At 42.8% G+C, this 101411-nt stretch overlaps 11 protein-coding genes across 17 annotated transcripts; 5 read left to right on the plus strand and 6 right to left on the minus strand.

Moving 5' to 3' along the window:
- Positions 1-2131: 2131 nt before the first annotated feature.
- grk1b (G protein-coupled receptor kinase 1 b) lies at positions 2132-15038 on the minus strand. Of its 2 annotated transcripts, none has more exons than XM_076750682.1 (8): positions 14736-15038; positions 6120-6826; positions 5052-5179; positions 4553-4710; positions 3616-3699; positions 3355-3479; positions 3031-3232; positions 2132-2855 (listed from the first exon to the last, which is right to left on the minus strand). In XM_076750682.1, the coding sequence occupies exons 2-8, from the start codon at positions 6816-6818 to the stop codon at positions 2572-2574; spliced, it is 1680 nt and encodes a 559-aa protein (XP_076606797.1). In that variant the 5' UTR covers positions 6819-6826; positions 14736-15038; the 3' UTR covers positions 2132-2571. The 2 variants fall into 2 exon arrangements, with proteins under 2 accessions (XP_076606797.1, XP_076606795.1); XM_076750680.1 differs by lacking the exon at positions 14736-15038 and adding an exon at positions 8327-8626.
- slc25a35 (solute carrier family 25 member 35) lies at positions 12719-19183 on the plus strand. Its single transcript, XM_076750683.1, has 5 exons — positions 12719-13344; positions 13458-13523; positions 13612-13764; positions 15873-16007; positions 16827-19183. The coding sequence occupies exons 1-5, from the start codon at positions 12973-12975 to the stop codon at positions 16995-16997; spliced, it is 897 nt and encodes a 298-aa protein (XP_076606798.1). The 5' UTR covers positions 12719-12972; the 3' UTR covers positions 16998-19183.
- Positions 19184-21464: 2281 nt separating this feature from the next.
- LOC143333231 (mannose-P-dolichol utilization defect 1 protein-like) lies at positions 21465-24883 on the minus strand. Of its 2 annotated transcripts, none has more exons than XM_076751230.1 (7): positions 24768-24883; positions 24448-24513; positions 23496-23628; positions 23118-23203; positions 22234-22349; positions 21727-21837; positions 21465-21615 (listed from the first exon to the last, which is right to left on the minus strand). In XM_076751230.1, the coding sequence occupies exons 1-7, from the start codon at positions 24856-24858 to the stop codon at positions 21496-21498; spliced, it is 723 nt and encodes a 240-aa protein (XP_076607345.1). In that variant the 5' UTR covers positions 24859-24883; the 3' UTR covers positions 21465-21495. The 2 variants fall into 2 exon arrangements, with proteins under 2 accessions (XP_076607345.1, XP_076607344.1); XM_076751229.1 differs by having other exon boundaries at positions 21465-21618.
- A 989-nt stretch (positions 24884-25872) lies between these two features.
- Positions 25873-27876, plus strand: LOC143332967 (transmembrane 4 L6 family member 1-like). The gene is made up of 5 exons (XM_076750852.1): positions 25873-26116; positions 26459-26524; positions 26878-27011; positions 27090-27285; positions 27441-27876. The coding sequence occupies exons 1-5, from the start codon at positions 25940-25942 to the stop codon at positions 27447-27449; spliced, it is 582 nt and encodes a 193-aa protein (XP_076606967.1). The 5' UTR covers positions 25873-25939; the 3' UTR covers positions 27450-27876.
- A 1244-nt stretch (positions 27877-29120) lies between these two features.
- Positions 29121-31087, plus strand: tm4sf21a (transmembrane 4 L six family member 21a). The gene is made up of 5 exons (XM_076751105.1): positions 29121-29297; positions 29653-29718; positions 30511-30644; positions 30718-30904; positions 31017-31087. The coding sequence occupies exons 1-5, from the start codon at positions 29121-29123 to the stop codon at positions 31023-31025; spliced, it is 573 nt and encodes a 190-aa protein (XP_076607220.1). The 3' UTR covers positions 31026-31087.
- A 305-nt stretch (positions 31088-31392) lies between these two features.
- On the minus strand, positions 31393-36001 carry slc25a15b (solute carrier family 25 member 15b). 4 transcript variants are annotated; one of them, XM_076749714.1, is made up of 8 exons: positions 35911-35971; positions 35685-35731; positions 34586-34686; positions 33963-34221; positions 33727-33864; positions 33085-33260; positions 32695-32853; positions 31393-32602 (listed from the first exon to the last, which is right to left on the minus strand). In XM_076749714.1, the coding sequence occupies exons 3-8, from the start codon at positions 34638-34640 to the stop codon at positions 32484-32486; spliced, it is 906 nt and encodes a 301-aa protein (XP_076605829.1). In that variant the 5' UTR covers positions 34641-34686; positions 35685-35731; positions 35911-35971; the 3' UTR covers positions 31393-32483. The 4 variants fall into 4 exon arrangements, with proteins under 4 accessions (XP_076605829.1, XP_076605827.1, XP_076605828.1 ...); XM_076749712.1 differs by having other exon boundaries at positions 35685-36001; XM_076749713.1 differs by having other exon boundaries at positions 34586-34682; positions 35685-35972.
- Positions 36002-39261: 3260 nt separating this feature from the next.
- LOC143332660 (insulin receptor substrate 1-B) lies at positions 39262-52571 on the minus strand. The gene is made up of 3 exons (XM_076750357.1): positions 51852-52571; positions 47247-50399; positions 39262-44469 (listed from the first exon to the last, which is right to left on the minus strand). Exons 1-3 carry the CDS (start codon positions 52198-52200, stop codon positions 44462-44464), a joined length of 3510 nt encoding a protein of 1169 aa, XP_076606472.1. The 5' UTR covers positions 52201-52571; the 3' UTR covers positions 39262-44461.
- Positions 52572-56752: 4181 nt separating this feature from the next.
- Positions 56753-68288, minus strand: gucy2d (guanylate cyclase 2D, retinal). 2 transcript variants are annotated; one of them, XM_076750359.1, is made up of 19 exons: positions 67965-68288; positions 64961-65999; positions 64533-64834; positions 64060-64432; positions 63862-63946; positions 63633-63741; positions 63390-63509; positions 63205-63285; positions 62779-62955; positions 62530-62686; positions 62270-62419; positions 61716-61864; positions 61449-61612; positions 60339-60531; positions 60008-60182; positions 59339-59437; positions 57798-57892; positions 57592-57674; positions 56753-57398 (listed from the first exon to the last, which is right to left on the minus strand). In XM_076750359.1, the coding sequence occupies exons 2-19, from the start codon at positions 65832-65834 to the stop codon at positions 57314-57316; spliced, it is 3471 nt and encodes a 1156-aa protein (XP_076606474.1). In that variant the 5' UTR covers positions 65835-65999; positions 67965-68288; the 3' UTR covers positions 56753-57313. The 2 variants fall into 2 exon arrangements, with proteins under 2 accessions (XP_076606474.1, XP_076606473.1); XM_076750358.1 differs by having other exon boundaries at positions 63633-63744.
- A 5531-nt stretch (positions 68289-73819) lies between these two features.
- hsd20b2 (hydroxysteroid (20-beta) dehydrogenase 2) lies at positions 73820-78193 on the plus strand. Its single transcript, XM_076750807.1, has 11 exons — positions 73820-74314; positions 74945-74991; positions 75178-75253; positions 75375-75485; positions 75889-75956; positions 76087-76131; positions 76259-76293; positions 76387-76468; positions 76588-76653; positions 77841-77990; positions 78087-78193. Exons 1-11 carry the CDS (start codon positions 74164-74166, stop codon positions 78183-78185), a joined length of 930 nt encoding a protein of 309 aa, XP_076606922.1. The 5' UTR covers positions 73820-74163; the 3' UTR covers positions 78186-78193.
- A 220-nt stretch (positions 78194-78413) lies between these two features.
- On the minus strand, positions 78414-89137 carry slc12a9 (solute carrier family 12 member 9). The gene is made up of 14 exons (XM_076750806.1): positions 88815-89137; positions 85206-85437; positions 84973-85107; positions 84752-84889; positions 84321-84623; positions 84078-84185; positions 83696-83807; positions 83436-83593; positions 83265-83347; positions 83050-83174; positions 82159-82351; positions 81880-82054; positions 80882-81028; positions 78414-80766 (listed from the first exon to the last, which is right to left on the minus strand). Exons 2-14 carry the CDS (start codon positions 85408-85410, stop codon positions 79937-79939), a joined length of 2712 nt encoding a protein of 903 aa, XP_076606921.1. The 5' UTR covers positions 85411-85437; positions 88815-89137; the 3' UTR covers positions 78414-79936.
- A 1689-nt stretch (positions 89138-90826) lies between these two features.
- gnb2 (guanine nucleotide binding protein (G protein), beta polypeptide 2) lies at positions 90827-100265 on the plus strand. Its single transcript, XM_076750403.1, has 10 exons — positions 90827-91484; positions 93216-93295; positions 93379-93417; positions 93923-94029; positions 94454-94517; positions 94784-94946; positions 95883-95949; positions 96042-96243; positions 97531-97747; positions 98976-100265. The coding sequence occupies exons 2-10, from the start codon at positions 93239-93241 to the stop codon at positions 99080-99082; spliced, it is 1023 nt and encodes a 340-aa protein (XP_076606518.1). The 5' UTR covers positions 90827-91484; positions 93216-93238; the 3' UTR covers positions 99083-100265.
- The last annotated feature ends 1146 nt before the right edge of the window (positions 100266-101411 follow it).

Genomic DNA, 101411 nt, shown 5'->3' on the forward strand with positions numbered 1-101411 from the left:
CACTCAAAACCAACCTGGAGTAGTTTTTTGATTTCAGCCTTTGACACTGACCAGGACTCAACACGACCACGAAGCTCACATCAGACTCTTAACCCAGAGCAAATTCATGTTTTTACCATGGCCGTAATTTTCGTCTTTCAGTGACTCCATCTTAATCTTGACTGTATACTTCAGCAGTAAATAGCTGAAGCTGACTGTTCAGTGGAAACATGCTGAACTGCTCTAAAGGAATATTACAATTTAATATAACATTTTGAACTTTTAATATCTCAAACTGCTGTGAATCCTCACAAGTATCTGAACAAGACCACGAGGTGAGTCCACCAGCAGCCGCTGGCGCGAGGTGACTGACCATGTGACCATGATGCTGCACAACATCAGCAACCAGAACTGCGGTCGTGCACAGAATGACACTGATCGGTAAATGAGAGCAGCTCTTTGGCTGACTTTTATCATTTAAAAAATCACGTGACTGAACAAACCTTTGTGCAAATCTCCACTGACCTAAATTTAGAATATGATTCATGTGTGGGTTCAGTAATGTGCTCTCACTTAAACCTGTTCAAATAATGTCATGTTTGTATAACTCTGAACAGTCAGTATTTGTGTACTTTATGTAATAGTTTCGATGAAGTCACTGCTTCAATATGATCCTATCAATCAGTGTGATCGATAGCAAGATTGTCGTTTTCTGTGTCTGTCGAACGCACACATACACAGAGAAGCTTGAAAAATCTTTGATTTGGACCATTAAGTAGTTGCTGGTCTGGTCTAATGCAACTTTTAATCTCATTTACAGCAATGGTTTGGCATGGCTCTATGAACGGTCTGTCAGTCAGTCCACCGCTGGCTCAGACAGAAATATCTCAACGATGATTTGATGGATTGTCATCAAACTTTGCACAGACGTTCGTGGTCCCCAGAGGATGAATCTTATCGAGTCCGGTTATCGCCTGACTTCTCTTATAGCACCACCGTGAGCTTCTTGTGTGTTTGTTTAAGAACAAATATCTGCAAGCAGTGACTTTCCCATCAGCCTCAGCTGTACTTTTATGGCTGCAGACTCTCAGTCTTATTAAACATTTTTCACCATTGTTTTGAAATGTAAAGTTAAAGTTTGAAGTCACAGATGACAATGATAATGTGATGATGTCTGAAGTCTTTCACCCCAGCCGGCAGTAATTGAGAGTGTGGCTGTTTTTGAACCGTGTTATCAGGCATCCTGGATTCATATCTTTACTTTCCAGTGGCACATACAGTATAACTAATACAGTTACAGTATGAATATCATCTCACGTTCACTTTTACTGCTGAATTGCTCTGAGTGTTAATGTAAGATTAACTATTAAAGATAGATCTGAAATGTGCTGTGGTTAAATCATTTACTCTAACTGCAACATAAAAGCCTGAGCCAAATGAAACAGGTAAGGTGGTGTAGTAGTATTGATTTCTACTATCACAAAGAAGACCACGCATCGCTTTTATATATGATATAAAAGTGGCTTGACGTACAAACATGATGTACTGATATACTGTCTGCAACAGTCATCACTGTTATTACCAACAGCATTAAAGCCATATTAAATGCGTCATACTAAGATGATGACCTGTCGTTTTTGCTGGAACTTTAAATTAGTTCCTGGATGAGGGAGTGATAAAAAAAAAAAAAAAACATAGATGGCAGATCCCAAATCTTGTCTTGTTCACAGTTTTGGGTCATTTTCAATGTAGGATCCTTTTTTACGCTCTTCTTTTTAAGCTCTCTTTGCTGTCCAGCATTTCATAAAACTGCAGGTGTGTCTATCGTGGTATTCAGGAATAATCTGTTTTCATGGAGGCTTTTTAAACTAAGCTCTTTTTTTTTTGCAGAGCCCTTCATGCATCATGTACTAATAAAGAGATTCAGAAACAAGTAAAAAATACAAAAGTGAAAAAAAGTGTAAAATGTGATGAATTCTTTTGGTATTTCTAAGTCATAGAAAGGACACTCAACACATATATTTGTGCTTTGCAACATTTTATTGATTGCTTTTAATTCTTATATCTACAATATTTGCCATAATAATAACTTAAACACTATAAAGAAAATAATAATGACATAATATTGTGATGTCAATACACTTTTCTTCAGTCCAAATCATTGATATTGTATAAACACTGCATGTGGCTTCTTTACAAAATAATTTCTATTCAATTTGTTGCAATTACTAAACAAAAATATTGTACATATACATATGTAGTGAGATTACAGCAGCCATTATTAGTGCAACCATATTTACATTTTTGTTACATAATATTTCAACTATGTGACGTTTTACCACGCCTCTTTTACAGCAACACTATCAGTATCACAATATAAATACATAATGATACATATATAAATGTGTATGTATGCATGGATGTGTATATATATTATGTAAATACATGAATAATAATTCATTACAACAATATCAGGTTATTGTTCACATTACAGATGATTACAGCTGAGCAAGTGGCAGCAAATGAGCACATACCGAATCTAGATGTGTTTCATTTCAGCAGATCTCCTTCTCTCTGCTCTGCTGCCGTCTCTCAGAGGAGGACACATCCTCCACCTTTGGCCTCCACGTAGTTTGGGTCGAGGTCACAGGGCAGCTTGCCGTTCTCTCCCCAGGTGTTCATCTCTCCAAACACGCCTGTCTCGATCATCTCCTCCTGCCAGGGGATTGGGACGTTGCCGGAGGCAAAGTCATTGTAGAACTCGGTGTCCTTGTTATCCAGGACGACGCCTTTGATCGTGCTGAAGGCGCCCACATCGTCAATATTTTTGGCATAGACCATCTTCGGATCAGGGACAAATGGCGGAGGTAGCATACCTTTAGATGGAACACAGAGGACAAATTAAAGCATGGCATATGGCAAAGACCTATTATTTTCGTATTTTCCCTCTCTCCCATGACTTGAGTGTCTTAATTCCACGTTTAATGTGTCTCTCATTTCTGATGATTTGTACAGAAGTACGTCAACTGATACATTGTAGACGTCGCCCACCTGCTTCCATACGGCCCCAGTTAATCTCTTTGAAGAAGGGCTGATTCTTGAGCTCCTGGCAGTCGTTATTCTTAAATCCGAGGCGTTTCGCTGGGTCCTTATGCAACAGGCCTTCACAAATATCCTTGCATTCTTTGCTGAACTTTGGTATATATACAGCTGGGTCCTTCAAGATTCTGCGAGTTACCTCATCATTCTCAACCTGAAGAAGGAAGACATTTATATGATGATTTGGGAGCAGAGAATTGTCACTGAACAAGAGCAAACAGGCCAATTGAGGATAATTTTGTCACCTTATGTGTCTGCTTTACACGTGTTTAGTACCTTCTCTCCTCGTACTCTAAAGGGCCCTTTAGCGGCAATCATCTCATACAGAGTGACTCCCAGAGTAAAGTAGTCCACTGAGTAGTCGTACTCTTTCTTCTGGAGCAGCTCTGGAGCCATGAAACCTATAGACCACATGATTTCACACACAGACTGCTCAGAGAAACATGGTCTACATAGTGGTACATGATGATACCATTTCCTCTCCACTGGACCATCTTTGACTGACTTCATCTTAAAATTTGGTGTTTGTTCACTTACCTGGAGTTCCAGCATATCCAGTAGTTTTGTCTTTTCCTGGCGGAAGTTCAACAGCCAGACCCAAATCTGACAGACGGACGTGTCCTGAGTGAAGAATGTTTGATTACTAAAGTGGTTAATGAATAGACAATCAACTATTATGCACAGAAGGTATTCACTCCAAGCAAACATTGCCTGATAAATGCATTTTCATTCAACATATATTTTTTCAGAAAATATCTCCCACCTGTTCCCCTGAAAGCTTCCTGCTTTGTTATTTTACTGATCTCTTTATGGCAGCTCGCTGGTACAAACAACAGTTTTGGTCTCCAGTGCTGATTTCTCCATTCTGAACTGTACAGGGGTGAATTTTTCTCTAAATCACTCATTTGAATTATATTAAGGCTTAACGTTTTGCATAATTATGGGCATGTCTCCTCTGAGGGCAAACAGTGACAAGGTTTCAGTAGCCAGGCTTTATTTGGCTGCTTCGGCTTCACCTCATTACCTAGTTTTGGATTAAGAGGGAGTTTGGTGGAGTTTGGCACTCCAAGCTGGCAACAGGTGGAGCCACTGTCCCTGAGTTTCACAATGGCTCCAGAGACCTATGGGTGAAGTCTGCAAGACTGCGTCCATTGTTTTATACAGGCTATGCTGTAGAATGATGACGACTCCATTTGTCCTGTGATTTGATTCACTGGTGTACAGCCTGATGCCTGTTCTGATCCAATCCACTGAACCAAACGTACACCAGAGCTTGTTAGTGGTGAAGCATCTCCATGGTGATTTACTCTGTTTAAAATTGAGCCAGCTTCATTAGTAAAGCCAATTAGCTTGTTAACCCCAATCTTGCTTTGTGATTAACAGACCCAGACCAAAGGTGGATGGGTTTGGACTGCAGCTTTGGAGCTATAGTCCATTCATGCAGATACACGAGAAGCTGCAGAGAATGGCTCACCTGCATCATCCAGCAGTACGTTCTCTGGTTTCAGGTCTCTGTAGATGATCCTGTGCTGGTGAAGGTGCTCGAGCCCGCAAATGATCTGAGCTGTGTAGAAACATGCTCTCTTCTCATCAAAACCAGGATTTTTTTCATCCACATTATACATATGAAACCTGTGAAACACAGGAGTAGACTGTCATTGTGCTTTCTGAAACCTCTGTGAAATCAAGAAAAGATAGAAGATAGAAGAGAAACTAATGGAGACTCCTTAAGTCAATCTCTGACGTATAGCATGCTGCACCCGAGGGCCCCGTCTGTATATTAGCTCTGAGGTTTATCTACCTTAGGCTGATTAGTAGAGATGAGAGTACAGTGTTCCCATGCTGTTAAGTACAGAAACCAGTATGTAGCATGTGTTTTAAAGGCACAGTGTTTAGGTCAGTCTATGGACATCATTGTGTGTGTGTGTGTGTGTGTGTGTGTGTGTGTGTGTGTGTGTGTGTGTATTGAGCACCTGAGATCTCCGCCATTCATGATGGTCATCACTAGGCAGAGGTCGGTCTTGGTCTGGAAGGCGTACGCCAGCGTCACAATGAAGCGACTGTGCACTTTTGCCAGGATGCGCTTCTCCACAATTGCACCCTAAACTCAAATCAAACATCAGAACATGATTAGTTGGACGAAAGCAAGAATGTACAATGTCAACAATTACACGCCTACTGTCCAGCCACACAGGCATGTCGCCTCCTCTGAGGCATCATTAATGCCATTAGTTACACATGTGCTATGAGAAATGGGTGTATTCTTATGAGCACATCAGTACATAAAGCTATGTGATGTCTCGTCACAGTGTTGCTCTAATCCCAGGCAACAAAATGAAAGTTCATTATCCACTGATGCTTTTAGAAGCAGTGGGCTTCAGTCGGTTGCACTGTCTCTGTGTCTGGCCCTGAGCTGCTTTGAGAGGACTTTAACAGAGTCACAAGCTTCTTTCCATTGAGCCGTTGTGGTAAAAACTAAACCTCTGCACACAGTGGGTGATATTCCCACGACCTGCTCTGTCTTATTTCTTGCTGTAGATCGTGAGGCTGCCATGAGCTCACTTTTGATCCACACTATGAATAGCTGTGGGTGACACATCAGATGCCACGTCAGTGCTTTACCCATAGACAGAATAACAAATAGTGGACAAAACCACTGTGACGTCACCCATTGGACAAGCGGGTGGAGCTGGAGAGGGCACACATCTCTATCATGATTGGATCTAACTGAGAACCCAAGGGCATGGCGTGGTATTGACTTGTCAGGCACGACTTCTTTGTGTTGTGGCTTCAAGCATCTTATTCTAAATGGCACCATCATTTATAAAAAGAACATCATGCTTTATTGATGAGGACTTGAAACTGGCAAGTGAGATGACGCAACAAATCAAGTAAAAAGTAGGGTCATTTTCTCATAAGCATAGACACAATCAGACTTCTTTTTGCAACCAGTACAGTTGCCCCCTGCTGGCCATTAGGAAGAATGCAGGTTTAAGGCACCTCATACTGCCTGGGAGCTCCGGCCACTTATTATACTTTACCTCGTAGCCTTTGCGCTTCTTCAGCCTCTTTTTCTCCAGCTTCTTGTTGGCGTACATCTTGCCCGTTGCCTTAGCCTGACAAGCAAACACTTCCCCAAAACCTCCCTTTCCCAGGACCCTGAAGTCCATGAACCACTCCTCATCAACAGGCTGGCTCTCCAGCCATTTGAACTGAACAAAACGCAGGAAGTACATGCTGTCCTTGAAGCCAGGTAGGGCCTTCTGCTCCAGGTGTTTGAGCAACTGCTGCTCGCTCTCTTTAAACAGGTCACCACGGACGTTCTTGAAGTCTTCCTTCACCCGAGTGACGGCCTTCTCTGCCAAGAAGCTGCAAAAATTCTTTGAAGATGACTCATAGTATTTATTGACCATTTTTTGGGCCTTCTGGGTTCTGTCCTTCTCTTGGCATATGATGTAATCTTCTATGTCTTTCCACAGCTCTCCAGCATTTTTATGGGTCGCGTCACTCTCTAGAAACTGTTGGAACAGGCGCTTGCCAATGGGCTGTTTGACACACATGCTGTCAAAGACTGTGTCTATAGATGTCTTCATGTGCTCACAATCTCTGATGTGTGGGAGCTTCAGCCTGGCACGCATCTTCTTGTCGCGCATGGTGGCTGCTGCAGCTCCGTCCACGCTGCCACGGGCTGAGACGTAGGCAGAGTTTGCCACCACTGTCTCCAAACCGCCGATGTCCATGGCTGCACCTGTTTGGCACACACAAAACTAGTAAGGACATTAATAAGAGTGCTGAAAAATGCCTATATCGCACTCAGACTTTAAAAGGAGGCTCTTCAATCATAACAACCTCAACTCTTTACCAGATGATCTGATGATAGTCTTGACATTTGTTTGACATTATTTTTTGTGCTGCTATGACTTATTCCACCAGCATAATGTTAGACTCTGATAAGATTTTACATCAGTAGAACACATTAAAATGCTCTTTGTGCACAATGAGTTAGTTAAATATAACGTTATACTGATATTATAATTTATGTCATCAATATTGAGTTTGTTCCATGCATTGCTTGGTACTATTTCAGTACACTAAATTCCCCCGGGTCCGGCTCCTATCCACAGCCTGTCTCAGGGCACTTAGTGCTCCAGAGAATGATTTCAATAGCAGAATGACTTTTTTCCAAGTAATAAAATAGTGAAGGTGGAGAAGGGATACAGTTGTGATATGCTGCACCCTGCTGTTCAAGACACAAAAGTCTCTGCTGAAGGCTTAGTGTTTCGGATGCAGACACAACATGAAGTCAAGCTTGAGTTGCACTTGCACTTGCACACACTCACGCAAGGCAAAGGATTTGGGGAGCTTCAAAGAAGGAGGGCATTAACTCACATTGGATAATCTGAGATATTTTCACTTCCTTTAACTGGTTCCTTGCTGCCTTTGCAATTCTGCTGATTACCACATTTGAACTGCACAGCATTTTACACACAATGTTTATTCCTTTGTCCACTTTTGCATCTTTTGCATTGGATTTCTTCCTGGGTTATTGAACGCTGGAGTGAAAAGGCCATTTAAGAAAGAAGTTTTTGCTTGTTAACCCTCAGAGACCGAGACCAAGAGCATTCATCATGGATGTATTAGACTGTGCAAAAAAGTTAATGATCTGCAGTTAAGCATTATTCTATCTCTACTGAAATATCTCCATATGATATCATCCTCTATTCTGGGCCCTTCAGGTGCAGTGCAGCATGTAGGAAAATACATCTCCCTGCAACAAAATGAGACAGGAAATGCGAAGTGGATGACGGGGTCGCTGCATTAAGTGTTTCTGGGTGTATATTTCATGTGTTTAAGCTGCTCTGTCTTAATCGGGTACATGTAGTGCTGAAAGTGATACTGTTGGCTACGTAGGTGCAAACCTGACTTCTCATAATCCAATTAACACTGACTGTTGATACCAGAGATAGAGATGATTGACCTCCTTTTTAGACTTGTTTTTAAATTTGAAAGCGCTGGTCTTATTGCAGGTGTTATTGTTGGTCCATGTGGATTTTACTGGACTTCTTACATCAAAAGAACTCAATGAAAAATACAATATTAGCGATGAAAGATAAATCAGCAGATCTTTCTTGAGATCTTTATTTTGTTAATGTGCAGCCACATCAGTAAATAGCTTAATTTCAGAAAGACAGTATTTTACATCAAAGTTGATACCATATACAATTAATATTGATCCAGCAGCACTCACCGTACTTATTTGATTTATCAGAGCGTCAAATGAGGACTGGAAGGCAATAAATTAAGTCCAACTGAGAAGCATCCAACGTATATATTCTTCTCTTCTTTGCTCCTTGTTCTTCCATTAACCAGAGCAAGCAGAAATAATCTCTGTCCTGTCACAGTCTGGCACACACTTTCTTTCAAGTCGCCAACCTTTCCCTTCCCTCCACTCCTTCCTGCAGTGCAGTGTGAGGTTGGGGCATCAGGTCGAGGTTTACCCTGCACCTGAAATCCTACTTGGTAGTTCATTAGCTGTTGGGGATTACACCCTAACGTTATTGGAGGGAGCAACTTGGCAGAAGCTATTATTGTAACTCAGCAGCAGGAGTGATTACTGATGAGGAATCCTGTGCTAACTCAGAGGGCAAAATGTGACTGTTCAACACAGAATACCTGTTTGGTTTCACAGATAGCACATTTCATGTAAAAAAAAAAAAATATGATCCTTGACTCTTCATTGATGCTATTATTGACTGATAATTGTCCTATTTTCATTGTCCAAGCCACCATGTTTTGAATCATACATGAGGAATGATGAAGATGCATCGCAAAGTGAGGTAACCTCAGTTTTGACTTTATTTTCCCACACACTGTGTGAGCCCGCCTCAGAAGCAGACAGCAGATGCAGAATGGACTGTCTCTTGTGGGAGTGTAAAGGAGCAACACCGCTGCAATTCTTTGCATAGTCTTTGAACTACTGTCTCATTACAAAAGTATTCATGCATGCATGAGCAGGGGAGAAAGAAATTATGTGGGTACATTTAAGGTGAGGGGATTTAGTGGGTGGTTGAGGAAATGGAGAAGAGGGATTTAGATCGTGCAGCTGAAGACGACAGACAGAAACTGTCAAACAGCAGAGAAATTATATCAGAGCACCTGTTAAAGAATTTGTTTATGATCACAGACACGAAGCTGCGTGCTGCTGGAAATAGGCCATGTTGCTATTAGTGTGAAAGTGGCTGAGGCAGCCGCACCGTCACACTGCACACTTGCACAGGCAGATTAACACATAATGAGCTAGATAGGTGGTCATTTTCAATGTTTTACATTTGCTTTGGCTCAGTTTTCATGACAGAGTTTCAATTTGCATCACACTTTTGACAATAAACAAAAGGTAAGAAATTCTGTTGCTGCACTGCTCATGAAGGTAATGACATTAAAATAAGAACAGGTAGCATTGATTCAGTAAGTTTTAGCCATAAGCACTGAAACTCTGGCTAATGTGAGGTGTCTGAGGACTGAGCGTTCAGCATTCGGTGTTTAAAGGTAAGAATTTAGCAGGCCCGTTTGGATTTAGAGTTTTGCATGCTGAAACTTGAAATGCAAAACACTGTAAAATGTGCTGATGAGTGCAGGATTAAAAAGTTAAAGAAAATGGTGGGCTGTTGTGACTGAGGAATCGGGCAAGAGGTTAGGTATCGACAGTATGTTAGAGTAGAAACACAATGTCATTTAAAATCACACTTAACAGAGACATTTCAGTTCTATCAAGACTGGACGCAAGTTTGATATGATCGCACGATCAGCGATCATATCATATAAGAGCTTCAGGTTTTGGCATTATGATGACACGTAATGTTTTGATACCTAGAAGCTGCTAAGTAAATGTAACAGTTCATGATCTGATGTCCATCCACAACCTGTGGCCGTGTTTCCATGAACTTTAAAATCTTAAATCTTGTGCGGCTGCAGGAGTAAACGATAGAAAGCCTGGATTTTCGGCATGACTTTTGTGCAAAGGAAGGCACATTTTTTTTGGAAAGAAAAACAAAAAGTCAAAGTAAGACAGCACAAAACAAACTGTTGTCTTAACAGAAGAAACATTTGACCCAAAACTTAAAATGTAGTCCTATTTAGGCCTGTTTAAGTCCAAAAGACCCTGAGCACAAATCCTATTTGAAGGGGTAGAGGTGAAACAGATTTTACATTCAAGTCTAATCCAGCTCAGTGACGAAGACCAGACCCACCACCCATACAAGGGGTTAAGTCTGTCGCTCAGAGGTGGTGTAACTGCGCCTTTAGTCACCTGGAAATGCATCAATATTAACCATCATCCGGGTTTGCACTCGCTCTTCCATCATTGCACTGCTGTAGTTTTCTCATGCTCTAATCATGGCTCCAGTGGCATGTTGCGATTGAACTGGATATGCTTTTCCTGTTTAATTAATCCAGTATAAAGTAGAAATCCCATTACATTTGCACACACATTGGAGTTGTCAAAATGTCAGTGATCCTCAAGCAGCTGAGCTGTAAGTGCTCCTCAGCTGATTAAACAGAGATGTGGTTAAAAACAGCAGCGGAAGTCACAGTTCTCCCTCAGTAAATAATCTCTAATTGAGAGTGATGGTGGTGTGACGGTGACACACTATTTAGCTGAACTCGTGTCAATTCATTCAGGAGACTTTGAATAGAAATATTGATGCCTTTGATAGAGGATAGTGAGACATTTGTATTTGTTCTGTCAGTTTCTCACTGAGACAATATTTCCCAAATCAGAGCAACAACAGCTTCTCTTCTGCCCTATATTACACTCCTGTTCATCACTAAGACGCTCAAGAATCATTTGGACTAACCGCTACAGCTATGTTTAATTTTATTCAGAAGCTTCAAAGAACTCGGCTAAAATAAATTGGTATTTCATTCATAGCCCCAGATTTCAACCTGAAAATCAGCAAACGTATCAGAGACGGGTTATTGGTGTATGCTCGGGAGAAATGCTGGCAGCGTGGCAATCAGCTGAAAATGTCATTTGAGAGCAGTAATATGCTCTGATTCCAGTTCGCCCTTAACCAGGTTAAAGAACAGCCATTCAGACAGCAGGCCAGATGTTTTCGTAGAGATAGAGCAAACACTCTATAGAATTCATCATAGAAAATGGTGGGACTAAATATGACATTTGTATGGATATTAGCACATACAAGAGGAAGCCATCATCACATCGCATCACATGACAGTACCTTTTAGTAAAATAGAAATAAAGACCACTATTAAACATTAGTTAAAAGTACTGCGGTAAAAGCAGTGGGAAGAAGAGGGAACAGGAGGATGGTTCTCAAGAATTCAAAGAAAGATGAGAAGTATGGAGGAAGAGGAAGTCATAATATATCTATGGTTTGATCATATCAGGAAGAACAGGAGATTATTCAAATAGCAAAACATAATAGAGGAAGGTGTAAATTTTGTGATTGATGAAACTGTATCCATGTTCTGCTTTACTGTCCGAAAATATGACACCAAGAGAAGGGAACTGATACTGAGCCTTACTGAACTACAGCTGAGCTTTGATTTTCAAAAAGAAGTTGTGGGAAGAAGTGGCATCTGTTTCTGTCTTAGGAGAACTAGCATGATCAACATCATACAGCTTTGTTTACTTAGCTTTATGTTTCTCTTTTTTTAATTTTTAGAATTAGTGAAGATATAATAAGATGCCAGATGCACACTCCATACCACTTGGTGGCGGGAATGCGCCATAACGTTGTTTGCCAACCGTTCAAAACGTCAACTGGAAGAAGAAGAATCTCCAAGATGATGTGTTCAAGGGACAGATGGAGTGTCCGCCAAATGGTGTACATAGTATTAGGAATACATGCTGTACTGTGTTGTGTATTGTATTTGTCTTCTGTGAAATACAAAATGTAAAAAGTGTCTTTTTTCGTCGTCATTCATTCAAATATTCTGAATTGAATGAGGAAGAGATTTTTCAAGACATTTCTCTCTACAAAGAATAACTGAAATTGAAAGAAGTTTATTTCGGTCAGAAAATCAGTTACCGTCAATCAAAACAAAAGATGGAAATTAATCCCAACAAGCCCACAATGACCCTCATGACCATGACCGAAAGAACTAGGTCGCGGGTACAAGTGGCCGTCTCCCTTAGAAACTGGGTGAAAAACTCAGTCACTCGTGAGGGACTCGGGGTAGAGCCGCCTGTCCTTTGCGTTGAAAGAGTCAGCTGAGTTGGTCTTGGCATCCGATAAGGATTTCCCCTAGCCGCCATCTCCCCAGGCACGCCCAGCTGGGAGGAGACCCCGGAAAGATCCAGGATTAGGTGGAGAGATTATATCTCCACAGTGGCTTGGGAACGCCTCGGGACCCCCAGTCAGAGCTGGTTAATGTAGCCCGGGAAAGGGAAGTCTAGGGTCCGCGAGCCGACCCCGGATAAGCGGTTGAAGATGAGATAAGATGAGATGAACCCCACAATGGAAAATAATACAACACAACATTTTTACACACTGACGAAAATGACTAAATAAAATTAATACATATATCACGAGAAATTGACTGACACCAGGTCCGTGTTTAAGAATTTATTTCAGCGATTAACAGAAACGTCACATTTACCAGTTCGTTTATCGGAATTACGAGTTTACGAGGAGCTCTTGAAGTGCTCTTATGTCTGCCCTCTAATGTAACGCACAGTGGAACACTGGATGTGTGTGTGTGTGTGTGTGTGTGTGTGTGTGTGTGTGTGTGTGTGTGTGTGTGTGTGTGTGTGTGTGTGTGTGGAGAATCGGGGAGGAGGAACGTCTCTCACAGAAACTCCCTGATATGAAGGACAAGTCGGACCGGCTCCAGGCCTGAGCTCCACATCCGTCCTCCCGCCGGTCGGTCGCGATGGATTTCGTGCTGAGCGGAGCGGCGGCGTGCGGAGCGTGTCTGTTCACCAACCCGCTGGAGGTCGTCAAAACTCGAATGCAGCTGCAGGGAGAGCTGCAGAGCCGTGGCTCTTACCAGGTGTACTACCGCAACGTGTTTCACGCTTTTTACACCATCGGGAAAGTGGACGGCCTGGCCGGCTTACAGAAAGGACTGGTGCCCGGGCTGGTGTATCAGTTTTTTATGAATGGAGTCCGGCTCGGCTCGTACGCCATCATCGAGTCCTCCGGCTACATCCACACGGACGGAAGGGTCAGCGCGGTCAAAACCACGGTGGCGGGGGCCGTGGCTGGGGTGGTGGGAGCCGTGATGGGCAGTCCTGTCTACTTGGTCAGTTTGGCCTTGACTTTATTGTCTTTGCACTGTTTCCCCAGTTTGACACTTCAAGGTGAGCAGACACTTGTAACTGTGGAGGAAAGTAATCACTTTGTCTCCATTGACAGGTTAAGACTCATCTGCAGAGTCAGTCCACTTCCTCTATTGCAGTTGGACATCAGTATAAACACCAGGTAACATAATAACCCAAAGTGATTGTATTAAATCTAAGCGGCCGGCATCAGCGGTGTCCTCATGTGTTCCTCCTCCTCTTCCTGTCAGGGGATGATCCACGCTCTGGCAGCCATCTACAGGGAGCATGGCATTCTGGGACTGTGGAGGGGCTCCAGTGCTGCAGTTCCCAGGGTCAGCGTGGGGTCAGCTGCACAGCTCTCCACCTTCTCCTCCTCCAAGGAGCTCGTGATTGACCTACAGGTTAGAGTGTTTTACTGCTGAGGTTTGAGCGTCTCGTCTTCGGGGGTGATGAGTGGAAACAGGCACGCTGGAGGAATGTTGTTTGCTCATCCTCCCACCTTCAGCCTTCCACGTCTTCCATATGACCGCATTATTCAAGAAGAAACAGGACTGTTTTGGGGGGTCTGGCATAGCTCACACAGAGCTGCTATGGTTAGTCTCTGAGAGCCTGTGATTGGCATTTTTCACTATTTGCTGATATAATCTACAGTCTGGATTGGCCTAGAATTCTAGACGAAGCAGTTCATTGAGAAATTAATCAGCAGATTCATTGATCTTCACAATAATCATTAGTTGCAGCCCTTAACTCAGAGGTCTGTTGGAGTCAGTCGCTGTGTACAGATTACAAAAGCAGTCATTGTGACGCTGACAAAGCGCCAGGCATTGCACTCCTCTGGAATAGAAATTCGACACCTTTCATTGGCCCCCCTGACTGAAAACATGCAGCTTACACAACTAGTGCGCCAATTTACTTGCTGCTGCTGACCCAGCTCTGGTTAAAAACAGGTCATTCATACCAAATACCCCTACCACTAAACACCATCACTCTTCTCCGGTATCCTTTGTTTCCCAAACTGCCTTTGAGCTGTTTTAACTGGTCTGTGGGTCAGTGAGGGTGGAGGTTTGGCTGTCCACAACATCCCAGGCATACAACACTCCCACTGACTCTTGCATAAGCTGCTGTATCACTGTGCTGAAGTGCAGCCTATGTTTTAATATTCCAGGGAAATGTTGCAATGTTTTGTGCGGATGTCCAGTCACGATTGGGGCAAGACATTCCTCAGTGTGTGCTGTATTGACCCAAAAAGCTGAGTTCTCTGTCTCGCCATGCCAGCGTGTCTATGTGATGTCCATGGCCATGTTGCCGTGTATCACCACCATAGCCAATAGTTATGACACTGTTCGCCAAAACATAGCTTTAGGTGACTCACCCGGTGGTCATCTGCCCTCTTGGTCTTGCTGGTCGCGGTTTGTCTTCGGGATCGTGAAGAAGGTTCCCAGCACACCTCTGTCCAAGTGAGGAGTAAAACTTAAGCATCGCACGCGCAGGCTCTCTCGTGATTGGCGGCGGTGGCGGCATCCAACAAAAACCGTCCACGCTGAAATTCACTGCAGCGGAATGATTCTGTTTCTGTTGACATAAGTTGTTGTTTGCTCTAGGCGGCTCAGGTTCAGCTCACCCCCTGGCTACCCAGAGGGGGAGGCTAGAAATCCAAGCTGAAATAGCCTGTAGTTCTTCCTCAACACCGACTACGTCGCTGTACACAAAGGACGGCGCTGGTGCCAGAAGAACATGATATTGCACCAGAGAACTCCTCAAGGAATCTGTTGGCTCAATCGACTACATTTCCCATCAGCGCTGGTTGACATCCAGATAAAACGTAGTGAGATTTCCCATTTACATTGTCTTCATCAGTGTTAGGTTGAAGCAGACAATACTGCAACTTGAGCTGTTCCACAATCTTCAGGCGGGAAGCGAGTAAAAGACCTTTCAAAGAGGTGAAAAGTGTTGAACTGCTGCTGTTGTGTTGTTTGTTTATTCTTCTGTTGTTTTGTGACCATCCTTGAAAAGCTTGAGACAAATTAACTGTACTGTGCATAAAGAAGTTGCCTTTCCTATTCCTTTGTGTTGTAAACCAGCAGGTTTGCATAGAATACAGCTTTGACCGTAGCTACTGTGTGTGTGTGTGTGTGTGAGTGTGTGTGTGGGTACTAATAATAGAACCATTCTTCTGTTTCACTGCTCGCGGGAGATCATGACCAGTTAAAATTGGAAGTGGCTGCACACATGGTGCTACCCTGATGATGATATATTGGTTCAGTATCACTGGGCTACATCCACTAATTTCTCATTTCTATCATACTGCAACACGAGCCTCACATATCCTTAAAGGACCAGTGTGCAGGATTTAGTGGCAGCTAGTGGCGAGGTTGCAGATTGCGAGCAAATGAATACTCCTGCTCCCTTTCCAAGGGTATAGGAGAACCTACGGTGGCCATAAAGAACACAAAAGGCGCTCTATAGTGTCGGTGTTTGGTTTGACCACATTGATCTTCTTCTTCCCAAGGTGTTCTCAAAGGACAGCTGGTTGGTGGCCCTGACTGCCGGCATGATCAGCAGCGTGGTGGTGGTGCTGGCCATGACCCCTTTTGATGTGGTGAGCACACGGCTCTACAACCAGCCTGTGGATCATTTAGGCAAGGTGAGGAAAGAGGCCAGTGCGTCAGAAGGTTTTCATCATGTCAAACCTGATTTTTGAGTCGATGTACGGCTGACATTTCAGACACAATTAACAGCTCAAGGCGTGTTTCCCACCCACAGCAGTTAATACAAAAGTCAAACAAAACTCTTAACATGTATTGTCGCACTTGCTGTTATCACCTGTAACCACAGGCGTCACCAGATCAGAGTGCTCCTGCATATGTGAAAGAAAGTTGATAAAGCCTTTTGTAGCTCCAGAGGGAGCTGCCTGAAGTCTGATAAACTGCCTCAAGTGATTGAGTTAGCATTGATTTGGGCTGAAGTCGACAAGTGAATATGAAAAAAAAACCTGCTGGTGTGGAGTGATCAAGAAATGAGCTTACCAAACCTCTGTAGCCCACTCCTCACCTCTGCTAGACTAGAAGCTCAAGGCTACATTAGCCACTGCTAGCATAACACACCTACATCTCCAACCAAACTGTCAGAGATTTCAAGTTGTTCTCCAGGTAGAGGTCTTCACAGGTCTTCACGGAAATATACTCTAAGCTAATCTAACGTCAGTAGCATTCTCCCCTGTGTCTGGCCATGATGCATAATTCTTGGCTTCGGTCTGCCTGTGAAGACCTGATTTCTGGTTCTGCTGCTTTGGTTCTACTGAGACTGTCCATCATCAGTCAAACCATGTTACAGATGTGCAGAGCTGAATTGGTGGAGTACTCTTTTAAGGATTCTAACTTGTAAGCAGTGCCTGATCACAAAGGGGAGCTCAAACACACATTCAGCCGCTCAGATCCATCACCTTCATTTTCTTGTCTTTTAGGGGCAGCTTTATAAAGGATTTGCTGACTGCTTTTCTAAGACACTGAGGAAGGAGGGCTTGATGGGACTCTACAAAGGCTTGGGTGCCTCTTACTTCCGGCTTGGTCCGCACACCATTCTGTCTTTGTTCTTCTGGGATGAACTGCGCAAACTGTACCAGCAGTTCAGATAACACCTGGGACGAAAAAATGTAAAATGGGTTACTCATTAAGCTCTGAGTGGACAGGTGAAATGAGTCCTCACTTAATGAGTTTGTTATTATGAGGTGGAAGAAAAGCCAGGAGACACTCTCCTTCCTTAATGAGGAAGAGAAAGAGCAAAGGTAATATTTTACACTCCAATAAGAAAACACATTAGAGCAGCATGAATGTGTCAGGAAGAAGATGAAAAAGTCAAAACTGCAGTCAGGAGCTCTGAACAATTCTATGGACAGATATGCAGTTGGATTTGTCATGGTGACATATGATGTTACCTGCATAAGAACTTATAAGATAACCCTCATGTACAGTACACTGTATGTCCTGGGTGCAAATGCGTCAAAGGTAATAGCACTTAGACTTTGAGTTATGCCATTTCTACACAACTCTGTAGCCTCTGGAGAAAGCATGAAATGTGGCCCATAGTTTGAGAAAATGAGTGGATTGTGCCAACAGCCACAACAGTGGCTCATAAAGTCTAATATGAAGTGATTGGTACAAATTGGCCAGATGGCAGCGGCTCCATGCTTTGCAGTCGCAGCTGTTTTCAATACAAAGTCGACAAAGGTAATGGTCCATGCCAGTGTGTTCACAGAGTAACACACTGGTGAGGACTCGAAGAAACAGATAAAAGTAGATGCTGCTGTGTAATCTCAGACGTGCTTGCAGCACTGATAAAGGTGTGCCAATCATCAAATGACCTGCACTGGCCTTGTATTGGCAGGAAGTGATACAGAGAGGAATGTATGAACAGAAGTAAGAACTGTGGAGATGAAGGATTTCCTGTGGTGTTAAAGTCACAGAGAACCAGCTAATCACTGACCAGTCAGTACAAACTGGTCTCTGCAGCCGAACTTTGTTTTAGATTTTAGTGGAGATCCTAAAGTTTCTAAAGATGCCAAATATGTCAGGCTTAATTTGGGAGAAATGCCTGTAATATCCCCAAGTATACAGATATAATGCAAATAAGTATTGAGTTAAAATCTTCTGTTCAGTGTTAACATTACTTGACTTAAAGAACTGGAACAAGGGGGTGCAGAATAGAGAACTTTCCAACCTTAAATGGAAAAGGGGAAAAACCGTTTACAGAGGACTTAAACAGCTCTCGGACAAAAACTTCCTGTCTTGAAGTGGGACATCTGCAGCAGACGAGAATCCTTCAGAGTTTTCCCTGTTGAGTGTCCACAGCAGAAAGAGGAAAATCTGTAGCTGAGACATAGTTTGGGCCTCATCAGCAAAGAATGCAGCTTCCTCTGGGATGTGAACTATGACAGTACATTTTCATCAGTCATTGGTGATACAGTTTAGTGCATTTGCATTGTCTGACTTATTTATTTATTTATGTTCATTTTTACAGGAACAGATAGAAACCTACAGTCGTTACTGGATAGACTTACATAGTATTTCACTGTATCTTGAGCTCATTTGCTTTTCTAAATGAACAGTGCGATTAAAACATGCAAAAATGTAAACTATAAATAAATCATGTGGATTACTTACAGTGAAAGTACAGTAACAGCAGGTAAGGAAAGATGTCATCACCTGATGACTCAACAGTGAAACAACTCCCCAAGAATGCACCTCGAGCCGCTTAAGAGGTTTCACCGTGTCACTGAGCACCTTGACACACTAGTTATAGATTGATAGGTATGTTGAAAATTAGCGAGTGTAAAGACGTTTTCACAGGTATGCTTTGTGGAGCTGTTATCGTAATTGGACTATTGAAATTATTTTAACAAAAAAAAAAAAAAGGCTGACTTTTCTTTCATGCATCACTGTCTGTGTGTGCCACATGGCTTCTTCTTGCCTCTGTGATTCCTCTGCTGTCACATTCGTTTTTCCATTTCTTAACTCTTTACCAACACACTGTTTTAGACTGTTACACCGGGCCGTACCAGGAGCAGCTCGTCAGCGCTGATGACTCGTTCATCTGCTGTAGTAAAGCCGAAATGCTGACAGTATGTATTGTAAGAAACTTGCTTCCTGGCCCACAAGTAATATTTATTAAATGATTGTGACCTTTTTTGTACCTGAGGAGATTTGTTTTTAATTCGAGTTGTACTTTTAGCAGTTTGACTTTGATCAAATTTTCTAATTATTATTTCAAGTTTCTTTTTGTGTGTCACTTTGATCCAACTGACATTAAAATCATCTCAATGAATACTTGTACCTGATGTATAATTGTAACTTTTTTAGCTGTATATGACAACAGGTTTACTTTCTATCAGTTAGCTTCTTTACACACAACCCATTGTTGACCACATTTCAGTGTGTTTTTATGGTACCTCAGTTCAAGACAGGAGCTTTTCATCAAATATGTATATGAACCATCATTGACACTAAGTTTAAAGTGTTTCTGCATAGGAATATCCACCAATCTGTGATTAATTATAGAGCTTTCTGAAATGTGTTTAATCTACAGTTTGCTTTATTTTGAAGGATCCAAATAATCCAAGTGGGTCAGAATAATGTACAGCAGTATCAGCTGTACATTTTATACACCAACTGAATAATTATCATAACTGTGGTTAAACAGACTGTCTTTACCTTCCCAGACATTATTGACTCTGACAAGTTCTCTGACAAGAAATGATTCCTGTAAAACACACAAATGAGTACATGTAGAACAGCGAAAGACACATAACTATTATTTGTGACTTCAAAGTTAACAGTCTACAGCCAAGCTAACTGTGCGGCTGCACTTGGCCACAGCAGTACTTCAAGCTAAATGCTAACATCGGCATGCTAACACGCTGACAATGACAAATCTAACATGCTGATGCTCATGTTTGCTAATTAGCACTAAACACAGTGCAGCTGAGGCTAATGGGAATGGTGTAAGCATCTCGACAGCCATGCTGCTCGCAGAAATGAAATTATGCCCAGGGCAGCCCATAATTAACCTTTATTCTTTCAGTTTTTTAATTTATAAGAAACTCTCCTCCATTGATAGACATGCATGCAACAAAAATATCAAAAATATATATTTTTTTAAGTTCCAAGGAATTTACACTGCTGAGAGCAGTTAGCTCTGCGACACGTGTTCGTGGTCATGTGTCCCTCACACTGCTAAACTGGCAGTTATAACGCTGGCTTTGTATGACTAACAGGGTCATTCAGAAAGTCAGCCGTGGTGAAAATGCACAAGTAACAACCTGAGCGTTACATGGAAATGCCGGACGTCAAGATCCTTGTGTACACACAGATAATGACTGGACTTAAAGGTGGCTGAAGGTGACAGCGCGGTTAACTCTGCATGCTTTCACTAACAAGCACCTTAACTCTGCATCAACATTTTCATGAGACAGTAATTCACAGTACAGCTCAACAGGTGTGAAAACGCATAAAATATGAATGTAAAATTCGACTTGTTGAACTGTCAAAACCCATTAAAAAAGTATCTTCTTACAAGTTGTGAGCAATGACTGGTATTTTGTGTTCAGCTGGATGGAAGCCATCATGTAACTGCCAAAACAAACAAGGTTAATGTGTCATTGTGCTGCCACAGCCAATTCAGTGTGTCTTGGCAGAGCTCCTGCAAATGTCTGAAGTGTTACTGAGTAACACTAGAAATTTTGCTCACGGAGGCTGGCATTACTTGAAGCTCAGAGGCCAGTCCAGAGGTCTTCAAGAAAAGGTGCTTTCACCCAAAATTGGTGTCTTGGAGGAAATATAGAAACATCAATGGGTTCTAGTATATTTCAAATCCAACATTTGTTAAAACTATTATTTTAATGATCATCTTGATGTCATTTACTCGAGCTACTGTTGTACTTTTTCATGAAATGTTCCCTTAATTGCCCCTATTGGGACTTCAGAGTTAATGTTCAATCACTCAGTCCGGCAGCAAAAAGCTGAGCAGAGAAATTGACTTGAGGTAAATACCTCGTCAAGCACTTCAACAAAACATTTAAAGGTCCAGTGTGTTCTCTTACACAGAGTCACACTGGCTCCAAAGAGGGCCTTTCATGTTTCTTTGGCCACCGTTGGAGAGGTGAGGGAGGGATATTCAGTCGGTTGCAATCTGTAACCCCATGAGCTGCTGAGTAGCTGCTGGTAGCAGCACTGGACGTATGGCAGTCATGCTCAGTGAACCTGGAGACGTTATATAAAAAAGGGGATAACAACACAGTGAGTTGATAAAGTGAAAAGCATGAAATGGTAGTCACGAATATTTCAAAAAGGGTTGTAAGACAAATATTTAATCATATATTATTTGATACAAAATAGACAAAGTAAAGGCTGTAACACAGCAAGACAACTGGAAGGACCACGATGAGGCCGACATGGACATTTTCTCCAGTCAGCAGTGTAAACAGTAAATCTGGTGACATGAATGCATCATCAGCAGGATGTTCCTTCTTCAACCACTGAGGAGGAACTAATGGGTGAAATAATGAAAGCTCGTGTGCTCGTTCGAGTCTGCTGCATAGCAGGACGATGTGAGCGTTCATTGGTCACCTCCTCCACCATCTACGTGCTCTTCTTTTTAGCGTTGGCGGTGCTGCTCCGGTAGCAGAGGACCTGAACCAGGAGGACACAGCTGAGACAGGCTGAGAGGATGTTTGACAGAAGGATAAATGAGCTTCCTGTCTGCTACAAAGCAAAGTGTGAAGAAATCGCAGTTAGTAAACACAAGAATGGCAGATTGGAGTAGTGTGAACTATGAAGTTGTGCAGCTGTGTTGATGTTTGAGTGTAATACCTGCAGAGACAGAAAGACAACAGCCAGAGACCCTGTCCACGACAGTAACACAGACAGAGTGGACAGCTGGCCTGTGTGGCCATTACAGTAGTTAGTTCTTGCCTGGAGACCCTGGAAACAAGAAATCCAGCAAATCAATTCACTCCCATGATAAACGAGCACTGAGCACATTTCATAGATCGTATTAATAAAACATCCCTGAGTCCAAAGAGTTGGGACGCTTTGTAAATAGAATTCAAACAGAATGTGGTAACTTGCTACTCTTTTTTATCATATAGTATTGAAAACAGTACAAAGACAATGTATTTGATGTTTCACCTCATCAACTTCACCACTTTGTGAACACATGATTGTATAAAGGAAATCAGTACATGAGCTCAGGGACACTTAGTTGTCAGTAAACACAGTTTGTTTGCAAATGATTGCATTCTGTTTTTACTGATGTTTTACACAGCGCCTTGACTTTTTTGGAATCAGAGCTGCACAGATAAGGCACTGAGCTGCTACCTTGCTCGCAATTAAAGCTGCCAAACTGGAGAGCTGCATCACTGAGATGACTGCTGCAGCTGCGTATGAGCCCAGGAGGAACAGTGCACCACTGTAAGCCAAGAGGAACAGCATTCCTGCCACAGAAAAACAAAAAACAGGATGATAAAAGATGGTAGAAACAAATGAGAAACACTCAAACATTTGTTATCAAGAATTTTAATACTGATGGTCAGTGACAAATCAGTAGTTATCTGACAAAAGTTCAGATAAATCATCATTACTTTTTTTTTTTTTTCATTTAAAAATAAAGCAGCTGTTTATTTTTAAGAGAAGGTTTGTAATTTCTCTTCTGACAAAAGGTCCCTGTGAAAAGTTTGAGTCAAGTATTGAGTCAGTCACAAGGTGGCGCTCCAGGAAAGCACTGACTGGAAAATGAAACAGGAAGAGTGTGTGAGTCACCTGAAACACTGTGGCTGGCTGATAAATCACATCCAGCATAAGACTGTGGCTTTGTCTAGATATACTTTATCAAATTTCAGTACTTAAAGCTTCTAAATGAGTGACAGCTCTGACCTGCACTAAAACATCTTTGGTGTGGATGGGTAGAGGAAACGGTTTGATGGAAACATGGCCAACATGGCGGCTATCTAGTGTTTACTTTTGCATTGTAGCAGTGGCCAAAACGCTATAACGTGTTATCTGAATCCACCCTTGGCATGTAAACATTAAGGGGAAGGCCTTTTCCTCACTGGCTAGGGATAGCCTCGAATCTTACAGTGTGTGGTTTGTTTGCACACCTCTTTATAGAGGACATTCAGAGATGTCAGTCCCACTTACAATGTCGTGCTGTGAGTAAACACTCACACTCAACTGTGTTGGAAAGTGAAAATGCGTGCAGGTACCTGTGTGCGTGTCACCACGATAATGCATGATGAGGAAGACGATCGCTGCTGTCTGGGCCAGCGTGAAGAGCCTCTCACCCCAGGCACTGCAGAGCAGTTCATTTAAAACACTTTATGGACGTTAACGAACTTTAAACTTGACAGAACATGCACTGAGGAGAGCAGGTTTTATCTTGATACATGTTGAATGGATGTTACCTGACTCACTACCACAGTGAGTCACACGTTCAAACAATATAACTGATTTCAAATCAATACGTATTGAGAAGTTTGCAACATGATGATGAAATAAAACCAGTGACACTGATATCACATAATGATTCATGGTTTAATCTGCCAGTGAATCAGCGTAGACCGAGTTTTTATGGTCGTACGTACAAGAGTGGGAAGTTGTTGGCCATGGCGTATACAACAGGACATGAGACGGCATAGAGGTGCAGTAGGGCGGAGGTCAGATTCAGGCCAGCCGCACTTCCTCTCCACAGTATCTTCAGCAGCTGAGGTAGCTGTGCTGCAGGGACAGACAAGGAGGTGAGGGTGGAGCAGAGGAGGTGCAGCATTGCTGACAGCAATAATGAGGAAGACGCAGCAGTTTTGAAAAAACATCTTAATATCCATATAACACTGTGTTGTGGTCATTCGGTTTCTCATGAACGTGTTTCTGCATGGATGATCTGTTAATACAGCGCTTTTCTGATATCATCACTGGGCCTGATGTTGTCGTGGTTATCTCCACTGTTCGTATCCTAATTTGATCATTGTGTTGTACTGAGATCCAATCAATAGTGATCAATCATCATAGTGTAAAAGAGTGACATAATCTGAGTGGGCTGTATAATCTCACCCGTGAGCAGTGATGGAATGTAACTGAGTACATTTACTCAAGTGCTGTACTTCAGTACACATCTGAGGTCATTGTACTTCACTTGAGTGTGTTATACATCTTCTCCACTATCTCCAAATCTCTATTTAAAATTCCTCTCGGATTAGCTGAAAGATTGATCATCACAAAGCTAAAGCATTTTTTCTTTTTACTGTTTTCAGAGATACGTGGTTCTCACAGGAGCAGTATGTAAAGCAGTTCAAATGATCTCAACCTTAAACATCGACAACAGGAAAATACAACATGCACATTAATACAGCAGCAACATTAACCCAGAAACTTCATATAAAACACTACTTTCACATTGTGGTATTAGTACTTTTACTTAAGGGTCTGAATACTTCTTCTGTGAGCATGTCAGAGGAAAAACTATCATCTTTGTTGGTTGTGTTAGTTAGTGATGCCCTGCTGCTGTCATGTCATTCAGTCACACAGGTTCAGTCTTACCCAGCAAAGAGTCCAGTAAGATCCACAATCCGGATGTTTTGCTCAGTACGAACTTGAGGCAAGGCACTGAGACGACAATGAAGAATATTAAACACAGTCAGCGGCTACTGTTGGATATCGACAGGCCACTTTTGGAAACGAGTAGCTGGCAGAATAACCCTAACATACAAAATCACAGCTTTAGGTTGCAAAAAAGGCGCAGATCTGTAAGTGAGAGAGGGGGACGCCCCCGGGGCTCCCCCTCCTCCAGCACATCTGGAAAGACTTTACCGCAACTTTTCACCCATTTTCCTCCGAAACTTCACAACGATCAGCCTCACCGTGCATGTAAAAGTTGACGAAAAGCTCCTCGTAACATTTCTCTGGCATTAAATATGTAACCAGGAGGTGTTTGAGGGGAGACGTGGCCATGGTGGCTGAGCTGCAGCCCGCAGTGCTCCTCAGTGACGGACGGGGGGACGGGGGGAGTGGTCCAAAGTTCCCCCAGTGTTTACAGTCTGCAGAGCCGGGGACACTCACCTCCGAGGCTGATGTCCACGCTGTCATCAAAGAGTCTCACCTGGCCCATGAAAAGTTCTTTTTAGAGATATGGAGCTCTCACAGGACATGTGATGACCTCATAGATAACATACATAAAGGAGTTCCAACTAATTCAGCTGTAAACATCTACAGCAGTAAAATGCAGCATAGACCATATCCATCAACACATCACACATCAGGTAGAGCAGATGTCTCAAACGTCACTGAACAGTCTGTTCTCTGAGTGTTTGCTCTGGAGGCTTCACACAAGACTGACTTCCAAACTTCACAAAATGCTGCTTTTTGGAGGCACAGTCTTGAATTCAGATTTCAGGTGAGCACAGAGGAACTTGAGTAGATGAACGTAAAAACGTCTAGTGTCAAACTCTGCATCATTCTGCACTATTGTTCCCTTACCATGTATGAAGTAAATTTACAATAAATAAATAAAGAAATAGTGGTGGTAAGTGTACCTTTTACCCATACAGCTCAGAGGTCAGAGCAGAGAAATAGATTTGCCAAACACTGCAGGTTTTACTTAAATAAGATAGTTTCCATGTTATTGCTTTTATCCCTAGTTTACCAGTTGTGAAGACAACTTGATTCTGAATTACATGAATTCAGAACAGGTGTTAAAACATGCATTGAGACAACACAGTCCAGAGTTAAAAGAGGTACAAAACACACAGTACTGATTTTCTCTGTACCCAAGTGCAAAGTGTACTGCATTAAAGCTACTCCAACAACTACAATTTGCACAAAAAAGCTATTTAAGTACACGTAACAACGCAAATGTAGCCGAAGTTAATCATCTGATTACACCTCCCCCACAGCCTCACCATCACTCTTAAGATTTAGCACTTCTCTCTTCTTTCGGTTCATGTGGGGGCTTCTCTGAAAAGAGGAAGGATTTGAGCAGAGACCTGGTGAACGGGAGGTTTCACAGCAGTTAGTTAGCATTCACTCTGACAACATGTGCATCACAAAATGCTCCCGTTGCATTTCTGCTACTCTGTACCCGCTAGTGCTCCTGTCCATCGTCTGTAACATAGTGCTGTTCTTTCCTGGAGGGAATGCCAAGTACGCTAAAGATGGACACATCACTGAGGAGGTGAAATACATGGGGGGAGTCATTGGAGGCGGTTTACTGGTGAGTGGTCTCTCCTCTAACCTGTTACTGAAGGGTGGGACTGCGGCCTAAAAGCTGCTGTAAACTTGTTTATGAAATATGTGCAGCCTCAGGTAAATCTGAAAAATGCTGGTTTTATACTGTTTATTGTTTGTTTTGTTGGTTTTTGGACTCTCCTGAGTCCTAATTTTGTGCATTTGTGCACGAAGCATTTGGCATTCCTCAAAACCTGACCAAAGGCTGACTTCTGTAAAGTTTCCCAAGTGCTGAATTGTTTCAGCCAAACTCATGAACTATTCTGAACGTGTTTTATACTGCTGACGCTGCATCTAACTCCCCGTCACCTAACGTATCCCATCACAGGTGTTGGTCCCAGCACTTTTCATCAGTCTGACTGGACAGCAGGGGTGCTGTGGAAATCGCTTTGGGGTGAGTCAGTCAAAGGTAGACATTTCAGGTGCTCAGAAGGAGAGAAAGGAAAGTTAAGATTATTTGTCAGTAATTATTTTTAAGGTAAAGAGGAACCGTCGCATTCAACTAAAGGCAAGTGCTGCATCACCGTTGCACAGCGTTTCGCTCCTCTTGAGGTGATAGATAAGACGATGCAGCATCATCAGCCACAGCACATTTCTCCTTTTCTTATTCAAAAAGAACATTTCTTTATGCATTCAAGATCTGCGCAACAGGAATGTGTTTAAACAGACACTGACATGAATCACCATCTGAAAATACTTCAACCATGTCAAACTTTGTGAGCTTTGCTGATCACTGAACCTCTGCAGATGTTCTTATCCATCCTACTGGCTGCAGTGGGAGTGGCCGGCGCCCTGTACAGTTTCATCGTGGCCCTGCTCGGTGTGGCTAATGGGCCACTCTGCAAACATAGCGGGGGATGGACGACACCTTTCAAAAAGAGGTGACAAACAGAACTTCCTGATGACATTAGTAAACACGGTGGAGCTCTGGTTATTCACGAGCCTCTTTCTTTACACAGTAACTGGAACTACCTGTCTGACGTCAAGTCGTGGAGGGAGTGCACCGAGCCGAAGAACGTGGTGATGTTCAACACTGGGCTGTTCGTCACGCTGATGGTAGCCAGCTGTGTGCAGGTGTTGCTCTGCGCTATTCAGATGATCAACGGCTTATTTGGCTGCCTGTGTGGAACCTCTCATGACAAAGAGGTGTTTAAGGTGAAGAGGTCACACTTCAGCTCTCTGTCTTGTATCGAATCCAGATTTTTCTCACAGAAATTGTGTCATTTGAGAATCTTTCCTTCAGTCCTCCACGTTTATTGTAATTGTTGTTTGTTTTTGTTTTTTTAACTCTTCTGTTTTTTTACTTACAGGAAGCATGAGTTAACCATTTGCAGTCCGACCACATTTGAGGAATTGACATGCTCTGTTTCGTCGTGATGCAACACATACCTGGAGTAAGTTCCCTGATGATAAGAGGCGAGCCCCAACTCTGACCACTTTAAGTCAAAGCTGAAACTTCTGCCGTTTTACTCTGCCTGTCATACCCTGTAGTGGCTGAAAGCTTATCTTTGCAGCTTAGCTTTGAAATAGCCTTCATTTTAACTGTGGGAGGATTTGTTGTCATCTTTTCTTTGTATTTCACCTGGTCTGACCTGCACTAGTTTATCTTTTGTCGGTACTTTTGCATGTTTTGAATTCAAAATCTTTATCTTTTGCTGTATTATTATCACCATGTAAAGCACGCTGAATTGCCCCAGTGTATGAAACGTACTATACAAATAAAGTTGCCTTGCTTTGTGCCCCGTGCTGGATGACTTCAAGTGGCGTTCCTGGCTGAATCTGCATAAAACCTTCTGTCGAAATTTTGGTCTCTGGTAACAGATGATCTTTTTTAAGCGTATTTGATTTGATTTGATTTGAATTTATTATCAAATCAGTGTTTCACATACATACAAAAACACAGCATTTAACCAAACAGTCTGCTTCAAGGGAGCTAAGGCTAAATCTGCCAACTGTGCCTTGATTGGTCTAAAATCTGGGTATAATGAGGCATAATTCAGGTGAGGAGAGAAAGAGAATAAAGTAAATAATCCTAAAGGAGTGATGGGGCCTTTTCCACACACTTTATTCCACCTGAAATCATGCATTGCTTCTGAGTTCTTTATGGGAAGAAGGGAACCCCAATTCATCAGCAGCATATTTAGAACCTTTATCTTATGAGGAACACTGCATCACCCTGCATGGCTAGAGGACAACACATGTTTTGGGAAGCATCACCTCTTCTTTTTTTTCAAATTTCACAGTTTTCTTTACTTTATTGTTACAATGCGGAAACAACCTCGGCCATCAGCTCACTAGAGAAAAATGCAGCCTGTCCCGTCAGTGTTGAACTCCACAGCGTGGTAATTTATCAGCGCTTTGCAGTCGATGTCAATGACTCATTGTTCTTGCTCTGCCATGCACACTGCCACAGGTGTAAAGTCCAACCATCCTGTGATCCTGCACTCACTATGTCAATACATGACCTGTATACTGTGTACAACAGGTGGAGCTGAAGATGTCTCACAGTGAATCTCAACACTCCCCACCACGTCAATCTGGAAGCAGCTTACAGTAACATGCAAGAAACTAGGATTTAACTACAATAAGCATGCTGGAGGCCTGATCAGCAAACACCCTACATAAGTGTATAATAGTCATGTGACCATCAGTGACATGTTTGACCTGAATGCATGTGCATCTTTAACCAAAAAAGTGTGCATCTACAAATTAATGATCGAGCACAACAACACAAGTGTTGTCCCTCAAAGATGTCACAGTATGAGTCACGTATACTTCAGCAGCCTATCCCAGGCTGTGTTTGTCCATGTTATCAGTTGGTCATTACACCTCCCACACCCTAAAATCACTCACCATATTCAGTTTCTGCTCCCAGCGCGAGGACATTTCCCTCTGTGACCTACTTCCAAGTGGAACTTCTCTCCGAAATCAGGAAGGATTTGAGTTAAAACTTGCGGAACAAAAGCTTTTTACAGCACTTATTTGACAACATGTGTACTGGAAAATGCTCCCTCTGCATTTCTGCTTCTCTGTACCCATTGGTACTCATATCCATCATCTGTAACATAGTGCTGTTCTTTCCTGATGGGGATGTCAAGTATGCCAGAGATGGACACATTACTGAGGAGGTGAAATACATGGGGGGGGTCATCGGAGGGGGTGTCATGGTGAGTTGTCTCTCCTCTAACCTGTTACTGAAGGGTGTGACTGTGGACTGTGGAGCTGCTGTGAATTCCTTTCTGAAATGATTCATGTGCAGCCTCAGAAAACTGTCAGTTAGATATGTAAAGCTAAAAAATACTAGTTTTGTGCTGTAGGCTTGCTGTGGACGTCATCTCTCATATGACACATGAAGCAAAGTTTGAAGAGGTTTTCCTCCCAGCTGACTAAAAGCTGACTTCTGCAATGTTTCTTCAAGTCTCATAACATATTCTACAAGCTTCATGTTATCAAGATAAAGTGAAAATGAGGAATTTTTTTAACTATACTGAGCTGAATATTAACTCATCCGTCCTGCTGTAGGTGCTGCTTCCTGCATTGTACATCCACTTGACCGGAACAAAGGGGTGCTGTGGGAATCGCTGTGGGGTGAGTGAGACGTTTCAGAGGCTGAGCTCAGCTGGCTTAAAATTAAACGATTAACAATATCAACCACACACACCAAATAGTCTATGTATGCAAACTAACACTTGTCCAGCTAAAGAAACAGAACATGATCAAACTTTATGAATCACCGAATCATAAAAAGTGTACTGTGTGGGTCTGCATCGCTAAACCGTGACCTGCTTTGGAAAGATAACATGCCCGGCAATAAATTCTGATAACATCAGAGCAGTACGTGCAGTACTTTTCTCCAAAAAGAATATTTAACAGTTCAGGATGTGCAAAAAGCTAGTTGAAATGTGCTCTCCAAATGCTCCGGATAAAAAAACGATCACATGTGACTTTTTAAAACACCAGTCAGGTTAGACATGCTAGTTTTGGTTATGATAGCACTGTCTGATGTCACATGTAGGTGTGGTAGGACGATAGCAGTAAATACAGTGTGATCCCGCACACAGAAAATGTCACCAAACTCTGATTTGCTGCAGGCTGAAACATGTTTCAGTATGTTGGGCTTAGTGTGTATTTCGTCTTGTGACTGTTGGCAAAAGCACAGTTTGACAGAATACATGTGAGGAATGTGAGAGGTGAAAGAAATGTCAGTGGACAACTGAGAGCCTGTTCCTCCTGAAACTCAGTACCTAATTTATCAGTTGTATGAAAAAATGTGAGGAGGAGGAGGAGGAGGAGGAGGAGGAAGAGAATGAACATGGGCGAGAATGCAGCGAGAAGAAAGAGAAATGTTTCTGACCTTTGCTTATCATTGAACTTCTGCAGATGTTCTTATCGATTGCATTCGCTGCAGTGGGTGTGCTCGGTGCCCTGTACAGTTTCGTTGTGGCAGTGCTCGGTTTGCAGTACGGACCCCTCTGCAAAGTTCTCGGGGTTTGGGTCACACCTTTTAAAAACAAGTGAGTAACGTTCTGATGACTTTTCTGAAGTTTCTGAGGTCCTGGTCATTCATAAAGCTGCTCCTCTGCACAGTGAGCAGAAATACCTAACTAACGACAAATTGTGGAACCTCTGCTCTGAGCCTGAGAACATTGTGCCGTTCAACATTGGATTGTTTGCTACTCTGGTGGCCACAAACAGTCTGCAGCTGATCCTCTGCGCCATTCAGATGATCAACGGGCTCTTTGGCTGCCTGTGTGGAACCTGCATCGAGAAAGGGGTGAGATGACGCTGAGCCTGAAATGAATAGGTGGAAATGAAAACACTCAGTTTACTGAGTTACATCAGACAATCTTAACATCCTCTGTCCTTGCCTGTTTATTTTTTTACAGCCACTGTGAGCCCATGACAGTTGATGGTGCCCCCTGCTGGAGGACTGATAGTATTCCTTGCAGCCTGTGCAAAAAATAGTGATTTCTTGTTTAACAGATTTTTATACTTTTATGTGTATTTCTTGATGCTTAACACAAAAATGTTTGCAATGTATTAAGAAATCTTGTGAAAATGGTACAGTGTTAGAAGTAAATCATGCTAATTATACAGTTAAAGTTAAATAAATTGGTTTTAAGCCACTGCTACATCTCTCTGTTGTATTACAATGTATTTGGCATTTGACAATTAAATTAGCCTGTGGCTTGATTAAAAAAAAAAAAAAAAAAAAAATCAAGAGACAGCCCGTCAAATGAAACACAGGACACAGTTATTCTTCAATGACACCTTTAATGTAGGTTGTATTACTACAGTGAATATCAGGGTTGATATCTATACAAACATTTCAAGCGTCATCTCGAGTTGTCAAGCAGTCTAAAATACCTACATTTCTCAATTAACACTAACGGAATATGAATGAGATTTCTCAACTGCCAACTGCTAAGCACTGGAAAAAAAAAAAGCCCTGCACATGAAACGCAGTGTGCAAATGGCACGCTGGATGAGGCAGTCGATGTTTTCTCATACACAAAGAAAAGGCAAAATGAAGTGATTTAAAAGGCAAAAGAACAGAAACTCGATGACAACAGGAGCAGAATATCACGTCAATACAAAAACAGTCAGTGTGACGGAAAATAAAATTAGATTCAAATTTAAAACACCTGCTGGCTGTGTTTGATGTTTCGAGACGGGTGAAACCTGTAAAACTTCAGATGATGCTGTCTGAAATATAAATGTTCCAGAACTGCATTTTTAATTTTTTTTATTTAAATTTTTTTGTCGCTTTACCTAAATAAACCAAAAATGAGGCCCATATTTAGCTGAGCATGATTCTAGAACTGAAAATGCAAGTCAGTGAATTAGTATATGCCACTTTACATCGATTTTGTGCTTTTGAGATAATCTCACAATGTAACGGAGTTCTTTTCTTACTCATGCGGCTGCACACGGAGCAAGTAAAGGATTTAAAATGGCAGAGAAACATATTTCTGTTGAGGTAGACACAAAACAAAAAACTGGAGTGTTGACAATTCCTCCTAAAGAGGCTGCTCAAGGTTTCTCAGTACTGTGCCGCACATGTGTCATATACATGTATGCATGTTGCACGTTGGCAGTATCACTTTTGGAGTGTTAAAAACAAGCAATATCTAAATCTAAAAAATATATTAATATGAGGGTTTCAACAATGTAAATACTGTCAGAGGTGTGAGAAATGGATTGTGGCAGTTTTTAGGTAAGTTCAACAAAAGCAGGAACTGGCAAAAACCAGGTCCCTCACATACCAAGCTTAAACTGGAGTCTGGATGAGGTTATATGGCTGTAATACACTCCCAGTTCACCGCTCCCTCGTTTGAGTGATGCATATTTTGTCAGTCAAACTGCTTCATCATGAGCTTCCGGCTGGCCTCGTAACCCAGGAACAGTGCTCCGTTAGCAGGGAAGGTGCGGACCATGGTGGGGGTAAGACCCGAGTAGAGCGCCCTCACACCTAAACAAAAGAAACGGCGGAGATTACAGTCTGCATAACCCGAGCACCAAACATCCCCGCCGAGACGATGAAACAAAGCCGACCCCGCCTACCTTCAGTGCGGCCGATGGTCATGAAGGTTTTGAAGAACCCTGCCTGCTTGCCTGTCATAGACATGACCTGGATCCGGGACTTGACACAGTCCATGGGATAGACCACCAGCCACAGGCACGCCCCCCCGAAACCACCGCTGAACACAATTGGAGCCACACCTTCAACACACACGGGAGCACCAGGTAGACGAGAACACAGGGAGGTGAACGCAGATTATACGAATGAAGAGGAAAACCTGTTTTAGATGGTTAATTCACAACTGCCAACAACTGTAACATTAGTGACTAAATTAAAAAAATCCCAACACAAATATACTGAATGACTCTCTCTCTTCCCTTTGATTCTGAGGAGCTGACACCAAAAGCTGACACACAAAATCCTGCCAGTACCTATGTCGTCTTTGTCACATTTCATGTAGTCAGCGAAGGTGCTGCGGCAGAGCTCATAGGCACCGAAGAAGCAGAAGTAACCAGGGACCTCTCTGGCGATGGTGGTGGTCAGGCCCTGGAAGAAGCCTTGTGGTCCCTCATTCCTCATAATGGATTTGACCACCGACCACACTGTGCTTCAGAAAGAGCATTATCACTTGTCATTGTGCCGCATATATTAACTAGCAAAACTGAAAGACAAGCAGAGGTTTGTGTGTTTGGTGGCTGGAGCTGCAGCAGAGCAGCGGGGGCACGGATGGAGATAGACGCGGGGATTATTTGCATATTCATTGATCTGTGCAGACTAAATGAAGGCAAAGGTATAGAGATATATCTAAGCCATTTTAAGGCATGAAGGGACTTTTTTTTCCAAGGGAAAAAACATGTAAATATGTAATCCTGATGAAAAGAGATCAGTTTTCAGGGGTTTAATCTGTGCATGAAAACAAACTTTAATTCAGTTTGTGTAGTGGTAGTTTAGCTGTATCAAATGAACAACTGAATCTCCTGCATATGAGCCAATTTGCAATCAGAACTTTTGAGTAATGTAAGAGCAAATGTACAGTATCATCCAAAACCGTGTGACTTTTTAAACCCACTTACTTCTGGCTCCTTGCTATCTTTCCTGATGCCTCCATCTCATACATGGCTTGCAGCCGACACTTGACAAGCTCAGTGGGGCAGAGTACCAGCGAGGAGAAGATGGACGCTACGGAGCCAGCACAGGCTTTGTGCATGTCACTAAAACAGAGAGAAGGATAAACAGTTCCAGCTCCTGCACGCATTCTCAGGGCAAAGATGTCAACAAGGAGGACGGCTCGGTATAATCCTCACCCTACCTCAGCACGGCGTCGCTGTGCAGTCCGGCCATGATGCGGATGACCTGCTGGCAGAAGCCGTAGCTCATGAAAAGCACAGAGTTCTCGGCGATGTTGGCCATCAGTGCCGGCGTGGTGCCCTGGTAGAGGCCCCGCAGACCCACTAGTTTGTAGGTGGACACGATGCAGTGGATGAAACCCCGGTACAGTGTAGGAAAGGTCTGCATCTTGACTTTTGCTGTGTCCAGAGGCTGCCCACTGAAGACACACGCAGCTCCCCCTTGCGGAGAGAAAGCAAGAAAAACGTCAAGAATCTGACCAAAAAACAGAGTACGGTTGTGATACGAACTACAAGAAAAAAGTCCACGTTTGCTCGCAACATATGTGCTGTGAAGAGAGATAAGAATCAGAGAGGGCTTCACTCCACTGAACAGTATAAACGGTCAATGGAAGCACAGAGATAAACGAGCCGGAAAAACACAGGAGTCATCAAAATCTCCTGCTACGTTAGACACTGCTCAGCTGTTGTTTGGCAAAGCAGCAGAAAAGCAGCGTGATTACTCCAAACAGATGAAAAACTGCTAAAACTGCAAACTGTAATACTGTTTGTTTACTGACTCTGAGAGACAAAGCACTGTAGTCACCTATGGCTCCTGCAGAGAGGTCAATAACAGCCTGGACCACCGGGTGTGGGGCCATGGTGTCTCAGAAGTCGTCAGAAGAGGTGTCTCTTTCTCACAGCTACCTGGATTAAAATTAAATAAATACATAAAATAAACGACACTTAATTCACTCACAACATACACTGCTACGTCTTGTCAGAGTACTTTATTTACTGTAAACATACAAAGAATATAATCAGCCATTTGTTTCTTCAAATGCTGAGTGTGAGACAGTGATTATGTGTGTGTGTGTGTGTGTGTGTGTGTGTGTGTGTGTGTGTGTGTGTCAGCAGAGGAATCAGAGGCCAGGACAGACAGCAGCAGCAGCAGATGGGTTATAAAGTTCACTCCAATAAAACCTGCCCTTATTTATGGCAACGGTAATTATTTACAGTCAGGTAAGAATGGGCTTGTGTGGAGACAGTCATGAATGATAAAATGCAAGGGCAGAAGAGCATTTCGCAGCACAAAAGGCAGGTTTGTATGAACAGAAACTGGAGGTGTCTTTCTCAATGAAGGACAAAAGCATAGTTTAATTAAACAGTCTGTGTCCTCTCAGTCTATCCACTCTAATGACCCTCAGGACTGTTATGTTGGCAATGTATTCGTTATATTGTTGTTGTCTACAACTACTCTTACTTTTACTAAACTACACTATGAGCAGTATTTCTACTTTTCGGTACAGTGTGACGTTCCTTCCATTGCTGATGTAACACGAAGTACTCTCAGTCCTGTCTGCATGTGTGTAACACACGCTAACCACCAGGGGGCGACAAATGCTTTTCTTTGTACAGACATAAAACAATTAATAAATATCAAAGCGACCGGGGGACACTTTCACTGTCGGTTACTGGCAAAAATTAAGAGTAACCAGTTAAAAGGTCAAACGGTGTTTTCTTTGAACCGGTAACTTCGGTCGCAACAACAGGTACCAGCAGCCATTAGCAATACTCGTACGTTAAGTAAGTAACGTCAGCTGGAAACCCTGGAAAGTTACTGTTTTCTGTGTGTTAAATGTTAGATGTGTACGTGTAAAAGCTAAAGCGAAAAAAACGGGTAGAAATTAGTTCTGCATACAAACCTTACAGGGGAGAGACGGGTTCAACTCGGAGCATCAAAGTGTCGCTGCTGCTGAGGTAACGTTAAAGTCCGTGTGTCACACATAATATGACCAACAGTAACGTTGACCGAGTGAGCTGCTGACCGAAGCTAACATCGTCCACAAGTGAGCACATGATAACTTACACCACCAGGTCAAACATCCACAGTTTATCTTTACGTTATCTCATTTGCAACATGTAACGTACCCCTCTGGTTACTCACTGCGGTCAATGAATGGGGTCGACCATCAGTGGCAATGATGTGGAGGAGAAAGCTAGGGGTTGTTTCATGAAGTCCGAGATGCGGAGAAATGAAGAGCTCTCACTCTGGCTAAAATTCCGGATACAACAGCCATGACGTGAACCGAAACTTCACATATCCACTCATTCTGCTCTGAGCACTGGACTTACTAATGGTTACGATGCAAGTGAATTTATGTAAGTCGCTTGAAGAAATAGGTTTTCCAAAAATTGCACATCTACTAAAAAAAAACAACATTATACGTCAGTTAGAAAATAATGTAGCGTCCGTTACATCAAATTTAAAATACACATTTATGATATAGACTCTTTTTTTTGTAGTGAGCCGGAGTCATCTTCGCAATTTAAAATCTATGATATGAAGCCGCATGAGCGTTAAAGCTTCCGGTTTACATTCTTTCTTGTTTTTCAAAATAAACCCATCGACGGTAGAGTGACAGTACAGCACCCCCTGCTGGTTGTTAAAAAAAACAACGACAGACAAGTTATTCGAGGTGTTCTGTGTTTTTCCCACCTCGAAACCAAGGACAGAATGTTGTAAACCAGGTTTGTTGGTATGTTGCTCTTACAATTTTGTAACTTTTGCAAGCTTTTCAAGACGCCTGCTGCATCGGTCTTTTATAATCCAGTCTTTGAAAGATAATATATTTGGATGAGCCTAAGCATCGTGCGTGTGTATCATTAGTGTGCACGCAGGTTAAGAACTTTAGAACATTTTCTATTCATTAAAATAACACATTTAGAGCAGCGTGTGTCTGTGTCCTTTCTTGTTTAGCAACAATCAGACCTGAAAATAAGACCCAAATTTTGGAGCAGAGCAACAAGCACAAAGATAAGTAGAATAACACAGTTCACTTGTGTAATAATTTTAGAGTTCACTTCATTCCAAATAGATACAACACTGTGTGCTTTTAAAGGAATTAAATTGAATAACTTCTGTCTGGATCAGGATAAACAACAGGACATTTTAGAAAGCATCTTTCCATTGTGATGTGTCACTATATTCAGTGTTTCTGAGTTATAGGTCACTGTGCAGATCTGATGCAGTCTCTTTTACAAAAAGGCCAAAATATCACACCCAGCCCTGTTTAACATTCTCATAAACCTGGCAAAAGCACTCTTGAAATATTTAGCCAACTAGTACATCAGACATAATCCAAACATCAAATTTGTATAAATAGAAGAAGTTGCCAGAACGTGCTGTTCTCGATCAGAGGCACCCTTGGAGTTCTGCTTTGTGCATAATTACCCTGCCTATCTTTAGGGCTGTCTGAAAGTGCTTCTCCTCCCCTCTCTCCTGAACAGCAGCACAGAACCTCCATTAAACTCAATCCTGCATGTGCTCAGTCAGTCATGGTGGCCAGTGTTTCAAACTCTTCTGCAGCATTGCTGTATAAGACCACAGTAACATCAGCAGCTTCCTGAATCTTGTGCATACTCTCTCTTTGCCATTTACTAAACAAAGAGATGAGTGAACTGCACTCATTGTACTCAGAGTAAACATTTATTAAAAGCTCAGTACTCCACAGTTGGACATGACATCACCTGCAGTTTTTTTTTTTGTCATGTTAAACTTAAGGTGCACACTTTCTGTGGATGCCGTGTTTTCGGAGCCGACGGGAGGTTAAAAGTGTCCAACTCCAGATCTCTGGTTTGACTGTGTGTAATTGGTGTTATCATTTTCATTTGGGATCATCATTGAAGTAGAAAACTATGAACCAGGTTATTTAAAGGTGCTAGTAAAGAATAGGCCTTCCTCACAGCATGCACAACACCAGGACCCTGAGACCGAAGCAGCTGAATGGAATTCAGCCACCATTATTTACACCTGCTTTTCCTCCTGTGATGCGTCAACATGTCTTCAGTGAAAAAGGCCTGTTGAAGGAGTGAATGCGAGCAGCCTTGGAAAAGATTCTGTTCGATAAATGTTGTATTGATCAAGATGTGTGAGCGTAGCCTGCAGATACGATGTGTTGATGGACCCAATAAAAAGTGGAAGCTGCGTAATTTTAACATGTCACCAGTTTGATAGAAACTTCAGAGAGGGAAGTGTCGAATGGACGATTTCAGAAACGGCAGCTGACCTTGTGTGGTGTGAATGAGTGGCTGACAAAGGTCAAGACAGCGAATCAATGAAAATCCTTTCCCATCATACACTTATTACGACCTCTGCTGGGGCTGTGTCCCTCCCACACTGACAACCTGTGGAGCAAGTTTAATGCAACCAGCAAACATTTGCCTTGTTGAATATACAGTATATGAGTCAGCATTTAAAATTTCAAAAAGTTTAGATGAAAAAAGTTGTTTAATCTTTGTCAGGTTTATTAGCTTTTTTTCACACTTTGTGTTTTTCGCTCTGTTAACTCCCACAAGATTCTTCTGAATGTTTAAATGTGATTTCCTTTATCTTACTCATTTTCATTATTTAATAAGTTTAGACTTTTCTTTGGTTTCTGTGTTGTGTTTGTCAGAAAAGAAAAGGCACCAGGGAGGCGAGTGAAGCTTTAGGAAAACAGTGTTCGTTCCCATTTTGATGAATTATATGTATTTTTAATTCAGCCACTGATTGCAATGACTTCATGGGTTAAAGCCAGTGGTGGAGGAACAAGATTTCTTTTCCTAAGCAGATGTAATATACCACACTGTAAAAACACTCCACTACAAGTTCAACTAACATCTTACTTCAGTAAAAGTACAAAAGTATTATCAGGAGAGTCCCAGTCAAACAGAGCTCAGAGTGACACCTTCAGATGTCCTCTTCGACCTCACACTCAGGCCTTTTCACAGCAGGAGTTACTTCAATGATTAATCACTCACCAAACAATCACTGATTCATTTTTTGCAAATTGATCAAAATTGACCGTTTTAGCTCAGTGTTTCTGTACTTTGGGGAATCTTAATTTTACAGTGCATCCTGTTTTAAAAGCTCATATATTTTGTGTGTCAGCTCTTGATTTGTAAAGCAACTACAGCTGTCAGATATTTGGAGTGGCGTGGACTGTGTTCCTCTTTTCACCTGTAGATTGGCAATTTAATTGATAAATTCGCTTGGGAGACAACAGAATACCCCAAAAGTCACATTATTGTTATTCACCTATGAACTTAAATACTACCAAAATACCATCTGTTTCAGCAAAGTAGCCTGGGATTAAACACGTGCCCCCTGTCCACAGGCTTATCCTCAAACTCAGACCGGCGATGGCTTACAGCAGTCTAGACTCGCGCGTCTGCATGTCCTAACACCTCCTCTTCGTCGTCTAGCAGTCAATAAAAGACACACCAGTTTCCTTTTTTTTTTATATCACTTTGCATTTTATCAAAAAAAACAAACAAACAAAAAAACATTGACGTTGTCTACATCACAGACAAGAATCATCAATATTCTGTTTTAAACAATTTTGCTGTGAACAGAATGAACCCCATGCCCATCCCTCCCCTGGAGCAACCTCCTCTATACACAGTATACTTTACATACCTATAGTTCCTGTTAGGTCTTTTTGCATTTTACATCATTATCAAAGTAGTATCAATAGCTTTAAAATACATACAATGCTCTTTCCCTTGTAATTATAATCGCTATCCTGATTGTACATAGAGTATCATTTCCCACAGTTAGAGTCTGATCGCTTTCAACACCTTGTTACAAAATACTCTGAAGAGACGACACCAGTCTCTGCATTTCATTGAACCAAAACACTTCTGATGATTGGTGGATGAGAAGCGTTTTCGTGCGCCCGCTGTGTGTCATGAGAATGGAAACGCTGCAGAGAGCCTCACGCTGTGAAAGCAGTTTTGAATACACAATACGCTGAATGATATTTACCCAAATCCACGGCTTTTATTTATGCCTTCCTCCCGTTTGACGTCAGTAATATCCTGAACCCTTCTCAGACTCTCCGAGGGGCTTTACGACCAACTGTTACGTCTGCTCGAATTTGAGATTATGAGGTGCAGTCAGAGAATCTCAGTAATCCCTAATTAGAAGAGTTACACTGAAGGAATAACAAAGAGATTATATAAGATCACTTCAACAAAAGACTAACACAAGTTAGAAAAGTGGAACTAGTCCATGTGTTTGTATGGATTTGTTATACAAGAGTTTGGCAATAAAGTTCTCAGTATTGAGCACAAACTGTTGGCAGTAGTGGGCTGTGCTCAATCAATATACATTTTCTTCATAGGATTAAAAACAGTGACTGATAAGTGCCTCGCAAATGTCTAAAAACCAGATTTTCTCGATTTAACTTTGTGTCAGTTTGGTGTCAGAGTTCCTCAAGCCTGCACGGCCCAGCTCAGAAATCACCACTCGCACATTAAACTTTGGCACCAGATACAAGTCCGTCGCAAAGGATCACATCTCCGCCTGAACACTACAGAAAGGTGTGGAAGACTTGCTTTTTCCAGGAGCTGCTTTGAATTTCTATCTATGCGTTGAGATAAACTCGAACATGACCCATTAATGAGTGGTAATCACAGCCAGGCACTTGAGTGTCCTTTCAGATGTGAGCTGAGGGCGGCGACAGCCAGAGTGAATATCTGCACCCTTTTACCTCAAAGGATTAAGACACTCAAATTTGTTTTTATGTGTTAACAGCGTGCAAGTGCAGTGAAGCCTTTAATGTCTGCCACAGGGCCAACACTATTTGGTTGGTGAACCAGAGCCCCGTGAAAAATAAAAACTCAATCTAAATGTGGGAAAAGCTACCAGTGTCAAAAATACATCAAGAAAGCCTTCTTTGTTTGTACCCTGTATACACACAGCCAGAGCCCCGACTGACACAGCATGCTCACTGCACGGAGTGAACGGTTTGGAACGCCATATCCAACATGGCCAAACTCTCCATCAGCGGCTCTGGATACAGTACGCAGCCAGTCATAAACTATCAGTCACATACCTTAAGAAAAAAAACCCATTTAAATTTTAACAAACGGATTTTTTGCCCCAGTGGCTGTGGAGTGAAAAAGTGACTTTAAAAAAAAAAAAAAATCAGGTCTATGACTGATTTTGTGCGTCTACTCTTTGCACAGGATCTTAATCCTGCAGTAGACCTTTGAATTGTTATCAGACTTTGTACTTTTAGGCAATTTGTTTGACAGCAGCAGAATGTTACACGTGGAGTAAAAGAGAAAGCACTGAGCAGGAACGTCTCATGTAGTTTAGACCAAGAAGAGAGAAGAAGAGAGAAGAAGAGAGAGTGAGAGAGAAGTAGCACTATTCACACCTTCTGGGAGCTGAATCCACATCCAGACAATGAGCGCACATGTCTGTTAATACTGTTTTAGCTCAGATCAGCCGTCAGCCACCAGTACTGACCGCTCTGAGGGGATGAAGTCACCTCCTTTGGTGTTTGTTTGGGGGTTCAAAATATACTGAAGGTAAATTAGTGCACGTATTTCATTTTTTTTTGTCTAATACTGAGTCAGTGGACGACATATTTTATATACAAGTGAATTCTTCTTGGTGTAAAAAACAAGGAAAGTTAAAATAGTCATTAAAAATATGATTTCACATTAAAAGCCTGTGTAATGTAGAATCCTCATCTACAAGATTTATTAGTTGTTTCTGCAAGCTCTCCTCCACAGTGTCCGCTAACAACCAGCGTCGGACGGGAGACGTCCCGCCTGCAACAGGCCGTCAGCTGGTTGGTAGATGACAAGAGTGAAGACGGGAGGGCCTGGAGTGGAAACGTCCCAGGGTGTGAAACGACTGAGAGAAAGACAAAGAAATGGTCTTTTTTTTTTTTTTACTTTTTTTTTTCTTTTTTTTGTTGCTTTTTTTTGCTTTTTGCTTTGTGTTTTTTTTTGGCCAGACCTCAGCTTGACGAAGCCAAACAAAAGAGCGAGGGAGTGCGTACATTGTGGCTGAAGTGTTAGGCACTGCAAAAAATAAAAATGAGATTTTTTTTTTTTTCTATGTTTCTGATAAACACAGTAAGGCAATTTGATTATGGCTGACTGATAGCAATAGAAGTTTCCGGTCTGTCTTCTGTAAAGATCAACATGTTCACAATTAAGACTCAGGAGAGAAACAACACTTTTTTTTTTTTTTTCCATTTTCACAACCCAGTTCAAGATTACCTGTGTAAAAACAGCTACAATCAAAAATGAGGCACTTTATAAAAGAGTATATAGATATCTAGGCTATATAGTATTAATCATTATATGTATACTGTATGTTTTATATACCATTGTAATGTGTCACTTTATATTAGAATTGTGTTAACTGAAAACAAACTACAGTATGTACTATAGTTTCTGTCGTTCTACTTGTATACTGTAGTATATACTATAGTATAATATACAGTTTTAATAGAAAAGCTCAGTTGCCAAAAAAGCATTACACTTTTCAAAGATTTTGTGCTACACATTAGTTTAAAATGCAGTAATGTTCAATCTTATTGGTTGTGATCAACTTTTTATACTGAGATGGAAAGGAAAGGGCAGTCAGCAAAAAAAAAAAAAAAAAAAAAAAAGTTTATTATCTGGTCTCATTTGAGTCAAATGTGTATGATTTCATATGTGGGATGTAGTTAGGGGCTGTATGAAAATTACTCGGGGGGGCAGAGAGGGAGGAAATGTTTAGGAGTGCAGAGGAGGGTCTCTTTACTGTTTCTCATCCCAAATTGTTTCATCCCCGGTGAGATACATTGTATATTCTTTAAATACAATATTTCAATCACAAAGGTGGCTCTCGTAATTTTTGGAAAGTCCTTAAGCTGTTTTAAAACGTTTTCCTTTCAAAACCGCAGTATTCAGCTTCATTCATTAATAAGCCTCTTGTCAGGTCCCCTAAGCACCCCTCAGTTTACACACATGCAGTCTAATTACTGCCCTTACTGTGTATTTGCATCCAATTTGATTAAGCTGTTTACATGCATAGCAGAAGAGTATCAGGTTCATTTGGCAATTTTTATGCAATGTTGCATTATTAAATAATTTGCTCTATGTGTCATCAATCATCTCCCTAAAATGCGATCATCTTTCATGGGACCTTTCCCTGCTGCGTTTACCTGCAGCATAAATACATCATATGTGAGTCCAATGAAATCTGTCTGTTTATTAGCTGCAGCTGCTGAAGATCTGAAGTGTCTGCATAGATGTAAATATGGTTCGCTGCATTTAGGGACTCAGTTTTGTTTAATTTTGTAAAACACAGTGGGGACAGAATACCTACCATGTGTTAAATACTGCGTAGACAGGCGATCGATTAACTCTCCCTTCAGACACTCTATAGTAAGTAAATCCACCAAATACCCTTAAGTACCACTGGGATGCACTGACTAGATTTTCATACTGGCACCATTCGAGAATCAGCCACCGGACATGACAAGACATGTTTAGTTAATGCATAATCAGAGCTGGGGCTGTATAAACATGAATCCAATGCGAGTGCACATCTGGAGCTTTAGGGATCAAACTTCTCTCTGTGTGGAAAAACACAGAATTACAGAATGACAATTTCGAAAAGGATAAAAAGGGAGCCATTGTTCTCATCCCTCAACTGTGACCTGCAGATCGGCTGCATGTGAAAGTCAAATTGTAATCATACCGTATGCAATCCTATGTTAATGCAGTCTACACTCCTGTGGATTTCACAAAGATTGCATAAGATGTGTGGGATTTTCACACGGCCGTTTACTTCTTGTGTGAGAAACCGACAGAAAACATGAAAATGGTATCTAAATTCAATTTGTGTAGCATAATTTCACTGCCTTTAACCTCAGAGCTGAAGCACATGTCGAAGTCCCTCTGCAGCACAAGAAAAGCAACAAGAAGTATAAAGGCTTTTTTGGGCAACTGTGTCTAATAAATCAAATAGGTTTACAGTGACAGCATGTATGAATGTATGAAGCCTTTGCCAAGCTGCATTTCCTTCTTATTTTGAGTCAAAGTGACACCTGATGATCATTTAACTTATCGGATACGGACAAAGGATGATGTGACCATTCATAAAAACATACACATACGGTGGCGCTGAGCCTGGATTCGCGAGAGTTCAATAGATTGCTCCAATCACAAGCAAATGTGTTTTAAATGAAGATGCACAGATGGACTTTTTCTGCCATTTGTGTGTTTCCCTGAAAGCCTTGTTAATGTCTGACTTTGCCTGCGTGATTGCTGATGTGTGACGGAGCCACCTGAGAGCTCACACACAATCACATATCGAATTGTCATCCTTTATCGACATTAAGTCAAACGATGATCAGAATGTCATTTTTATCCAAAACAGAGGCACAAATTAAACAATTTTCCTTACCCTGTGTGTGTGTTTGTGTGTGTGTGTGAGTGTGTTTGTGTGTGTGTGAGTGTTTGGCACACATTTGGTTGACAGAAAACAGCCACCGGGATGGGGATGAGTTTTCCAGGGTTTTCAGTGTTCAGACTCCAGTGTACAGTTCTGTTGTGGCAACAGATCGGGCCGCCGAGCGTCCCCTCACAGACTGAGCGTGGAGCTGTCACACTGGCGTCACGCTCAGATCCAGGACCAAGACTGAGATCAACAATCTGCAAGAGGGGAATCAAAAGCAGGCAGGAATTTGAATCGTACATTTTCAACACAAAGATTTCTCCCCTGCTCACAATAATTGGTGTTTTTTAAAAGCGTATCATCCATTATCATAGTTGAAATAATAATTCACAGTAAATCTAATTTAAATCTCCACACACAAAATGTTGCAGACAGTGAGGCAGTTTATTCAACAAAGCACACTGCCTTTGTTGAATCTAGAGCTCCTGCAGGCTGCTTGGGCAGATATCACATGACACATGCTATTTTTCTGAAATGACTTTCTGATTGGAGTCTAATGCACGCTGTCGCAGACGTCAGTATTATGTGTCTTGACTTTGCATCAGACCTATAAGTTCCAGGGAATTTGACCCACTTCTTTTTAATGAGCCACCTAAACGACACAAAGAGCTCATTGCTGCATTATAAAGAGAGATTGTAATACTTAATTTAAAAAAAAATAGTGGTGCATCAAGGGAAGATGTGGTCCGCGTGGCTGAGACAGTCTAACCACTTCCTCCATCCACTTTCAGGGTCAAATAACCGCCTGCAACCTCAACACAGCCAGCTGATGACAATCAATTCATTTCTATGTTTTTGTATTTCCTGGCTTGTAATGCAGACAGCCAGTACTGCAGTTTCATAGTGATAATAATAATGAAAAGAAATTCTTCAGTACTAGAACATGGGTGGACTGTGGCGTCGTTCACTAATAACTACTCATAATGCTGCAAGTGGATCAAATAAAGATAATTAACTATCTACAACCATCAGGCTGACTGGAAGGTTTAAGTTACACCACTGAATCAGACTCTGTGTCTCGCTCTTCCACTCTGTTCACGTGAAGACCGCAGATGTGACAATGCTGCGAATAAAACAAGGGCCACAAATAAACACCTTCATCTACTTCTGATATTTTAATAAGGATTGAATTTGAGCGTCTAATTAAAATGTAATTAACGCAGGCGGAGTAATGTGATATGAGCAAGAATTATTTGAGTGTTGATTGGACGTTTGAGAGCCGACCCTGTTTATCTGAGGGTTTATTAACTGCAGTGCAGCCACCATCCCCCCTATATCCAAGCTTCATATATTGACTTCCATTATTAGAGTATGGCAGCAGTTAATGAAAGCAGAATAAACACTGTTTGTAGCCTATAGCAGCGGCACATTCAGTCATTAATCGCAGTGTGAAAAACTACTTGAAAGAGTAATTTACAGAATATTAACAGAGCCTTCTTTTCCTCGCCATGCATGTTAAATGCATAAATAAACTATGCCCAATTGAAATAATTACGCAGTTATTATGATTGCACATGTGCGCGTAGAGATCGAATAGCATTTAGACGAGTCAATCATGCAAATGTTGTCGCCGCTCCGAATAAATAAGGTACACAAGTAGTTTGTTCCATTTAGTTCTCTGATTAATATTGATATATTTACCTGTATATTTACATTGTCACATACTGCCTCCTGCAGCTTTTAATTTCTGACATGTAAAAGGAGCGTGTGTATCTCTGTGTACATCCATCAAAGATGAACTTCAGCCAACAACATTAGCCATTAAGTAATTGTCATCCGTGCAATGTGAGGGAAACCTCAGAGCTGCCATGTGAGATCCTGCAGCCGATACCACACACCCACACATGAACATAAACACCTGGCCCGTATTCTGTCCCCTCTACCTCCATTTATGTGAAATGGCTCATTACCAGCAGACAAATCAATTGGCTTTGCTCTCTGAACACCCACTTGTGATAATAAGAGACTCTACAGACAGCCCACAGCCTGGAAACACGGTGCTGCCCTCCAGCTTGAAGCAAAGGTACACATCAGTAAAGGATGAAAAGGAGAGTGAAAAGGAGTGACTAAGACCCAGACATGAGTCTCGTCTGTGGATTATGCACATCACATAAAAAGATCACATCCAGCTGGACAAATATTACCAGATACAGATTTTGTTTCTCCTTTCACCTACTTTGAAATATTTCTTTCACTTTCACCTGTTAAACATTAATGAGTTAGAGCTATGAAATTACAAAAAGTAAATCAATATTTTCTAAATCCAAAGATGAGAAGGTCTAACTGCTTGTTTTGTCAGACCAACAGTTTGTTAGTTCGGGTATTCAGTTTACTGTCACAGAGGACGAAGAAAAGCGGCAAACGTGTATCTTCAATTTGCTTGTTTTATCCAACCATCCGTCCAAAGACCAACAATATTCATGTTACCATCATTTATGACAGAAAAGCAGCAAATCTTCTCATTTAAGAAGCTAAAACCAGAGAGATATTTGGCTTTTTTGCTTGAAACATGATTGAAAAGATTGATCAATTATGAAATCGTTACCAATTAATGCCTTATGATTAATCATTGCAGCTCCATTGAAAATGAAAGTCCTATTTGGTTGTCAACAAGTTGGAGTTTTCCTCTTAGTAGAATCTTTCAATGATCAGTTTCAGAAATCACATGAGAAACAATTCTGTCATAGCTTTGAAATATTAGCACAAAAAATATTACAATGCAGATTTTCTTTCTTTTCGTTGTGAGGCCAGAACTGTCAGCAATAACCTGATTGTTTAGAAGATGAACAAATGAATGTGTCATGACAGACACTGCAACCACGTGCATATCATAAAGATGACACTGTATCTGAGAATGTCTTTTCTGAACATAGAATGTGCCTCAATGAGATCTCAGATGTTCTCAAACTGTTTTTTACCCACCCATTGTTTAACAGATATTTTAGGATCGGTTTGTAGTTTAAGTAGTGCTTACCTTGACCATCCTTTCTACTGTTCTGGTGTGCTCTCAGTTCTTCTGACTTATAGAAATCAATACTGGCATAAGTGTTGAGGCTGGAGCCGGCACTGCTGCCCATAGCACTTGCTCCGATGTTGTAGGCGGCAGAGGTACGCTCCACTCCAGCTTGAGGACTCTCCTTAATGGCCAAGTCAAGGTCAATATAGTTAAGGCCTTGTTCAGCAGATGAGGTGGAGGCTTGTGGTGGAGGTGTGGCAGATATACTAGCTGCCTGCCTGTTCTCCCACAGTGAGCAATCCAAACCATGCCGATGGCTCGCTGCCTGGCTGCCCTCTGGGAAGAGGGAGGTAGAAGAGGGTGGGTGGCGTGGTAGGGAGGGAGGTGAGTTAAATGTCTCTGAACGGTGGCTCTGCCGTGCCTGCTGGTCACCTCGGACCAATCTGCTGCTCCGCTCAGGCGACTGGAAGGACTTGACTGGGGAAAAGCCCAACCCTGTCTCCTGCTCCATGGTTAAAGGTTGACCAGAGTGGATGGCAGGTCTTGCTGAAATGCTGGAATCTGAACCTTTGTTGTCCGTGAATGGAGTAGGGGTGTCTGATGGCATTGCTGCCATCTTTACTTTTGTTCTGTACCCGGCATTGCCCTCTGCTGCCAGAGGAGAGGATATGCCGTGTTCATGGCGGGCCTTGGGGGCAACAGCTGGTGGGCCCTGTGGGCTGCTGAATGTGGATCTAACAGGAGTCAGGGGCGTTGACGTCTTCCCTAAATCCATGCTGACGTATTCACCAGAGGTGGACAACGGAGCTGAGAAGCTGCGGGGAAGGTTAGCAGGATTATCGTGGCAGAGGAGCGGTTGATTCACAGGCCGGAGGGTTCCATGGATCACAGGTTGTCCATGTTTAGACCGCGTACATCCTCCTCCATCATACTTATTGTCCTCCTTGAACACAATACTGACATACTCACCAACGTTTTGAGACACTGATGGCAACAAATTCTCCTTCACCCTGGGCAAGGTGTTTGCTTTAGTGATGTCTGAAGACACGCTGAGGGGACGACCCCTCCTCTGTTGCTTTGGACTCTTACTGCTTGATCCGCGTTTTTGATGGTGACGCCCTTCTTTGGTGCATGTTCCTGCACTCTTGTACTCTGCTCCTGTTCTTAATAAACTTAACCCTCTCCCTGCTGATATGGACTTGTCTTCCAGGCTTTCGCTGCTGGCTGAGCTGGAGGAGAAGGAAGAGGAAGACATGGAGAGTTGACAGCTTCCTGCAGAACCCACTGTAATTTTGTTTCTTTTGCTGTATCCCACTCCCCCTCCCCTCCCAGCACTATCATGCCCACTGCTGTCCTTTTTTCCTTCCCCTTTGTTCAAGTCCTCCTCAAAGCGAGTATAGAGAGTATGTTGATAAGCTCTTGGGAGGGAGAAGTAGGAATTGAACATTTTTGGTTGCAGTTGGTGCTGCTCGGGGTGGGAAGGTGGTGTGCTGCAGGCAGAGCGGCTACAAACAGGTGAGATGTTCATGTAGTCACTGGCAGCCCGGCTCTCCATGCTGGCCCTACTATCCCACATTCCCAGTCTGTGCAGGTCTGTGGAGCTGCTACTATTGGGAGACATGACCATGTAGCCCTCTGAGCTGGGCTGGTGGATGTGCTGAGGGGGGGACACACTGTTGTTGGGGGTCATGGCCATATACTCATCATCTGCCCCAGGTTTAGTACTGGCGTCAGGCATACCTATCGAGAGAGAGAGTGAAACAGGAGGAGATGTCACTCCAGGCAACATTGACATATAACCACTATCCACTGCTGCTCCTGCATCCACTTCTCCTCTGCTTTTGTCAGCCCTCTTCCTATTTTCCCCAACAGCATCATGCTGCCCAGCCCCAACTGCCAGAGCTCCTGAGCCATGGTGTAAATCAGCTCTCTCTCGGTTAGCACTCTGTGACATGATGGCATATTCTTCATCATCTTCATCATCCTCATCTTTTCTATGAGGGGCCAGTCGTTCATGGGCAGCCAAAGGCAGGGAGGCCCTCTTACTTAGTAGTCTGCGTTCTGCCTCAGATTCCCTGCTGGATGCGCGCCGCAGAATCCGTCTGCCTTTTGAGCGATGATGGGAACCAAGGAGACCTTCTCGCTGTCCCATCACTATATAGCTGGAGGAGCCCTCTCCATGTACATGATGTCCAGACAGACTGGGTACGAGCAGAGAGTGTTCCCCAGGACTGGAGCCATATTCATCTGAGGAGCCATAGTCGCTCGGTGAACCTGAAACAGAAACTCTCTGAGAAACACGAGGGTAGGAGCAGATTGTCATGCCCCCCACTGCCGCCCCCACTAGGCCACACTCTGAGCCATGACCAGAACTGGAGGACAGACTCGGTGCAGGAGAGGGAGCGGGGTTAGGCGTGTAACGTGCAAGGCTGAGGGTAATCTTAGCAGGAGTTGGGGCCCTGGTGGGCTTTGGCCTCAGTGTCGGCGTAGTTGAGCAGGAACCATTAAGACTTGGGCTGGAGCTGGCCCATGTCCCTTTGGCACTTGCTCCGCCCTCCTCTGACCTGGCCCCGATGCTGGCAGTTCGCGCCCTCGGGAATCCGTGACGTGACGTAGGTGAAGTGCTCGTGCTGCTGCCTCCGGTTCCAGGAGTCTCTGTGCGGGCTCGTCTGGAGAAGCCCACCTGGCTTGGTGGCAGATTTGGATGATGACGACGGCTTGGGACACTGATGGGGTTTGAAGCAGTACCACCTCCACACGATGTTCCCACAGACTGAGATTTACTGCGCTGACGGAACTCCTCACTTAAGGCCTTCATGGCCTCCAGTAGGGTCTCGTGCATGTTCTGAGCCACCACAGAGTCGTCCACCTGCATCCAGAACTCTCCAGGACCAGTGATCGCTGAGCGGCCCACCTCAATGAAGAAGAAATTCTCTGAATGGCCACACCTGCGAACATTCATCAGCTGCAACACCACAGCTGCCACATCAGAGTTGAGTTTGACAAAGTTGACTGTCTTGTCAGTTAGGCACAGCCGGTAGATGCCCACCAAGTTCCTGGCATGTCCAAGACCTTTAGGCCAAACCTTGACCTGCCACACTTCCTTGAAGGTTGGAACAGGAGACGGAGAGCTACACTCTCCGCTGCTGCCATAGTCTTCAGGAGTTTTACCTAGGAAGACAATAAAGAGTAAATAAATAAAGACAATTAAGTCACTGAATGAATAAACACATCATACACACATTACTTAAAAACTCCAGATTTACATAAAACACATAACATGTTGACACACTGATCAAAGCCAAAATGACAAAGCAGTGTATGTGACACTAATAAGTCATATTTTGTTTCTCTGTCATTACTAAATTGATACATGCAGAATTTCTACAGTGTCTGCCAAGCAGCTGTGCTGCAGCTAATTCATCACCATCAAGCTACAGCTATATAATTAATTAAGTCTTCTGAGGTTTAGAATACATCTACTGAAAAGCAACATGCTCAACTGTGAAATAATGCATCATAGTTCAGTTCATTGCCAATCACATGACAAATTACTGAATTATATTTTTTTTCTTGCCACAGGGTCACTGTTATCTTCACTGAACAACTGATAAGTGCTTTGATCCCATCCTCAAGAACAATATTTAATCTATTAGACATGATTATGTGGGAATCACTGTAACATTAATGTGCTCCAATCTTTTCTTCAATCTCTTCTGAACAGGCAAACAATAAAAAGACATTAAGACCAGTGTTTTACTGTGACTGTCCCTGAGACAAAATCTCAACAAAATGGGGGTCTGTACTCTAATGAGACTCTTTAGGCTTCCACAACATGACAACATTAAAGCTGGGCAAGCCCATCAGTCGGAACTACCTGAAACGCAAAGGACAACAGGGTGGGTGGGTGGTAGTGTTCAGCTCCAGCATAAGGATAACAACGTAAACACGAGGATAACCAACAGAAACGCATTTTCCAGTGAGAGCGCACTGACGATGCCATCTCCTCCCTACCAGCAGCACCGTGCAACAGAAATGTAGGTTAGGCGAACGGCAGTCAGAGCTGTGCAGAAAAACAAAAACACAGGCTCCAGCGGAGTGCACCGCGATAGGCTACTACTATATGATGCATCCGTTGGATGGTTGCTATATGCCCACTGCGCCATGCAAAAATACACCGTCGTATGAAATGCGCTGCGTTTCAGTGAGAAAAGGCGGTCATCTGATCATTATTACACACAATTCAATGCATCAAATTACATTTTGCAGACAGAAAATGATCCGCAGGTTATAACTGTATGAAACCAAGGCTGATTGAGATTGTGCAGCACAAACACAGCACATGCCGCCCATAGCGTGTTAGTCTACCCCGTTCAGTCGGATCCACCTGCCTCTCGGTTAAAAACACACCGTCCAAACGGCATCACTTGGACTGATTTATTCCCATTACACGGGTGAACCGGACCTGCGGCGCCAATAATCCAACAAACCGAACCACTGATATGCAATGAACAATCGGGAATGGCCGAGCCAAATAGTGTATGGAGAACAAACAGCCTACGGCAGGATAGGCCTGGTGCAGGAGCAGACAGCAGAAATCACATCACACTTCTCATATCTTACAGTTGCACTGAAGGTCCAGCATTGCTTGGTACCACTCATTCTGGATCTCCTCGCTGTCTGCAGCGATGGCAAAGCTCTCGCTGCGGGTATAAAGGACTATCATGTGCTTGTTCTTGGAATCTGCCCGCTTGTTGATGTTGAAGCAAGTCTCCAGGTTCAGGACTTTTTTGGGCACAGGTGATTTACTGCGGAATTTCTTCTCATTCTCATAATACTCAAGTCGAGCAGGACCATGCTCCGAGGCCGCCCTCAGCACGAAGAATCGCCGGTGCATTGATTTATGCTTGCGGAGATAGCCGCTTTTCTGTACATCTTCATAGTTCTGCGGCTCGGCTGCTTGGTTCTCCATGGCCGAGGCACGGGGTTAGATATTACAAGCCAATAATCTCAGGGAAAAAATCGAAGTCCATGTGTACTCCTCATCAATCCACTGCCACTACATCCCTCGTCCTCCCGGTGTCCACAGTGAAGTGTCCAGCATGTGTGCGAAGGCTCAGGATGGGAAAATCAGCCAAAGCATGTTTTGGATCTGGTCTCATCCTGTGAATCCAGCAGCTGCAGGAGGATCCGCGCACCGAGCGTGCACAGCGTGCACCGCCGCTCGTCCCGCAGCCCTGCCCAGTCCTGCCCGATCAGGTCCGACCACAGTGCAGTTCAGCTGCTTGAGGACGTCTCCTCCACCTGTCTGAGGTTGCCCACAGTCAGTCTATACCCAGTACTGTCAAGGGAGGCGGAATGAAGACGCAACTTCCGGTAAAGATTTTCAACATTAACGCCCTTCCGAATGGAGTATGGCTCACGAGCATCTGCTTATCCATGCCTGCAGTTTTTCAGTACCCATCCTGGTCAGCGACAGGACAAACACAGGTATGCCGTTTTGCCAGTTCCCTCTGCACCATCAGCAGTTTAAGGAGTCTTGGGTTTGTCCGATGTCTCCTGAAGTCCAGAAGAATCAAAACTACCTCTTCGAGAAGTGAAGGAGCAGCACTCCCCAATGAGTTTCTCAGTCTGCCGCAGTGAGTTCGGGTGAGTAAAGGTAAAATGATTTATGAGAAGAATGCTACAGTCGACTCTTTTTTCTGTTTCTAGCACTGTGTACTTGTTAACTGCAGCTTCATAAAGTCATGATTCAGTAAGTCGTCCGGGTATTCTAATATGCTTTAATTGTGAAAGCCGACCCGCAAAGTTTCCGGTCGCTCCCTTATTGTCTCTGGCTGACTTGACGCAGCTTCTGCTAGACTGGCACTTCGAACTCGGTGCCAGTCAAATGCCGGTGGGTTGGGGGGGGTGGGGGGTTCAGGACTGATGAGGTGCACAGAGGAACACGGTGTTCAGCCGAGGACGACTTCGTTTGTCATCATGTGGACGATCAGACAGTTTCTGTTGGGTAATTCGGCGTTTATTCAAAGGATTTTTACCCCACTGACTGGAGGACAAAATAGAGCTGCAGAACATGCTGTTTGAGAGGTCAAGGCTTACGCAGCTATAGGCTGAACATGTTTTTGGGATAGTGCTGCTGAATGTCATGCAGCCATTAAGTACATTTGTGCAGATTTTACAGAGAAAAACGCACAGTTCAGTTGCCTGTGCAGGAGACACAATGGAGATATCTCCCTATAGAGACACTGTCACAGAGATTTAGGACTGTAATAGATTGTAAAAGATTCGGTGATAATAACATGCAGTGTAGACGTAATCCAATCAAATCTGTAATAATAAACACAAGTCAGATAAACTCACCACTGCACTATATCCAGGACATATTGAGTTAATTCCTCTATTGACATTTAATGGGCTTACCTGAACGGTTTGGAACAGCAAAGACCCTAAAAGGTCCAGGATGGCCAAACTAGGATTCCACATGGCACACAATACAGCTTTTAAATGCAGACTGAAGCCCTTTTTATGGTAATTTATATTATGCCCCATACATGCAGACAGAATATTCACTAAATGATGCCACATGCCAAAGCATTGGTATGGTATTGATGATTTATACCATCAAATTGTCCTCACAGCAACCCCTGCAAAAGGCAGAGGTAAAAACTGCTTTAAAAAAGCTGACATTGTCCTCAGAGTGCTGACATGATCTGTTCTTATTTTGATTTGGATAATAACATTTTGATCATTTCACATTTAATCATATGATTTTGTTGTCTGGCACAGTAGCGATCACCAGGAAGGTTTCTGGTAGAATTCAAATATTCTTTTAAGAAGATTTACTGGCCTAAAGCAACAAATATGTCCTGTTACTGAAGGAAAATTGGAATGATGTCTCTGGATTTCTTCAAAAATTTTGACAAATACCTTAACTGTGATCCAAAATTCTGTTTGATGGAGTTACTGTAAGATGCACAGTGCAACTACAATGCAACCTCAGCTTCATCGAGATCAGTCCACTCAGTGAACATTATGAATCAGATTTCTCATCATTTGCAGTGCTCAGGATGAAGCTGCAACAAAAACACTTGTCGGGGGTTGTTTACAACATGCAGCATGTATTGCACAGAAGTTGCATTATGTAAAGCCATCCTTACGTTTCCATCGGATTGTTCCACTGCAGAATAAAACACACCAGCTCAAGTACGTAAAGACGGGCCCAAAGCTTGTTAGCGTTACTGTAACTTGGTTGGGGATTTATGGTGAAATGTTGAGGTAAGACTTCCTGTGAGTTTCTGTCTCCTCTTCATGATTCAGTGGAGTTTTAATGTTGTAGATACTTTAGGTGTGTCACCCCTTATGGCCTTTGTAATTCCCTGCCCATTTACAACACTGCTTAAAACTTAAAAATATCAAGACTTTATCTAACCTGTGATTTTTTGCTCCACTTGTTTGAAATCCTAATTTAATGTGCTGTCAGGGCACCATGTGGGATATAAGTTAACATATATAGACTGAGGAGCAGGCAATAAGACAAATACATAACAACACAATCTTCACTAAAACCATAATTTATTTACAGAAACACATTGAGATCACTTTTCAAAATGAACAATACAGTCCATTCAGTTTTGATGGGATCTATCTATTTGGCAAATTGATTAGAAGTCTAAAAAAAAAGTAGGTCCTACCTACGTATGCATTAGAATAGCTCATTTTGTTCTTTAGATACCCATCAAAGGAGCATTCAGACAGCTTCCCCCCATGTTCTTCATTTTGATTCAGAATCCTGTGTTTCCTCCTCATCGGGGGTTCAATCATGCTTGAGGAGCCAGTGCTGGTGCTAAACACTTAATGGGATGAAAGACTACACCGCAAGCAACCTGATAATCAAGTCATCAGATGGCCATTTTGTTTGTCTACGCGCTGAGCTACTGTGGCAAGTCGCTGTATGTTAGAAGTGGTCAGCAGTGAGCTCCCAGTGAAGAACTGTCCACAGACTGAAACTGTTGTCGGAGGAATATCGCATCCTGACATTGCCGGCCTATTGTTGCTTCAATATCAATGCTGCAGCAGACAATTAGTGAGCCAACAGAGAGCGAGTGAACAATGCAGTTGCTTGCTTTTTGAATGCACTGTGATTAAACCCTTGCGTTTGTTGATATCTCCTTTTGTGTCAGGGGTTTAGGGAACCCAAGCAGAAAAAAAACTCCACTAAAAAGTCCCTAACCCTGCACAGGACACAAAGACAAACTATGTACAAATATACACATCCCCAGGCCAAAGAGAAATGACTCAGAGGACTAGAGGACTCTGTCATTCTCTTTTTTTATGCAAGCCCCCCCCCCCCCCCACATGTTGTGTAAAATTCAACTCGGATCCCCTGGGGTTGGGCATCGGAGGATGTTAGTGAGCATTTGCTCTCACAGGACCTTCACTTTTGGGTCCTGGAGAGCCCAAAAAAAGAAGGTAATGGGTGAAAAACTCAGACACAGCCAGGCATTTTCCTCTAGGAGATGGCGAAAAGGCTCAATCTGCTGAAGCACATTATTGAGGATGATCATTTCAGTCAATTGACTTAGACATTCTGTGAATCAGTGCAGAGCAGATATGCTGTATGTCACAGAAATCAAGTCCTCCTATTGTTTTCCTATTAAGAACCACACAGCATGCTGTACAATACATTCAGCCATGCATGCAGCATGTTTCAGTAATAGGCGACAGTACGTTACATTAGTGAGCAATAGCTTTGGTCTCGTCTGCATGTCGCATACGTCTGCTTTGTTTTGGTAGAAAATGTCAGTATAATGTTCAAAGCAATCCACACATCATTAAAAACAATGCATACTGCATGTAGTATCATACATCATTAGGGAGAGAAACATACTGTAGATGCACATCAGGTTTTTAAAGAACAATATCATGTGGATCCCATGGCATTTTTCCAAAAATGGTTTGTCATTAAATGTTGGAATTTGGTTCGCAGTCTGGATTTTTCGAATTAAGATTGGAACAAGCATCTAAGCTAAATTTTAGAGCACATTCTCGTCTTTAGATCCTCTTAATCAAACTGATAAGTTAGAATGAAACAGTCCTATCAGTCAAGTCAACTCAAATAGGCTCACCACAGTATAAGGGTATAAAACGCTGAGAGATCCAGTAGTCAAAAAGATTTTGTTTTTAAAATCTATGTTAATAAGTAGATCTAATATTACATAAACAAACCGGATGTTTTGTGTGATATATTTCGACCGTTTTTGGATGATATGGCTTCATTCAGCAAATGTGTGAACGATCACAGTAATGCTGCTACAAAAGCAAAATCACAGCTTCCCCCGACCTGAGCTCTCCACCCGGACAGACCTCTCCGCTCCGTGCCAGCCTAAATTACTGTGGAAATGTCGCTGCAAAAGGCTAATGCTCCGAAAATGAGTGCAGCATTATACCTGATATGAACTGTCGAGCAGTGTGTGTGGGGGTGTGTGTGTGTGTGTGTGTGTGTGTGTGTGTGTGTGGGGGGGGGGGGGGTGTTGGGGTTCATGATAAAATCTCTCCAAAGTCTCTACAAAGCATAATGATTCATACAAATACATACAGTACACAAAGTACTCCAGTATTACACATGACACTGTGATCATGTTTGTAGACATCAGTCACAGTCTCTTCCTGTTAGGCTGTTGCTGTCCTCTAAACCAACCCCTATAATTCGGCTTTGGTCTGCATATGATGCTGCATGTGTACTTCATTTTCAGTATAAAAACTGTTGACTATAATATGGACAGTTGCCTCTTTTGCATCTTGGAGCCAGGGTTTATCGTGGCACGCATGTGCAGAGACTATGAATGAAAAGAATGATAATCTCAAAGATTATTTTTGTATACCAATGATTTTGAGAAATCCGAAACGTGTGAATTCTCATGTCACAGGTGCTGGATTTCATTTTGCACAATGCACAAATTATAGTAGATTGCTGTTGGATGTTGCAACATTCAACTTTTCATTCGCACGTCTCTTGGTGTATTCTTTTACTTTAAAAAATCTCGCTTTCCATCCTGGGACATCAATAAAAAAAAAAGGTCAGGCTAGCCCATCTTCTTCTGTCGATCCAGGAATTTCTGTCGTCTGTCAACAGGTATCTCCTCTAAAGCGATACCATGATTGCTTCCCCTGTAATAAGAAATACAGCTTTTTACGTACTGTGACTGGGACACACTGCAGAACACAACATACACACAAATAGGTCATTGATTACATTAAGTTGTGCTGCAATAATACACAATGAAACAGTATAAATGTAGCACAAAGATTAAATCCCATTTGTATGGATTTATGTGGAGCAGAAACCAGAACAGTCTCTTACCCTTGAAGGTCTGGAGGTATCGGAAGAGGCTTGTTGAAATCTTCCCTCCCTACCAACCAATAAGTGTTCTCAATCCCTTTTCCCTGGGAATAAATAATAATTAGTGTTGATTAGCTACTATTGCAATGTCTGTGCAACAGTTTATACATTGCATTCTTCTTTTTATATTATGTATCTTCTTCTTTTTCCATTATTATTCATTTTACCTTTAACTCTGTCATGCCTCTGACTTGAATCTTGTATCCTAACTTCAAGCTGTTCAGGACATCAACTGTGGATTGGTTGACATGGATTCTGTAAGCTGTGAGAGCAAAAAAAGAATCATCTTCAGCATTTGCACACTGATGTTGCTTTAATATCAGGTATACATGACAAATCCGTATTGTTCTTCGAACTTTCTAAGGTTAAAAATTACATTTAAAAAGTCAGGCTGTCCTTTTGGTATGAAGCCACTGGGGGGCAGTAGAGTACTCACTGTCGCTTTGCCTCCAATGGCAGAAGGTCAGTATATTCATGCATAAATGCACAACTGTTATTTTAGATATATTAATTAGACTGAAACGGCCACTGAACAGTTCAAAGTGAATACTTTAATTTACTTTAGTGTGATGTTCTGGGAGCTACATGTTCAAAAGTCTGGAATCACCCCTTATATGAAGTTTTTTAATCTTTCCTTCAATAATGACTGGTTTAGCCACCAAATGTATTATTTATGTTTGAAATAGTTTTGACCCTAAAAGAAGAAAAATTAAGTCATTCAAATTTCCATTTAGTCTTTGTCCCCACAGTGTTAAATACCATTTGATTTTGAATTTGTTTTCAAGGCCAGAGAAGTGTATGCGACCATCAGTCATTGAACCATGACAGTTCAATGTGATGTAGAGTGGTGAGATTGAATAGGTTTAAACTGTGATGTATCAGGCCATTGTATGTACAGCTGATATTCCAACGGTGCTAACCCTACTCTCACCTTTTGCTTCTGTTGTGAAGTATTAAGATGAGCTTTGCCAAAGCAACACACCTGTTAATCCCAACTTGTTATGGGCATTACTGTGCACTTGACCCTGAAACAGGAACATGCTTCTGTTTAAATCTCCACAGATTTTGATGCTAAGATTCCAGTTTCTTTGACCAATGACTGGTGATTTATTTTATTCTCATTTAAGTGTTGCTCAAAGGTATCTTTGTCTCTTTCTGTCCTTTCAGTTGTCAGTCTGGTTGAACCGTTGTACAGTGTTTAATTCTGCATACAGAACATCACTTTTTTTTTTGCAGACCTTTCATATAAAATGACATCTGTTTGTAAAGAGGACTTTCCATATCCTAAAAGCACGAAAGACCATTTAAAAATATAGAGTAGTCCTCTCAGTTATCTGACTGTACCACATCAAACTTGTGTGGCAGGTGATTCCAAACCTTTGAACGGCAGAGTACATCGAATGTTATTTTTAAACATAGGCAAAATGTTCTTCGTAGTTAATACTTCAGTTTATACTTAATTTATACAGCACGCAGAGGGTAGCGGAGGCAAACTTGGACATTGACGACATTTACAGTGAAACTTCAATTTGACCTCTAATTCTGCTGATAGTCTTAAAGGATTAGTAAGGACTGCTCACTCAAAGCTCTGTTTAGCCTCAAGCAGCATGCACACAAACTACACCTGTCTCCTCGACTACTATGCCAAAAAACACTAAAAAGGAAGAGCAGATCTGTGCGGTCCGTAGATACAGTATGAGACACTCACGCAACCCTGTGGACTCCATTCGAGATGCTGTGTTGACCGTGTCTCCAAACAGACAGTACCGAGGCATCGTAAGACCCACTACTCCTGCTACCACTGGGCCTGCAAAGACCACACACACACGCACACACACACGCGATGAGTGGGCTTTGAATAGGATGCCTCTCATTAGCAAGTAATATCATACATCATAAACCATTTTGTGTGTCAGATTTTTACTCTGAAGACTCAATTTTCAATACATTTTTTGTTCCCACTCTTTCCCATAATCTAGCATTTCAGTCAAAGTGTAAAATTCTTTTCTCAATACGTGACATTAAAGGAGTGCACTGCCGCTCTTGTGTGCATGAAGAAATTCATAGAATAGAGTTAGAAATCCAAAGTATGCAGTGTGTTAATTGGATGACAGCACTCTAAGTGGATAGTGTTTCACTGTTCCAGGAATAAGTTCCAGACGAGGATAAAGGAGGTAAAAATACCTCCTTGCCTTAGCTGCTTGGGTTCTTGTATTCGTATTCCTCTGTATTTACTTTTATTCACTCTGGAGTGGAATTTGGATTCATGTTATTCTACACATGTATGTGACTCTTGAAGCAAATATATCTCTATGCAGCGTCAATGTTTGGTATCATGATGATTAGAGCAAAGTTTATCACGGCACAGGAAGCTCACCAGAGTGCAGACCAATACGGATCCTGACTTTGAGTTCAGGCATGTGCCTCATCTTGAAGGTCCCAATGCAGTGGAGGATGTCAAGAGACATGTTGGCCATCTCAGCTGCATGACGGTTGCCGTTCCTAGAGGGGACTCCTGAGGCTACCATGTAGGCATCTCCAATAGTTTCCACCTAGATAACATAAAAATAAGACGCGCAAACACACAATGTGGGCTTTTTCTCTCATGTTTCTCTCTGATTTATGTATGCTACAAAAGATCGGTTCTATTATATTCAAAATAGTGAAAAATATTTCAACATGGCCCAATACCCAAAAATAACACTCACCTTATAGACATCATGCAGTCCAATGATAGCATCAAAGAGTGTGTAGAGGTCGTTGAGTAAGTCGACCACCTCGATGGGTTCGCTGAGAGCTGAGATGGTGGTGAAGCCCACGATGTCACTGAAGTACAGTGTGACGTCGCTGAAATGCTCAGGTTTGACGGGCTTCCCTGTCTTCAGCGCCGAAGCCACAGACCTGAAGGAGGAGGAAGACGATGAGTGGAAAATTATTGTTTCTGATCATTGCAAACAGGCAGTGACGTCTCTGAGAGCACAGTGCTATGACAGCGAGTCTCTGCTGTTAATATACAGATAACACAGGAAAGCCACTGCTCACTGCCAGATCAGTGATTTCAAATGACCACATTCATTTTTTAGTTGATCTAATGTAGGAAAGATTAATTAAGATCTGATTCAACTAAATTCAATGCTATGAAGAACACAGTAGAGTGTGTCCATGTTTTGATGTATATTTTTTCATCATACTGATACATGAATTAATAACAGACTCTGATAGACAGAAGTTAAAAGCAGGACAGTTATTTAACGTCATCATGTGGTTTTATACTGAGTTTTGCATTTGACCTTAAAAATCACTTCAAGTAAATTCTGTCATTTTGTGCTTGTATTAGCAAGCAAAACCCACAGAAGGTTTCAGTGATGGTGTTTGATTTAGACAGGCTTGACTGTCTGACATCATTGGTTTGTTGCACCAAACATTCCCCCAGCAGCTGAACGCAGCAGAACTGCAGCTATATTCTGGTGGTAAAGTTTGAGACAAAAAATAAAGAAATGTGTTTTGACTGTTTTGTTAGCTCAACAGTCCCACAGCATCTTGTTTCAGCTGAATGTTTCACAGCTGGCCTGAGCCCCACAGCCCCCGAGAATCATTATTAAACCCCTGCAGAAGACCTCTAAACCTCGCTGTATGTCAGCTGAGCTGAGCACCGGATCCCTACCAGCTGCAGGGATGCTGTCTCTGACCTTTGACCTCCCTTATGCTGAGGCTCTATGGGCCTCCAGAGGTTATTGCTGCTCACCAACAGACTTAGAGCATGACACCACAGTTTTATCATGGCTTGCATGCATCAGTTAAAGTTGCTGGATACTCACTTGGGCAACATCGCAGCCACCAGCTTGTCGGTCTTCTGTCTCTCCACCTCCAGCTCCTCTGTCCTCTCTCTAATCAGATCCTCCAAGTTGGATGAGTACTGCTCCAACATGCGCAGCATAGAGTCGATAATGTTGGTCTTCTTCCCTTTGGTGATGCTCTTGAACTGTCACATGAAAAGGAGGGAACAGAAATGCCACCTCCAGCTTTAAAGTTGAACATATAAGGAGGAGCAGATCTGAATCGAAGCGTGTTTTCAGTGTTTTTACCTGTTTAAAGATCTCCTCAAAGTTCGGCCTCTTGTCTGGCTCTTCACTCCAGGACTGTTTCAAAACCTGTATCACGTCCACCGGAGCTTCGTCCACTGACATAACAGGCCGACACAGAGGAGGAGGCTCTTTGACCTTGCTGATAATCTCTGTCAATGCACACAGACAGCACACATTGCACAGATGACAACACAGATGCACATGCCGCACTGAAAATTCAACACCATTGTTTTTTTATGTGTATAATTTTGTGCAGTTTTGCCCAATTACTGTGAATGTCCCTGGTAAGAAGATACAGTTAGCGCAGCTTTTCCAGCTATAAATCTAATATTTGTCATTTTTGTTTCAGCTCAACGTGAACACTTTGTGTATAAGGTGCATGGAGAACAACAATAAATGTTCTCATGGTATTCATAGCATGTTATTAGCACCTCAGGTCAATCAGCAGCCTTTTACTCAGGTGGTGACCATAAAGGACAGAATGAACAGTTCAAATAGCTAAAATAGCTTTTCATGTTGCCATGCTCTGGTGTTATCAGTGCCATATCACTCACCCTTGACAGGCATGTCCAGCATGCAGAAAGGTGCAGAGCGACAGATGACCTCCTGTGCGACAATGGAGAAGCTGTAGACGTCTCCCTGGAAAGTGCCCCTCCTCCTCTGAGTGGCATTTCGCAGCAGCTCAGGAGCCGTCCAAAGCAGGTCTTTATTGGAAAAGTAAAAGATGTGCATCAATAAGTAGACAAAGAAAATCAATCTGTATGAAGCAAAAGCAAAGCAAAATCACCAAATTAGTGCATGCACATGAACTCACCCTCCGGCTTTTCCTCCTCAGTGTCAATGCTTTGGGCAATCAGAATTTCATTGAACCCATAATCTGTCACCTTCAGTACAAAGCGGCCGTCCACCACACAGTTACGGGATTTGAGCCGTCCGTGGATGATGTCACGATTGTGCAGGTACTTCATGCCCTGATGACAGTTTGTGGGAAATGTGTGAGCACTGAAAAAAATCATGGCGAGATGAGAAATGAAACATGACTGGCCCATGTTGTCTCTCTCACCCGAATCAGATCCATCAACAGGGAAGATTTGAACATCCAATCGAGACGCACGTCCTCATTGTTGAGCAGATCCTCCAAGCTGCCCCTGGTGCAGTGCTCGGTCACAACGCCAAAGATCCCAGAGTCGAAGAACAGGCCCAGGAACAGATTGAGGTTCTCGTGCCTCATGTCTCTGAGCTGAGAGGAAGACAAGGGGAACATCAAGGCTGTGATCGATCAGGTCTGTGTCGCGGTTGTAATATCACTTAGCTTGACAGCTTTTGTGGCAGCGCAGTCAGAACTTTTGCAACATCTCTTCCTTTAGATTCAAATTCAGATGAAAGTCTATTAATGCGTAATCACAGTACAAGACCAGTGTGTATTTTGTGGCAACAGTGGCCAGTCAGTTGTTTTAATGATGAGTGACATGTCCAAACATTCACTTACCTTGACAAAGACATTCTCAGTGTTGTTGGTGACACCTGTTACTGCTCCACTGGGGCACTTCTTCAGCCAAACCCAGTCACCCTGGGAGTAACACAAAACCACACAGTCTTTGTGAAACCAAAATCATCTGAAGGCGTGAGTGCAAAAATGGTAAAACAGGAGTTTATTGATTGTGTCAGCCTTACTTCAAACACAGCAACATTCGAGCTGTCTGGCGTGGAGGCCAAGTAGCTGCGACCGGACACCGAGTGGTGAGGTGTCTTCACGTCCAGCTGGCTTCTCAAGATGCTTTCGTCATTGAGCTTCTGCTCACACACACACACAGAGTTCACGGAGGACGGGTAAGTCAGTCATCTTTTCCAGGTAAACAACTTTCATGCCACAGCAAAATACTGTCAGTGTTGTCAGAGATTCGGCACAGAACTGACCCGTTTGCTGATTTGAGTGTTGATGAAGATCAGGTCATCCAGGGTCAGGACTACCTTCGTCGATCCACCGCTACCACCACCTGCAAAGCTAAACGCAACCCTGCCACTTCTTCTGGAGGGACAAAAGAAAAGAAAAGAGAAAAGAATAAGGATATTTTCTAAAAATCTGAGAAATTCAGAAAGGCTGAACCAGACGAGATGTCATTCTTTGATATTCTGCTCGACATACTTGAAACCAATAAGGACGTTAACTCCAAATCCAGCCAATCCAATGAACAGCAGGCAAAAAAAGAGGAGAGTGACTGAATCGATGCCTTTAGGAAGAAAAAACACAGAAATTTGAGTTGATTTGAATGAGCTCAATTCAGCAATATACACAGCACCAGCTTATACTTTTTTCCAACAATGACAGTAATATTGTACTCACCTCCAGTGCAGGCAAAGTATGGGCTAAACCAGCAGCCTGAGTCAGTGTAGGGCGTGCTGCCGGCAAAATGGATCGAACGACCGAGGTATTTTAAACCCCCCATCTTGCCATCTGTATGAGCAGCCTCCAGAGAATGAGTGGAGTAGAGAGATGTGCCCATGCCACTGTAGTCCAGCACTACATAGCGACCCTGCATGCCTTCACCGTTCCTGCCGGCCCTCAAGGGCTGATTGAAGCCTTCAAATTCAAAGCCGCCCTTGCTGTCACCCAGGATCTCTCCAGTTACCCAGCGGCCTCCACTGGCACGGGCTTGCTCCACAGCCATTGCTATGTAGTACATCATGTCGTAGATGGTGCCAAAGAATGGAGAAACCTGTCAGAAGAGACAGTAATGTAAAGATTTTGATTGAATTCGGTGCCTCTTTCTCTTCTTCCAGATTTGTTATCATAATTATCACAATATTCAGTCTCACCTGCTCTGGTGGAGTGCTGCTGCGGATTTCATAGCTGTCCTGAGCATCTTTGAAGGCCTCATAGAAATTGCGTTGTCCAGAGTCCATAGTGATGGTGAGGACCCCGTCATAGGCTTTCCGCAGCTTGGTGTCATTGCCTAGCAAATAGTAGTTTGCATTCTTGTAGGGCAATGAGTAGAGGAGGGTGTCATAGGGGATGAACACGTAGCCACGGTCGATCATACGCATGGCCAAGGCTGTTGTCAGAAGTTGGTACTGGGACTGACCACCAATCAGGACAGAAGGCATGCACATAATGACCACTGTGGAGAGAGGAGGGTTTGAAAACTCAGATATTTGCATGATTCATGTGGAATAAGACAATGTGGAGGTTGTTTTACTGTTGTAACATTATTTGTTTTTCAATCATCTTTACATTTTCAACTCACCTCTGACCCGGTCTGTGTCCCGCACTTTGGTCAGGGCTCTCCGAGGCCCTTCTTTGTCGTCCCCCATTGTCACCACAGGGTTGACGGGCAGGCCAAGGGCCCTCAGTGACGAGGCCAGTTCACGTCCTGTAGCATCCCATATGTCTGTATCCTCTGAGATTATGGCCACATGGGCCCAACGAAAGTAACGCAACACAGTGAAGAGCACATGAGAGGACAGTGGCAGCGGCCGCATGAAGGTGGGATACGTCCCTCCTTTTTTCATGTTGGGTTTCAGGCAAGCCCAGGAAAAAATCCCAACATCCCACTCCTTTGCATACAAAGAAGCTGAGGAGCAGTAGCCTGGATTGGCAGGGCCCAGGAAAGCAGCACCATAACCTTCCAGCTCAGCAAAGCGAGCAAGGGCACGGGAGGATTTGCAGTCCTCATTGATCAGCGTGTAGTCATACCAGTAGCCTTTGTTGAGGTAGGGATCCTTGTTGATGCGGGAGGTGGCAAGGCGGGCTGCCAAGTCAGGGAGGGCTTTGGAGTATAAAAGGTCACACGTCCAGGGTCCGAGCAGGGCCACCTTGAAAGTGGTCGCCCAGGCTTGGCAGGGCAGTAATGAGAGCATGAGGAGGGACAGAAGAAACCAGTTCCCCCACCAGCTCCTGGAGCGTTGCACAGGGGATGACGGCAACTGTGGTTTTGATGACAAGGATCTTGATGACAATGATGATGAAGCTGCTAATGATTTAAGCTCACTATGTGCACTGCAACTGTTTGTAGCCACTGTCCTCATATGTCTTTTTCTCCTCGCTTTTACTGAGTCATGCTGCCATCGTGGGTGGTAGGACAGGTTGTGCAGAAAGCGAGGGTCTCTGTGACTTGCCATTTCCTCACACAGCTATTCTGATGCTTTAGACACAGAAGAGGAGTGCAGAGTCTGTGGCAATTAGCGTACAGTGAGTGTGTCTTCGTGGATGGGACTCTTTCCCTTGGCACTCAGCAGGTCTCTAGTCCAAAGCTGGACAGGTGACGAGACAATCCCAAGCCATCACTGCCTCAAGAAAACAAGATAACAAGAAAAAGAATTAGAAAATGTGGATCATGACAATTCAGCGTGATCTGTCTGTGCTTCCTAAGGTCCGGCTACCTCAGGTCTTAAACAGCCTCGAGGGAACAGACATGATCCCTGACCTGAACTTGCATCTTGCTGAGCTGTTTTGTTTAACAGAATGTGATGCTGAATCTTATCAGCATCCATCTGTCTTCAGTGAGGACACAGTGCCCAGAGTGCCAGTGCTGTTGCTTGGAGAATTAATGGCATGTGTGTGGCAAGCTGATTAGCTCTGCTGGGGCCACAGAGTTAAAAAAAAAAAAGATCGACTTCCAGGTAACGTGGGGCTAAATCTAGCCTTGATGTCTGTATTTGGTCTTGGTATCTCTTTTCCCCTGTAAAGTCAATCTCTTGAGATCTTCTCAGCCATGCATTTGTGGATGATTCCTCTTCACCCTTCAGATTCTTGAAACTAGGATGTGAATTTGAATTAACTCCTAGTAATATGTGACAGTGTAATGGGGCTTTTACAGGTGTTTCAGGTTGGAATTGGGGAAAAAAAACAGTGCTATTAATGTGCAAAGACTCACTGAACTTAGAGACTTTATTGCTGAAAGACAAGGACACTGAACAAACACCTGAAAAATTATTTTTTTGCATTCATTGCTTGCAAACACATGTTAACGATTTTCTTTTCCAAGCTGGTCTATTTTCTAAAATGTTAAAAGACTGAACTAATATGACTATAATCAACAGTAACCTTGGCAATTAACATGATTTTATGTTTTATTAAATCTATTAAATCCTGTCTGTGGCTGACAAACAAAGGCAGCTGAAGGCTACTTTTTAAAAGTGACTGCATATGTCACAATTACTGACACTGACAGTTAAGGCCTCACCAGCCTGCTAGTAGTGAGGGTTATTTTAATGGCAGCTAATGCTACACATCAGAGAGTTGCTTTTTAAGTATATTGAAGGTCAGTTTGAAAGAAATAAAAATGTTCTACCTGTAGAATATTGGTTCATAAGGACAATTTAAAAAGCTTTAGGCCACAGTTTGAAATACTATTACCTCCAAGTAAGTATATCCTCTGATGGTCAAACAATTGTACATGGACACATAAACAAACCACCTCGATACAGGCTGCTTTGTCGTTGTCGTTGTTGTTGTTGTTGTTGTTTAAGAATTGCAACGAAGATATATTCAAACTTAACACACTAAATGGCAGATTTTACCGGTAAAAGATCAACTTGTCAGTGCTCTCTGGTGGACGACTGTGTCACAGTGACGCTGTTTCTAGATTATGTCAAACTCATTTTGCTATTTCTCTCCTTTAATTTCTTGTGACTTATTGTCTGACATATACACAGATGACAAATACATCCGCAACGAGCTGATAGTGGCCCATATAACAGCCTGACTGATTTATCAATCTGCACTATTTTTTTATTATTTACTTTCTTGAGGCCCACTCCAGATTAAATCTCACATGTGAACTACCTGTGGCTTTCAGTGTCTCAGAAATTACATTTTAACAGTACAAAACACCACAGAGCCTGAAGTCTTCAAGCTGAAATGCAGTGAGCGAGCTGCGACCAACAAGCCCTCTAAAGGGGCTAATACTGACATTGGCTTATCAGTTGCTAATAAGTTAAGAGCAGCACTGACTAATAGTTTAGCTGTGTTGTAAAGTGCTACTGAAAAGAAAAAATAGGTCAAATCATCTAATTCCTCAAAACCCTTTTTTACATTTCATTTATTTTTTACGTTTATCAAAGGGTAAGACAGCCCTTGGCGTTCCAACAGTCCCACCTTTACTGGAGTTACTCTGCTGCAAACAGATTTGAACAAGGCCATAATGACATTATTTGCTTCAACAAAATCATATCGTAATTATAGTTAAGGGTGAAAAATCAATGACAAGACAGTTCAGTGAAATGGATTTGATAAGAGACGATTCTGACCTGGAGCAGCTTTTTTACAGAGGAGCCATGTCAGTGTTGAATAGTACCATCCAGATTCCAGGTGGATTAAGTATACAGAAGTATACAGCAGGAAAGGCTATCTTTGTGGGAAAATGTCATAGGTAATCCAAATAGTATGAAAAGTAAAAAAGAAAAATCAAATTATCTCCTCTTGCATCCAAGTTCCTCAAAGATAATACTGATTGAAGTGAAAAATCTCCTCTTTTGGAGTAGTGTAGTCTTGCTTTCCTTCTTGCTGTCCCTGTTTTGGACTGGGACCTACCCCAAACCACAGAGCAAGAGACAGTGCGTGAGAAGCACAGTGTGGATTGGTCAAAAAAAGATTGGCCGAGAGCTGCTGGGAGAGGTAACAGGTAAACGAAAGGGAAGAGTGGGAGGGACTGGTGAGATTTGACTTCTCAGTCCTCTTTAGCTTTTAATCCATACTAGTGTGGGAAGACTGTATGGTGGGGGGGGGGGGGGGGCGGAGGAGATGAAGAAGAAGGTGAAAGTAGAGGTACATTCACTCTGTATCCTGTAAACTCAAGTGCTGATGTAGGCCAGAAAATTTTACATATGTACTATTATTTAGAAATAGCCTAAAACACACTTTAAGCATTATAAGACTGATGTGATGGATGGATTGAACTGTGAAGAATTGTGACAAAAATGGCAGCTAACACTGTGCGTGGACTGATACCTGCACCTTCTCCCACCTCTACCTGTTTGATATCAAGGCGATGAGGCACACACCCAGACCTGCTGTTAAATGAAAGATGAGTTCCACTAATCACACAACTGCTGTGCTACTCAGTAGAAAATAAGGACAACTAAAAGGATATAATCATGTGTGGAACTCATTCATTTCCAGGAGTGAGGGTTGAAATTTATGGGTCATTTATTGTCATATCAGCAACACTTCACTCATTAAAATCCTTGAACTTTTGAATGAAAGCTGGTCATTGCTCATCATGCATACCTTAATAGTGACAAATGTGTCTCTTCTGTCAAATGTGCCCAACGCAAAGAAAAAAAAAAAAAAATTAAAAAAAGAAGAAGCAGAAGAAAAGAAAAAGGAAATAAGATAATTACTAAAAGCAGACCAAAGCAAACCTTTGCTGTGTTAATAATTGCATGATTCTCTCCGATGGCTACCTACCATCGGCTCTCCTGCCCCAGGCCTTGAAGCTGGTGCATGTAGCCTCACATAACCCTGCTGCTGCAGCACAAATCCTTCACAGTACTTCGCTCATGCTCTTTCCTGTCTCCCTAATCTTACTACTGTAGCTAAAGATGCTAACTGAACAGAACACAGCTAAAACTCTGCACACACACACCAGTAAAATGGGTCTCGTGCCGTCATTTAGACAATTACAACTTGGATTGTAACATAATTATTTCTTCAATTATCAGAACCTGACTCCTGAAAAAACACCAGAAAATGTTCATGTAAATATTGTTTTTTGTTAGATTGATCAATTATGTCAAAGTATCTTTAATATGTCCACTTTTCTTCACATAATCTGAGGCTTCATGCTCCTGGTGACATCTGTGCGGCCTCCCTCCCTGACTGAGGTCAAGCTTCAGAGATAATAGTTACAGAGCAGAGGTCAACATGAGCATCTTACATACGGGCAGCTATGCTAATAAAAGCATAAGAACTATGTGAGCTGGGGCCGAGGGGTGAAAATATCTTGTGGTAAGCCACTGAAAGCCTGCTGTTGCTCTTTTGACCTGCATGTAAAGTTCACTGCAGTGCTACAGCTGGAATTCAAGCTTAGGGATGGAAGGAAAACCCCCACATTTTAAAGAAAACATTTAAAGGTAAAGATGCTCATTAACCATCTTCATAGCTGCAGTGACTTCTGCTGAGTATGGAAATGATCTCCTGCATATGGAAGTGTGACGATGTGCCTGTTCTTGTTTGCCCTGTCTTGCACATTGATAGCAGCCTTGTTGAAGTAATCAGATTAGACAGGTGAGGCTGTGCTAAACTGATCTGCTGCCTGCAAGCCTCTTAGTGACATGGCTAACAGCACTGACAGAGATCACTTCAAAGCAAGGTCAGACATACAGCTGGTCCAGTTGAGCTAAGAACTAGCTTGCAGCAGAGGCAGCCACACTGCACAGCTCTGACAGGGATATACCAGCACTTCTGACCTGTGATTTTCTTTTATTGTTAAGCCTAAAAGTTATTAACCTGCAGCCAAAACCCACCAATCACTGTCATGTAGGCAAAGCATGCAAAGTTAAGTAGCATTAGCTTTCACTGGAAAACAGGACTGATTTAACAAAATGTGTTTTTAGACTTGAATCTCCAAAATAAATGAAATGCACTCTATCTACATTTTAATATGTCAAGTGTGTCCTTTGCACACAGGCATATGCTTGGTCACATGACTTCAGGGCTGCCGTGTGATTTGATTTATAAGTACATCTCTCTTGGAATTCTTTGCTTTCTCCTGTGAAGCTATTTGTCAGAGTTAATTAATCAAACACTGAAAAAAAAAAAAAAAGCCTGTGGGAGGAGCGATAGACAAGCTTAGCCATTTGCCTCCACCATGACCCCACTTAATTGATCAGGTGAATTAATTTGGCCGCCTCCCACAGGTGACATCACTCAGTCTTTCCAGGATCACAGATTGAGAGCTGCAGGAAAAGCAGGGAATCTTCGCTGAAGAGCATTGAGTGTTATTTAAAATGCATGTTAGGTAATAGGAGACCTCCTGTCACTGGTCTTAGACACTGGGCACGCCCCACAATGATCTATAAAGTGCAAATTAAAAACAATAACAGAGAAGTAGCAGTTTTGAAAGGTTTTAAAAGATGAAAAACTAAGAGAATGAGGACTGACTTTACACCACTGCACCCAAAACCATTGGAATAGATAACTTAGACCTTCCTCACAGCAAGAAGGTCCCGGGTTCGAATCTCGCTGCGGGCACCGGGTGTGTCCTCCACCATGCTTCGGTGCCAGCTGCTCGAGGAGGGCCTTTCTGTGTGGAGTTTGCATGTTCTCCCCGTGTTCACCTGGGGTATCCTCCGTAAAAATATACCCCCACTAAAAACATGCAAGAAGATCACCACCTGACCAATGGTGACGCAGAAGAATGGGTCCCCGGGCGCCGGTCTGGCTGCCCACCGCTCCTGGTCTGCTGCGGAGGAGGGACGACCAGGATGGGTTAAAGGCGGAAGTCAAATTTCACCTCCGTGTGCCGTGCTCGCATGTGTGTGTGACAAATAAAGGGGAATGTCTCCCCCCGATTCTTCTTCTTCTTAGTCATTCAGCTTTTGCTGCTGACTGGGGATTTCCTGTAGCTTTTTAACTTGCACAACCTGACTAGAAAATACCATCTCACAATGTTCCACATCAGAGACACTGAATAAATAAGTTAATAAATGCCCGATCACTAACACACCTCCAACCCACTCAACTCTGACAAGCTTCACATTTCCATGAGAGTCACACAGTTAGAAGGCTAAGGTATTTCCATACTGTGTCCTTCTAACTCCACCACACCCTCAAGACATTGTATATTTCACTGGGTGAACTGTCTTATCCACTAATGTATATACTGTAAATATTATAAGTATTGTAAGATTAAATATGAATTTACATAATCTAAGAGATGAAGCTGCACTTTCTATTGCATGTTCTCTTTATGTTCACCTTTGCACTGGTGTGCTCTGGATTTTTTCTTTGACTTTTAAACATGGATAAAGGGAAATGTCAAACAGATTTCACTCGTGCAGAACTACACTTCCACATCAGCAAGTCTCAGTTGTACAGGTTGTACAGGCACTGTAGATTTCTCTGTGAACCGCAGGTCCAGCCGTGGCCTGTTAGGGGGCTGCAGCGCCCTCTGATGGTTGCAGTTTTTACTGCCTTTTATTTCCACTCATACATTTATTCAAGGCTCACAGGCGCCACTGGCTGTGAAAGGAGGAAAAAAAATAATATATTGTGGATGTAAATATTTAATTTATGAATTTAATTGACACACACAAGATATTTTGTTAGTTTCCCTCTGTTATGCCTCCAAAAACACCTGGCCAAAGTTATTTGCAGAACAATCAGGACTGGATTAACCCACTAAATAGAAAAAAATGACCTCATTAGTTAGTAATAACTAAGCACAATTCACACTAAAATACTAAAGGCGTTAAAGCTAGATTTTAGCTCTGATGCAAGACCATCTGCCCTGTTGGTGATCTAGACTCTGCCACTCCTGTTTAAAATATGTAATCACTAAAATTACCGCCTTGTGGTTGTATGCCTCTGCCAACCAGTGAAGTTGCAGTTTACATTCATGTTATGTCATGTCCAGACTCATAATGTATGTGACCAAATGTGAAATATGGTAACAATTTCTCCTTCTGTTCCGGAGTTATGGTGCTCAACAGTGGCCAGAAAAGTGTTTATTCACAACATTACGTCACAGTTTTGGATATAAAATGTTATCACTTCAGCATTTGATCCTATGAGACATTTATGTGAAGTTATTGTCATAATTAACCCAGGAATTCTCGAGTTATGGCCAGAAACATGTTCTGCAAGGTCATTTGTAATCAGTTCATCCTAGAGTCTAAGTGAACATTTGTGCCAAATTTGTAGAAATTCCTTCAGTGCATTCCTGCGATACTTCATTCATAAGAATGGGATGAATGGAAGGACGGTGATACAACCTTAAAACATAAAGCCTCTGACACGGCTGTCATGAGTGGCGAGGGATGAATATTGCACCATCTAATACAGAGGATTCTGCATTGAGACAGGGCTTGGTTCACCACTTTGTTATTCATCTAAATGCAGTGTGAATTTACACGTGTTAAGATCATTTTTGTCTGTTAGAAACAAGGAAAGCTAGGTGACAGTTTCACATGTAATCACAGCACGATTACTTGCTTTAAGTTTATTTGTGTGTAAGCCTACATCAGCTGGACAGTGTCTCTTGTTTTGTTCACTTCGCTCAGTGTTCAAGGTCAAAAAATAAAGGCCTCAAGACCCTCAACCTAAAATGACTGGATGGATTGTCAGAGAAATACAAGGAGAAATAAAATGTTCATCTTTTTCTCATCGGTTGGATCACAGGGCTGTTTACGCATGTACAGCTGGTATCTCAAACACTATCACTCAGACGTTTAATCAAGAGCATTTTCAGTTTATCAATGTACAGATGCTGATTTTACATGAATGGGTAGGACTGTTTCTGCAGACATTAAAACGTGACAGACTGTAACTGCAGCAAGGACTTATCAGCTGACTGAAATACTGTGTCACGTTCTCAACTACGTTATTGTTTTTATCTCCATGGCAGCTGCTGGTGTCATAGTCTTGTTTTGGGCTTTACTGATTAGATGCAAGCAAGGGTTGCAAGTTGCATTGTGGGAAATGTAGGAGCTCATAATGACTTTAAACATTCTTTGCTGGAGTATCCCATGACGGTAAATTTCTTGTTTTAGTGATTCTGTGCTGTCTCTTTTCTTAACTTAAAAATCTTTTTCAGATCAGCTGAGGCAGACAAGCATCTTTTTGCAGGTTGCAACAAGTATTGTTCAGAACATCCTAGAAAAAGCTCTCAAACTTCAGCTGTACACAATACATTTTAACAGTTTGAAGACATCATATACCCCAATCAGATGATCTTTTTCTATCAGCAGCCTTTAACATTTAATTTTCTTATTTTCTTGCAACATCCAAGCCTGCATGTGATTTTTTTTTTAAACAATCTTATTATTCTCATTGTGAAATGGCCTGTAACCAGAAAAACATGATCCTCAACGAATATTTAAGCAGCCAAACCCTCAGTGTTTAAGGAGCGTGCGACCTCAAACCATGGAAACAAAATGAATACACAAAGGAACAAAGTCCTCAGGTGATCCTGACGGTCTTCAGAATGCTAGATTGAGATACAACACCGGAAGTCGTCGAGGTGGCTTCTTCTGCAAGGTGTTTGGACAGAAAATGATGTAGTATCAAGGTGGTTTGAGCAGTTCCCTCAGTTCAGTCTGCAGGGAGTTTCTAAGGCTCAGGTGTATCGTGTGGCTTTAGGGCTGTTGTTCCAGTTCCCTCGTGACAGCAGCACACAGTGAGGGGTGGAGTAGTGTGGGAGGAGTACAGTGCACAAGAAGTTCACATTTTAGACCTTTGCTCATCGTGCTACAAGGGAATCCTGTTCAGTCCACACTCAGCTGCAAAATGTCATATACTGACGTACTGGCCGTCATCGGGGGATTTACTGTTGTTTTCCACCTGCTGAAGTTGGCCTGGAGATGTTGGTGTGGATTCAGAGAGTATGTTTTGTCAAAGCTTTGGCAGGTGGATTTAAGAACATACGGGAAATGGGCAGGTAATATCAAAGAAAATGCACTTTCTGTCGTTCACAAGTTACTTTCATAGAAAAATGAATTATTACCAGTATCAGACTTAAGGTGTTTGCTACTATAAAATTATAGGTAATGTAGCTTTCACTCACTATTGTGTAAGTGTGTGTGCATGTCTGTGCGTGTGTGCGAGTGTGTGTGAAAGGCCAAATGCAAATGAGAGCAGTCAGCTCTGAAACAGACGGATGATGCTGATCTTGTGTTAGACAGTGACTTAATGAACATCAGAGAACAGAAAGGTTTTCTCTTAACATTCCACTGGCAGCACAAACCAGACTTCCTCTCTGAGAGAGCAGTTTGATGAGCAGCTCGATAACTTGTCCACATTCCTACTTAATGGGTCATTTCCGTCCTGGTGATGGCAAACTCTTTTTTTTTTTTTTTTTTTTTTTACTTCTGACACTTTCTGAAAAAACTATGGTTCAACGTTTTGAACGGCCGGGTTTTAGTCATGCAGACTGTTTAAAATGCAGAATTGCATGCAACGTTTTTGCCAAAAGGACAATATAGAATTTAAGAATGATGAAGAAGAAGATGATTGTAAATGAATGTGAAATAGATTCATCTGACATGTCTGTGTTTTCTCCTTTTTGCAGTTGTCACTGGTGCCACGTCTGGAATTGGTAAAGCTTATGCCAGTGAGGTGAGTCTCCAGCTTCCCTCATCAGCGATTTCTCTCCACTTTTTGGTCCAAATTTCAAGCTTTGAGCATTGGACAGTTGAGTGATATTTGTGAAGCTGGTTTAGATTGAGTGTTTTCATCAGTGCTGAGTCTTGTTGTGGGTTAAGAAAGCTGACCAACTTGTCTGTCTGCATGTCGCTGTGTAAGCTGGCACGAAGAGGCCTGGATGTTGTTTTGGTAAGCAGATCTAATGATAAACTTCAAATGGTTGCCAAAGAGATAGGTGAGTCAAATGAAAAATTATACTCTACAGCTGTTTCCCAATCAGAGAGGACACGGTTGTCTTTCTGTGTGCAGCTCCGGAGCACTTGCGGTAACCTAAAAATACTCCTTGTGTCCTGCAGAGGATCATTATGGACGAAAGACTCGCACCATCCAAGTGGACTTCACAGACGGCCACAGCATCTACCCTGTTATAGCCAAAGAACTGCAGGGACTGGAGATTGGAATTCTGGGTAATAGGACAACCTCACAGTTGACAGGACTCCAGCAAGTCACAGCTGGACAAGAAATAGTCCCTCACACAGGTGGATTCTGTTACCACCTTTTCCACATCTCCACCCTTGTGCTCAGCTGATCTCATGGTGTCCTGGCTGTAGCTTCATATTTGCCACACAGGTGACAGAATGGTCGCATCCAGCTCTCGACAAGACAGAGAAAAAGTATAGTAGTTTTGAATGTAAAAATATGTTTTTACATGTTGTAGGCTAATTCAACCAAATGACCGTGAGCGCAAGCAAATTCCTCCTGAACCTTGGCAGACCTAAATTAGCAGTGTGTGTCTGAAGACAAGAAGACTGACGCAAGACAAATGCTTCCTAACGATGGTTCTGGTTTGTGTGCTTGCTTCCCAAACAGTTAACAATGTAGGAATGACCTCTTCTGATAATTTTGCCTATTTCCTGGAAATGCCTGATGCCGAAAAGGTAAGTTTTGCAATGCAAATGTCATTTTCTGAAGACTGGATGATTTGTTCCTACTGACTCAGACTGTTAGAGGTCACGTTTGTCTCTGGTTTTTAACTCACATATTTCCCTTGTGTGTTTATTCTGACAGAAAATCACTCATCTTATCAACTGTAACACGCTGTCTGTCCCACAGGTAAGATGATGCATTTATGAGCATGTTTTATCATGTCTTATTCTGCTGTATCTGAACACATGGTTGGATTATGTAAATAGCTATTGCTACATAATGAAACATCATGATTTATATTTTCTTCACTCAGATGACTAGACTGGTTCTTCCAGGCATGCTTGAAAGGTATTGTCACAAACATCCAGAAGCTAATGGTGAGCATGAAGTAATGAGAACAAAGGATGAATTTATTGATTTTTGTCTTCCATCTCCTTCTAGAGGGACAGGACTGATCATCAATATCTCCTCTGAAGTGGGCATCCACCCACAGCCTTTGTTGTCCCTTTATTCTGCTACTAAGGTACTTCCTCATCCACATATTCTGTTATTTACATACAAACATTCATTCAAATGCATCCCAGCCAGGTCACACTCACTGGTCTGCTTGCTTTGTGACTTTGACTTTCTTCTTTATTTCAGATTTTTGTGAGATATTTCTCTCAGTGTCTGCACGCTGAATACAAGTCAAATGGAATTATTGTTCAGGTAAAGTACGCGACACCTAAAAATTGCAATGCTCATTCACATGAACTCAAGTGGAGAAGATTTAAAATACTACAGAAAGCATGGTCTTATACAGTGAAGTGTCTTGCCCTAAGTGCCCTAAATTTTATTTTTTTTATTTTTATTTTCTTAACATATATTTTAATGTTAAGAAAATTGCAACCTGTTACCAAAACAAAACAGCTTGTCTCTGGAAAAGAAAAAGTTGACACTTGATTACCAAAAATTGATTTACCAAAACTGCATTTTCTGGCTGATACATTTGTGATAGGGATCACTTAACTTCACTTGGCAAAAGATTTGCATTGAGTGGGATATTTTACAGTCAGTGCTGTCCAAACTATGGAGATAGTTCCTAAAAAAGACATTTTTTGTTTTTTTCTACTGCAATTTCCTATTAATTATTAATTATATAAGATTAGATTTTAATTTAATCTTAATTGGCCTTTGTTCATGCCAATACCAGTGTATTAGTGATTAGCTAATATCAGCCAATTTATCAGCCCAAGCCGTTTATTGTCCAGCTCTTACTTACAGAGACACACTGTCTTACCCTTAATTCATCTAAACTGAGTGTTGAGTAAAACAGGGCGATGAGGGATCCACTTTAAGTACAGGTTTAACTGGATTTCAGGACACTGGAAATGTCATCATGGAGGCGGGAAGTTATATCCTGTGAAGTTGCTAATGAGGGTAAAAACAGAAAGGAATGCAGAAACAGATCATAGATTGTTTACAGGGAGAGGTCGACAGATTTTTACCAGATCTTATCCAATAAAAACACAGTATCACAACATCACATATAATGTGCAAGATCAACCCACCCAAAATGTAGCCGCATTTATATGTTTATTTATTTTTGCCCTTTTTTAAGCTTTTATGGTTAGACAATAAGCAAGAACAAAGCATTCAAGCTACATCTGAGGCTGTCGTGTATGCAGCCAAAGACTAATCTTATTAACAGTGCATTTTTATTGGTTGAACAAACATGCAGCTCATAAACGAAACCTTTGCCCCCTGCTGCTCTCACTGACTCAGGTTATCTTCCTGTTTTAATCCACTGCATCAGATACACTGTGGGTCCTGCTGGACGGGACTGCTCGTTTTATTTTTTTCATGTGATGTAAAGGGAAGTTCAGCCTGTCAAACCATGGTCCATCTCTCCCCAGTGCGTCGCCCCCTTCCTGGTTTCCACCAACATGACAAAGACCATGACAATCAACTTCTTTGTGAAGAGTCCTTCAGGGTTCGTCCGGGAGGCCTTGAACACTGTGGGTCACTCCAGCTACACCAGCGGCTGTCTGCCCCATGCGCTCCAGGTCAGAGACATGACAAACTACCGTATCAGCACTTACAAACTGTCAGCTGCTGCAGTATCTCAACATCTCTCCTTCTTTTTCCCCGTCATCCTGCAGGACATGGCGTTCTCGATACTCCTGCCGGACTGGCTTCGTATGTCATCAGTCTTCATCAGAAAGCTACGAAACCTCGCAAAAGACACCAAATATGAATGACAAGTGTGCAGGGAAAAGGAAAAGCTCAGTGAAAACGAGGCGTAGCCGTGTGCCTGCATCTGCACACAGGATGAAATTCACTCGATGAATAGATGAATAAATAAACAGATGAAGATTACTGGCATGACTGAGTTTTGCAGCTAAATGGAGGCATTATAATAGAATCAGTGTAGGTTCACTTTTCACATACATGAAATGTATGTAAAATTATAGCAAGACTGCTGTAACACATAAGCTACACACTACAAGTAAATACTGTGAAGTGTATTTATTCTCAATTATTTTATTTATCTTTAGAGCTCCTCTCTATTGTTTCTATTAAAATTTACATGATTACTCTTGAAAAAAACACAGACATGATCTCTGTTTGTATTGCATTAAAGCAATCTTTTAAATACATGTTTTCTGTTAAAATTTTACAGTATTACAGTAACAAAGGTAACAATACACAGTACTTTTGACATAGATTTACTCCTGTGACAAATAGCAGTGTAATGTGTACATCTACAGACCAGACAAGTGTCACTCCTTTAAGGCTTTCTCACTGATCATACATACATACACACATACATACACATGACCACAACTCTACATGGAACATGCCAAAAGGGGCAAAGCCAAGTCGTGCAAATGGCTTTTTCAGGAACTACATTTTTGTGTTTTGTTCAAAGCTCCATGTGAGTGTTGCAACACTGTAAAGTTAACATGACAAGAATGCAGTAACATTTTATGCTGCATTTTGTAAAAGTGCTACATTAACAGTTGTAAAAATGTGACAACTTGCTCTGCTTTCAATCTTGGCTGAATCACTGTTGGACCTGGTTCTGACTGAGACTGGATGAGGATGGACCTCCACATTAACCATCAGTATAACCCTTTTTGGTGTATATTCAGCATCATGAAGGACAAAAAACAAGTGCATTTCTTTCAAGTTAGCACATACAACAGCAGCAATGCTACTCGCCATTCTGAGGTCAAACTTACAAAACCGATCCCTTTGGAAAGACTAGAGGTACACAGTAAAAGAAAACGTTTGCAGATGTGCATTGAAAACAAAACTCATGACATCAGCTCAGAAACAATAAGTATTTGGGTCCAGTAACCAGCAGAAATGTGAGAGTGTAGGAAGAAGCAGGCAGTAAAAACACACACACAAAAAAACAATGATTATGCTTTAGCACAACACCATTTAGAAACTGAAAAAGGAAAATAAGTTCTTACTGCAGTCAAAATACCACAAATTCGTCTTATCCCTGAAATCATATATGGACATTTCCATATTCAATGTCCTAGACAACCCGTAATGCTCAAAACAAATTCTATTTTTGTTCTGAGGAACCTTTGACACTTTGTTTATTTCTGTCTCATGTTAAAAGACAGACCTAAAGCTAATGCAAACAAGAGGTTATATCAACATAAATCACACCTGCAAATATTAGTATTCTCCCTTTGCTTGGCTCAAGCCAGTTCAAGTACATGAAAATAGGAAAATATCCTATCTGAAAACAAAAACCTAAAGTGGCTGATTTTAAAAATGCACTCGACTGTGGTCCTTCTCTAAGCTTCAATAAAACTGCAAAAAAAAGCTGCATTAGGTGAAAGTACAGTAACTGGCGCTACATACTACACCTTAGCATCCTCTTTTCATTACATTATGTGTTAATTTTACATGTAACCGGAGTTTATACTTGCGTTGCCGCATGTAGATTATCAAATGATATAATGTGAAGAAAACTCACGAGTGCACATGCTCACAGATCAGTGTAAGTGACGGGGGTGACACCGTGGATCAGGAGCGTTGGCCCTAAACTATTGGTCACTGCTTCCACCTCAGCCAAGTACTGCTGCGACTGGCTGTGATGAGCGGGAGGTCGAGGTAAATACAGGAAGCGAACAGCAGCCTGCGAGCTGTGCTCCATCAACATACAGTTCACAGCGGACAGGAAGCCCTTGGACAGAGCTCGCGTCGGCTCCTCGTCCGGATGGCTGTGGTGCTGCACCACTGAGTCCCACGGCACGATCTTTATCGACGCCCTGATCCTCAGCTTCCTCAGCAACTCTCTGAACGTCTCCTCGTTCACCACCCAGCCCTGGTCACTGGACTCAGTCTCCACGTTCAGGAAGATTCTCATTCTCGCGTGGCGCCACTTGTTGGACATGTTGAGCACACAGGCCATCTGCAGCAAGAAGAGGCTGCACACATCCTCATAATCACGGCTGCCTGGCTGGAACAGGTTGAGAGGCCACACATCTATCGTCCGCTCCGACCCGTCGACCTTGCTATCTTTACCCTCTCCCTCTAGTTGGAAGAAATAGCGAGCAAGGCACACGTTCTTGCTCATTTTAATGGCGTCAGAAACGATCCCTACATATTCCTCCGGCGATAACCAGCGTGGGCTCTCGACGTGTCGGACCGGGGGGAAATGGGCCTGCAGTGAAGGCAAGTCCACCCCAAAATTATACTCGCCTTCAGTCCCTTGTCCCACTGAAGAGTCACAGAATGCAGTATCTTGCAGGAAGAAGTCCTCAGGAGTGCAGCTGTCATAGAAACCCAAAACCAGTGTGTTGGGCTTCATGCCACCTTGTAGAGAGGAGCAGAAAAGAGTGCACACGAGTCACAGAGTGCAGAAAAAGCAACGTCATAATCTGTACTGAGTATGTCCATGTGAGCTGGGATAAGAGACATCAGAGCTCACCAAGGCCTGTGATGCGCAGCAGATGCTGTGTTCCCTGTCTGACGGAGAGAGAAAGCGTCAGGTCTACAAAAGCCTTCACCCCGAGTTTATCAACCAGGCTCAACCAGAAGTTGTACTGCTGCTGGACCGGGTCTGAAGGCAGGGTGTCTGGATTTGAATAAGACAAACGGTAATTCAACACAGGGCTTCATTTCATAGACGCAATTCTACTGGACACATTTCAGCATGACTGCAGAAAAGAGGTAAGTAAACAGTGGTGGAAGAAGTACTCCATTACAAGAAAAAATCCGGCATTTGACACTTTTTTTTTTACTTTACTTCAGTAGTATTTTAAAGTAAACGTGATATATTGTAAACCTGATATATTATTATGTATTACATTATTAGATGGTTGATATTGATGCATCAATGCATAACTGTCGTATGAAGTGGGGTAAAAGTATAAAGCAGCATAAATTGAAATCACTCAAGTAAAGTACAAGTACCTCAAACGTATATTTAAGTACAGTATTTGACCAATTGTCACTTTCCACCATAGAAATAGTTTGTAGACATTGTAATGTGTCCTAATGGTCACCAGGGGGCAGATAGGCAAACTGTGAGTTCGAGTGAATAAACACAAGAATATATCAGTTGCTTTCTGTGCCCTTGGGTGTGTCACACTATATATTTTCTTACAGTTTTGAAAGGATAATACTTATTTAGCAAAACAATCAAGGAGCCCACATTTGGCTGGTTTAAACTCTCAGCTCTGATGTCACAGCGCTTCATCGAAAACATACTCTCTTATCAATAATGCAAGACAAGCAGCAGATGGAAAGTGAAAGCCCTACAGGTAGCCTTCCACCATGGAGTTCAGGTAAAAGAGTTCAGCTTCAGTGGGGGGTGGGGTGGGGTGGGGGGAGGAATGAAACCACAGAGGAAAATGATTCAAAGATAAGAATAATTTAATACTGTTAGCTGCAGATGGCCAGCACAGACCATCCACAGAGAATTACCCAGATCTCCCAGCTGCACGTGGCCCAGCACAAACAGCCCTCCCTTCTTCAGCTGGTTGACAAACAGGATGAGCTGGCAGGAAGAGCGAGGGTTGGCCACCATTAACAACACCTGCGGCCTCCAGAACTTCACATGGTCTTTCCTCACATCCAGCATCAGCAGATACTTACGCACCTAAACCAAAAGGAGGACAGCGCTGCTAACAAACCAGTCTGTATATGTCTGATTGTGTGCGTGTGTGTGTGTGTGTGTGTGTGTGTGTGCAGGAGTCCAGATACCTGATGGAAAATGAGAGCCTGGCTGATGTAGCCCCAGCTGCTGGTGGGCGATCTGTAGTGGAGGAAAAGCAGCAGCAGCAACAGGAGCACGATGCTGCCTGAGGAGTACACGGGGTTGATGACGAACATCATCACTAAACAGCTCAGAATGCCCAGCAGGCAGGTGTGCCAGGAGAAGAGCTGGAAGGTCGGCCTGTTAAACACACAGCGAGCATGAAAAACAGAAGCGGACAGAGGCAATAATATCACTTTTACTGTGCCATAAAATATATGACAGTAATATAACAAGTGAAGCTGATAGAGTTGTTAAACTAGATGATGTGGAGTCTCATCTCACTCTCTGAGCCTGTGATCTCTAAAAGAAAACACCTTCCTTTATATACCGTTTTCTACTAACTGTTTTGTCACTGGCAGCCGCTAAAACCTTAAGTACTTATCTTCATTTAGTACAGTTTCCTCTGCCAGATCATAAAGTACCATCCAACTCCTGGGTACTTCATCCCCAAGAGTCTTTTTCAAGACTTCACAAACCATAACCCGGTACAGCTCGATCTTTGTGCAGCTCCAAAATGTTTGAGTAGTCTGCAGCCAAATGTCGAGTTTTCTCTACTCCTGACACTCACTTCGATGGTGCAACTCTCCTTTTCACAGTAATCTCTTAGTTGTCAAAATCTTAAAAAAATCCTCAAATTAGCTTTTTTGTCTCAGCCATTAAATTGTGATATTTGACCTAATCAGTGGGTGTTTTGTTTTTTTCTGAAACATCTGATTCACTGTTGGATTCAGTTTAAGGCTGTTGGAAAATATGATCATAATGCCTACTGCAGAGAGACGTCACTAAAGATGACCGATTTCTTATTGTTCCTTTAATAGCGACTGATCTTTTATTACCTGAAATTTGGAGCCGACGCCCACTCAAGAGCCAAACAGGCCAGGTCAACCGCAGCGTAGGCAAGCAAGTAGAAAACAGTCACCAAACTTGCTATAGCATTGAGCTCACCTGCGAACACTACACACTGAAACACAAACACACCACAGACCACAGCTTAGGACACGTCTTGTGATTCTGAAAATACGCAACCGTATGCCACAGAGACTGCGCTCACCTGTGCCAGACCCCAGGTGTACAGCACTGCCACCCACGGATTCCCCGAGCTCGATGTGATGGCAGCTGGAGCTAATGGCAAACCTGCGAGGAGACAAGCGCCTTTCAGAAAATGACTCACACGCATGCAAAGAAGGCCCCGATATGATGAGTAAAAAACCTCAAGCCTCACCAAAGAGGTCATCCAGAGCAAGAGCGTGGAGGATACGGGACGCGCCGATCATAGTGCACATCGCAGCTGACAGAGAGGCGCAGTATATCCCGATGGTGACGAACGGAGGCCAGATGTTTATTTTCTGGAGGAACCCATAATCCTGAATCAACAGCGTCCTAAAGAAAAAGAACAACCACTCATTTGTGTCGTGACTTGAACTTATTGTTGATCTCTCTTTTAATATTAATATGTAAACACTCTTATGGAGCATTTCAGACCTGTCACAGGTGGCGCTGACCAAGATGAAGAGGAGGGCGTAGACTGTGAAGGTGTAAAAGACAGCTACGATGGTGCCTTTAGGGATGGAAATGCTTGGAGTCTTCAGCTCCCCTTCAGGGACATGTGGCATAAGAACAAACATCAGGGTGCGTTTCACGTTTGTGTGTGTGTGTGTGTGTGTGTGCCCCTGTGAGAGTTATGCTATTAGATATTATATCATTGGATTATTAATACCGATGCATTAATTTGTGAGTACCGTTTTAAGGCCAAGTTACTCAAAAATGTAATGAGACATACAGCGAATCAGCCAATGTACTGACTGACAGTCGATGAAACCCTTCACTGCAACGTGATTATACATGTAAGACAACAAGCTTCAACCTGACATGTTGGCTCCAGCCATGATCCCCGTGCAGCTGGTGAACATGACGGCGAACACGGTGGCAAAAGACATGACAGATCTGGTGCTGTAGTCCAACGCGTAACCAGCTGCAATGAGAAAAATGAGGAACCACAGCAGGGCCATTAAAAGACGCTTCTAAATTTATAAGCGTCACAAAGCTTTGCTCGTGAACCCACTTTCACATCCTCACTGACATCAATCTGGTGGCCCCCAACACTCACAGCCCAGGTTGTTCCTCAGAGTGGTGGCATTAAAGCCGGTGTAGCTGGCGTTGTAGTGGACGGTCTGGTTGCCGGACCTCTGGTGGGTGATGACAAAATCTCGAGGCTTGACCGCTACAGAACTGATGAAGATGGACAGCAAGGATACGGTGACCACCAGCAGGATGACGAAGGCGGTGCGGGAGTAGATGTGGGCGCCCACCAGACACACAAGCAGACACAGCAGCAGGACGACTGAGGAGTAGAGCACTGTGTACCAGTAACCCTGAGGGAGCACATGCACCCCCCCAGACAGAGAGGACTCTACGACAGAGGAAAACAGGCAGAAAACTGAGAGTCCTCCAAAAAATGCATATTCATTTATGCTGTTGTAGGAACAAAAGTCGGATGTTAGTTAGCTAGAAAATTACATAACAGAACTAAAATCTTACCAGGATCTGAACCAAATACATCAAGTATCGCCTCTACAAGCCCAAGGACGTACTCTCCACATGCACACACTTTGGCCAGGAAGAACATCAAACCAATGCTTCCTCCAAACTCTGGGCCCAGAGACCGGCTTATCATGTCTGGTCACATTTTGTTAAGGCCCATGTTTCAGCTGAAAGTGAAACTCAAGAAAATTTTGAACATGTTTGTTCTCCAAGGATACAGTAGGCTCCACCACCTTGTATGGCACCATTGGTGGAAATGGCACAGATGGAGAGTATTGTAAGAGATATGATGGTGTAGGCTACGATCAGCATTAAAAGACCCTGTAACAGCCCGGCATGGCCGACCACAAACCCTGCAAGAGAGATCGCATCAGTGTCAGTCACCGTCACTTATAATGTACACGATGTATTCAAACACCCACTGTCTGCAACTCGAAGCAGCATCACCCACCGCTTCTCAGGAAGAGCACGATGCTGAACATGGAGAGGATGGTCGGCACCATCACCCCAAAAAAAGTGTTCAGTTTGCGGGGGTCTTTGCTTGGTGACCCAGAGTTGGTCTCAGGGGTGGCGTCCGACTCCGCGCCACATGCGCCTGAGGTCACAGTAAGACCACATACCCCTGAGGTGATCAGAGGGGTGCGTTCGGTAGACATGGTTGGTGAAGAGCCCGTCTGCTTGGCCTGTGAAAAAGAAGTGAGTGAGGACAGGTTTCAAAGAGACCCACGGGCAAACGATCTCTTAATTCATCTCTCATGCACAGTTCTCCTTTTTCACCCTGCTTAGTGTAGGTATTTAGCACAGTTAGCTGTGCAGAGTTTAGCACAGTTAGCTTATAGACTGGAGTCTGGACCCACCATGAGCGGGGAGCACCATGGGATTGTTGGCGTTTACTCTGCGGGCAACGTAACAAGGCTCAGCAGCCTCCCAGTGAACACGGCAACTATGAGGGGCTATACTATCGGATTATCACCTGTTGAGGTACACAGTGATATTATGAGACAGGACGGGCTAGGGCTAGCTGGTTAGCATGCTAACTTCAGTAGATATCTCTGCAGCACAACACATGGATGTCTTTGACATGTCAGAACTGCTACTTCTTCACATTCTGCTGACAATCTTAGTTCCTTTTTTGGACATTTTAAACTAAAATTCTTACATATTGCACCTTTAAGCATTCCCGCCTCATTTAGGGACAACATGAGACCATTCACTTTGTCCTGCAGAATATGGTGTCAGATTTCATCATGTATGCAGCTACTTGATGTGCTGTTCTCTGTTTCAAATGTAGCAACAAACCACAAACACACAGGCAGCCAGCCTTATCGTGCATAAGCACACAGTATCATTTTTTTTACCCTTTTGTGCTTCCTAAAAATGAACACCATCATGTGCACAGTAGCACATGTGAAGCATGTGATGCATCGACTTGTGAATGCAGCCAGCATCAGATAAACAACCCGCTCACTTGAAAGAGCTGCATTCAGTTCACCAGCACTCAGGTGCCGCACGATCACCTGATGCTAGGATGATTCATTTGACCTGTTCTTTTACTTTCCTCCACTCAGTCGCCTCTCTCCTTTGCGCCCCCTCACAGAGAAGGGGCTGTGAGTGAAGTTTTTGCGACTCACTCTTCTTGAAGAAAGCTCGCACCTCAGGTCGGTATTTACAGTCAGCTGCTTCACAGCTGCTTGTTTGTTTTTACATGTAGCTCACAGCAAAGAGCAGACACACATCTCAGCTGAGCGGCCTGAGCGTGGCCCTCTGCGCACAGGTGACCTTGGTTGTCTCTCGGACGCCAGCGTTCACCTTTGCCATTGTTCCTGCATGAGGCAGCTTTCATCACTGAGGCTGTTGGTCAGTTAGTAGATGATATACAGGAATGACATGATGGAGAAACCTGAACTAGGGCAGAAGTTTTACACCACAAAGCACGATGGGACATGAAGACACATAAGCTACTAACTATTGTATGGATCACACCCAGTGACTGGTTTCCTATGTACAATTTTCACATCATTTTGAAACCAGAGCTGAAACAATGAGGCAATTAATTGATTTGAAAATGAATCGGCATCGTTTTTTGCTAATTGCTTAATCGTACTAAAATGTCAAACACTCACAGTCTCTCAGATGTGAGAACAGGCTTTGTCTCATATGACAGTTAATTGAATATGCTTTGAGTTTTAGACCGTCGGCCATTAAATGCCAGCCTTTGGAAGACTACAGTGGATATTTTACATGATAACTGGATTGAAGATAAATCCAGAAAATAATCAGAAGACGAATCGATCATATAAATAATCGATGGTGCAGCCCAATCTGACAGATTTCTGAATGTGTTGTGTGCGATACTGTACAGGCATTAACCACTGGCTGACTAAAAAGCCCTTTAAAACACTTTACCCAGTGGATCGGCTATTTTTAATGTTGTTGCGCAACGTAAGTCTCGAGTACAATAAAAACTGATGAGACACTCTTTCAACCCCACCATGGTGAGATGACTTGTCAGTGGTTATAACAGGGAAGTTGAACTTTCAGTGAGAACTGAGTACATGCACTGATCCCTATCCAGACACCCCCAGAACATGATGAGTGCTTGCTTATATCTGATATCTGGTCCTGAGTTTGTAGAGTCCTGCCTTCACACCCTGTGCACTGTCATTGGCTGGAGGCTGCACACCAACTCTCCAAAGGCTGACAGCCAGAAACATCCCCGACACAGCAAAATAAGAAAAAACAGGCAGAGTGCAGCGTCTCTGCAGATGCAGACACCAGCACACGCTTCTCGTGGGTCATAAGTGATGAATGAGAGGGATTATTTTTGAATGAGTCTTTACATTTTAGGAAAACTGTACTCATTCTGCCTTCAAATGTTTAGTTCCTCTATTGAAATTGATGCTGAATGTATTTAGCCTCACGGTCATGTTCAGTAGGATGCTGTTATTATGAAGGCGTATTATGACCATTGTACAACGAATAAATAAATAAATATAGAGTCGGGGGAGGGGGGTAATATTCTGAGAAAACACTCACAACTTTATGAGAAAACACTTGGATATTCTCTGAGATTTAAGTTTAATATTTACAAGAAAAAAATCACAAATGTCCCAGGAAAAAAACATATTCTCTGAGATTATAAAGTCATAAATTTGGGAGAAAAACTCAGAAAATTCTCTGAGATAAAAATCACAAATGTAGAAGAAAAAAAAAAAAATTTTGGTCAAGGAACAACATCACTTCATTTTGCAAGGCTGGGTCAATCTCATCATACCACAGATGCCACCGCTGTTGTGTTTTCCACCTGCAGTGGATGATCGAATCACCGACGTGGGAATTGTGGGTGCTGAGGGACCTGCAGCATCCCCTAAAATCTGGCATAATAAAAACCATTCATTGATAAAAGTCAAAACTTATAGTTATTGTGAAACCTGATGTAACTCTGCACAACTCTCCGGTTTATCTGTGAGGTTTATGAACTGGAGGCTGTGACCCCCTAACTCTGACCAACTTCCAGCCCCAAATTCTTTTTTTCGTCCTGCAAGTTTTTTGTTGTTAATTTGTGAGTAAACTTACAACTTTAATCTCAGAAATTCTTACTTTTCCTCATCTTATCACCCTCCTCCTACAGTGGCTCTAACAAACTTCCATACGTTAGTGTTGCACTGAGCTGACGTTTCTGATAGGGATGCAGACCGCCTGAAGCCACGTAAAAGCCCTTCTCGGGGTCCGTGGACCATACGTTAGAAACAAGTCGGTTACTAAAATAAATCACCGTTTCCATCATCTATGCGTAGCATGAGGGTGGAGCAACTGCGGCAGACAAACTTTGCGCTTTTTGCGGGGCAAAAAAGGTAAAAGCGTGGACGCATACTACGCCACATCTGCTGCTGCGTCTCACATGAATGTCTGTTTACGTTCTCAGAGTCTCTGTCAGGAAGTGACCGCGCCGGCGGCTCGCCCAGCTGTCAAAACACAACGCACCCGGGCTAAAGCGCTCCTGCACGGTGCAAGAAGCCGCACTGTCCCCCCCAAACACACCGACGACAGTCCAACTCACCCCGCTGAACGTCCTCGAGACAGTTTCACACACTTCCTGCTTCAGAGTCCTAGTTTCTGTCCTGAGTCGGTGTGTCTCTGCGAGTCTCAGCGGGATGTTCCTGGAAGAAGATGTCCGGAGTCAGATGCGTGGTGGACGTTGAGATGTAGCCGCTGCAGGCCGGTGGACAGGGCAGAGCTGTGGCGAGAGTTTGACGCCGTGAAAGATGTGCTGCCCAATAACAACACGGCAGCCATGGCACGCCTCGTTCCCCTGTTATTTGTTCAAAAGTGTCACGGGAGAGCAGGAAGCGCCCATGTGACTGCCGAAAGGGGAGGGCGAGAAAACCCCAAATATGAGCGAAGCTGCCGCATGTGTACAATAACCACACCCCTTATTCCCAGGCCAGTCAAACCTCCGTAAAGATCAATAATCACGTCAAGTGGAGCCGTTTATCTGTTGTCTGCACTTAAAAGAAGCTGAACTGCACTCAGACTTTACATGAGCATCTAATATAAAGCTGTACTGCAGGCTGGGCTGTAATGACACTTCTCTCCACCAGGGGTCACTACTGCGACAAAGATGACGTCCATATAAACGGCGCAGGACTAACCTGAGACGTCAAGAAAGGCTTTCATTCAAATAATGTGTTTTTTTACACAAAAGAAAACATTCAAAGAGTTAAAATCTGATGGATACAACAGTCTATACAATCCTGTATCCATTCTGCAGCAGGAAAACAAACCATCACCAAATACTAACCAGGAGGTTGATTTAGGACTGGATGATGGTTACGAGAAATAAAGGAAGGCGGGGTCTACTAGGCCAACCACTTGTTGGACATGCAGCATTTCAAAGAGACACCACATGCCCCCATGACTTTACAGTTTCCTCAAGAAATGGTTTCCAATGCTCTGCCCATGTCTTATGACAAACATGCAGCAGTGTAACGTTCTCTGGCCGTAAACAATCGCCTGCAGAGAAAAACAGGGACTTTATTATATGTCTCCTTTTTGATCATATTCAAAAAATAATTTCCATTAAACAAGACAGACAGGATAGATACATGTCAAGTTATACAACATAAAAAACACTTCTTTGAATCTTCTGTTTGTTTTTTGTAAATACGGTCAATTACCTAGTAAACACTTGGATTTATAAGAATTTGCAAACATTTTTTTGCCACTGCAGGGTGCATATTGGATCACAGCTGGCTCCAAACCAGTTGTGACATCACAAATCCTCCATACACGTCTTAAACTCAGATTTAGGGGGAGCACGGAGAAACTGTGCCCCTTCAGCAGGTGAATGTGAAAACAGTCTTATAGTAGATATATAAATCTGCACCATTCTGAACATTGAAGTCACAAAAAGCAAAACATATTTTGGAGTGGAGGGGGACTTTAAATAAAACATATGCAGACTAAGGGGATAACTCAGCATCATGTGCAAAATCCAAGTTATTTTAAAAATCCCATACAAAATCTCCACGAGCCCCCAGACCCACTAACTGAATCAGTCTCAGCAGACCAACTCCCTTACCCAGCCATCACTTCAACTCTTTGCACTGTGATGTCTCGTTCAGGGGGGTGTCTGTATGCGCATTCTGTACATTTGCCTTTCACAGTGGAGAGGTGAACATTTCTCCACCATGCTTTCACACACTTCCCTCACTGTGCTGCACTCTGCTGAGCTAGAAATGACCCCTGAAAGTCCCTGACTTGAACAGCCTACAGGATCCCTCTGAACAGATAAAAACCGATGGAGCATGTGAGGAGGGGATCAGACCTGCACAGTGGTCTGTTCAGAGGAGGGAGGGGGTCACGGGATTTACTAGTATTTAAGAGATGGGTGTGGTTGAAACATGTTTCATGGCCGGATTTGAAAACACTTCTGCAAGCGCTCACCGCGTGACCTGGCAGCCTGTTACTGAATGTTGATAGTGAGAAAAAAAAAAAAAAAAAAAAAAAAGGAACCCTGTGGATATCTGACTGAGAGGGGGGGGGGGGCGGGGGGCGCCTCTCATGAAACTGGAAGAAAACCAACACAGATCATCCAGTGATGGGCTGATCTGTTGCAGCCAGCGGACTTTTTTTTTTCTCTAATAACCTAATTATTTTCAACATGAGGCACTTTGCAGCTATCCCTCAGTAATTCATCGCTGAGTCGGAGGCGGTTGTCCTGATGAGGAGGGAGGAGGAAACCAGAGAGAGGAAGGAAACGAGGATAACGTCACGAGAAGCAGACTCGGAGTAAAACGGGCTGAGCAGCGGTTAATGGACAGTCCTTGATGCGGGCCGGGGGACCGAGCTGCGGCCACTTGCGTTTGTTTACGTCGCGCCGGACCGATATGTGTTTGCTGACTTGTCGGGCGTGAAAAGGAGGAAAAAGCGTTCCGGAGAGGAAACGGCAGAGGCAGCTTTCATCTCCTCCAGGAGCTCCACTACAGCAGAGAAATGGAAATGTGTGTAGTCCTCCTCCGTTTGCCTGTTTGCTGAAGGATTTGGAAGAAGCAGCCTCATCGTGACACACGGAGCTTTAAGTGGATCTCCTCTGCGTCTCTGCCTTTAATGCGTGAAAAAGACATATAATTTAGTCCTCCGCGGGATTCTGGAAGACGTCGCTCTCCTTTTTTTTTCTTTTTTTATACGGCAGAAAAAAAGCAGCAGATATCATCGGGAGAATTAACAGGTAGCCGCCCATTATCGAACAGCCTATTGAGCGTAAGATGGCTGGGTGATGGTGTGCCTATTCATGGCATCATTTCGACTAAATGCATTTAACTACATCCGCATTCTAGGAGCTCAGCATCTGAAACGAGATGTGGCCAGGGCCTTCATCAGCCACTCTGAGCTGATCAATATGTGATGTATGTGCATATCCTGCATGCGTGGGGCCTGTCCTCCCATTTGAACACACGAGGAAGCTGTAAGTGCTGCAGACTGATAGAAAACCCCTCTGAAGTGCGTTTTAGTGTTCTGAATGTGGCCGCTTTTCACTTGGCTGCGGCTTTGACTTGAGTCGGCCCAGGCCTGCGCGTTAACCAGAGCCTCACAGTTTCTCTGGCGTTAACATCTACCCTGTCTAACATGCAGCGGCTGCACAGGCTCTGCACTCTCCTCCAGTTGCAAATGTAGCCGTGCAGCGTTGGTGGAGTTGCACATCAGATGTGCATTCAGAGGGGTGGGGTCAGTCACATTTGGCATCATGTCACTTGAATTTCTGTCTGCTTGTGTTATGAAACGCCTATAAACTCCCTCAAATGTGCAGGCGGCGAGAACAGGCCTGACGCTGCTTCACTTAACCCTCCTCAGCCTCTTGTGTGCGGTTAGCCATTCATCAGTGCAGGTGGAGTCTGTGTGATATGTCTTTATTTACACTCTTCTCCTCCCTGTCCGTTGGCATGACTTCAGCACAAATCTGCCTGTCCTCCAGTCCATGCTCACAGGCAACAAAAACATGCATCCGAGCATCTGGCTGGACCCATCCAGGCCTGATCTCTGATGCATCTGATGTACCCCCCACCCCCCACCTCCTCATTGGCTAAATGAGCAGATGTGCCAGGAGACTGAGACCCATGATGCTCCCCTTTTGGCTTCCATTAGTGCCGTGTGATCCATCTGGTTGCAGGTCCCTCCAGGGAACAGTGACTTACTGTAGCTAATTGCTCTTCCTCTGCAGCGCACACTGTATGGAGTGTTATTGTGGATTTGAATTGCCTCACAAATGCAAATAGAAGCCGCGCGGTTGGGAAGCTGTTTGAATGCGTAACTGTGCTGCTATCAGGAACAGGAAGTGCTGCTTCCTACTGAAAGCGTGATATGATGTGCTGTGTGTGTGTGTGTGTGTGTGTGTGTGACCCCAGTTGGCCCGTAGCTAAAGGATGCATCTCCTGCCAGTCTTGGATGTAGTTGTGTTAATGTTTAGGAGCCACAGCGGCCTCAGACGACAGGAGGAACCATAAAATGACTGTCTCCAGCAAGTGCACAAGCTGTGACTTGATACACAACCTGTGAGTGCAGAGTGTAACAAGTTGCCTTGGCTTTAAAGGGAGTGTTCACTCAGTATCTGCTGCCTGGCTGCGATGCTGGCTGCTCGATAGCAGCTTAGTCATTACAGATTATTCTCCTCAGTTAAACCAGGCATGGTTGCACAGCCATAAACAGATTACAAGGTTTTTTCTCACTGTGTGGGTTCAGTAAACCTTAGAGATTAAAATGTGTTGTTTTTTTTTCATTTCATTATTTCTTTCCCCCAAATGTGGGACAAACAGTATTTTAAGCAAATTATTTTACTTAATTGATTCATTTCCTGGATTACTGGATTATGAAACCGTGAAACTTTGCTAATCAGCATCGGCAGTCGTTTTTATTAATTTTGCAGATGGTACTTCATGTAAATCAGAGTGTGATATTTGAATAGGTGACGGCTCGGACAAATCCAAAATGAGTGAGCTGGAGCAGCTTCGTCAGGAGGCAGAGCAGCTTAGGAACCAGATAAGAGTAAGTCCAGTAGCTTTATCGTTCTGTCATTATCTGTGGCATGATACTGCTGATGTATTTACCTGCTGTTTTATGTCCATTAGGATGCCAGGAAAGCATGTGGGGATTCGACTCTGACACAGGTAAGTGCCACTGAATGGCGCAAGGCACCAGCAATGAGGAATGTCTATAAATCTGTTTTTTTGGGGGTTTTGAGTCGAGTGGTTACGAATGGTTTGATGACCATCCATATCGAAAAGAAGATCAGAGGAGAAACTTGACAAGTAGCAAAGAGCTGGGAGTATTTTAGTTCACATAGAAAAACTTAAAATAGATGATGAATTATTGGTGTTTTATGCCCAATTTCCACCGACACAATCCCCGAAAGTATAAACCTTGACTCCCCTTGATGAGTCCCCGTGGTTTTGTGCAGTGTTTTCAACATTAATATTATGGTTTGTAATTTCACTTGCACATGTAAATGTATTCATATCATCAAATTTGACATGAAGTATTAGCTGTTCCATATTGTTCTATTCTCAAGAACCTTCCCTGTGGAACCCTGCTGCGAACACACAGTCATCAGTTCAAAGGCTTAATTTCATGAGAACTAATTGAACTTTGATTAACCTCACCCTGTTAACCTAGATAACTGCCGGTCTGGATCCCGTGGGGAGGATTCAGATGAGGACGAGGCGCACCCTGCGGGGCCACCTCGCTAAGATCTACGCCATGCACTGGGGTTCAGACTCAAGGTGAGCGTGCCCTGTGCCAAACGTTTTCTATTATTAACTCTGATTGTGGCCCCTGAAGTGGCCGAGTGGAAAATGAAGACTTTGAACTGGTCAGCTGAATGATTTGGCTCCACACTACAGCAACTTTACAGAGGATAATATGTCACTTCTGAATACAGAGACCAAAATGGAACAAGCAAACCCAGTCTGCCCAGTACTTTGGTTCATACCTTCGAAACTACCAACAACCTCAGCTGTGTGTTTAAACACCAGCATGTTTACATCATTGCTGCATCAAATTCAGAATACAACAAACATTTCGTCTGTATTACTGGTAGAGCAGTCACTGCGGAAGGCATTGGTTTCACTGAACAATGAACACTGAGATGGAATGAATACCCATTGATACATGAGGTGTGTAATGTCTGGATGTTTGTCTCCGCAGGCTTTTGGTTAGTGCCTCTCAAGATGGAAAACTGATCGTCTGGGACAGCTACACCACTAACAAGGTACAGTCAGCCCAGTAATTCCTCTGCTCAGTTCATCAGCTGGATGAACAGTCACACTTGGCCTCTGTCCGAACTGGAAGTGAAAGTGGAATAAAGTCTTTCTCTTGTAGGAGTGTGGTTGACTCATAACAGCTTCCTTTACAACTATGACTGATTGTAACATTTACAGTGGCATTAGCGCTCGATTTTCACCGTAATACTGACCCATTTCTATGCTCTGCTTAAGGGTTTACATTTCGTTCGCTTCTCCTCCAAACCCGTTCTAGATCCACGCCATCCCCCTCCGCTCCTCCTGGGTGATGACCTGCGCGTACGCCCCCTCTGGGAACTACGTCGCCTGTGGAGGCCTCGACAACATCTGCTCCATCTACTGCTTGAAGACCCGCGAGGGCAACGTCAGGGTCAGCAGGGAACTACCTGGCCATACAGGTGAGAGGACATGCTGTTCTCAGCCGCTTCTGTTGGACTCTTTCTGTGAGTCACGCTGATGAGATGTTTCAGATGTGCCCTGCCTCATGGGAGAGCTCTGCTCCCAAACCACTAAATGAAGATTTCATTTACATGGTTAATTAATTGCAGGGCAACACAGTCTTAATGAGCTGAGACATCAAAACCTGCCAGTGAGACTCCAATTTGTGACACTGTACGTAGCTGCTGTACATTATTAGACTGAACCCATTTCTATTTTGGGAAGTGAAACGAAACGCATTTATTCCAGGAACTTTATGTTTTTTTTTTCTGCAACCAATCACAAATACGCTCCATTTACAACCTGCTAGAGACGAAGAACTACGATGATGTTCAGAATAAGATGTAGATTTTTCAAAATGGGCTGCCAGCTTAATATCAAGGTGTCTCTAGTGCAAGGCCCCCTCACTTTAACAGCTTCAGTTTGACTTTCAGACTAACATCCCTCCAAATGGTGTCCTCTTCCTGTTCAGCTGAGCTCTGAGTTGATAGATTCACCTTCAGTTAAAATCATGTGTTAACATCAATAAGCTTTATGAGCAGCAGTGAGAGCTTTGGAGACTTTTTTTTCCCAGTGTGTTGCCTGTCAGGCTACAGTACATACAGCCACCCTGCTTTATAAGTGGCTGTGTGCTTTTCTATAGAAAGTAACCATTAATGAAAGCTAAGGTTTTAAAGGACTGTGGTCAGACGTGAATTACTTGCTAAATTTTAAATGCAGGATGGCATGCACATATTTTTCGCCCCAGTGTTTTGTACATTCTTGGTACTGTTACCATCACATTGCTTGCTTCTTGCATTGCATTAGACATGAGTGATCTACTATCACCTTTTAATATGAAAGTTTCATCCAGCTCCACAGCAGAAACTCGACACCTGTGCTCTCTGTCCTGTCAGGTTACCTGTCATGTTGCCGCTTCATTGATGACAATCAAATCATCACGAGTTCAGGAGACACCACATGGTGAGCCACAGAGATCCAATCACAAACATGCCGAGTGCGAAACCGGTTTTCCTGAGCTGATCTGTGTCTTAACCCTGCGCTCTCTGTCCCAGTGCGCTGTGGGACATCGAGACGAGTCAGCAGACCACAGTTTTCTCGGGCCACAGCGGCGACGTCATGAGTCTGTCCCTGTCGCCCGACCTGCGCACCTTTGTGTCAGGAGCCTGTGACGCCTCAGTCAAGCTGTGGGACATCAGGGACAGCATGTGCCGGCAGACCTTCACAGGCCATGAGTCGGACATCAACGCCATCTGTGTGAGTGTGCTCAGGGCAACTGCAAGTTGTCTGATATGTGTCTTTATTCATGCTGTTTTATTATCTGGGATCACAGATAGTTTATTTTTACACACAAAGTGCAGTTTACTTGTCACTGGAAGACTGCGAAAACAGCTGCATATTTTCTTCTGAAGCTTTGGAGATTGCATACTTTGCTTATATCCGCATAAAAATATGTAGCATATATTAATAGACATGCAAAATATAGCCGTGTATTTTATTAATGGTCTTTAAAATTGCATTCCTAACTAGTTAATAAATCTCCAGCTTAACTGCAAAGTGGATAGTATAGCATACTTTGGGTCAACACATGTTGACAGATATACTATATATAATATTAAGACATGCTGTGTAATCCCAAGAGTAAATCGGATCGTGAACTTGAACCCAAAGAAAAGAATCTCACGAAGAGAGGATCGTCTTTTCAGACTTCATTGCAATATTCAGTCATTTGCAAATGGGCCTCTGAGCCTGTTGGGCTGAGAGATACTGAGGTCTAATGATCGTATTCGTACATACAGTCTCACACGTGACAGAACATTTCGACTCCCTCAGACTAACAGTCGTCCTTTAATTAATAGACAGTCACTCTTTGTTCATTCATCTATCTTCCTTAAGAGAGTTTCTTTCTCAGCCTCTGTCTGCTGAGGGCTAAAGGTTGAAGGCTGAATCTCAGTTTCACGTTTGAAACATTTAACACCTGCTGGGAACCGATAGTTCAACGGTTTCACAGGAGAAGCATGAACAAAAAAAGGCAAAGTGTCGCACTGTGCACACTATAAGGCAGTTTAACAGCGCACATGATCCTAAAGACAAAGTGTCACAGTAACACAAACCAACAAGAGCATGAATTTCTTGTACAGTTATGAAGTGTTGTCTGTCAGCAGATACAGTATATCTATTAGGAATGTAAGTTCCAAATAACTGGCTTTGGCATCAGCCCCCCGTGTGCACTGTCTGATACACCATCAGCAGAGCGGCTCCAGGATTTGTCTCAGTGACGTCACACGCTGTCTCCAGCTTTGGGAGGGATTTAAACTGGGAGCCTGCTCGAGGATTAACAAGATTATCAATTAACGCCGTCTCTCAGACTGATCAGTTTCAGTCCACCACTAGAGAGACACCAGCAGCCAATGAGAACACATCTTTCTGTCACATTACTTGTAGTCTATCAGTATGTTTACCCCTTTATGAAGAGCATCTCGACATAGCTGTGTTTTTCCTCCACTCCTCCTGCTTCTCATCCATTCCTTCGCTCCTCCTCAGTTCTTTCCCAACGGCAGCGCCTTCGCCACAGGCTCCGACGACGCCACCTGCAGGCTGTTCGACCTGCGTGCAGACCAGGAGCTCAGCCTCTACTGCCATGACAACATCATCTGTGGCATCACCTCCGTGGCTTTCTCGCGCTCCGGCCGTTTGCTGCTGGCTGGTTACGATGATTTTAACTGCAACATCTGGGATGCCATGAAGGGAGACAGAGCAGGTGGGTGGAATGGGAAACAAACAGCGGTGTGCCGGTGTGATGAAGCTCAAGTGAGGATTATATTCATTATGGAGCTGCTTCATTGAGACATCAGGGGTCTTTTTATATTTTTTGTAGCCATTTTGTAGCCATTTGTAATATTTGTTACTGTGTTACTGTGTGTTCTTTCTGCTTCAGAGGGGTCAAAGATGCATTTGCGTAGTTTATACACTCCACTATCAACTAAAACCTCTGCATGAGAGTTAGAGGATGTTTCTTCTGAATGCAAAAAAAAATTTATATATATATATACAACAGTCCTCGCTAACAAGGAAGAGAGCCATATCGTGTCACGGCAAAGTATAACTGGCTCTTATCTGACCTTCAGCTGCAATATTTCCAGTGAAAGAGCTTTTTGTAACGAAAAGAGTCACTGAAAACGATTTTTCACACCCAATGCAAAATATGAACAAGACATAATGCTTCATTTCAATATGGGAGGTTAATCTACCTCTGAAAGGAAAGCATATGTGTCGAAATAAACCAAAGTGCAGGTAGATGGTGTGCTTTTCAAATTAATTTAAGGGTAGTGTAACTAAATTAAGCTGCCAAAGGTGGAGGTGATGTGTTCTGAAAATATCAGTGTGCTTAAGTGAGCACTATGAACTGTGATATCCTGCAAATCAATCAATGGGTGCAAAGCAAAGGGACTTAGGGATCTAGGGAGGGAAAGAGAGAAGGAAAGAAGAAGGACCCCCCAATGCAAATTATCAGTAAGAGCATAAAAATGAGTTAGTGTTATCAATGAAAATCTAATGCCACTGGGAATGTTACAATAAGTCATAGCTGTAAAGGAAGCTGTTATGAGTCAACCACACTGCTGCAAGGGGAAGGGTCACAGTGTGTTTCCAGAGTCGTAAAGCAAAACCTCAGGGTACACACAAAAACCTGGGATTTGTAATTGCAATCTGAGAGATGTATCTGAAAAATATGACATAAATTAATCACTATATCGTCATGTTTTTGTTTGTTTTTTTTTGGCCAGTGAATTCACACGTCTCAAGCTTATGTATTCAAAAATGTACATCTGCGGTCAAACGGCCCGCCCTGTGTTGCAAGTTAAAGCAGTCGGAAACACTGGGTGTCTGTGTTCCCTGGAGTTTTTAAATAGCTTTTTTTATCCACAGTCTGGAAAGCAAAACATTTGACATAACAAGTCTTCTTTTGTTTGTCCTCGTCCCTCCTGCAGGAGTCCTAGCCGGCCATGACAATCGTGTGAGCTGTCTGGGTGTGACGGATGACGGCATGGCGGTGTCCACCGGCTCCTGGGATAGCTTCCTTAAGATTTGGAACTGAGCCATGCACATAAGACACACACACACACACACACACACACACACACACACACACACACACACACACACACACACACACACACGCGCGCGTCCGACAGACACCGCTCCCATCTTGGGCCACAGTTTGCACCCTGTATTCACTGTATGTAAGATTCAACAGACAAACTGCAACATTGTACTGTACATAATATATATGACTTAGGTATGAGTTTACACACACACACAAACACACACACACACACACACTGTACGCTGGACAAGACGACACAAGACCTGAACACATGCCCACACTCCCTACAGCTGATTTAAGTGCACAGCAGCAAGGCTAAAGTACCCCCCCCACACACACATACACACACACGCACGCACGCACACACACGATCTGTAAAATGTAAAAATGTGACCAAATACAGTTGGATCTTCAGCTGCTCAAATAAAAATACAAACGCCACTATTACCTGAAGCCTTCTAACACGCTGAACACACACACACACACACACACACACACACACACACACACACACACACACACACACACACCTTTTACCTGAGAGACACTGCTCCTCCAGTAAAACAGGGGAGAAGATGTTAACGGACAATTCTGTCTTTGTTTACAATGAGGTCCAAAATGCACTTCAGACAAATTTTTCTGTACTCTTTTTGTCTCGGTACCACATGTATCATCTCAGTGATGCTAATGTGAAGGAAGACAACGGACACGTGAGTCCATTAATACTGAAAAACAAATCACCGCTGACAGACAGGATGGAGCGATGCTCGGCAGAGAGTCCGAGGAAATCCTCAACTCTTATTTTCATCTGGCTCAAAAACATCACGCAGTCACTGTTTTTATAGATATGTCCCCCCACATAAAGTACAGTACATCTGCTCTTAAGTTTCGGTTTTATTCAGCTTTGTTTTGTTTCTTTTTTACACCTATTTTATTCATGTTCTCCCTGTGTGCCTCAGATACACTTTAAGGATTATTAAGAGAATACTGATAACGTTAAATTAACAAAAAAAGATCTGAGATTCAGAAGGTGGGTGAAAAATAAAAGCATTATAAGACAAATCTTAATAAAGCAGGAGCCAGTATTCATACTTTGACTTTGTCAATGTATTATCTGGACGTAACGATGGTATAATTGTACATAATATTAATAAATAATAGCCTCTCCTGCCAATGACTGTGGCTTCTTTTTTTTAAAGCGCTGGTTATGAGAAGAACTTGGAAGATGATGAAATCAATGGAAAGTGAGTGCTTATTCAGGTGCACTTTAGCCTGGACAAAAAGTGTATTATATATTCTGAATGGCAACACATACATTGACCTGTGCTGTTAGATAGAAGTGAAATTTTGTTCAGTCATTGAAGCTTTGGAGTCTACTTAAATAGTTGATTAAGGCTCATTAGTGACTGCACGCTGTGGAAAAATGACCCACATTAACGAACTCTGTCCTTAAGTGATTTTAAAATGTCCCATTTAAAACCAGTGTTATAAAACCAGTATGACAGTGAAAGGAAAATGTTTAGTTGGGTTGCAAATGCCCACTTGAACCTTCAAAGAGTGCAAGTAGAAAAAAAAACATGGTCAGAGTGTTATTTGGTATCTTTCCCAATCAACAGCAGTGCAGGTAAGAGAAGTTCACTGTGTGTTTTCCTCATCTGCTGATTTAAGTTAAACTTCAGTGCTTCACACAGGAAGACATTCGGTATTTTCTTTTTGCAGAACTGCAATGTTTTTCTTCACCTTCGGCCACCAGGGGGCGCAGCTGTCAGCAACTCAGGCTCACCAGAGCAGGATGAAAGGTTTATCCCAGAAACGTTGTTTTAGTAAATGCATGTGATGGTTGTGATGGCATACCTGTGAACACTGTTCACTTTGTTTTAAAGAAAGTCAGAGTTCCTCATGGAAAACAAATGCAGAGGCAGAGCCAACCAGCAGATTTTAGCACCATCGTGTGGTGAAACACTGACATGTATTTAATGTGCTCACTGCCATGTTGTTACAGGCCTTGCACAAAGTAAACCCATACCGTTGATTTGAACTATTCTGTCAGATTAGGCCTCTTCTCTGGATTGTGTGGGCGGCTACACACTCATTTCACCTTTGTTGCACCTGTTAGGGAGGACAAATCACACTTTATCATTCTTATGAGTGCATGGAAGTCTGGTGAGCTCATGTTATCCCGGCAGCTCTGCCCACCTTCAGCCTGAGCACAGATCTACTCAGCCTGTACAACTGACTGCACGATGGACAACAAAGAAATGAAAACACGCCCAGTACAGACTCAAATGAGATCAAGGTATTTTATTTTTCAAACAATTCT

This window comes from Chaetodon auriga, chromosome 15, assembly GCF_051107435.1.
Source record: "Chaetodon auriga isolate fChaAug3 chromosome 15, fChaAug3.hap1, whole genome shotgun sequence".
Classification (NCBI taxonomy): Eukaryota; Metazoa; Chordata; class Actinopteri; order Chaetodontiformes; family Chaetodontidae; genus Chaetodon; species Chaetodon auriga.

What these genes read in the sequence shown, in the direction of transcription:
- grk1b (XM_076750682.1), bottom strand. Translation starts at nt 6,818, where the DNA reads ATGGACATCGGCGGTTTGGAGACAGTGGTGGCAAACTCTGCCTACGTC. An exon ending in CGTACTGCTGGATGATGCAG is followed by an intron (nt 3,700 to 4,552) that starts GTGAGCCATTCT and finishes TTCTTCACTCAG; the next exon opens with GACACGTCCGTCTGTCAGAT. An exon ending in TGGATATGCTGGAACTCCAG is followed by an intron (nt 3,480 to 3,615) that starts GTAAGTGAACAA and finishes TGTGGTCTATAG; the next exon opens with GTTTCATGGCTCCAGAGCTG.
- slc25a35 (XM_076750683.1), top strand. Translation starts at nt 12,973, where the DNA reads ATGGATTTCGTGCTGAGCGGAGCGGCGGCGTGCGGAGCGTGTCTGTTC. An exon ending in GACATCAGTATAAACACCAG is followed by an intron (nt 13,524 to 13,611) that starts GTAACATAATAA and finishes TCTTCCTGTCAG; the next exon opens with GGGATGATCCACGCTCTGGC. An exon ending in AGCTCGTGATTGACCTACAG is followed by an intron (nt 13,765 to 15,872) that starts GTTAGAGTGTTT and finishes CTTCTTCCCAAG; the next exon opens with GTGTTCTCAAAGGACAGCTG.
- LOC143333231 (XM_076751229.1), bottom strand. Translation starts at nt 24,858, where the DNA reads ATGGCCACGTCTCCCCTCAAACACCTCCTGGTTACATATTTAATGCCA. An exon ending in TCGTGGTGACACGCACACAG is followed by an intron (nt 22,350 to 23,117) that starts GTACCTGCACGC and finishes TTTCTGTGGCAG; the next exon opens with GAATGCTGTTCCTCTTGGCT. An exon ending in CAGCTTTAATTGCGAGCAAG is followed by an intron (nt 21,838 to 22,233) that starts GTAGCAGCTCAG and finishes TCTTGTTTCCAG; the next exon opens with GGTCTCCAGGCAAGAACTAA.
- LOC143332967 (XM_076750852.1), top strand. Translation starts at nt 25,940, where the DNA reads ATGTGCATCACAAAATGCTCCCGTTGCATTTCTGCTACTCTGTACCCG. An exon ending in TCATTGGAGGCGGTTTACTG is followed by an intron (nt 26,117 to 26,458) that starts GTGAGTGGTCTC and finishes ATCCCATCACAG; the next exon opens with GTGTTGGTCCCAGCACTTTT. An exon ending in GCTGTGGAAATCGCTTTGGG is followed by an intron (nt 26,525 to 26,877) that starts GTGAGTCAGTCA and finishes GAACCTCTGCAG; the next exon opens with ATGTTCTTATCCATCCTACT.
- tm4sf21a (XM_076751105.1), top strand. Translation starts at nt 29,121, where the DNA reads ATGTGTACTGGAAAATGCTCCCTCTGCATTTCTGCTTCTCTGTACCCA. An exon ending in TCATCGGAGGGGGTGTCATG is followed by an intron (nt 29,298 to 29,652) that starts GTGAGTTGTCTC and finishes GTCCTGCTGTAG; the next exon opens with GTGCTGCTTCCTGCATTGTA. An exon ending in GTCACACCTTTTAAAAACAA is followed by an intron (nt 30,645 to 30,717) that starts GTGAGTAACGTT and finishes TCCTCTGCACAG; the next exon opens with TGAGCAGAAATACCTAACTA.
- slc25a15b (XM_076749712.1), bottom strand. Translation starts at nt 34,640, where the DNA reads ATGGCCCCACACCCGGTGGTCCAGGCTGTTATTGACCTCTCTGCAGGA. An exon ending in AAGATAGCAAGGAGCCAGAA is followed by an intron (nt 33,261 to 33,726) that starts GTAAGTGGGTTT and finishes CTCTTTCTGAAG; the next exon opens with CACAGTGTGGTCGGTGGTCA. An exon ending in ATGTGACAAAGACGACATAG is followed by an intron (nt 32,854 to 33,084) that starts GTACTGGCAGGA and finishes TGTGTGTTGAAG; the next exon opens with GTGTGGCTCCAATTGTGTTC.
- LOC143332660 (XM_076750357.1), bottom strand. Translation starts at nt 52,200, where the DNA reads ATGGAGAACCAAGCAGCCGAGCCGCAGAACTATGAAGATGTACAGAAA. An exon ending in GCTGGACCTTCAGTGCAACT is followed by an intron (nt 50,400 to 51,851) that starts GTAAGATATGAG and finishes TTGTCTTCCTAG; the next exon opens with GTAAAACTCCTGAAGACTAT.
- gucy2d (XM_076750358.1), bottom strand. Translation starts at nt 65,834, where the DNA reads ATGGCAAGTCACAGAGACCCTCGCTTTCTGCACAACCTGTCCTACCAC. An exon ending in ACACTCAAATCAGCAAACGG is followed by an intron (nt 63,510 to 63,632) that starts GTCAGTTCTGTG and finishes GTGTGTGAGCAG; the next exon opens with AAGCTCAATGACGAAAGCAT. An exon ending in ATACCTCCAGACCTTCAAGG is followed by an intron (nt 57,399 to 57,591) that starts GTAAGAGACTGT and finishes TTCTTATTACAG; the next exon opens with GGGAAGCAATCATGGTATCG.
- hsd20b2 (XM_076750807.1), top strand. Translation starts at nt 74,164, where the DNA reads ATGTCATATACTGACGTACTGGCCGTCATCGGGGGATTTACTGTTGTT. An exon ending in ACTGGAGATTGGAATTCTGG is followed by an intron (nt 75,486 to 75,888) that starts GTAATAGGACAA and finishes CTTCCCAAACAG; the next exon opens with TTAACAATGTAGGAATGACC. An exon ending in GTCTGCCCCATGCGCTCCAG is followed by an intron (nt 77,991 to 78,086) that starts GTCAGAGACATG and finishes GTCATCCTGCAG; the next exon opens with GACATGGCGTTCTCGATACT.
- slc12a9 (XM_076750806.1), bottom strand. Translation starts at nt 85,410, where the DNA reads ATGTCTACCGAACGCACCCCTCTGATCACCTCAGGGGTATGTGGTCTT. An exon ending in TCTGAGGAACAACCTGGGCT is followed by an intron (nt 84,186 to 84,320) that starts GTGAGTGTTGGG and finishes TTCTCATTGCAG; the next exon opens with CTGGTTACGCGTTGGACTAC. An exon ending in GCGTCGGCTCCAAATTTCAG is followed by an intron (nt 82,352 to 83,049) that starts GTAATAAAAGAT and finishes TGTGTTTAACAG; the next exon opens with GCCGACCTTCCAGCTCTTCT.
- gnb2 (XM_076750403.1), top strand. Translation starts at nt 93,239, where the DNA reads ATGAGTGAGCTGGAGCAGCTTCGTCAGGAGGCAGAGCAGCTTAGGAAC. An exon ending in ACAGCTACACCACTAACAAG is followed by an intron (nt 94,518 to 94,783) that starts GTACAGTCAGCC and finishes AACCCGTTCTAG; the next exon opens with ATCCACGCCATCCCCCTCCG. An exon ending in CGGACATCAACGCCATCTGT is followed by an intron (nt 96,244 to 97,530) that starts GTGAGTGTGCTC and finishes GCTCCTCCTCAG; the next exon opens with TTCTTTCCCAACGGCAGCGC.